At 50.9% G+C, this 139262-nt stretch overlaps 5 protein-coding genes across 15 annotated transcripts in view; 3 read left to right on the plus strand and 2 right to left on the minus strand.

The window, feature by feature from the left end:
• Positions 1–2870: 2870 nt before the first annotated feature.
• Positions 2871–56712, plus strand: FMNL3 (formin like 3). 5 transcript variants are annotated; one of them, XM_045829507.1, is made up of 27 exons: positions 2871–3261; positions 33320–33403; positions 35380–35460; positions 35724–35800; positions 38943–39026; positions 41601–41753; positions 42955–43063; positions 43240–43316; positions 43641–43734; positions 44827–44901; positions 47719–47829; positions 48143–48292; positions 48749–48850; positions 49809–50088; positions 50549–50617; positions 50707–50831; positions 51033–51235; positions 51965–52199; positions 52348–52416; positions 52544–52624; positions 52738–52867; positions 53524–53684; positions 53989–54090; positions 54431–54523; positions 54804–54927; positions 55053–55169; positions 55802–56712. In XM_045829507.1, exons 1-26 carry the CDS (start codon positions 3136–3138, stop codon positions 55142–55144), a joined length of 3087 nt encoding a protein of 1028 aa, XP_045685463.1. In that variant the 5' UTR covers positions 2871–3135; the 3' UTR covers positions 55145–55169; positions 55802–56712. The 5 variants fall into 5 exon arrangements, with proteins under 5 accessions (XP_045685463.1, XP_045685465.1, XP_045685464.1 ...); XM_045829509.1 differs by having other exon boundaries at positions 48146–48292; XM_045829508.1 differs by lacking the exon at positions 55053–55169.
• Positions 56713–56956: 244 nt separating this feature from the next.
• Positions 56957–77325, minus strand: PRPF40B (pre-mRNA processing factor 40 homolog B). 5 transcript variants are annotated; one of them, XM_045829857.1, is made up of 26 exons: positions 77180–77325; positions 70714–70794; positions 69805–69948; positions 69432–69497; positions 68732–68759; positions 68483–68508; positions 68238–68348; positions 67875–67947; positions 67722–67746; positions 67283–67489; positions 66958–67087; positions 66811–66875; positions 66180–66344; positions 65972–66080; positions 65468–65618; positions 64681–64814; positions 63917–64031; positions 63678–63769; positions 59561–59677; positions 59204–59341; positions 58903–58998; positions 58589–58675; positions 58195–58372; positions 57870–57931; positions 57613–57756; positions 56957–57512 (listed from the first exon to the last, which is right to left on the minus strand). In XM_045829857.1, the coding sequence occupies exons 1-26, from the start codon at positions 77180–77182 to the stop codon at positions 57420–57422; spliced, it is 2640 nt and encodes an 879-aa protein (XP_045685813.1). In that variant the 5' UTR covers positions 77183–77325; the 3' UTR covers positions 56957–57419. The 5 variants fall into 5 exon arrangements, with proteins under 5 accessions (XP_045685813.1, XP_045685811.1, XP_045685814.1 ...); XM_045829855.1 differs by having other exon boundaries at positions 67827–67947; XM_045829858.1 differs by lacking the exon at positions 59561–59677 and having other exon boundaries at positions 67827–67947.
• A 10390-nt stretch (positions 77326–87715) lies between these two features.
• On the plus strand, positions 87716–107220 carry FAM186B (family with sequence similarity 186 member B). The gene is made up of 8 exons (XM_045829393.1): positions 87716–87811; positions 91008–91233; positions 96930–97112; positions 99156–100830; positions 101316–101508; positions 103039–103217; positions 104104–104294; positions 107063–107220. The coding sequence occupies exons 1-8, from the start codon at positions 87716–87718 to the stop codon at positions 107218–107220; spliced, it is 2901 nt and encodes a 966-aa protein (XP_045685349.1).
• A 12406-nt stretch (positions 107221–119626) lies between these two features.
• MCRS1 (microspherule protein 1) lies at positions 119627–128764 on the plus strand. Its single transcript, XM_045829417.1, has 15 exons — positions 119627–119651; positions 120903–121022; positions 121542–121680; positions 122047–122185; positions 122783–122941; positions 123089–123198; positions 124109–124217; positions 124511–124649; positions 126644–126719; positions 127093–127121; positions 127240–127332; positions 127511–127593; positions 127770–127857; positions 128082–128209; positions 128329–128764. Exons 2-15 carry the CDS (start codon positions 121013–121015, stop codon positions 128413–128415), a joined length of 1389 nt encoding a protein of 462 aa, XP_045685373.1. The 5' UTR covers positions 119627–119651; positions 120903–121012; the 3' UTR covers positions 128416–128764.
• Positions 128765–128811: 47 nt separating this feature from the next.
• KCNH3 (potassium voltage-gated channel subfamily H member 3) overlaps positions 128812–139262 on the minus strand; it is a 16486-nt gene continuing 6035 nt past the window's right edge. For all 3 annotated transcript variants that reach the window (XM_045829512.1, XM_045829513.1, XM_045829514.1), the window contains exons 8-15: positions 136551–136823; positions 136062–136261; positions 135469–135718; positions 131980–132197; positions 131075–131406; positions 130566–130672; positions 129829–129905; positions 128812–129732 (exon numbers count right to left, since the gene is read on the minus strand). In XM_045829512.1, the coding sequence (XP_045685468.1) occupies positions 129139–129732; positions 129829–129905; positions 130566–130672; positions 131075–131406; positions 131980–132197; positions 135469–135718; positions 136062–136261; positions 136551–136823 (2051 nt within the window). In that variant the 3' untranslated portion in view covers positions 128812–129138. The remainder of the gene's footprint in view (positions 129733–129828; positions 129906–130565; positions 130673–131074; positions 131407–131979; positions 132198–135468; positions 135719–136061; positions 136262–136550; positions 136824–139262) is intronic.

Below are 139262 nucleotides of genomic sequence, written 5' to 3' on the forward strand. Positions count from 1 at the left end.
GTAAAATGTTAATAAATGAAGAAGGAATGATAGAGTTTTAAAACCACTATTTGACAATCATACTAATTTGATTCTGGCAAAAGTCATCAATGTACTATAAGGAATAGGATATTCACATAGCTTCAGATAATTTCCCCAAAGGTTAGTTATTAATTACAAAGGGGAAAATAGTAACTAAGCAGGGAAATTTGGAGGACTTGTCCAGGACTTGGTGATCAAAGTTAACATCATCAACATGGGAACAAATCACAATCACCTGCCACCTGATAGGATCAGTGAGAAGAGTTATCATATCACTTCTGGGGGATTCCTGTCACCGATGTATATAACCTGAGTCTAATTTGTCTGAAACTATCAGACAAATCCAAACTGAGGGACATTCTACAAAATAATTGGTTCTATCTCTTCAAAATGTCAAAGTTGAGAAGAACAGAGAAAGAAGGGTTAAGACTGATCCAGACGCAGGAAGGCTGATCAGACATGACCAATGAAATGAAACAGGTGACCCTGGATTGGACCCTGGATTGGATCCTAGGGCAATAGGTGAAATCTGAATAAAACCTGTAGGTTGAAAAACAGCATTTTATCAATGTTAATTTCCTGATTCTTGACTCATTTGTATTGCGGTTATATAAGAGAATGTTCTTGATTTTTAAGAAATACACAAGAAAGTATTTAGAGGTTAAAAAAATCTGAGCATTTCTCTCTGCCTGTACAGCTACTATCCTGCTCCAAATCATCATCATCTTACACCTGTATTGTTTTAATTTTTAAATATTTTATTTATTTATTTTTAGAGAGAGGGGAAAGGAGGGAGAAAGAGGGAGAGAAACATCAAGGTGTGGTTACCTCTTGCACACCCCCTACTGGGAACCCTGGCTTGCAACCCAGGCTTATGCCCTGACTGGGAGTCTAACTGGTGAGGCTGGCATTCAATCCACTGAGCCACATCAGCCAGGGCTTCACCTGTATTATTTTAATAGCCTCCTAATGGGTCTCCCTGCCCATGTGTATTTTCAATGCAAGAGCCAGAATGATTGTTTAAAACATAAATTAGATCATGTCACTTCTCTGCTCAAAATCCTCCAATAGCTACCTAACCAACTTAGAGAAAAGCCAAAGTCCTTACAATATCCTACAATGCCCTGCATAATACGGATTCTGGTCTCAACTGTTACTACTAATCTCAACTGTTACTTTCTGATCTCAACTGTTACTACTCTTTCCCTTGTTCATTACATCCCTGCCACAGTGGCCTCCTTGCTGTTTCTCTTAACACATCAGGCATAATATACACTTGCCATTCCCTCTGTCTGGATCTTTATTCCCCAGATTTCTACATGGCTTACTCCTTCACTTTCAGTTTTGTTTTTATTCAAATGGTATCTATAGTGAGACCTTCTTTGATTGTTCTATTCAAAATTTCAACCCTCTACCACCTCCATCCCCTTTCAATTTTATTTTTACTAACACCAATCACTAACGTTTGTACATTTTACTTATTCATTGTCCACCTCTTCTCCTATCCAGTATGTAAATTCCAAGAGGCAAGGTATGCACCTTTTTTGTTCACAGATGTATCTTCAGTGCCTAAAACAGTATTTGACATATAATTAGCTTTTCAGTAAATGTTTGTTGAGTAAATGAATGAAAAGATATGGTGAAAGTTTTCATGCTGGAAAACCTCAGGTACGATAGGATTGAGATTCTCAGCATATTACTAGAACTCTGTCTTTATCTCTTAGCTGCTTTGCTTTGTCCTGTATTGGCTTCATTCTTTGGTTCACAGGCCCGTGCTCAATCCACTGAGCTACACCAGCCAGGGCTGGCTTCATTCTTAAGCAGCTTGAGGTGTGATGGGTGATGGCATGATGGCCACCAGCAGCTCTAGATTTACATTCTAACAGTTCAGCAGCCTTAATGGAAAGAGAGCACCCCTTTCCTGATTGCTCTAGTGAAAGCCTTAGAAATGAGTCATATGCTGGGCTTGGGTCAAGTGTTGATCCCTAAAACAACCTCTGAAGGCAGAGGATGAAAATCCTCTGTGATTGGCCAGGCCTGGGTAAAGTTCAGCTCTACCTGGACTGAGAATATGAGAGAGATGGTCCCCTAAAAGGAAATGGAGCGCTATCACTTAAGGAAAAGGGATGGCCGCTAGGCTAGCAGGAAAAACAGGTGTCCATCACATCATCAATGATGACCCACCAGCAGATCTATCCCAGAAGAGCATTTTTCTCTTGCCCCTCCATTTTCACATCTAGCCAGATCAACCTCTGAACTTTGGTAAGTTCTCTCCTAAATGCTTTTTCACCTGTTTCTGTCAGTTAAAGTCTTCCTCATCCTGCAATGCCAGCTTCAAACATGATCTCCCAATGCCGCTGTTATTGGCGCGGGTGTGATCTGTATGATTCCATACAGATGTAGTCTCTTTCCCTCTTCTGAGCATCCTAGTTGTTTCTACTTCTTTTGTAGTTATCTTTTCACAATTTGCCCTATATTTTACTTACTTCCATACATTGTGAGCCCCTCGTGGAAATGGGCCAAGTCCTCTTCCTCACTGTTCAAACACGCACTTCACACCCTCTGCAACCGCATTGATTAGATGCGCAGCAGGGCCGCCAGGGCGCGCCAGGCGCCAGGCGCGAGGCTGCGGGGGCGGGAGGCACTGAGATTGGCAGGTGCGACCGTCAACCGCGTTCTGGCGGGAGTAAGATGGGAGGAGGGGCCTGCATGAATGAGGCGCGCTGCGAGCAGGCTGCAGTCGGCGCTCGCGGGGGGGAAGCCGGAGTACTGGCCGAGAGTGGGTGGGAGGAAGCGAAGTGGGGGGGTGGGGGCGGGGGAGGAAGGGAAAGAGCGCGGGGGGCGGGGAGGGGCAGCGCCGGGGTGGTGCGCGGAGAGGCGAGGCGCGGGTGTGAGCGAGAGCCTTCGCGGCTGTGCCGGTCGTTTCTGTGCCGCTGTCTGCTGCGCTGCCTCCGTCCTCCTCGTCGCCTGCGGAACCCCGAGGAGCCCCCGACCGGGCCGAGGAATCAGGACTGGGGAATCGGCGCTGAGAGAGGAACCGAGTCCAAGCGGCCGTGCCCAAGGCCCCCGGGAGTGGAGGTGGGGGGCTGAGGCCCCCAAGGGGGCCCCGCCGCGATGGGCAACCTGGAGAGCGCCGAGGGGGGTCCGGGCGAACCGCCCTCTGTCTCGCTGCTGCCGCCGCCCGGCAAGATGCCGATGCCTGAGCCCTGTGAGCTGGAAGAGAGATTCGCCCTGGTGCTGGTGAGAGTCGAGCCCAGTCCCTTCCCCCTTCTACCGCCTCCCACCCAGTCCCAGAGCCCGGGGTGGGATTTGGCCGCCGTTCCCCCTCCAGCCCACACCTTCAATCAGGGCTTCCGACAGACCCCGACCTCCAGCGCCTTTCCGGCAATCTCTGAGGAGCCTCTGGCCGGCCCCGACAGGCCCGTCGGGGACCTCCCGACTGACGCTTCAACCGCTGGACACTTAGGAGGAGGGATCCCCAGCTTGGGACCGTCCTAGGATCCAGCCTTCTTTATTACCCGCACCCTTCTGCTTCCCTTCTCACTTCTCCCCACTTTCCAGACAGTTTCCCCAGGTCCCTAGAATTCTCATTCTTAAGCCTCTGGCTGGTGCGGGGGAATTCAGAAGCTTGGGGCCGGCCCACTCTTCAGCCTAAGTCAGGGCTCTCTGACTGGGGAGACCGCCTCTCGTGTTAACATGGACATTTTCCAGGGAATGGGTCCCGCTCCCAGCCCGGACCAGATGTTTGGGGGAGGTTAGGGAGAATGGGGAGGGGGCTGGCAGCTCTTGAAGGAGGTGGAATAAAGAGTGATGCCATTCTACTTATTTTCAGAATGGCCTGCAGGCATCCTGCAAAGTTGTACTGGATTTGCCTAAAAGGGCTGAACATGTGGATAAGCCATTTCACTAGTGTACTTTTCCAATTGAAACAATGCACAAACCATCCCGCTCCACCTTTTTATGTTAAGCCCTAGTGTGGCTGACTGTGTTCTTTGCCTATGTTTCTTTTTAGTCTTTCTGTAGGTTTCCAAATGATCGATATAGATGAGTTTTTAGAGTTTAGGAGAATACCATAGGATTCTTCTATGGTATGGGAATTGGATATTGATGCTGGTGGTTCTGTGGATTGAGAGGATTTGAGCTGGTATCACTGGGATGGAGCCAGAAATATGTTGGAGCTAAAAACGAAGTTTTGGAGAGAGAAAGTGAACTAGGTGATGGAGTATCTGCTAACGGAGGTATAAGACTTTGGAAAACAGTTCCCAGTTCCTCAAAGAACTAAGAGGCAGTGTTAATGCCGCTGTTATTGGTATGGCCCGAAGCGCTGACTTTGCCTTTGCCCATGAGGAGAGGGATAAGTTGTGGACTTAGCAGCCTTATTGGGTTTCATCTGCCTTGGAATAGGGAGATTAGATCTGTTGGCATCAGTGGAGCTGTCTGAAGATCCTGGTCTCTCTGATGGTAGAGAGCCTGACATCGGCCTGCTGGCACCACAGCCAGATCAGAGAGCGTCCACGGGGAAGCAGTATTACTGGCACCTCTCTGAACCTATCTGCCCACCAGCTTTGCACAGGGCCAAAGGGATCTGGATCACACATCCTGTGGCTCTCTGCATTTCCCCTAGCCTCCTCGGGGATGGGTGAGTCAGTGATTACTAATGTTCTGTGGCCATCTCAGAGGCTAAGGAGAGGAGCCTGCGACTTGGTGCCCAAGAGAACAAGAGCTCAACTGTTGGGAAAAAGAGTGGGAGGAAATCTGCAGTCTAGTGGGGGTGTGAAAACCCCCAGTGAGCTGGCATGAGGTAGCCTCAGGAATTGGAGAGAAAGAAGGAGAAAGAGGTGGACTGGGTGGAGGGCTGCCTTAGGTAGGGGCTGCCAGGCCATTTGTTGTGAGAGTCAGAACCAGAGTCAATCATGTCCTCATTGGAGCATGGTTGATAAATTTATTTATTTAATGGCTTAATATCTACAAAATGCACGTGATGTCCTGGTTACTAGCCAGAGCACTCAGAGAGCCCAGGTTAAGCAGAGGACTGGACCAACCACCCACTCACAAGCCTTTCTGTATAAAGTTCAGATGCGTTTCCTTGTGGCTTTTGTTTTGGTCATGTTTCTGTGTGCCTGAGCTGCTGCTGATGGGGGGTTGAAACAGGGCAGGCCAGGGCTAGTTAGCTGCCTTAAGAGAGAAACGGATTTTACCTCACTTTTTCAACACAGGGAAATCATGCTCTCTTGCAGGCTTGAGTTCTGCGGGGCCTCTTCAACATCTCTTTTCCTCTGCCGCTGAAACGTGCCCTATACAATGTCCTTCAGGAACAATACTGGCTGTTGGAGGTTTGACCCTGAAATAGGTTCGGGTGTGTTTCTTGAATAGTCAGGAGAAACAAAGTGTAGTAGAACACGCCAGGGTTCTGTCTTAGCAGTTGTCTTAACCAGTCTGAGCCTTATCTATAATTTTACAGTTTATTTATTTGTAAATTGGAGCTAATAACGCCCATCCTGATGGGACTGTGAGAAACAGGTGAGCTGTGTAGGTACCCAGGGGGTACTAGATACAGCTTAGCTATTTTTCTTGATTGTGTGAAAGTGTCAGACAGGCTGCTCCTTTTTCACCCTTTCCTTTCTCAGGTTGTCAGTTTCACTGTGATTGATTTTCTTTCAGGAAAAGCCAAGTATTTGGGGGGTTATTGAGTGGCCTATTGGTGTCCTGGTGGGGCATCTGGACTTTCAGGTCAAAGTGGGCCCAAGTGCTGGTCTCCAGTCTTCAGTTAAAAAGTGTTTGACCTTGAGCAAGGGACTTAATCGCTTTGAGTCCCAGCTTCCCCTTATAAATATAGTATTTGCCACATGAGACTGTGGATTTAAGAAACTGAAAGTCAAGTACTTAGCAGAGTTTGCATCTACTATATGCTCAATAAATAGTAGCTTTTAAATATGTAGCTCTTAGCAGTGACTTAGATCTGAGACCACTTGTATTTCCCAAAATGGGATTTAAGTTTGGAAATCTGTTGAAGCCAGTCTCACAGGATAAGTCTGCTGGTATCAGAAGGAGGGCTGCCCCAGTCCCAGTATATCTATGGGAACCCTCCCCCGAAAAGCACCCTGGTTGGGGAAGTTGTATCATTGCTGAGTCAAGACCACAGGCGTGTTCCCATCTTCCTGATGCAGACACATGATCTGACCCACAGCCTGCCTGCCGGCTGAGGTTGGAGAGCTCGAGGTCTGGGGCCCTGAGGTGATTTGTTCGGGACATTGATCCCAAGAGCCCTGACCGAGCCCGGTGCCCTAATCCAGGGCTTCCCTGCTGAGATGCTAAGATACTGATCCCCTCATCCCTAGGGATAGCCGAGGTCCCTGATTGGTCCCCTCTGGCTGCCATCATATCCCATATACTGTACAAATAGTATTTTCTAGGTGTGCTCTGGTATGAAAATGAAGTTTGGGAGAGAGAAGGTGAGCTAGGTGATGAAATATCTGCTAACAGAGGTTCAACACTTGGGGAAATAGTTCCCAGTTCCTCAAAGAACTAAGAGGCAGTGTTGATGCTGCTGTTGCTGTTGGCAGAGCTGCTGTGGCAATGTTTCCTTGGGATTCTTCCTCACCCACTCTTTCTGAGCCGCAGCTCCCATTCTGTTGAGTGTTGAGAAGTTTAGGGATGGGCAGTTTTGGTAGCTCCCCTTTATTGATACTAGGATTTGAGCTGATCTCTGGTCTGATAAAGCCCCAGTCTGCATTGCGGTCCCCGCTAGATTGCAGTTACTCAGTACCGGCCTTTCCTTTGATAGGGCAGGCAGAGGGCTTGAGGGCGCTGAAAGGATAACTGTCTGCCTTTGCTGTGTTGCACCCCGCTTTTTCTCTTTGCTGACCTATTATAGGCTTGAAACGGAGTCTAAAGGTACTGACGCCAGAAAAAGCCCTGAATGTCCCCCAGAAGGAGGCTCTCGGTGCATGAGGGTGCGGTGGTATGACAGGTTGCCCCTGCGGTGGCTCCTTTTCTCCCATTTCCCTGGTGATGACTGATGACCTCGGGTTTTGCTCTGAGTGTGGCGTTGATGTGGGAGCTGAACTGGCCTGGGTGCTAGTTGTCTAAGAGGCTTTGACGGGTCTCTCCTGACACAGAAAGGGGCTGGGAAAAAGCTGGACTAGATATCAAGTTCCACACTGCTGTGGTGGAAACTTTTCTCCCAGCCCTGGGGATTTTGATGAATTAGTTTAGGCTGGAATAGGACTTGTGAGAAGGAAAGGGCCCTGGGCAGCAGCTGGTCAGAGACCCCTCTTGTGCAGAGGCCTCAGTGAGAAGACCCCAGGCCACAGGGAGGAGCTTTACTCCCTTGCCATTCCCATGTAACCCTGCCTTAGGCCTGGGGGCGGGGTTACTTCCGTGTGTGTGTGTGGGGGGGGATGGTCTGGAGGGATGGACTCTGTGTCATTTGGGAATGCTCAGAAGGAGATTCAGGTGTTTTTGTTCTTGTTTTGTTTTTGTTTATTTCCCTTTTTCTTTTAAGGTAATACTCATTCTCTAAAAAAAGTATGGGTGATTAGAAGATTGAAGAAAAACAAAACATCCATTATTTTTTTTAGTTCCTTTACCAGTATGTTTAAAAACCTTTAATGTTTTTTTTTCTGCATAGGTGATATATATGTATATACTCCCTTTGGGATGTTTTTGTTGTTATTTTATAAGTTTTCCCAGGCTATTATTCATTGTAAACATTTTTAAAATGTGGGTACAACGGGTCCAGCACATGAATGGACTGTTGTTTACTTTACTATCCCCCTATTGTTGGATGTTTAGGTGCTTCTGTTTGCTATCCTACACAATGCTGTAATGAACATCTTGGTGTACAAAGCCTTTTCAGTATTTAGAGTTTTCCTTAGGATAGAAACCCAAAATTGAACATGCCAGGTTGTGGGATATGTCTTTAAGTTTCTAAATACACATTTCCAAATGGTTTTCTAAAAAGGGAGTGATGCATGTGTGTCCTCAAAGAGAGACTGGAGGGTTGAGAATAGCTTCTTTTCTCCTAATTATGAAAATAACACATGTTTATTAAGCAAATTTGGAAGTTAAAAATAGAAAAAAGTACAAAGTATATAGAAGAGTATAATGGAGAGAATTAAAATCACCTGTGATCTTACTATCTACTATTAGCATTTAGGATCATACTGTGCATATTGTTTCATACACTGATTTTTTATTTTACTATTTTAAGCATTTTCTCATTTTAAAAATATCCTTCAGTATCATAATTTCATGATACTATTCTATGCATGCATGATACTGTTCTCATCTCATGCATAATATTCTATGATATTGTATTTTATTATTGCCTTATATTTCTTCCTCTTTTTTGTTACTATTAACACTGACAAATATCCTGCACATAAATATTTGTGTGTCTCTCTGATTATTTCCTTAGGATAAATACTAGAAGTCAAGTTATTGGGTCAAAGAGTATATGCTTTTTAATTTTTTTAAATTGATTTTAGAGAGAGAAAGAGAGAAGAAGGAAGAGAGAGAGAAATATCAATTTGTTGTCACTCATTTATGCATTCATTGGTTGATTATTTTATGTGCTCTGACCGGGGATCAAACCCACAACCTTGGAATATCAGGAAGATACTCTAACCAACTGAGCTAGCTGGCCAGGGCAAGGGTATATGCTTTTTAAAGGCTTTTGAGAAGTATGCCTTCTAAAAAAGTTGTACCAGTTGGTTTTTCCACTCATAGTGTCAGTATCTTCCTTTCTGTAGAAGATGACAATTACTGGATGAGTTAACTTTTTAAAAACCTTTTCCAGTTTCATCAATTAGAAATGGTATCTTATTTTACTTTGCATTTCTATCGACATTTCATCGTAGGTGTTTTGGCCTTCTTTTGTTTGTGTCCTTTGCTCTTTGTTGGAAATTTATTATATATACATATTTCTATGTAATAAATGTATGCATTTCCTACACTTTTTCATTATAAACTATTTCTCACATACAACTATTATGTAAGATCAAAAAGAAAATGTCCACCACTGTGTGTTCTTGGAATGCTTTCTGTCCCTTAACATTTCTTCTTCCTGCTGTCTTATCTGGGATGAAAAAGCCCATTTCACTCGGGACTTGTTGGGTCCGTTCCTGCAGCTGGGACGGTCCAGGGGGCAGCCACACCAGTGCTGCACAGCTCTGCCTGCAGGGAAAAACTGCTGCAGCTGGCGAGGACAGGAACTGGCTGTGGTGGAAATAGCTGATCTTCACTGCAGTGAGAAAAAGAAGCCAAGGTGGAGAGGAAATGAGACCACAGATCCTCCTCTGCCCCTGAGGTTGCCTGGGAAGGCTAGCTGGAGCCAGGGCCCTGTTCTGTGGTCAGGACTGAAGTATCCGCCCCAGAGATGACTGCAGTGGCCCAGGGGACAGCAGGGCTGCTGCCTGGAGTTCGTTCTTCGTGTGTTATCTGGTCAGCCAGGCTGGTCACCTCCATTCTAGGGAAACGTTTCTCCCAAGTTCGAGTTGAACTGAAGCAGTGCCAAGGACAGGCCAGGGGTTTGTTCCAGTTCGGAAGTGCACTTTAGAGAGGAGGAAGAACCTTTTTCTTTTAAGATAAGAGAGGGCGCTGCCTCTGCACAGCCCCCCTCGCGCGCTTGCTTTTCTACAGGTACTTCAGGGCCCGCTCTTGGAATAGCACCAGATGGGAGTTTAAGGGTTTTTAAGTCATCATCTGTGAAGAAGAAAAGTGGATTCCAGAAAAGAGGCAAACGGGTGGCTAGAATTCCTGAGTTCCCATTTCCAGTCTCTCTTTTGCCTCCCTCAGCAGAGCCACGTCTGTGTATCTTGTTTTCCCTCCACGCGGGCAGCGAGCCCCCAAGGAAGATGCGGCGGTATTGGGCTGCCTCTCACTCCCGGAGATACTCTGGCTGTCTTTGTCTCCCACCCTCCTTTCTTCTTCTCTTTTCATCTTTCAGAATCCTCTTTCCAGATTTTCTTACCCTTTCTGTCTTCCTTCACCTCACAACAAAATCGTGAGTTGGGAATTTCTATGTTGGGTTAGGGGAGGACCCGGGTAGGGTTTTTTTGGGAGCAGTTTCCCCCAACCCCCAGCTTTACCAATATGTATACTCTTTTCAGTTTATAAAAAGTACTTTGAGTTCCTTGTAAGGTGTTCTAAATAATGTTTAAACCTCAAGGGACTAACAGAATGATTTACATGGCAAATTTTGCCTGTAGAGGAACAGTTTGGGTCATCGTAAACCCATGATGGTTCAGTGCCTGCCCTCATCTCTTCCCCTGTCCCCTCCCCATCTCTCACCACTTCCCCACCTTCATTCATGACTGTCACCAGGACATTAACTCCGGCTGGGCTGGCGGTCTTGCCTCTGGGTCCCTGAAAATATTCACAGGGAAGATATGTGGCCTCCTCTTCCCTGCTGGCTCACTTCTACTCAGATCTAGACTAGAGAATGTCATACATAGCCCCACTCCAGTTGCTCAGCCCCCCTCTAAGTAACCCAGGGGTGAGCCTGGTGTTTGGGTACTTTAGGGGTGGTTACCTTGTTTTAAGAACTACCTGTAGCTTAGAGCAGTGAGTTTCTGCTCGGTTTTTATCCGCTTCCATGCAGGGAGAGGTGGGGCAATCCTTAGATCTTCCCAGTGTTTCCGTGAAACCTGAAGCAAAAAAAAAAATCTGGATGGAGGTAGTTGGTTTGAGCCTCTTGCTGGTTCAGGATGGATTGAAAGAAAGAGTGTAAGTTTGGGGTCAGAAGACTTGGGTTCTGATCCAGCTTCCTAGCAGCCCACCCCTGCCCCCCGGCCCAGCTGAATTACCTTGGGCAAAACCTAGAACTTTTCTGGGCCAATTTCATCCTTTAAGAAATGGGTGATAATACCTACCTTACAGAGTATGGAGGATGCTTAAAGTAGAAAACGTAGTGAAAATACTTTGTAATCTAATAAAGATTGTACAAATAAGTGTGTGTGGCATACGCAATACCCATGATACCACCTCTGTTCCCTTAAGTGATTTTCAACTGGGGGAGGTGTTGTCCCAGCAGGGAGTTTTGGGAAACAAGTGAGGATATTTTGTTTATCATCTGGACTGTGGGGGCGGTGCTTCTGGCTCCTACTGTCTGAACACTGGGGGTATTAACTACCCCAAGGTGTTTGGGTCATCCTCCCACAATGAAGAATGATCTTGTCCACCGTGCTGACAGCACTCCTGCTGAGAATTCTCTTCTAATCTCTATGTCCGTTGTCCTGGGTCCCAGTTGAGGATGAAGCTTCAAGAGCAGTGAAAGTGAAGGCAGAGTCACAGTGTTTGGTGCTTTCTTGGTTTTCCCATTCCTACTACTAGAAGCAGACCTCTTTGCATTACCTCTGTCTGTGGGTTTAGTGGGTTCTACTCTAAAACTTACCAAGAAGCAGCTTGGGGTATGCATACTTCACTGCTGACTTTTGCCCATCCCCTCGTAGTTCATCAAAGCCTGGGTAAAGGTTCTTTTAGTTTGGGAGTATACAGGGTACGGCAGAAGTCAGGCTGGCCTGAGTGTGGTTGGTAGGGTAATAATATGGGTGTAATAATTTATAGTTTTAATCTGAACATTCCACCTAAAATGTCATATAGTGTGCTTGAGTGTGATATTATTATGTTACAGAATTACATGCTTTGATTTTGTAATAAAAAGGGGGCATTATTTGTGCTGGACTCTGTACTTGAGAGATCTTTCAACAGTGCTTCTGAATCTTTTGGGTAACAGATCCTTTTTACAATCTGATTAAATCTTTGACCCCTAATTCTCCCTCCTTGCATTTGTGTACACACACACACACACACACACACAGAGTATTGGGGCAGGGGGAGGGGTTAAAGCCCATTCTTGGATCTGCTAGGAAATCCCCGGCCTCAAGCCTAGAGGAGCGGAACATGGTGCTGGGTGAGGAGAAGCCACTGCAGGAGCTCCTGCTGTTTTGTAAGGAGAAGGAACCCTGGTTATCAGTTCAGATTAAATGATGCCTCTGTTTGTCATTCCAAAAAAGAGCTTGTTGATACACGGCTGACTCCCCTTCAGGGAGAGAGAGTCTGGCCCCAGGACATTTCGATTTAAACTTTGATTAAGGACACCTTGTGGAGGGGTGTGCCCCTTTGACCCGCGCCCTCAACATCCAGGAACATCCAGGTAGGGGTGACAGGATGTGCTGTGACAAGCCAGGGAAACCAGGGGCATTCTCATGTGGCCCGAAGTTGAGCTCATATCCTGTGTGTGGAGGCGCTGCTGGCCTACGCTGCAGTTCCCTCCTGCGGGCGGGCCAGTCTCCGGGATGCCCAGACCCTCTGCTCCCGCTCCTGCTCCCACTCTCAGGGCACGCCTGAGCGATTTCACACGTCCGGGCTCTAGATGTCACTTCTGTGCTCAATCCTCTTGCTTTTGACCTTACATGAGCAAGACAAACAACAAAAGCCTACACTTTTTTTTTTGACTGCTCAGAATATTTCATACTAAAATTTTGAAGAAAAATTCAGATCTTTTGGGGGCTTTATTTATTATGAATAAAAGGTTTTTTTCAGGCCAACATTAGGAGCGTTTTTTTCCTGGGTGAATGCTCCTGTCTCATTCCTTTGGGAATGGCTTCGTTTCTTGTCTCCACCAAGTGCTGGGATTTAACTTATGTACATTAAGGAAAGAGAATGAACATTTGTTGGGTACTGCTGCATGCTTTTACATTCGACTCGGCAGGAACTCTGTGAAGTAGTTATTTCACTTCTGTATTATAGGTGATGAAACCAGGGCTCCAAGGGGTTAACCAACTTGGAAAAGGTCTCACCTTAGATGTCACTTAGGCTGTAAGCAAAAATTTTTGGTTAGGTATTTTGTTCATGCTAAAAGGACTGCTAGAAACACAACTTCTAAAACATGCTTTGTCTTTGATTATATATAGAATTAAAAATGCACAGAAAAGTTTCTGGAAGGATGCAAATAAAAATGGTAACAATAGTTACCCCTGGGATGCACAGAGGGAACTATAATGGGAAGAACAAGAGAGTCAAAAGGAATTTAGCTTTATACTGTTTACATTTTTTACAAGGAGAATATACTTATGTGTTAGTTATATAATTAGGAGTTAAAGAAAAGAAAACTTCTTTATCTCAGAAGAAGTCACGGAAATGAACATTTAAATGATATGCTTTTTACAACCTGACTGGTTGTTTAGAACATCATCCCGATACACTGAGGTTGAGGGATTCGATTCCCTGTCAGGGTACCGAATGAATGAATAGATGGTACACTTTAACACTAATTATCTGGGTGAAATTTTAAAGATTGACAGTGTCCATGGTTGTCATTAATGGTACATGAATACACTATTAATGGTAGGGTAATTTGAACCAGATATTTTAGAAGGCGTTTTCTAGGGTCTATCAGTGTCAAGTGTGCATTCCCTTAACAGCCACCTTGCCTCCAGGAAACTGCCCTATAGAACTGTTTGCACATGTGCACGAAGGCACGTGGAAAGGACCCTCAGAGCTGCATTGTTTAACAGTAAAAAACTGGAAACAACTCGATTATACATTTCCCAAATCTATTTCTCTTCCATTCATCTAGTTACTCAAGGCAAATACTGGGAGTGATCCTTAATATTTCCCTGTCCCTTTCCCCCGCCCAATCTGCAGCAGGCCCTGCCAATTCAGTCTCCTAAAATATGTCTCAGATTTACCCAATCTCTGTCTCTGCTGCCACTGCCTCAGTCAGAGCCAACACTGGCTCTTGCTGGTATTACATCCAACTGTCTGGGCTCCAGTTTTCTCTGCTGCCCCTTTTCCATCCTTCCATCCATTCTCCACAAAGCAGCCACATTTAAAATATAAATCAACTAGCATCATTCTTCTGCTTTGTATTTAAAAAAAAAAAAAGCAAAACCCTGGCCTTGGTCCTTAGGGACTGCATTATTTGGCTCCTGCTGACCTCTTTAACCTTACTTGCCTTCCTGTTTACCGAGCTCCACCTCAGCCGCCTTTCAGTTCAGGACAAGCTCCTTTCTGTCTCAGGGCCTTTGCACAAGCTGTTTCCTCTCCTGGAACGCCCTTTCCCTGGATCTTCAAATGGCTCAAGCCAGCTTATACGTCAGGTCTCAGTTTTAAAAATGCCATCTCTCAGGCCTCTCTTCCTTATTATCCTTTGTTTCAGTGTCCTATTCATTTGTTCTTTTGTATTGGTTTTCATTTTGAAATTATTTGATTACTTGTTCATTATCTGTCCCTCCAGACTGTTGGCTACATGAGGGTGGAGACTGTGTGTGTGCTTATCACTGTATCACCAAATGCCTGGCACTGGGTACACGGCTGTGTCTTATGGACTCTCTAAGATAGGTGTGTATAAATATAACCATCTAAAAAGGCAATTGAAAGAAGACTATATATATAATCCTTTATAAAACCACATGTGCTTGTCTGTTAACGTATAGGACAGGCCGGAGGAATCAACACCAAGCTGCTGACTGTGACGACCTAAGGCGGGGGGGTTGTGTAGGGCTGGGGGCTGAACAGCGACTCGTTTTATTTTACAAGACTTTGAGGTGATTGATTAAAAAATAATATGTATTCATGTTTTTATTCCTCCTTTAAGGGAAAAGGAAGGAATAAATATAGGGGAGGGAGACTCAACTTTTTTTATTACAAAAAAAAAAAAAAGGCAGCTCCTTTCTCTCATTCTCTGCACTGAGCCAGAAGAAGAGGAGATAAGGGAGGCAGGCCACTGGGGGGTCAGCAATGGGCCACAGCCCTTTCCCTCTCCTGTGCTGAGCTTGGAACAAGTCCTCAGAGTAGCAAGAACCCTACGAGATGCTCCTCTGCCCTGAGACTGTATTTTAAGTTCATAAATGTAGGCATGATCTTGGTCCCAGACACAGCTAGCCTGTGTATTTTTAGCCTCTTTCATTTCCAGGCCAGTGAGAGCTGCAGCTTCAGCCTTAGCAGAGCTGTAACAGGGAAGTCAGCGAAGACTTCATGAGCTCTGGGCTTCACCGCAGCTAAAAGTGTCTCCAAGTCAGGTCAGTTCAGCAGCCCTGACCCCCATGGAAGCCACATTCTCTAGATTCTTGTCTCCCAGGAACATAGCCAGCTAATCATTCTAACAGCTCACACTTATTGAGTGCTAATCTCATGCCAGGCACTGTGGAAAGCTCTCTACGTACATTATCTCATTAAATATCACAACTCTACGAAGTAGTTATAATTATCTCCATTTAATAGGTGAGGACACTGAGGTCCAGGGGGCTTAAATAGCTCATTTCATATCACACAGTTAGGTATTGAAGTTTGGACTTGAATTTAAGCAATCTGACTCCAAAGCCCATGTTCTTCATTACAGCCTCCTCCTCTTTCCAGGGTCAGCCCCCTTTGCCCTCAGTGCTGCTTTGGAGGGGATTGTCCAGATTCTGGCAGGCGTAGGGGAAGTTCCAGAACACGTCTTCCTTTGCTGAGACGTGTGGTGGAAGGATTTGGGCTGAGATTCATACTTGGGTTTGACTCTCAGCTCTCTCACTAGGACATCCATTATTCGACAAGTTGTTGTTTTTTTTTGTTTTTGTTTTTTTTGGTTTTTGTTTTTTTTTTTACTTTGTGCCAGCGATGCCATTGGGCACACAGTGGTGAAAAAACAAATAGCACTTCTGCCTTCATGGGGAAAGATATTCAACAAATAAATGTTTAATGATCAATTAAGATACTTCCTTGGGAGGCAAAAAACAGATAGTTAGGAGAGCGTGTAACCAAGGTTCCCCGCTAAATGAAGGCTGGAGACAGGGAGCCTTGGGAGCCCATGAGAAACTTTCTGCTTTCATTTCGTTTTCCTCCTCTCCTTGATTTATAAAGGAAGTATGTCTTAGGTGCCTGCTCTATACACAGCACTTTGCTGAGTGCTTTGGAGAATACCAAAGAAACAGAAGACAATGCTCATGAAGCCGAACAGACAGAATATTTATTTTGAACTGTACTTTGAATCACCAGGGAATTAAAACAAGTGCGTGTCTATGAGGCTCTCTGTGTACCTCCGTTATTTTATCCACAAAAGGGGTTACTGTTTGTTTTGCCCAGTCGCATGTATTTTGAAGACCAAATGAGATCGGAAGGGGATGGGTGTCACACAGCTACAGGCACAGAAGGATTGGAGAGTTAGAGAAGGGTCGGCATGGATTCGACCTCTAATCAGGCAGTGCTCTAAGGAGGGCGTGATGCTTAAATCAGGTGTGGATCAGGAGAGAGGAGGCTGTCTCGGCCGGAGCACAGGAGGGGATTAAAGAGGGAGAAGGAGCCAGCTGCCTGAAGGGCGGCCAAGGGCGGCCGGAGCCCTGCCTGCTGGGATGGAGAAGCCCCGTTACAGACCGAGGTGAGTGGGACAGAACAGACGGCCAGTTCTCTCAGAGCTTCTGTCTGAAGAGTATGATAGTGCGAAAGGCCGTGGAGGCCCTCCTGCCCAGCTTCCAGTGAGGAGTAGAGATCAGGTGGTAAGTAGCTTCTGGCCATTCGTGGGCCTTTCGTTATGTCGAGTCATTGCAGCATATGAGACATGCTTAGTCCTTATAGATTAGAGAGTCAGAATCATCTGCTGTAAGTAAAACTGGTTAGAAGATAATCCCATAGGTTACCTCTGAACTGCAGAAGTCCAGAAAAAGAGAAGCTTCCGTTTCTAATGACCAAGTTTTGGGCTAATTTCTTTCCTTTGCCGAATCTATCTTGCTTTCCTTTTTAGAGTGAAATGTCATCTTGTACTAAATAACTCATATGATTAATAATGCCTTGTTCATGGCGCCTGCCCAGTACATCCCATTGCACAGTAGCAGTGTCCAGTGTTTTAGCCACTTTGTGCTTGCTAGTGTTTCCTCAAATACCGTGTTGGGGCAGGACATGGGACAATGGCACCCTCTCTCAGCTCGTCATCCAGGCCGGGCACCGGGCAGTTACTCTAGGCCACTCCTCCTCTCGCCGCCTCCATGTGCCACCGCTTCAGTTTCCCCTCATCCCTTGCCTCGTCTGTTGTAATAGACACTTTAGTGGTCTCTCTACTCCAGTCTTGTAGACCCAGCTGCCCCGCATCCATGTCACAGCCGTGAGTGAAGGTCTGGGGAAGGGTTTCTAGGAAGAGAACCACCTGTGCAAGCCTTGAGGTGGAAAAGAACTTGGCACATTGGAGGAACTGAAGGAACGGCAGACTGGTTGACAAGGATGCCAGAGAGATGTTCGGGAGGACAGGTCCTAGGGACCTTCTTGGCCTTGGTGAGCAGTTTGGATGTTAGTTGTAGGGGGAGTGACCTAATCTGCTTTGTGGATTTAAGAGTCCACTGTGGCTGCTGTGTGGAAAGCCCTGGAATCTGGCTCCCCTCTGGGCAGCATGTTGGCCTGAGTGAGCCTGGGCTCCTCACTCACCTCTGCCCTTTCAGGTCTGATGGGTGCTCAGCCCTCAGCGCTATACCCCCCCTCGGGCCAGAAAGGGCAGTGCCTCTGCTGGGCTGGCCCCAGTGTTTGGCGTGCCTCCCGGTGGCCTGAGCCTATAATTTGGTGGATTGGCTGGTTACAAAAATAAAAAGTGTGACCTATAACTAAAGCTGAGTGGATTCAGTAAAGAGGGAGCTTTTAATTTGCCGAGGTCCTGGGCTGTATTTAACTGGAGGAGAAATGTGTCTCCTCCCTAGGCTCTGCTCCATTTTCTCCCTTTAGTGCCTGCTCTGGGGTGGGTTAAGGTTTGTGGGCCTGGGGGTGAGCTGCGGGGGACTGGAAGGGGATATTTGGAAGGGATGCTGGGGTCCAATGACAGGTTTGCTGGGACTTCCTGGGAAGTCGGCATTATACAGTCTTGCTTCTTATGTATCCCACTGGGATGGAAGTAGAGTTTTTAAATGTTTGATTGTATGATCACTCATTTATTCATTCAACAAAAATTTACTGAGTGTTTACTTTGTGTATTAGACGTTAGGGCTACCGTCGGGGACGGAAGAGACGAAGAGACCTGCCCAGAGAGCTCAGGCCGCTGCTGGTGAGAACAGCAAACGCTTATACAGAGATGTGATGTGATGTTAGGGCCAAGGGAGTGCCACGAGGAGGAGGGAGGTGGGAGGATAGAGAGTAAGGGGGGTGGTATTTTAGAGAAGGTGACAAAGTGAGTCTTGGGTCGGACGTATAAGAGAAAAGCGAAATAGCGAAGGGCAAACACTGTGGACTCTGGATCCCGGCTCCTGAGTGTTACTCCGAGGACAGGGTTCCCGGTGGCGGCACAGCCAGTCTGGGCAGGGCTCGGGGTCGTCCTCCTGCGGGGGTGGGGGGCGGGGTCCTGGCCCCAGGTGGCCCGTGGAAGCCTGTGGTTGCCTCTTCCCTGCCCCACTTGTCAGAACTGTCTGCAAGGCTGGACAGGGTGCTGATTAACTGTAAATGGATACTTATCTTTCCAGGGCTCCTCAAGTCTGACTCTCGGGGCAAGACTTCCTGAAGTCACTCTGTGTGCTCTTGGCTAGAGGAGGAGGAAGGAGTCTGGCCTGGGAAACTGCAAGGAGCATGGGGCTTCCTCCTGCAGGCTGGTGCTCAGCCAGGCTTTTGGCAAGAGCTTTAGGGCTCAACGGATTTGGGTTTGAATCCTGCTTCTGCCAGTTATCAGCGCCGTGACCTTAGGCCAGTGCCTTAACTTCCTTGGGCCTCAGTTTCTTTATCTGTATAATCAGGGTTATACTACTTAGCTTCCAGGGATTTTGTAAGGATTAAATAACAGATGCAAAGGATCCAGGGCAGTGTCTGGCAGAGAGGGTGCTCAATAAATTTTAAGTAGAAATCTTCTAGGACCCCTAACCTCTTGGAGCCAGGGATCTTGTGTTAAGGGGTCCAATGAGAATATTCAAGAAGTAGGAGTTACTGTTGGATGGGGACTGGTTCTGTGTACCTTAGAGCTGTAAAAGCACTCAACGGCACACCACACGTCAGCCACCTTGTCATCCTACTCAGCGAGGTCGTCTTTGTAAGGACCTCTCCACAGGCCTTCGCGCGTCCAGGCACCGGTGGAGCCCTTGGCTGGCCCTTGAGCACACTTCACTCCCTGGTACAGCCACGGAAGGATCTGCTTTAAGAGCCTTCGGGGCGGGGCTGTTGACCACGGCCAGCACAGCCCCCACAGGCCTGCCAGGTCGATCCTGCGCCCTGGGACTGTGTGGAGCTCATGGTGGGCGCCTCTGATACGTGGGCCCGTTTGCAGATTACAGGTCACTTGCTCCCTCAGTGCCAGCCTTCACGTGAGGCCCAGACAGTGTCCTCAGATGGAGGGAGGAGAGATGGCTGACCAGGAAAGAGCCTCTTCGTGTGAACCCTTTGTGTCCAGAGTAAACTTGGGCCCCTAACTTTGGACAGACTTCTTGCTTGTGGTTGTGGTATTTTGTTTTTACTTGTCGCTCAGCAGAATCAGCATCACACAAGCACTCATTATCCTCAGGCCCTGGCAGTCAGGGCACTTGGTGAATCCCTTGTAAAGTGCTCACGTCTGCACATTATTTTCTGATGCATCTGGCACGCGTTCCAGATGGACGGCCCAATAGCAGCTATTAGTTGCTGCTTTTGGGCTTGGCTAATTACTGCCAGCATCACGAGTGACTAAGGAACTAAGAATCTTGTGCATGTATGGGGCAACAGGTCCTGGTGAGATGTCAACGCATTTATCTGTCATTTCCCCAGAATGTCCTGTAAAAGTTATGAGCGTAAACTCAGGAACTGAGGGGTCGCCAGTTAGAGAGTGTCTGGTAGCATCTGGCTTCTCAGCGGATTGCCTCCAAAAACTAAAATATCACTTAGTACTTGTCCCCTCAAATGCCCAGGGAAAACCTCAGGATGGAGACATAGCATTGTAAAAGCAGTGCCAGCTGCCTCTGTTGTCTTTGAGGCAGGAGAGCAGATAGCTCACCCCAGGCTCACTCCACAGCAGGGCAGGTGGAGATTCACATCAGTGCCTTGGCAGCCCGGAGGGCTCTGGGGCAGCGAACTGAGAATGGCTAAGGTCTTCCCTGCCTGAGATGGAGAGGGACACGATACCAGCCCTCAGAGACTCACTGAGTGCAGCCTGGTGTTCATTCGCACAACGAGCCTTTATTGACTGCTTCGGAAATTGTGTTGCGTGCCAGAGAAGTAAAGACGACTGGGACCATCTCTGCCCCAGGAGTTAACAGTCCAGAGGCAGAGACAAACACACTAAACGTGTAGCTGCAATACACGGCTTGGGAAGCTCAGTGGCACGGATATGCAGGAGTGTCCCGAGAACACGGCGCAGGGGTGGGGCCATGGGAACCCTGCCTGTGAGGGAGAAATCTCTCCTGGCCACAGGGACAATTAGGGTTAAAGTGTGGGAGAGGAAGCGTTCTGGGGAGAGGGGCCAGCCTGGGCAGAGGAGACTGCAGGGGGTTTTCAGAGACTCCCCAGGCAGCTGCCCGGGGCTGTGGGAGTGAGGAGTGAGGTGTAAGGCAGAGTGGTGGGGCGGAGGCTAAGGTGATAAGCAGGGCTCTGAATGCCGCGTGGAAGGGACTGTACTTCATGCTTTCTCTAAGGAGAAGGGCGTGGTCAGATTTTGAGCCGTTGGGCAGATGGGCTTGGCAGCCGTGGGAGAACCAGAATTGGAGGTGGCAGCTGACTGGGAGGTCTGGCAGTGTGGCAGCGACGATGGGCGCCTCAACCCCGGGCTGGGGATGGGCGCCTCATCCCCAGTCGTGCATGGTGGGGATGGTGGGCCAGAGTCAACAAGGACTCTCAAAGATTAAAAGTTTGAGGGCTTGATGACTGATTACCTTTGACATTTAGAAGGCAGAGATGAGGAAAAAGGGAGGCATTCTGGAGGACATCCAGATTCCTAGCTTGGTAGATCAGTTAGGTAGACGTGCCACTAGTAAAGAGGATACGGGAGAAAAAATAACGTAGAAGGGAGAGGGATGAGGCCAGCTGGAGATTCACGAGGCTGTAGAAGCTGGCGAAAGGTCTCATGGGTGGTTAGATATTTCAAGCTAAAGCTCAAAGGAGAAGTCTGAGGTGGAAACACGTCTGAGAGTCATCAATGTCGATTAAAATTTGGGGCTGAAACATTCTCATAACCTTTCTCTGTGTTTCCACAGATAGCACAGCCCTTCAGTGACTGGGAGGGACAGCTGCCGGGACTCACGCAGTGTCGGAAGGAGAGGAGCGGAGCTGTTGAAAAGAGGAGTTAGTTGAGGGGCTGGGAACAGATTTGTGGCAGGATTGGACCGCAGGTTTGCAGGCCATGGGCAGTCAGTGGGGAGGTGAGGGATTTGAGAGAAGGTGGAACATGAATGACAGCTTAGCAAAAATCGCCTCCAAAAGGTCAGGGGAGTTATCCCGGACCACTCAATTCTGTCTCCCCGAATTCTGGTCCCAGCGTTTTTGTAAGTCCCCTGGACGACTGTTGGCGTCTCAGTCTTATTTTTCAAAGGGGTGTGTGTGCAGTTGCTGTACCTAGAGAAGAAATAAGCATATAAATATTTAACCTGTACTGTTCAGCTATATCTACTGCTTTCTCTTTTTGTATTTTAAAGCACTGTGGAATTGTACTTTTCGTATGTGCTTAGAAGCTCTAACTGGAGTCAGCCGCAACTTCTGGAGCAGCCCTTCCAGTCACCCTCCACAGAGCCCTTCTCCCGTGCCAGGCGCCTTGCACAGTCCTTGCCGTTCATTCGTCCCTTCCCTTAACTCTTCTAAGAGGTAGATACTATAGTCCATACTCTATAGACGAAACCGGCTCAGAGAAGTTCAGTGACTTTCCCACTGTCTCATGGAAAGTACCAGGACTCGAATCTGGGTCACCCCTGATTCCAAAGCCCATGCTTTATCTATGGCACTCAGAATGTTTGAAATGCCACTCAGCCATGAGGGCGTAGTCATCTCGTGGTGTCTAAGAGGGCTGTTCCCTGGACCCTGTGCCCTGCGTGATCACCCTCTTGCTCTGTGACAGAACTTAAACTTCAGGTGTCTGGCCCACATCCTTGGTCGAGCCAGCTCCACCCCAGTTGGGCTGGAGAGGAAAGTGCTGTTTAATGATCAACCAAAGCCACTCAGACAGATCCAGGCGGCCCCGCCCAAGTTAGACATGGAGACTTGTGGGCTTTGTGAGAAGATGCCAGGACATGGCCTGGGAAAAGTTATTCTGGAGGCCACACATTTGAGTTTGAATCTGGGTCCTGCCACTTTCTGTGCAGCCTTGAGCCAGCTGGTCCAAGATTCTTAATTCTCTCCCCAGCTAAATAGGCGTAATATATATTTTAAAGATTTCATTGATTTATTTTTAGAGATCAGGGAAGAGAGGGAGAGAAACATCGATGTGCATGAGATACACCGATTGGTTACCTCTTGCACACACCTCCACTGGGGACCTGGCCTGCAACCCAGGCATGTGCCCTGACTGGGAATCAAACCTGCGACCTTTTGGTTTGCAGGCTGGCACTCAATCCACTGAGCCACACTAGCCAGGGCTAAGTAGGTATAATGTCGACCTCCACAGGTTATTAAGAACAGTAAGTGAGATCATGGGAGAAAACTGCCACTAGTGTTTTTCTCCCCCTCAATGGCCCTGACTGAATACCGCACTTAAGGACCGCAGACGTGGGAAGCAGAGAAGATTCATGAGGTGGAATTCTCAGAAGGCTAACTCCAAATAGGTGTGTTTTGCTAGCTGGACAACCAGATGAGATGTAAAAAACTAGGACACTCAGACAGAGTCAGGGTGTGAGCAGCTGTGACCTGTCAAGCTCCGCCCTTAAGGACAGGATGGGGGGACAGGGTTGGGAGGATGGCTCATGGATTAAGAGCAGACGGGGGTCATTGTGACTCCTCCCCAAAGTGGACAGGAGCTCCGAGGCTGAGGATGGACCCCCATTTGAGAGCAATTGAAAAGACAAATAGAGACAGGACTTGTAGTGCCTGTCCCCCGATCTGAACTGTGACAGATGCTTGCCCATGCTGGGCCTCAGTTTACCCTTCCATAAAGCAGGAGTCATGCCCCTCCCACATGTACTCTGGAAGTAGGAAAGGAGTCATTAAGTTTTATGGTTTGATCATAAGCTCCTGGACTTGGAATGAGGTCCCTGGAAAGCCAGAGCGGGGTGTCCAGTGGCGTACTGGGTGCGATGCAGTGCTGCCCCAGCTGGCCTCTGCTGCCTCCGTGAACAGCCACAGCGTCTGTGAGCTTCTGCCCTGCGCCAGACACCCTTGTCCAGGAACACGTGTGCTCAAGGCAAGGTCCGCACCCTCATGGGGTTTACAGTCTAGTTCAGGCAATAACACAGAGTGTGAACGGTGAATGACAACATGAGGGAGGAGTGAGTCCTTCATGCAGTCTTGTAATGAAAGGATCCGGCACAGTGCCTGACCCGGAGCAGGTGTGTGAGAGCTGCAGTTTCCCTTTCCTTTGTAAATACACAAGTCACACAAGGCAAAACAGGTCTCCCTGGTGGCACAGTGGGTGGTGCATTGAAGGCACCAGTGCTGGAGGAATGATGGAATAGGACGGTCAACAGGAGGTAAGGGCAGGACGCCTCACCAAAGTTCGGAGGAAGGAGTGTGCGGTATCTGGGTCATTTAAGGGGCATTTCACAAGGAAGGTTGATTGCTTTGGTTCTGAAGGATGTGTGCAATTTGGAAAGGTGCAGTGGGGGGCTAATATAATTCTTTGTCTCAGAGGAGGCATTGTCCAGGGATCCAACTTCAGGCTTTGGGGTCAGGCCTGGGTTCAAAGCCCAGCTCCATCGCATACTGGCTCTGTGACCCTGGGCAAATTCCGTGGCCTTGCCAAGCCTTTGTTTTCTCACCTGTAAAATGGGAATAAACATAGTCCCACCTTCACAGAGTTGCTGTGAAAATTAGATGATATAATAATTCACGTAGAGCTCTTTTCCCAGTTCTGTCAATAAACATAGCTTTGGTCAGTGTTACTATTTTCTTCCTACCCTCGCCCACCTACGTACCTTAGCTCCTAAGATCCTGTGCCCTCTGACCATCCCCTGCCCGCTCTAATTTCCCCACGTGCACCTTCATTCTATTATGGTAGATCGCTCAGAGGGTCCTGGACTTTCTGTGGTGTTTTGTGCTTTCACGTTTGCCAGTGCTGTCTCCTCACCTTGAATATTGCCTTATTGCCCTCCTTCATTGCCTTTGCCTGCCTCCCTCCTGCTTGGTGTTTAGGATTAAGTCCTGTAGCGTTTCTTCCAAGAAGCTGTACTCGACTCCTCTGTCCAGTTAGATGTTGCCTCCCCGGGGCCCCACGGTGTCCTGGGCACCTGCTCTCAACAGCACTGTCTGCAGCTACTCTTGGTTTGCTTGTCTGCTTGCCCTCCGGATATGAACTTCCTGATGCAGGGACCCCGACCCACTTACTTTCATGTCCTCAGCTTCTAGCTCAGTGATTGGCATATAGTTGTTTTCCAGCTAAATGTTGAATTAAAAAAAATAGCTAGCATTATGTGTAACATTTACTACCTAGGTTCTGATTGAAATGCTTTACATATGTTAAGTTATTTAATCATCAGTAATCCTATGAAGTAGGTACTGTTTCTGCCTCCATTTTATAGATGAGGAAACTGAGGCTCCTAGCGATTAAATACTTGCTGAAGGCCACACAACTAGTAAGTGGTTCCACACCAGGACAGTGTGGCTCCTCATTCTGTGCTTTCCCTACACTGTGAGATTTGTGGTAGGGTATCTGTGGAGAGTCTAAGAAAAGGTGAAGAGGCATTAGCCGTAACTCACAACTCCGGGAGCACATTTTAAAGGCATTAGTCAATGTGTGGAAACACGGTTTGGGGAGAGGCAGGGAGGTAGATGTGACCACTCTAACTTAAAGATTTGCTAGAGGTGGGATTTCACTTGTTTCGAATTGAAGGAGGAGCATGTCTGGCAATTGGGGAGGAGATCATTTCTCTGGGGTGCAATGGAGTAGAAAACTTAGGGTCGGGAGGAAGAGGAGTTCATTATGGGAAAACTCAACTTGCTTGTTTTTTATTGAGCACCTGCTGCAGTGGTGAACAAGCGGGGGTGACCTCCGTGCCCGGGGCCTGCAGTCTAGCAGGCTGTAAGATGAGTTTGGCTGAAAAATAGGGCAGGTTGGGTGGCTGAGATTTATAGCATGGACTGAAGTATGGAGTCGAAACTCAGAATGAGAAGTCTGGGAATTTGTTGAGGAAGGAGCAGCATATAGAGGAAGTGGTGTGGGCCATAGAACATGGGGTAGGTTAAATCAGAGTCCAGAGATAGCAGGACAATGATGACAAGTTGGATAATCCCCTCTAAAAATAACCAGGGGCTGAACAGAGGACTTGGCGAGAGAGGCTGTAGCAGGATCAATCAGTCACTTAGTACTTGCACATGATTTAAAGAAGGATAACACATGACCCCTTATTCTCAAGGAGTTCATGTTCTAGTTGTGCATAGAGGAAACACACACACGAAAAGATGCTATGTGGAACACATTCAGTTTGTGCGAAGGTCCATGGTATTGGTGACCAGGTAGTTTCTTTCCTGTTGCTTCACCCATCTGGAATTCTATTTTCAGGGTTACCTCATGGTCCAGAATAGCTGCTGAAGTTCCAGCCATTATCTCTGCATTCCAACAGCTGGAAGCAGAAATGAGAAAAGAAGGGTATACTCCCCACCTTTTGTGACACTTCTGAGAAGTACACACTCCTGCTCACATCCTACATGATCACGTAGCCATACTTGAATGTCAGGGAAGATGAGAACTATTCTCAGCTGCCAAGTGACCAACTGAATATTGCAGGTTCATTGCTAAGAAAAATGAGGAGAAGATGTTGGGGGATAACAAGCAGGTCTCTGCCATATTTTCCACATGTGATTATGCTTTGAAGCTCAGAAGAGGGGCTGATTATATAGGCTGGGTAGTCACAGAACTGTTGGGTTTTGAGTCAGGTGGTAATAGGTAGAGATTCAGAAGACTGGCAAAACATCAGTTACAAGCAAGTAAGAGTGACTGTTTCAGAAGAGAGAGTCCAGGAGAGGTAAGGCAGATCAGAGATACTGGGGCCAGTGCGGGGAGAATCTTACCTTGGAAGCTCTTTCTTACTCTAAGATGCTAAGCAGAACAGGCCAAACCATTCAGGTTGTCTCGTGTAAATGATAACGAGCCAGAGAAAATTCCTGAACCGAGAAGAAACAATTTATTTACGACCTGGGAAGTTTAGAAATTTTATCCACGTGCAGGTGAGGGGGTGGAGGTGCTGGAAGGCAGAACAGCACCAGCTAGAAGGTTATCCCAGGGGTCAGGAGTGAATAGCACGGGCCCAGCCAGTGGTGACAGTGGGAATGGAGGGCAAGGTATGGATGAGAGACCCTAGGAAGGAGATGTACTGGGTCCCAGCGAGTAAGGGGGAGAGAGGAAAACGCCCTTTGCAGGGTGTAAGCCCAGAAGTGTGTCCTCTGAGTGCTGGGTTGCCTGTTAGGGCTCCCGAGGCAGGAAGGCAGAGTGTCACGAAGGGAAGGGAGGACCTTGGTTGGCTGCAGGAAGAATGTGAGGCTCTGCCCCAAGACTCCGTGGCTTTGCAAAGCCGGCTGCCCCCAGCAGAATAGTTTCCATTCTGCGTAACTGGGGAGCGTGTGGGTCTGGCTAACCGCGAGGAGGGGCTGGGGAGCCAGCAGACAGATCGAGTTGCTGTGGCAGTGGCTTTTTAGCTAGGCCCTGGGGTCTTCGGTTGGGAAGAGCTAACAAGAGTCCTCGAGATGGTGTGCTTCTTGACTGAGTAGGCCAGAGGGGGATGTCCTCGGCCAGGGGTTGGGGGCCAGGTTACCTGAACAGGTTACCTGATGTTAGGGGGGGCTTTGCTGGCATTGGGGCGTGGCCAACTTCCTTTGCCCCCTGAGAATCCAATGGAGGAGTCCTCTAAGGTGGAGAAGGGGCCTCAGGGGCACAGTTGTATTTGGGAAAAGGCACCTTTGTGTTTGCTTGACGGCCTTCTAGGACCTCTCCTTCGCCTGACGTTATACTGGTGTGAGCCGCAGGGCTTAGCCTGAGACATCTGGTGAATCCATCTCTTTTTCCTCTGGCTGCTCAGGGACTCGGCCCATAACTGCCCAGCAAGTCATTTCTGGTTTGGAGTTCATCAGCGACCACAGGACCCTCTCTGATAGGGCCCTGAGCCTGTGAAAGCTGGCTCTTCCCTGGCAGATTGTCCCCAGAGTGACAGCTTCAATTAAACAGAAGCAGAAAGCTGGACCCAAGCCACTACAGACACCTAAGTCATGGAGCACCCACTTTTCTGATATCCTTTGTCATGGGGTACCCAGCAGCTTCCCCATAAGTCTAATAGGGCAGCTCAGGCCTGGAGCAAAGTGTGTGTGGCTGGGCAGAGTTGTGTTGCCGGGGAGCTCCTGCAGGTAGGCTGGTGGATGGAGAGGGGAGGAGCAGCGTGCGGGGGAGCTCGAGGCCGCGCGTCCAGGGAGGTGGCAGCTGCCCACAACCCCTTCCTGTTCTTGAACTCTCCGACGTGCGAGGGCTGGCCGAAGTGTTCAGTCCACTCCATCCTGGGGCGTGTACCTCTCCCTCCAGCCGAGTGTCACGAACTGTTCCTGTGATTTCCTTTCTGCTGCAGGATGCAGTTCTTCTCCCAGAATCTCCCACTGTTGTCTCAGGCTCATTCCAACATGTCTGTCTCACGTTATCTTCTCCAAACCTGAGCTCTGAAACGGGCCGGGGAGAGGAGGGCCAGGAGCGCAGTCTTGAGCTCCGTTCTCCAGTTTGGCAGCAAAGCCAGTTCGGCCTTGGTCCTTGGGGGCTGCAGTGAGATCCGGCCACCGGCCCATTCCGCTTCCTCCCTGGCGCTCCGCCCGCTGTCCTGGGCTGGGGACGAGTGGGGGTGTTTGGGGGCTGCTGCGCCTCCCACGCCTGACCTTTTAACTTTAGCTTTTGGACCTTTGATCAAACTCTTTGCTTTTTGGTTTCCTTTGGGAAGAATTGTAGTTTTGGGGGGAGTTGTAGGGAGTTGTGCTGAAACGACGAGATAAACAATCAGTGACGCAGCGTAGGCGAGGGGCTGGGCCTGCCTGCCATCTGGGCGGGCTGGGTGGAGGAGGACTCCCGCCCTGCACACTGGCCAGCTGGCTTGTGTTAAAGCACTGGCTGAAAATAACTCTCATTGTCTGGGAGCTGCTACTGCGAGGGCTGGCTGTGGCCACCGAGGGGGCCAAGGCAGCAGGAGCTGGTACCTCCCACCTCCTTGGGCTCTTGCCCTCTGGGAGTAGTGCCCAGCTGGCCACGGCTGTGCCTGCTGCCCACTGGTAGAGACATGTGGAGAGCAGGCTGGGCGGCTCCTAACGCTCTGTCCTTTTGGCAGGCGGGGATGGGCCTTCGTGCCTGGTGTTGCCCTGGGCTCCCGAATTTGGTGCCTCCTCACCACATGCACCTCTGCCCGTCTGCATGACCGCCGGTCCGTGGATGCACGAGACTTGGTGGCAGCTGTGGCCCAGGGCTCAGCAGCGTGTGGTGTGGAGGACAGTGTCTCATATCATCTCTAAAGAAGTTGTAGATTCAGCTCCCTAAGGGCTCCCTGCCCCTGTGGGCTGAGCCTGAGGGCTGGGGCTACCACACTTGGGAGGAGTGTCCAGCATGGTTCTGAAAGGGAAAATACTAAGAAACCACCAACTCACATTCCGTATTTGCTCAAAATAAACATCCCCTGCCTGCCTTCCCTAAAGCCTCCAGAATCCCCTTTGCGGGAAAGTTTCAGCCCCCTTGCCCCTGCCTCTCGGAGGGGCCGTGCCGTTTTTGTCTCTGTTCCTAAGATTCATGATTGACTGGGACCAACAGCAACAGCTGGAAATTTTTGGTGGTTCCTATTTCTGTGCTGGGTTTTCCCCAGGCCCGGCCCAAGGAGACTGACAAGTCAGGGGTGAGTCCTGAAGAGCCCACAGCTGAAGGAAACCCCAGCCCCACCGGTATTTCCCTCCCCACAGTGGGAAGGAAACAAGGAGGGGCTAACTGGCTGCGGGGGGCGGGGGGGGGGCTGGGGGAGGAGCAGGAAGGGGAAGGGAACCTCTATCACCAGCGCTGCCACCCTCCTGGCTGACGGGCTCAGGTGCAGAGTGAAGAAACCTGGGTCCCACAGAACCCGAGGTGGGGGGTGGGGTTGGCTGCAGAGTGGGGCGCTCTGCCTGGTCTCACACTGGCAGGCCACCAAAGCAGCCTTGCTGGAGAAGCATCAGAACCACCCCTTGCTGCGTCTTTCCATTCTAGGTTTTTATTATCAGACTTCTTCCTGGTTCCCTCTGCTGTAGCACTCAGTCCCAGAATTGCTTTCAGCTTGAGCTCCTCTTCCCCTTTTCCCAGCTCCCTGGAGTCTCCCCATCCCTCCCCAAGCATGGTGGTATTCCATTGCCTCCAGTCCTAGAGGAAACCAGAGAGGGATCAGAGGGGGGTAAAGGATTGCTCCGTCCTCAGAGTGCTGAGAAGCAGGTGCTGAAGCGGGGACAGAGGCAGAGAGAGAGAGACACACACACACACACACACACACACACAATCCAGAAGCAGGAGGGTGGGTGCCACCATGTTACACAGGCTTTTCACGAGGAAGGGAAGGGAAATGTGTTGAATACCCTCAGTGTTCCAGGCAAATACAGACATCAGATGTTTATCATTCAATCCTCATAAACCCCTGGGAAGGAGCGAGATTATCTCCTTTACACATGAGTTCCCTGGGGCTCAGCACCCGAAGGTCCCCAGGTCGCCCGGCACTGACTCCACGTTCCGCTCCGTGTCCCCTGCTCCAAGACGGCTGCGCCTCCTTCCCACTCGGCAAGGGTCTCAGTGAGGAGGTGGCAAGCACTTAGCCTGCCTTCTGCCTTCCGAGAGCCCGCAGTCCCTGTGGAGCTGCTGAGTGTCCAGGAAACAAACCTTCGACTGAGACTGGAACCTTGTCAGGTTTGCTCCTTGGCTGTCCCCGGAACTCAGGAAGTTGTCCTTCCTCAGGACGCGGGAGCCCTGCTGGGCTCGCGCACGGTATCAGGTGGGGGCAGAAGCCCCGACACCCTTGTCTGGCAGGGAGAGGATTCCCTGGCCAGGCCCCAGTCCTGCCCCCATGGTGGGTGGCTCCCACCCCCAGCCAGTGACCAGTTTCTTGTGAGGGTGCTGGAGGCTGGGGGAGTACTCATTACCTACTTCATCCCCATCACGCTTTAGTCCCAAACAAGCAGAGAAGGCTTGTTCTGGGAAGGGCCACACAGAGCTGGAGCCTGGAGCACATGGGCCTGCGGTCGGGCTGACGCCTGCTCCTGCTGCCTGTTTCCATACTTTGGGGGTTCATCTCAAACTTCCGAGCATCTGAACTTTCAGCCAGGTCCCTGACATGCCTCTTCCGTGCTCTCAGGCTAGCGGTCCCAAAGAGGGTGGTGACTTTGTTCCTTATTTGAAGTCCCAGGGGCACGAAGCGTTTCCTCGCCAGCTCACCTGGCGGGGAAGTGCAAGCCCGTAGCAGCTGGCAGTGGGTGGCTGAGGGAGGAAGTTGGCGTAGACAGGATATGACGTCTGCCACAGCAGTGCACGCTCCCCCGCTCCCTCCCCAGTGGCTTTCTTCTAGGGGTGACAGTAGAAAACTGTATTCATGACACAAACTGGGATAGATGGGCAGGTGACAATGATGTGCTTAGGATGCGCACGGAGGACAGTTTCTGCTGCGATCTCCCTTGGGTTCAGCTGGCAGTGGCCTGGCCCTGGGTAGGCAGCAGACCTCACTCTGGGCCCACCTGTGGCCTTTGGGTCCCTGTTGTGGCCTTCTGCCCTTGTTCTGCTATCCACATAGACACGCCAAGGTTGGCCCTTAGCAAAGCGGATACAGAGAGAACCTTCGGGGTTGTGTTTGTTCTGTCCTGCCCCAGCCGTCCCTGTCACGTCAGCAGTGGGGGGTTCTGCTGGCCCCTCTCTCCAGGGCAAGTTCAGGCAGATTCCTACGGTAGCGGAGGCCACGGCAGAGAGGTGTGACGTGGCGGTGTCTTCCCCTTCCTTCCTTCTCTGTCCTGCCCGGCATCTATATTTCTAAATTCCACCATTCCTAAATGCTGACCAGAGATCCCAACCCTACTTTTTTTAATGAGCCATAGCGACCCCATTTCCAACCAGGATCTGGGCCCACAGCTCAGACTGGGACGTCTTCACCAGAGGTTTACCGCCCATTTACTCTCCACTGGGGGCTGATCACAGTGTTCCACGGTATTGGGGTTTGGAGGCCATGCAAATAGACAGCCCTTTAGAGGCTAGAGGAGCGTTCAGCTGCCTCAGTAGGGTGTGTGTAGATAAATGCATCATAGATACGTGTGGCAGAAATAAATGTTTCAGGATTCCCTTTCAGCTCCTGCTTCTGCAGTCATGCAGGCCCTGAGTGACTCCTCGGTGCACACAATTCATGTCCCCAGGGATGAGGATGTCAAGGAGTGGGCAGAGATAAACCAAGTGGTCACGCTTGGGTTACCAGGGAGTCAGAGCTGGGCTCGGAGCAGTCGGTAAAGGAGAGAAAGATGAGAGGAAGGCCCTCCAGGTGGCCAGCAGCGTGCTGGGGATGAGGCGGGATTTGTGGGGAGTCATGTGGTTATCAGACAGCTGTGATACTCAGACGGGATCGTGTTTGACTCAAGAGTATGGGGGCAGGGGCAGGTCCAGGGATCTGCCTTCAGAGGCAGGGGCTCTGACCTAAGGCGAGGCAGCCCGACCGGGTAGCAGGGAGGCCTGGGTGGGTAGCGATAAAGGCCGCTGCCCTGGGTGTGTCCAGGTCACGCACGGATGCCTTGGGCTTCACCTGCTCACTCACCTGCACTTTTGTTCGTTTATTCATTCGGCAAACAGTAGTGGACAAGATACAAGGATGGTCTTTCCTTGTATATTCTAGATCAGGGTGTCTCAACAAGGGGTCAGGACACTTGACTGTGTCTTAATTAATTGGGAGGTGTGTGTGTCATAAGTAATTTGCTACTAATAATTAAAGTACTGAAGTTTGTAATTTATTTCTTAAAAATATTCTGAGCAGTTACCTTTATGCTAATGTCCTTCTCATTCACGTGTGTCCTGACCTGGGGTGTCCTGACCTGGGGCACAGGGGTAGAGTTGCAGTGCCTGCACAGGCGGCAGGTGGCTCAGGATTGGCCCCTGGGTGTGTGTGGTGCGGGGCGGCCGCCCGTCTCTCAAGCCACAGGGGAAAAGCAGATTGAAAGCTTCTGTTTCAAACTGGTGGCTTTCCAACTTTCTTGACCTGTCTCACATGAAGAAACACATTTTGCAGCATGATGTGTGTGTGTGTGTGTGTGTGTGTGTGTGTGGTCTGCCGGAAAAAGTCCAGCCATTGCTACTATAATGGGAATGGTTTGTGTGATATCAATGTAACCTGGCAGCCAAAGAGAGTGGGCTAGAATGTGCATGGGTGAACAATGACGACTTCACTGTACTAGTCAGTGGGGGCAGTAGATGCTGTTGAGTGAGCATGTGTACTGTGTGGCTGTCTCATTCAAAATGACTGAGTAAAGCAATGAATCTGCATCAAATTTTGGGTTAAGCTTGAACATTCCTCCTTGGAAACTATTTGGATGATTCAGAAGGCTGAAGCTATGGGTAACTCGTGAATGACAACTTCATCGTGACAACATACCCACTCGTGCATCATGTCTTGTACAGAGTTTTTTGGTGAAACATCAAATCACCCAGGTGACTCACTCACCCTACAGCCCAGATTTGGTGCCCTGTGACTTCTTTCTGGCTTTTCCCAAAATGAAAATCACCTTTGAAAGAGAAGAGATTTCAGACCATCAGTGAGATTCAGGAAAATACAACAGGGTAGTTGGTGGCGATTGGGAGAATCGTGTGAGGTCCTGAGGTGCCTACTTTGAAGAGGACTGAGGAGTCATTGTCCTGTGTACGATGTTCCTTGTATCTTGTATCTTCTTCCATAGATGTCTCTCTTTTTCTTACTATGTAGTTGGATGATTTCTGGACAGATCTTCATATGTATATAAACTATAAAAGAAACAAAAGCTTTATGAAAACTTTATTATTCATATCTCCTACTTGCAGTGAATTCTGGTGTCTCCTATCCTATTCTATTTTTATTTTATTTTTATTTTTTAAAGATTTTTTTTAGAGGGGAAGGGAAGGGAGAAAGAAAGGGAGAGAAACATCAGTGTGTGGTTGCCTCTCTAGTGGCCCCCACTGGAGACCTGGCCCGCAACCTAGGCATGTGCCCTGACTGGGAATCGAACCTGCGACCCTTGAGTTCGCAGCCCGAGCTCAATCCATTGACTTGGGTTCTCTCCTCAGAGCTCCATGAACCTTCCCCCGGACAAGGCCCGGCTCCTGCGGCAGTACGACAATGAGAAGAAGTGGGATCTGATCTGTGACCAGGTATGGGGCTCGGGGCAGGGGGGTGGGGGTTGTGTCTGGGGCTAAACCAGGTAGCTTGGCCGCAGGCACGGACCACGGCCTCGGCGTCCCTTGAGGAAGACTGGCCCGGACTTGGCCCCAGTCTGCGCCTACACTCTGTTCCAAGAGGACAGCCCCAGCAGACGCAGGGCTTGTAGGCTGAGTACCCTCTAGCTCCTGCAAAGTGCTGTCTTGATGTCGCCCCAAGGGCAGTGGGCAGCAGCAGGTTTGTGTAGGCCTGGGGCGGGGGCTGTGGAGGCATGTCGCCGCTTCCCCGCAGAACCTGCTCTGCCTTTCCTCAGGGCCGGGGGCTGTGCCTGGCAGGGCAGTAATCCAGGGACCACCTCTGCCTTGCTCTGCCCCACGCCTGACGAATAGCAGGGTTTTCCTTATTATTTATAGGCCTGTCTGCATGAGAAGCCCCAATCCCAGAGTCTCCTGCTCTCAAACCTCAGAACGGGAGGCTTGGAAACTCTCTCTGTACGAACACTGTTTAGAGCTGGAAGAGGATATAAAGATTATCACTTAGCTCGGAACCAAGAACTATCATCTAGGGCCTGGCTCTTGACCCCCCAGACATCTGAAGATCAAGGTCATGAGTCTGTGAACTCGGACAGGCCTGTTGGCAGGGCTGAGAGTGCTGGCTTCTGCCGCCTCCCCTCCTGGGAGGTGTGGAAGCCCTGGCACCACGTAGGCAGTGCGTTTGCCCAACGCCTTGCCTGGAGCCTCGCACGAGCGAATGCGTTATTTCTTCTCAAGCACTGAACAATATCATAATAGCTGCCATTTGTTGAGTGCTCGTATGGACCAAGCACTTTATGTACACTGAAATATCTCATTTAATCATCACAACAGCCCTGTGAGGAAGGCACTGTTACATTTCATAGATGAAGAACCCTGGTCGGCTCAGGCAGCCGACCCCATGCTAACCATTAGGCTCCCCTGCTGCCTGAGTCACGCTGCTTGCCGGGAGGTAGGATAGCCTCAGCCAGCCCAGGCCCATTCCCTTGTGTTCTGTATCGTGCGGAGTTGGCGAGCACAGTGAGCGCTTGCTTGAGGTTTGGAGAACAGTGGCCCTCGGTACTGAGTTTCTTTAATTGATAATCTTTCAGTTCTTCCTTTCTTTTCTTTCTTTCTTTCTTCCTTCCTCCTTTCCTTTCCTTTCCTTTCCTTTCCTTTCCTTTCCTTTCCTCTCCTCCCCTCCTCCCCTCCCCTCCCTCCCCCTCCCTCCCCTCCCCTCCCCTCCCCTCCCTCCCCTCCCCTCCCCTCCCCTCCCCTCCCCCCTCCCCCTCCCCTCCCCTTCCCTCCCCTCCCTTCCTTTTTATGGGACCAGAACACCTAAGAGTTTTCCCTGAGATTTCCCTCAGGCCAGATGAGGGGGTCAGGCCAAAATGAGAAGGGCTTGACCATGCCCTGTGTGGAAGGAGGCCGGGGGTGACTTTGCTGAAAGCGGGCTTCAGCATTGAGGTCGCTTTGCATTTTGGGGACCCAGGGCCTGGCAAGGAGTAGGGAGTGTGTTTGAGCCCTTAACTTCGTTAATGCACAAAACCAGGCCGATCCCAACTTCTGGGTTCAGAGCTGAGAAAGTCGGACTCTGTAAGGCCAGCTCTCCTCCCTTTGGCCTCCCCTCCCCCATCCCTTGGTTGGCCAGGCAGCAAACAACGTTTGCCAGTCGTGTCTACATTCTGGGTGCTGCACAGAGCTCCGAGATTTTAACGGAATTTGGACATAGAAATATCTAGGCTCAGGGAGCACTGACTGGAGTTGGGAAAGATGGCAACACAGGGCCAGCGCCCGAGGATAAGTCAAGAAAGGGAACTCGGGGTGTGGGGCGCGGGTGATGTTAGGAGCCAGGTGACACCCGTAGGAGGCGGCCCTCGCAGTCGTGAGGGTGAGCTGCGTCCCCAGCACCCTCCTCGGGGCTCGGGCCTCTGTGCGCACACACGTCTCCCTTGCAGGAACGGTTCCAGGTGAAAAACCCTCCCCACACTTACATCCAGAAACTCCAGAGCTTCTTGGACCCCAGCGTAACTCGGAAGGTGAAGTATAAGGCGGGGAGGCCCCATCTTGCCGCCGTCCCAGTCCCGTGGGGTGGGGGGCAAACCGCTGGACTCGCGGTGGGTCACGGGCTTCTGAGCAGTGGGAGTCGGTTCTGGGTTCAGAGGCCATGGGCCCGGAGCGCTGGCTGATGGCAGAGGGAAGGCCTGTAACTGCCCTCTTGTGTCCCTTCCCTTCGCTCTTGTGCCCCTTTGCTTTGTCCTGTGAAGTTGGATTGATGAGTGACAGAAACCCATGTTTACAGAAGTTCAGGAGGAGAGTGCAGGAGTCGACCAAAGTGCTGAGGGAGCTGGAGATCTCGCTGCGCACCAACCACATCGGGTGAGTCGGCCTGGCCCTCAGCGCCTCTTTGCCCAGTCACTTGGGGTCTGGCGTCCTCTGAGGATGGTCTGTCTGCCTGCTTATCCCCCTGTGGCGGGGGGTGGCAGAGTCGCCCCTTGAATGGCTTTAGTTCCCCCGATCTTCAGACTGTTCCTTTATGGCTTTCCTCCCCTCAGCCCTGACAGCTGCTGGCTGGATGCTGCTGGCAAGCTTGGGGCCTCTCCTGGGGTCCTCAGCCTGTGGCTTTGAGTGGAAGATATTCCCACAGCAGCTGAGACTGGAGTCTGCCTGTGGCCTGGGGCTGGGCCAAGGACAGCCCAGAGAAGGCTGGGGATGGGGAAGCATGTCGCATTGGGTAGCGAGACCTGGTTCCCCGGACTGTTTTGTGCCCAGAAGATAGTTTGCTTGATGTTAGGACAATCTTAAAAAGAGCAGAAGTTTCCTGAGGTACCAGGAGAGACGATCTGAGGCGGTGGGGCCAGGGATCGATTGGCTCCTGTGTGAACGGGCCCTGGCACTGCCGACCCATTGATGGGGCCCCTGGGTCTCTGGTGCGGAACCGGCACTTGCTGAACGGGCAGAGGGCTGCTGCGTGAGGCACCATGGGAGATGGCAGTGGTCTCAGTTTTAGGAAACCGAAACTAGCCAGAGCATATACTGTGAAAGCGAGCTCGAGCAAGGGGTGGCGGGGGGGGGGGGGGAGCGAGCGAGCAAGCACACAAAGGACAATGGGGGACACCTGACAGACAGCAGCAGGCAGGGCTGCAGTTCCAACCAGGGGCCCTGGCACAAGTGCCGAGAACTTACGAGAGTGACCAATCTAGCTGGGGTGGGGGTGGGGGTCCTGGGCTCCCTGAGAGAAGAGCCCAATGATATCACCTGCTCCTGCCCAAGGCAGCTGCCTCCTGGTCCATGCCCGGGCCAAGCAGGCCCAAGGCCCTCTTAGAGGCTACCTGTGCTTAGCCGGCTGCTGCGGCCGCAGCCCCAGAGGAAATGGCACGGGGGAGAACAGGAAAGGGACAGTTCTGACCTCGGTAGCTGTGCTCGGTGGCCAGATTTGGCTTCCGTACCTCATATGTGAACCAGATATTGAAAGCTGACCCACTAGGAAACATGTAACAAAGCCTCCACCTTTATTCGGTGACTCTCAGGAAGGAAGACAGGCGGAGCCTCCTGGGCCGCCCTGCCTGTGAGGCCACGGGTGGAAGAGACGGCAGCTCAGGGGGCCGGCACCACCCCAAATTCCTCCACGGGGCCTTGCCCTCCCCCGCTTCCCCGCTGTCCCTCCTCCTCAGGCCCTCCTGTCTCCCTCATTCAGTCTCGCCCTGTGATGATGGGGGTCTGCCTTTCTCCAGAGGGCCACGGAGCAGTGTGTGCGACAGCCCTTCCCCCTCCCCTTCTACCTGGCGCCTGCCCCTCTGGCCCCTGGCCAGGAAGTGGGGCCGGAGCAGCAGGGCTCCCAGGCCTGGGGCCTCCTGGCGGTTGGCACCCAAGTAAGAGGTCTGGACCTGGGTTTGGTCCCCAGGGAACAGCGTAGTGTCTGGCACTTGAGGGGCTCCGATCATCTGGACTAGGGCCTCTCCTGGTAGAGTCGTGCAGGGGTGCCAGAATCCTTCCAAGATTCCTGGGGAGACTTTGTCAGGCTGTCTGGCTTCGGGGTGGTGCCCCTGGGCAGTGCCAGCCCGGGGAAAGGAAGGGAGAGAAGGATCCTGCGTTGGCCACAGCCTGATGGGCCAGGGCCCGTGGGAGCGGGTGGGCAGCGGCAGCGCAGTGGGAACTCAGATCCTGGCGCGGGGTGAGCTGGGAAGTGGGATTCCAGCGCCTCCTCCACAGCTCCTCCTCTCCCTGCTTTGTATTGGTTTCTCGGCTGTGCCTAAGTGCCCTTTAACCTCTCCTCAAAGTGTCAAGATCCCGAAAATAGCAGTGTAGACTCAGACAGGAAATGAGAAGGGGGTGGGGAGCTGGAGAGCAGACAGACAGGAAACGGGAGGCCCGTCGGCCCCCAGAGAGGAAGCTAACTTCAGGCAGCTCCGGTGTCAGTCAGCGTCAGCCAGAGCCCGTGCCAGATCTCTGCCGGGCCGGTGCTCCGCCGGCCTCTCTCTGGAGCTTCGGGTGTGGCTGGCAAACATGGCGCTGGTTTCCAGCTGTGGGGGAGAAGCATCCCTGCAGGACTGTTGGGCACAGCTGACCGTTAAAGACCTCGAGACATTCCGAGGGAACAGCGCCTGCAGGACACCCAGGGCTCCATCTTGACAGTGTCATGTCCCTCTACCCTGGACGGAACCTGTCCTATAACAGTCTCCCTGGGGCATGCTCTCCACTGCCCCTTCAGGGACGCCCGAGCCCCAGGGGCCCGAAGACAGAGTGCTGGCTGGGGCCGCCCCGGTCTGCTGCTGTCTCCCTTCTTGCCCCCCCACTCGGGCCACAGGGGCCCAGCTGCTCAGTCTGGCTGAGTGGCCAGAGCCATTCTGGAGTTACTCGAGTTTCTGACTATTCCCCCTTCCTTTTCCTGTTCTGCCAAACACAGAATTCCCACAGATCCGTCTTTGCTCACTACATCCCAAAATACCTTTCCTTGAACTTGGTGCACAACAAGGTGCACAACCTTGAACTTGGTGCACTTGGTGCACAACCCCTAGGCTCATTGGTATGCCTCTGTTCCAGTCTCTCTCTGACCCTTCCTGCCCGTCTTTTGACTGAGACTTGGGTCCAGTTGGGGACCCGCTGGTCTCTATCAGCCCTGCCCAGGGGCCGCAGCAAACGCTCTTGGTCATCCCCCAGTGCTTCTAAGAAACATCACGCAAAGACAGTGCGCCCAGCCCCATGCTAGACAGACTAGGGGCAGAGAAAGTGGCTGGGCTGGGGCCCTGGCTTTGAAGGGGCCTCCTGAAAGCTCGTCTGGCTGGTGTGGTATCGGGAAGCCTGGGCCTTGCCCCCTGCCTGGCTTCCCGGCCCAGGGGAGGCCCAGGCTGGTGACATGGCCAAGGGTGGGTCTGCCGTGGGTTTTGATCTTCAGAATATTCCCAGCCTGGTGCTAAGTTTTGGGGATTCCCGGAGGGTGTTGTTGGATCAGAGTTCCCTCTCCCTCCTCCCCCTCAACCCACTGCAGCAGAGCCCTCCACTATGTTTTCTCTGTTTGCAGGTGGGTGCGGGAGTTTCTGAACGATGAGAACAAAGGCCTGGATGTGCTGGTGGATTACCTGTCCTTTGCCCAGTGTTCCGTCATGTGAGTGCCACTCTGGGGGGGGGCGGGCAGGGGACCAGTGAGGGCGGACAGAGGACACAGTCCCATTCTGGTGTAAGGGGGAAGGTGGGACTGCAGTAGGGAGGGAGGGAACAGGTAACCCCAGCCAGAAGGGAGTTGCTGAGAGGCAGCCTAGTGGAGAATGCGAGGCGGCTAGAGCAGAAGGTGCATTCGGGGGGCGGGAGGAGAGAGACGCTGGAAGGGAGCTCGGAATCGGAACCCAGAGGGTCCAAACCCCAGGCTGGGGGCAGTCCAGGGGGCGTCCTGGCCTCTGGGAGAGACGCCCCTGTGAGGTGGGAAGCAGGCATCTTCAAGAAGCTCCTTTGGGTCTCCAGTTGTGTGAGGGTCACTCCAGGTCACTCCAGGAGCAGTGAGCATGACCTTCGGCCCAGACTGAACATAAAGCACCAGGAGCCTTTTGCAAGCAGGCTGGGTGGGAGCTTGGAGGCAGCCAGAAGCAAACTGACTCAGATGAGACCGTGGTGCTGGGCAGAGCTGGGTGTGGGTCTCTGTCGTTTACCGTCTGTCTGACCTCAGGCAATTGTCTGTCTGTCTTCTTATATCAGAGGGGACCCATAGTCCAGGCTTCGAAGGACTAGGGGATAATGTGTATAAGGCACTTTGCAGTATTTGGAACATAAGTCCTCTGGCAGCCACTTTATTGTTCATTGTTAATATTCAAGGTGGTGTTCTCTACCGTAATTACCTGAATATATGGGGGGAGGGCTTACAGTAATGGGCCACCAGAGGTCCAACACATTCAGACTCACACTCAAGCCTTAGGTCAGCCCCAGGGTGCCCAGCTGGCCCACGCTGCCTGTGACTTTCCCTAGTTTTAGCCCTGAAGGTCCCACATCCTGGGGAATTCCTCATCCCGGGACTGAGCCCCAACCTCCACTTTCCCTTTTCTTGCCACTGCCCTTGCCCCCTGGCTGCTCTTCTTTGTCCAGCAGGCCTTCGGTCTCCTGTCCGTAGGTTTTGCACTAACACCCGTCCTAGGTTTGGCCTCGGTCACGGTCACCGTGTCCAGGTCGTTCCACGTGAAGACCAAGGGCGGCCCGCACCGCGTTCCCACCCCTGCAGCAGTCCTGCCTCACGGGCCTCCTGCCCCTTTAAAAACCGCCCTTTTTATAGAAAGAAATGAAGAACCTTTGCTGAAGTGACTTTTTAAAAAATATTCAGAACTTCTGAAGTAAAAAGATGTAGATCACTTTTCCCAATAAGCCTATCTTGTTTGAAAAGCAAGCAAATTCCAGCTGCTCTAAACCAAAATGCACCAGGACTTCAGGACTGTCGTGTCTGCGGCAGCGCCTCTGACTCTGTTTTTAAAAGACAGGTTTTGGGCAGGCGTGGGGGCGGGGTGGAGGAGAGCGTGCGTGTGTCTGAGGAGGGGGAGAGGACCAGGGTAGAGCCAGACAGCGTGTGTGTGAGGGCGCTTTCTGTAAACTGCGGGTGTTGGGGTGGGGGGAGAGCAGCTGTGAGCGAGGCCCCCACACGTGAGCCCCACTAAAATGTCCACTGGCCCGAGGGACTGAGCCTGCTCCTGCCTCCTTCGGAAAGTCCACGCATCTTCAGGCGTCACTCCCGACTTCGGAAAGCCTCAGCCTCCGGGTCTTTGCCCCCCGGGGCTGCGCGTGTCCAAGCAGAAGGCTCTCTGGGCAAAGAGCCCGTGGGAGGTGCTTGCTCAGCCCTTAGCCACCAGCAGGGGGAAAGGACAGGAAGGAGGAGCTGGCTGGCTTCTCAGAGGGCACATACCCCATTGCGAGGACAGGTAGGGGAGAAGGCTCTGCGGCTTTGTGATCTGGAATTGTCCTCCTTGCCCTGGCCGCATTCCCCAGCTGCTGAAACATCTGGTCCCAGGAGCAGGAAGTGACAAACAGAACCCATCCCAGCTCCTGTAGGGACAGACTAAGGACACCCAACCTGTGTGGTTCCTTCCCCCGGGGAAGCTCAGGCCCAGGGAACCTCTGTACCAGAGAACCCGGTCATTCAAAGCAGTGACAGGATAGGACCGTGATCTCCTCCTGACCGTAGCAGGCTGTTCCTCTCTGGGCCTGCTGGGACCCCTACATCTTTGCATTCTCACCTGCCCTCGTGACTCCAGCCCAGAGCCAGCCGGGTCCCCTCGGGGCACTCACAGGCTCCTTTGGCTGCCGCCATTTGCTGGCCAGCAAGACCTGCAGGTGGCGTGCTCTCCAGGGGCCAGACTCTCCGAGCGGAGCCACCGCTTCGGTGAGATGTCTCTTCCGGGCCTGAGAGTGCGGACGGATTCCAGTTCCTCACGTCCTTTGGGCCCAGGGGCTGTCACTCCTTGAGGCGCCTGGCCTGCGGGCAGCGACTGGCCGCCTCAGCACTCCTGAGCCTACGCTGCTCTGCCCTTCGCCCCCGAGGTCGGCTCTCCCGGCCGGGGCTGCGCCTCTATTGTCCAGTCCCGCTTTCTCCTCTGACTGCCCTCGCTTGTCGTTGCCCTAGAAGTCTACCGAGCGGGGGTGGGCCTGCTGGGGGTCTTGGCACTGAACTTCTGTGTGTGCGCATGTGTGTCCTTCCCCGCTCCAGGTTTGACTTTGAGGGTCTGGAGAGTGGTGACGACGGTGCATTTGACAAGCTCCGGTCCTGGAGCAGGTCCATCGAGGACCTGCAGCCACCCAGCGCCCTGTCAGCCCCCTTCACCAACAGCCTCGCTCGCTCTGCGCGCCAGTCTGTGCTCCGGTATGTGTGCTCTCGCGCTGCCCGCCTGCCCCGCCCCCGTCCAGGTCCTGGGTGACGGCGGTGAGTGCTCACGCTCCTCCCTCCACTCTCGCTTCCAGGCTCAGCTCTCTTGCCTTCTGCCTGCCAGTCTGTCTCTGGTCTGTCCTCTCTGTCTCCTTGACTCTGCCCAGCGATCTGTCCTGGGTAAGTACATGGCCCTCAGCTGTGCCCACCCCACCTGGGGTTCCAGCTCTCCCCCTCCGCGCCCCCTCTCTGGGGGCCCCTCCACTCCTCATTCTCGCTCTGCCATTCCTCCCAGGCTCTCAGGCAGGGCTCGTGCTCACCCAGCTCCCGCGGCCTCGCCGGGCAATCCAGCCCTGCCCTCCTGTTTGCTTCCCTCTGGCTCTGCGCTCTGCCCGTCAGGTGCTCGGAGAGCAGCTCCCGCCGACCTGCCCACCGCTCGCCTTCCCCTCACTGCTGCCTTTAGGCCTTTTCTCTCCAAGGCTGCAAGGTGTTCATTTGACTGCAGTATCTTAGGAGCCGTCCTGCCCGGGGGCAGGCGGATGGACTTCCGAGCCCCTCCCACCTGGGGCGGCTTTCCTTTGGGCCCTGTGGCCCTCTCCGTGGTCTCTCTTCTGTGGTCATACTTTTCTCCTGGTCGCCTTTGGGTTTCGCCCTCTGACACTGCTCATCATTCTAGTCCTGCATAAACAGATACCATCTGTGCTTCCTCTTTCTTCCATCAAACATCACGTGGCAGGGGGTGCAGTCAGATGCAGCCCCCGGCGCTCCTGAAGCCTTTAGGGTCTGTGCCGCCTTTTCTGGGACACAAGTGGGCCGGGAGCCAAGTGCTCCCACCCCGGGGAGTGTGTGTAAGATGCAGCCACCGGAAGGAGGAAGAGGAGGAGAGGCTCAAATGGATGTCTCCCTGGACCCATCTTGAGGACTAGGAAGGCCTACACACCTGTTGTTGTGTTTGGGAGGATCTCTGGGCTTAGGATGGTTTGGGCACTGGTTCTAAAGCCGGGACCCTGGGTAGTGACTGACAAAGGCCTGCTCCAGGGGGTGAAACAGCTGAGTGCCCTGCCCCCACCCCCTCTTTCTCTGGGCTGGTGGCGCAAGGTCCTCTTTCCCCCTTTTCTGCTGCTGCCGAGGGGCAGCCTACTGTCAGGATGATGGTGAGCACTCCTAGACCCTTCACCAGCAGCCCCCTCTCCCCCAGGTATAGCACTCTGCCTGGGCGCAGGGCCCTGAAGAACTCCCGCCTGGTGAGCCAGAAGGATGACGTGCATGTCTGCATCCTTTGTCTCAGAGCCATCATGAACTATCAGGTAAGGGGCACACGGGCCCTGGTCCTCGGCCTCGCTGCCTCCTCCACCCAGCTGGGAGCCCTAGGAGGACACCAGCTTTAGAAGAGGGTTGCTGGTGGGCCTACCGTCAAGGAGTCAAGGATGTGCCTCCTCCCCCATCAAGGTCTCCCTCCTTCTGTCTTTTCCCCTCCCTACAGTATGGATTCAACCTGGTCATGTCCCACCCCCATGCCGTCAATGAGATTGCGCTCAGTCTCAACAACAAGAACCCAAGGTGAGCTGCTTCCTCCCCTTTCCTCCCCGCTCGGCCCAGGGCTCAGGAGATCTGAGCTCCCCAGCCCCTGGCCGTGGGGTCCCTTGGCTGGGGCAGTGCCCTGGTTCTGCTGGAGCAGAAGCAGTGTTCCTGGCTTCCCTCTGGTCTGTACAGCTTAGTGAGGGAGCAAGCCTGCCTTCTCCGCCCTTCTTCCCCAAATGCAGCCTCGCCCCTCCTCACGGAGGCATCTCGGGGCTCTGAAAGGACTCACCCCTCTGTGCACACAAATGGTGTGGTGGCCGTGGTGGGGGGCCAAGGCGTTAATCTTTCTTCTTTGCCCTTTAGGACCAAAGCCCTTGTCTTGGAGCTCCTAGCAGCTGTGTGTTTGGTGCGGGGAGGTCATGAAATCATTCTGGCTGCCTTTGACAATTTCAAAGAGGTCAGGCTCCTGCATTTGTGTGTGTGTGTTTGGCAGGGAGGAGGTGGGAGCAAGGTAGGGAGGCGCCCTTTCCTACAATCTCACACACCCCAGTGATTTTCACATCCCGGTGCTAACCTTAGGGGCCTGCCACTGCCCGCCCCCACTTCCAGCAAAATCCAGAACTTCAGTCTTACCAGATTATGTGCCAGGAACATTCTTGATTGGCCAGCTAAGGATTTCCTCAGAAAGCTAAGGTCTCTAGTCCAGTGGCCCTAGTCCGGCCGTGCATCAGAATGCCTGAAGAGCTTGTTAAGCGAACAGACTCCTGGGAGGCCTGGGTATCTGTGTTTTAACAGGCTCCCCAGGTGGTTCTGAGGCAAACTCACTGGTAGAGCCCAAGCAGATGCCTTTGCAGTGGGAGGAGAAGGCAAACCAGGATCCTCCTGGGCTGGTGGCTGTTATTAGTGAGGGGAAAGGGAGCTTGTACTTGGAATTCTCCCAGTTCTGGGCCTGGCTATGAAACCCCCATCTGCCTGAACATAGGATTCCTCGACATCCAGCTGCAGCTGCCGGGCCCGCCCCTTCCTTCTCCTCTGTAGACAGCTTCCCTAGCATCCATTGTTCAAGCCAGGAAATGGCTCTTCCTCCTCGAAGCCAGAGCTCAGAGGAGTCTTGGGACCCCTGTCAGCACAGGGGCTTTCCTGCGCCCTGGCCTCAGTCCTGCACCCATACTGGGACTGTGGCCCCTGCTTCAGCCAGCACCTCCAGCCTCCCTCCTCACCCCCTCCTTCCTTGAGTAACTGGGCCACAGCGAACCCCTCCCCTGTGTTTCTTCTTGGCCCACCTGCCAGAGGCACCTAAAGCTCAAACTAAGGAAGGCACAGGCTTTATCAAACTCCCTCAGCAACCTGGTGGGGGACAGGGGACCAGGGCAGGTGCTAGGTCCCAGGCTGTCTTCTGTCGGGTCCCGAATGGTCCGCTGCCTAGAGGGAGCTGTGGTTAAACTTGGTCTGAACCTGCCCCTGGGCCATGGTGTGCCTGGGAGCCAGGGTTTGGGGGCTTGGGCTCTGCCTGGGACAGGTGCTTCCACTGAGAGGTCTGATCGTTCAGGTGTGCAAGGAGATGCACCGCTTTGAGAAGCTGATGGAGTACTTCCGGAATGAGGACAGCAACATCGACTTCATGGTGAGGAGCCCATTGGGCCCGGCGGGCGGCGTGCTCCCTGAGTGTGGGGGCCAGGCTGGCGGTGGGTTTTGATATTCTGTGTGGAGCGCAGAACGGTTCTCCTCTCAGAGAGAATGGTCCTTGTCCATTTGTCCACTCCAGCGAGCATTTAGAATCTGCAAGACAATGTCTGTCATTTGGGTGTCCCGAGTCTGCCTTTTTCCCCTTTTTGGTGGCCTTTCCGACCTTGGTTTGGGTCATGTCTGAGCTGCTTTCCCTTTTCCAGACTCTTCCTCCAGCGTCTCTACCCTTCAGTCTCAGGTCTTCAGCTAAGCAGGGGTGTCTGAAGAAGTACCTGCTGCCCCGGCTGGTGTGGCTCAGTGGATTGAGTGCTGACCTGCGAACCAAAAGGTTGCTGGGTCGATTCCCAGTCAGGGTATATGCTTGAGTTGTGGGCTAGGTCCCCAGTAGGGGGCACTCAAGAAGCAACTACACATTGTTGTTTCTCTCCCACTCTTTCTCTCTCTAAAAATAAATAAATAAAATCTTTTAAAAAAATATTTTATTGATTATGCTATTACAGTTGTCCCATTTCCCCCTTGACTTCCCTCCACCCTGCACACACTCTCCCACCCACTTCCCCCCCTTTAGTTCATGTCCATGTGTCATAATTATAAGTTCTTTAGCTTCTACATTTCCCATACTATTCTTACCCTCCCCTGTCTATTTTCAACCTACAATCTATGCTGCTTATTCTCTGTACCTTTTCCCCACCTCTCCTCCCACTCCCCTGTTGCTAACCCTCCATGTGATCTCCATTTCTGTGGTTCTGTTCCTATTCTAGTTGTTTGCTTAGTTTCTTTTGGTTTTGCTTTAGGTGTGGTTGTTAATAATTGTGAGTTTGCTGTCCTTTTACTATACATTTTTTTAATCTTCTTTTCTTAGAGAGGTCCCTTTAACATTTCATAAAATAAGGGCTTGGTGATGATGAACTCCTTTAACTTGACCTTATCTGAGAAGCACTTTATCTGCCCTTCCATTCTAAATGAAAGCTTTGCTGGATAGAGCAATCTGGGATATAGGTCTTTGTCTTTCATGACTTGGAATACTTCTTTCCAGCCCCTTCTTGCCTGTAAGGTCTCTTTTGAGAAATCAGCTGACAGTCTGATGGGAACTCCTTTGTAAGTTACTGTCCCCTTATCTCTTGCTGCTTCTAGGATTCTCTCCTTCATTTTTACCTTGGCTAATGTAATTATGATGTGCCTTGGTGTGTTTCTTCTTGGGTCCAACTTCTTTGGGACTCTCTGAGCTTCCCGGACTTCCTGGAAGTCTATTTCCTTTGCCAGAATGGGGAAGTTTTCCTTTATTATTTGTTCAAATATGTTTTCAATCTGTTGCTTTACCTCTTCCCCTTCTGGTACCCCTATAATTCAGATGTTGGAACGTTTAACGATGTCCTGGAGGTTCCTAAGCTTCTCGTTTTTTTGAATTCTTATTTCTCCATTCTTTCCTGTTTGGTTGTTTCTTTCTTCCATCTGGTCCACTCTATTGTTTTTGAGTCCCAGTTTCCTTCCCATCACTATTGGTTCCCTGTGTATTTTCCTTCATTTCTTTTATGGTAACCTGCATTTTTTCATGTAATTTGCGCCCAAAATCAACCAATTCTGTGAGCTTCCTGATCACCAGTGTTTTGAACTTTGCATCTGATAGGTTAGCTATTTCTTGGTTGCTCAAAAGGATGAGTTCTGGGGCACCAATTTGTTCTATTTGAGCCATCTCTCTCTCTCTCTCTCTCTGTTTTTTTTTGTTTTTTGTTTGTTTGTTTGTTTGTTTTCCGGGGTCTGGTTGCTCCTGTTATGGTGAGGGGCGGAGCCTTAGGTGTTCACCAGGGCTGGGCACCCCAGTCGCTAGATTGTGACATTGTATGTGAGGGCAGGGGCGGGGGCGGGAGGGAACAATGGCAGTAGCTCCATTCTCCTGGGATCTCAGTCCCTTCCCTGGGATCCTGGGTTGCGCGCTCTGCCCTGGTTCACAATCGCAGCCTCACTGGGTCCGCCAGCTGCCACTTGCGTACTTAGGGTCCACCCGCTGCGTTCTTGCGCGCCCCAGATGCCTTATGCACTCCCGGTTGCTTTATGCGCCCTGTTCTCCGCCAAGAGCCGCGACCCGTGCCCGGCTGCTCCTCTCCGCCCTGCCTACCGGTCTGGATGACTGGATCTACTTCAACTTCTTGGCTGTCCGACTTCCATTCAGATAAATTTTCTGTCAGTTCTGGGTGTTATTCTACCTCTAAATTGTTGTTCCAGTCTTGGTTGTGCGTGGAGGTACAGTGTGTCCACCTATGCCTCCATCTTGGCCGGAAGTCCAAATAAATAAAATCTTTAAAAAAAAAAAGTACCTGTTGGTATGTGGAGGAAATCAGAGCAGTAGCTTCATTTACATCTATTTCCCATGTAATTTACCTATCTTAATACACCGAGTATTAAGTTTGATATATTTTTAAAGATTTTATTTATTTAATTTTAGAGAGAGGAGAAAGAGAGAAAGGGAGAGAAACATCAGTGTGTGGTGACCTCTCTCGTGCCCCCTACTGGGGACCTGGCCAGGAACCCTTTGGTTCACAGCCTGCACTCAATCCACTGAGCTACACCAGCCAGGGCTTAAGTTTGATTTTCTTTAAAGTTAAAATTCTCTTTTGCTCCCAGAAAGAGGTAACTTTTTATTCACTGCTTTTGATTATGCCCCTGAGGATGCCGGTTCTAACAGCCCCCCACCCTCCCTGTCTCTTGGTCTCTCCTGCCCTTCCTGTCTCTGTCGGCCGGGGCGCCTCTGCCGCAGGTGGCCTGCATGCAGTTCATCAACATAGTGGTGCACTCGGTGGAGGACATGAACTTCCGGGTCCACCTGCAGTACGAGTTCACTAAGCTGGGGCTGGAGGAGTTCCTGCAGGTGAGCTGGGCTCGAGTCCTCACGGGACGAGGAGCTTTGGAGCAAAGGACCAGCTTAGCCATATCGCAAAGGGTTTATCTTTTATGAGAGCCTAGTCGGGGCTGCCCCTGGAACCCTGCCTGTCTTCTCTGGCACGGGACTCAGACCCTCCCGCAGAGGGCGCCCCAGGCAGGCCGCTCCACAGGGTGAGACTCCGGCGTGGTCGCAGCAGGGACTCCCTGGGTCCGAGGCTCTAGGAGGTGGCCGTGGAGGGTGACGAGGACCAAGTCTTTTTCTGGAGGTACCCCGGCTACCATCCCTCTGCTCCCCCCAGAAGTCGAGGCACACGGAGAGCGAGAAGCTGCAGGTGCAGATCCAGGCGTACCTGGAGAACGTGTTCGATGTGGGGGGCTTGTTGGAAGACGCCGAGACCAAGAACGTGGCCCTGGAGAAGGTGGAGGAGCTGGAGGAGCACGTGTCCCATGTAGGTGGTCCTCCTCTGCTGCCAGAGCCACTGTTGTGGGGGGACGAGAGGGGGGACATCTGAGTTCCAGGATCCCTGAGCCGACCCACTTGCCTGCAGATTGAGCCCAGGGAAGCCTCAGGCACCCCCAGGGCTCTAAAGCACACTCGGGCTGAGGCACTGGATCATCCAGAGATCGGAACACACACTGACCTCCGAGGCCAGGTGTGAGGTGGTCTCCGGCTTGAGAGAGTCAGATACAGCCATTTGTCTTGTCCTGTCTCACATGGTCTCAGACCCTGAGCCCAGGGAAGCGATATAGGGAGACTACAGAGATGGCTGGGCTGAGGGAGGATCTTGTCTGTAGGGGGCGCCCAACTGAGCCTGCCTGTGGGCCCGGGTCCTGACTGGGGTTCAGGCTGTGCCGAGTGCCAAGGCTTTAGGGTCAGCCCTGGATCTGCCCTTTTCATCCTGCAGCTCACAGAGAAGCTTCTGGACCTAGAGAACGAGAATATGATGCGGGTGGCAGAGCTGGAGAAGCAGCTGCTGCAGCGGGATAAGGAACTAGAGAGCATCAAGGTACCAAGTAGTCAGGGGAGGCAGGCCCTGACCCCTGGCTGCTGCTGGCGCCAGGGCCTAGGGATCATTGTTTTTCTTTCCTGAGTCACGTCAAGTCCTTGAAAATCCAGATCTTGATTCATGACCTTGAGGCACTCAGATGAGGGTGGGCTGATGATTTCACCCCATTTTTTTGGTTGGAGAGGGAAGCTGAAGCCAGAGTGGGCCGGACATGCACAGAAGAGACGGGAGCGTACATGGCACCCGCGGGCACCTGCGGGGTCCAGGGCTGCTTCTGCCAGCCCGTCCTGCCACTTCCCCCCCCACCCCGCACCCCCAGCGTTGCCCCCACCCTTGTGTCATGAGCAGGTGCAGAGAAGGCGGCTGATATTAGGATACCCACCAAGTCTCCTGAACCGGGAGAGTAGAGGCTCCTCAGCTTTCAGTGTCTCTTCTGTCTCCTCAGCTAACTTTTTGTTCATTATCAAATGAATCATGCCCCAGAGTATGCTCCTGCCAGAGGAATACAGTTGTGCGGGCTCTGTGGAGCTTGGTATGCACCTGCCAAGCCCCTGCTGGGGGTCTGCAGGGCTGCGTTGCGGGTACGGAGACTACAGAGATGGCTGAGGCAGGATCTTGTCTGTAGGGGGCGCCCAACTGAGTGAGTACACAGGCCAAAAGAAATGAGAGCAGTGCCCAGCACAGAGGGCTGACAGCTGTGCAGCAGGCTGGCTTACACAGGGGCAGCTGCTGGGCCTTGAGGGACCAGCGAGACTGAGGCTGGAGTGGAGAGGAAGGACATGGCAGGACTCTTCGCTCCCCACCAGCTTCCCCTGGTCCCCACCCGGTGTTCCTGGGCTGCTGCTGGGCGCCCTCCCAGAGACCCTAACTGGGAGACCCCTGGATAGGAAGTCACCCTTGGGGGCAGTGACTGCTGTGCCTTCAGCCCTCTCTTCTGAACTGTGCACCTGCCCACCAGGAGACTTATGAGAACACGAGCCACCAGGTGCACACCCTGCGGCGGCTCATCAAGGAGAAGGAGGAGGCGTTCCAGCGCCGATGCCACTTGGAGCCCAGTGCCCGGGACTTGGAGTCGGTGGGCAGTGAGGCCCTGGCCCGGGTGGGCCCTGTGGAGCTGAGCGCTGGCCTGCCAGCCTCCGACCTGGACCTCCTGGCTCCAGCCCCGCCCTCCGAGGAGGCCATCCCTGTACCCCCTCCGCCTGCTCCTCCCCTGCCCCCTCCACCTCCCCCTTTACCAGGTAAGCAGGACCCTGGGAGCTGGGAGGGGCAGTCTCATTGTGGGGCGGGACCAGAACCCCAGTCAGCAGTGCCTGCCTCAGGGGGAAGCCGGGGACAGGGCTGGAAGGATGTACAGGCAGCAGGAGAGGCCTGAGGGGGTGTCTGGAATCTGAGGGAAGCTCAAGCTACTGGGGAGGGATGTCTAAGGGTGGACGCGGACCTGTTTTAAGGGTCAGAAACCTGCTGCTCCTGGTTCCTCTGAAGACAGCCAAGGGGAGGGCTTAGATCAAAGCCAGAGACAGGGTCAGAGACCACCAAGGCCTGCCCCGTCGGAGTTAGGACCCCCGGGAGCCGCTGGGGCCAGGAGTGCAGGCAGCTTCCTTCCCCGAGAGACCTGAAGGCCGGCTGGAGGGGCGGGCAGAAGGGAGGGGCTTCTGCAGAGCCTCTGGCCCCTGAGCCACTGCGCATTCTTCCCCCCAGACAAGTGTCCCCCAGCCCCGCCTCTCCCCGGTGCCGCTCCCTCTGTGGTGCTGACAGTAGGCCTGTCAGGTGAGTGTCCCCAGGGATCTGGGCAGAGCTGGCGGGACCAAGGGAGTGTGTCCTCGGCCCCTGCCTCGCTGACCCTCCTTCCAAATCAGCCATTCGCATCAAGAAACCTATCAAGACCAAGTTCCGGCTGCCGGTCTTCAACTGGACAGCACTGAAACCCAACCAGATCAGCGGCACTGTCTTCAGCGAACTTGATGATGAGAAGATCTTGGAGGTAGCGGGGCCAGGGGCCCTGAGGGGGAAGGTGGAGGCTGGGGACCAGGTTTCCCCCCCCGGCCAGGCCTCCTGGCCTCGGAGAAGCCCTCCGACTCAGCCGCCCGTGACCCGGAGCTGAGCTGATGCTGCTGGGACTGTGGCCGCGGCCGCTCTGGTCCTGAGAGGCCACAGCACTTTTCTTCTCGTCAACTCCTGCCAGGACCTGGACCTGGACAAGTTCGAAGAACTGTTTAAGACGAAAGCCCAGGGCCCTGCCCTTGACCTCATCTGCTCTAAGAACAAGACGGCACAGAAAGCCGCCAGCAAGGTGACCCTGTTGGAAGCCAACCGTGCCAAGAACCTGGCCATCACGCTGCGCAAGGCCGGCCGTTCGGCCGAGGAGATCTGCAGAGCCGTCCACACGTGAGGCTCCCACTGACCGGGCCCTGGTCACCAGCCAGTTGGAAACCCGCTCTCCACCTCGGACGCTGGCCTTCCCTGGGTTCCCAGGCAATGGCAGAACTGCCTCACGCCCCTTAATCGTCCACTGGGTTGGCCAGAACTTACTGCATCTGTGCTGGGTGCCAGGCACCGCGTGAGGTGCTGGGGATTCGTCCCAGACCTGCGCTCAAGGGACTTCCAGTCTAGTGGAAATAGTCCAGTAACACTGGGTGACAACCACCAAGGCAATGGAGATACAGGCAGCTTCGGGAGAACAGGGAGGGCCAGGTAGCTAAGTGGGTCATCAGAGAAGACTTCCCAGAGGTGGTGATGTCTTACCTGCGACCTGAAGGAAGTATATAAAATCCAGCTCACGTCCTGGAGGGAGAAGCATGGTGCCTCGGGTACTGAAAAAGGCTATGGCCTTCATGTAGGAGGGAAGTAGGAGAGACAAGGAGGGAAGGTGGGCAGAAGTCTTGCAGGCTGGGCCTCCTAAGCCACGCTCAGTGTTAAGACTTCTCCCTGAGAGAGAGGGAGGCATTGAAGAGCTTTCAAGCAGGGCGTGGAACGTTCTCCTAGGGTGGTCCTCTGCCTCTAGCTCTGTCCTGCTCATAGACCTCACCCTCAGCCCTCCAAGGAGCTGGAGGGTAAAGGAATGATGGATAATGTGGGCAAATGCCAGACCTGAAGGGCTTCCTCCCCCCTGCACAGGTACGACCTGCAGACACTACCTGTGGACTTCGTGGAGTGCCTGATGCGCTTCCTGCCCACGGAGGCCGAAGTGAAGCTGCTGCGGCAGTACGAGCGGGAGCGGCAGCCCTTGGAGGAGCTGGCGGCCGAGGACCGCTTCATGCTGCTCTTCAGCAAGGTGGAGCGGCTGACCCAGCGGATGGCTGGCATGGCCTTCCTGGGCAACTTCCAGGACAACCTGCAGATGCTCACGCCGGTAGGCCCCTCTCGGTCACAGTCGCCCGCCGCCCCCTCTCCACCGTCCACTTGCTGGTCACCTCCCTGGCCCGGCCAGTCCTCCCGGCCCCTCTCTGACTCTGCCCTTCCTCGCCTGGGGTTGCTCAGCTCTTCATCTTGCCTTCCAGCAACTCAATGCCATCATCGCAGCCTCCGCCTCTGTCAAGTCCTCGCAGAAGCTGAAGCAGATGCTGGAGGTGGGGAGACGTTGTGGGTGGGGGTGCTCACGGCCCCTGGGTCCTGGGTGGGACCTGGGCCCATACAGCGAAGAGGAAGGAGCCCTTGGGGCTCAGCCTGACCCCCTCCCACTCATCTTTTGGACAGATCATACTTGCACTGGGGAACTACATGAACAGCAGCAAGCGGGGGGCTGTGTACGGCTTCAAGCTCCAGAGCCTGGATCTGGTAAGATGGGGGGCACCACCAGGCACCAGGAACCCTGAGGGACGGTGGCTGTGGAGCTGCGTGTTCAGTGCTCTCCCATTGCTCCCTGTCCCCCCTCCCTGCACCCCCTTTAGCTGCTGGACACCAAGTCCACGGACAGGAAAATGACACTGCTGCATTTTATCGCCTTGACGGTGAAGGAGAAATACCCAGACCTGGCCAACTTCTGGCACGAGCTGCACTTCGTGGAGAAGGCTGCAGCAGGTGAGGGGGGCCTGCCCCCTTGTTCGGCTCAGGACAATCCCAGGAAGCTCTGAGGAGGTGGAACACTTGGGTCTCTTTGTTTCTGGATTTTGTTGTCTGTTTTCTGACCACTTCAAAGCTTTCCGCTGGGGCCATGGGAGGGGCCACCCAGAGGGGACATTCCTGCAAGCACCAGACCCAGCAGAGCCCCTCTCACCTGGGTGGGTGGGAGCAGGCAGAGGGGGACCACAGTGGCTCTCCACCCCTGACTCCTGCAGGCTGGGCCTGGACTGCGTTTCTCTGTGATGTGTGGGAAGTGCTTAGAGGACCATAAAGCCCCTCAGGTGTTAGGAAGCTGCTCTTTCCGCCCCGCTCACGAACACTGGGCAGGCCAGAGGCAGCTCTGTGTTGGAGACTAGCTGTCTCTCTGGCTAGCCTTCCTCTGCTACTTCGCCCTTTGGGATCGTGAATTCCCAGCCTACATTCGTTCTTCTCACCCCCGTGAGAGCCTGGCTAGCCTGGTGTGTCCCTCAGTGTCCACCTGGGTGGCTCAGGAAGCCAGGGAGCCTGAATGAGCCCATGCTGAGTGGGAGGGCCAGAGTTCGCTGAGGCCCTGGGCTGGGAGGTGGGCACGTTGGGCCCTGGGCAGGCCTCAGCCAGGGCTCTGGCAACCGCAGTGTCCCTGGAGAACGTGCTGCTGGATGTGAAGGAGCTGGGCCGGGGCATGGAGCTGATTCGGAGGGAGTGCAGTATCCATGACAACAGCGTCCTTCGGAACTTCCTCACCACCAATGAGGGCAAACTGGACAAGCTCCAGCGCGATGCCAAGACGGCCGAGGTGAGCACAGGGTGGAGGCTGGCGGGAGTGACCGGGATTAAGGCACCGCATCCCTCTAGGTGGGTGTACTTTGGGTTCTTGGATCAAAGAACTTCTGTCCAGCGCTGGCTGGCTGGCTTGATGTGGGGGAAAGTGGGTATTGGGGGTGCAGGCAGCTGCCTCTGGGATCCTACCCTAGGGAGCTTGGGAGCCTGGCTCTCTTCCAGCGTGTAGGGGCTGGGTGCCACTGTGGGCTCCTGTCCCTGGTGGGGAGCCCGGCTTCCCCTTCTCCGCCAGGCTGACCCCTGCTGCCCTCGCTCCCCAGGAGGCCTACAATGCAGTGGTGCGCTACTTCGGTGAGAGCCCCAAGACCACACCTCCTTCTGTATTCTTCCCAGTGTTTGTCCGATTCATTCGTTCTTACAAGGTAAGCAGGAGAGAAGCTTTTAAAGAAAAAAGGCTGAGAGAAAACTAATTGATGGCGAGAGGGCTGGGCTTCACGTCTGGGCTTTTCCCTTCTCCTCTGAGTCCTGGGAGGGAGCGATGGAAGCTGGCCACAGGCCTAGGCCTTAGCTGTGAACTGGTGGGCAGGGTGGGGGCCCAGGCCCTTCCTGTCATTGTTTGGGGCAGGAAGTGCCCCTCCAGAGGGTGGCCACCTGGGGTTGCTGGTCCCACTGCCACCCACTCTCCACCCTCAGCCTCTCCCCGCACAGCTCCTGTGAGCCTCACAACACCCCCCCCCCCCACCCCACACACACGGTTCTTAGGAAGCAGAACAAGAGAATGAAGCCCGTAAGAAGCAGGAGGAGGTAATGCGGGAGAAACAGCTGGCTCAGGAAGCCAAGAAACTGGATGCCAAGGTGGGTGGGACCAGAGCAGGGGCCTGGAGGAAACCGGGAAGGATTAGGAGGGGGCGGAGCAAACGGAGAGGAGGTGGAAAACTGGAGCTCGCAGACCACCCAGAGGGCCTGAGGCTGGCGTCCAGAGGGATGGAGACGGGGCCTTTGGGGGAGTTCCCAGGCAGCATGGGGGCGGGCTGCGGTGCACAGTCAAGGGCAGTCTCGGACTGCATCCTGGGGCGGGAACCGTCCCCATGGCAGGTTAGTGATGAGTCCCTTCCCTTCAAACTCTGGGCCCTAGACCCCATCCCAGCGGAACAAGTGGCAACAGCAGGAGCTAATCGCAGAATTGAGGCGGCGCCAGGCCAAGGAGCACCGGCCTGTGTACGAGGGGAAAGATGGTACCATTGAGGACATCATCACAGGTGGGGCTCCCTTCCTCCCTCGGCGCCGGTGTTCGGCCCCGCCCCCAGAACCTAGTCACACCCTTTGTGTTCTCCGCCCACCCCACCCCTGTGGAGCCTGACCAGTGTCTCTCTCCGGGCCACAGTGCTGAAGAGTGTCCCTTTCACGGCCCGTACTGCCAAGAGGGGCTCACGCTTCTTCTGCGATGCAGCCCACCATGATGAGTCAAACTGTTAACCCCCAAGACTGGGGCCCTTGCCAGGTACCGGGCGCCACAGCTGCCCTCTGCATGACTTGGCACCGTCCTCTGGCTGCTATGGTGATGGGGACACACATTTCCCTCCCTGCATGCCCCATGCTCTGAGAAGCATGGCTTATGCCCTGCATGTGCCCTCAGGGAAGTGGTCTCTCTCCCACTAATGCTGTCCTAGCTTCTACTAAGACCAGGGGTAGGGACTAGGCCACTGCCTCCAATGGCTGAGCCTGAGGCTGTTACTGGGTTTGGGTGTCTTTTGTGCTTGTTCCCCTCTTGGGACCCTTCCTCATAAGAGCACTGGCAGCAGCTCTGCCCGGGGGCTTCAGATGTCCCTTGACCTGTTTCCCCACATCCAATCTGCTGGGGGTCTCTTCCCAGCTTCTGGCTCTTGCTGAGCCTTCCCTGTTTCTGCCACTGCCCCGTGGCCTCCAGTCGCCCCCAGCTGGCCTCCGAAAAAGAAGAGCCCCAGCCATCTCCCCGACCTTCCCCTCCAGCGTCTCTAAGCTCCTCCCTCATCCCACTTGTGGCTGGCTCTTCTCTGGCCCTGTCTGCGAGCTACTCCTGAAGGGGCTACTCCTACACAGAGTGGGCCTGGCCTGGCCTCTTGGCATGTTCACGGATCTCTGTCTCTCCCACAGGCCTCCAGCACCAGCCCATTGTCGTTTGCCACCAAGCCAGGAGTGTGGCCCCACCCAGCGCCCCCCCTCGGGCTCCAGGCCCCCACTGAGACCCTGTAGGAGGCAGAAGCACTTCAACTGCGAGTCCTGCAAGTCTAACCAGTGGACCCAGAGCCCTGGAATTGGCCAAGAGCCCCATGGCGGGCCTCGCTGCTCCCGACCCAGCTCCCACCCCAGCTCTCAAAGCTGCATCTTGCCTGCGGGCACTAGGTCTCCTGGGGCCTTGGTTGGCCCAGGTGCCTCCAGAACTGCACTTTGCCCCCAAGGTCTTCAATGTCATTTCCTGAAGGGTCACCAAGGGTCAGCTCTAGGGCTGGAAAAAACTATTTCCAGCTTTAGCCTCCATAGGCACCTAGGCCTCCGTTGTTAAAGCTGGAGGGAGGAAGAAGCAGCCATCCCTTTTCTCTCACTGCCCCGAGGTCAGCTGTGGCCTGCACATGTCCTGGTTTGGGGAGCCCTGGGACCCTGCTAATCTCGAGATCATCTTTCCCCAGGAGCAAGGCCCTCCTGAGCCTGGGGCCCACAGAGTTGTGCCTGTGGTAAGAGTGGAGAGAGATGCCAGGCTTGCTACCCTGGGCCCTTGCCATTGCAGGCTGTACTTGCTGAGGGGGGCAGAGGGGCTGGTTCTGCCGCAGCCCGAAGACGGCTGGAGAGAGGGTGTGCCAACAACTTCACCCCCTTTCTTCAGCCAGGTTTTGTGAGGGGGCAGGAGGCATGGCAGTCTTAACTGGCTATATTCTCAGTCCCCTGCCCGTTTATTAGCCCCTGAAGGGAATACAGGGACCCACTCCTTTTTGTACATGGACCACCTCCCTTCTCTCTTGTACATAAACCCTAGCTCTTCTTTCTCTCAACAAAGGCTTGAAGCACCAGGCCAGACTCTGTCTCCTCTTTCTGAGTGTGGTGGGCCAGGGTGGCCATTTAGCTTGACCTGAGCCATGCAGATAGGGAGGAGATGGCCAGAGGTGAGCACAGAAACCTGGGGAGGAGAACCAGGCTAGTTGGGCTCTGACCACACAAAGAGAACCAGGTCTCCCACGAGACACGAGCGCCCTCTGCTGGCCACAGGTGCACTCACCCAGCCCACTATTGAAGACAAAGAGCCACTGACCATGTTATAAATATTATTTATAAAACAAAACCAAACAAAAACACACATAAACTGGGTCCCAAGGCTGGAGGGAAGGCGTGGTGGAGCCCCAGGACCTGGGTAGGCAGGAGCAGGCACTGATGCTAGAGGGTAAGGATGCCGCCCTCTGCCACCCAGGCTGTGTCCACCAGCCTGTCACTCCCCTGGAGGCCCCTTCTCACATTCTATCTACTGGCACCACCCACCCCACGTGGCATACACCACCAATCTCACGTGGGGCCAAGGGCAAGGACTGCACTAGTTGTCCGGGAAATGGGGGCCCTTCATCACAACAAGCAACCTCAGAAGGTGCCGGCAATGGCGTGTTGGGGGTGGTTACTTGAGGAAAAATGGACACAGACCAGACTAAGGAAGGCGTCTGGGGCAGACAGTGAGGGTGACCCAGTAGCCACAGCCTCACACAGACCCAAGGCCGAGCAGCTTGTTGGGTCACTGGTGGTCATCCAGCTGCTGCAGGAGTGTCCGCCGCCGCCTTTCCAGCTCACCCTCACTCAGCTCACTTTCTGACGTGTCCCAGCCCGTCTGGGGGAGCAAAGGCACAGCTCACCCACAGCCTCCCCTGAGGGCCGTGGAGGCCTGGACAGAGCACTGCCTGGGCTGGGGCCAGGCACCTGCCTCTCACCTTCTCCTTCTTGATTCCAAAACCTGGGGAGCGATTAGGGAGCTCTGTCAGCCGGAGCTCCCTGTCCTTGTCCTGTTCTGGTTCTTTCTCATCACTCTCCTTGCCAGCTTTCTCCTCAGGGTCTGTCACACTCTCGGGACTGTTCTGTAAGAGCCCAGAGCCCGCCTCCTCAGTTCCTGTGAAGAACAGCCCGGAGGCGGGTGGAAGAGATCTCACAAAATAGCAGGGCCTTGGGCAGAAGTTCCTTCTCTACGCACCGACTTGTGTCTTCTCTTTTTAGTTTTCTTTTTTGGTTTCTTGGCTTTCCGAAGGCCATGATCTGCAGATAGAAACCCCCCTGCTAAGTTCCATGGGAGAAAGGAGGGGTCGTCCTTTCTGCTGCCACAGTCCACCTGTCTGCTCATTCTTCACAAACACCTGCCCGGGGATGTCCTGGTTATTCCGGCTTCCTGCCTGGGCAGGGACAGGAAGCTCCTCCTCCTCCCCAACGGGTGCCCTCCCAGCCCCTCTACCCTCGGGGGCTGGGGCTCCCCAGGGCCTCCTCTCAGTCTGGGCCAACTTCTCCAGCTCCCAGCCACTTACCTGATCCTAGGAGAAGGCGGGAGGATGGGGAGCCCCGTCCTCCAAGGACAGCACCCCCACTTTCAACTGAATCAAGTGAGGAAGAGGGCTCAGAGCCAGATTCGGAGGGGTTCTGCCGCCTCCGCTTGGGGGGCCGGAGAGATGGTGGGGGCAGCTCCTCCTCTTCCGACTCAGAGCCCTGGGTGAACCAGCAGGTACATGTCAGCGCAGACACTCCCTGGCTTCCCAAATCCCTCAAGTCTGGGGATTGGGAGGCAAAAAAAAAAAAAAGGATGCAAGGCAAAAGGAATCCTCAAATCTCCCTCCAAGGGAGATGACATGGGGAAAAATAAGAAAAGTTCTTATTTCCCCAAGACAGTCCAGCCTCACCCACATCCCTCTCCTGACAACTCACTGAGGGCGAGTGGGAACGCTTGCGATGGTGCTTCTTGCCCTTTCTGGTGTGCTTTCGGCCTTTGGTGTGGAGGTGCTGGCACTCAGTCTGGTAGAGGCAAAGGGAGTAAGGAAGGCACCTGGGTTAGCCTTGGGGCCCCTGTATCCTAAAATCTGATTTGGCCTCCTTTACTGAGGTTGGAACCTTAGGCCTAACCAGGGCACTAAGACCTCCCTCCCCCTTAGCTATCCAGGGAAGCGGGGGAATGTCTCTGTGGAGCTGGTCTCCAGTGTCAAGCAGCTGGGACATGTAGAGGACCAGAAGCTCTGCCTCACCTCTAGTACCTGCAGGAACTCCCGGAAGAGCCGGATCCGCTCCGACTCCAGGGTGATCTGCTCAAAGGCTGAGTCGCACACAAAGCGCTCACGGACCTTGAACGGGAGAGCACTGCTGATCAGACCAGCCCCGGCACGGCATGGGTGCCGCCGTGAGCACAGGGCAGGGCTGGGGCGGAGGAAGGAAGGGAGCCGGAGCTGGCCCCAGCTGTGTTATGACTGGGGTGGGCCCCCAGTGGTGGAGAAGCACCGCTGCCCTCAGGATTGAGGGGTGGCATGTGCGCCAGGCTGCAGTCCTGACCTCTTCCCAGGCAGTGCCCAGCTCCAGAGCAGGCACGGCCTGCCTCAGCATGCTTCGAAAGGCAGCTTCCCTGCGCCGCAGCCTTCGTGCTTCCTCCTTCTCTCGCTCTCTCTCCCGCGCTTCTGCCTTCTCCAGTAGCTGAGGGCAGAGCACACACGGTCACTCGGGAGGGCGGGGGCCCAGGCCCCACGCAGGCACACCTCAGGAAGCGGGAAGTTGGGGTCTGGGCTCCTGCCATCGTCCCCTGAACTGGGGTACAGTTACACTGGGGCAGTGAGCGAGAAGGAATGAAACAAGACACAGGGACGAATTGGAGCAGGAGCCCTGGCTACAGCCCCGCCCCGCCCAACCCCTCACACTATTGAAGGTCAGCTTGATGTTGCCTGCGTCCAGCGCAGCAGCCCTCTTGTCAAAGCTTATGACGTGGGCGAAGTCCTCAAAGGCTGTGTTCACCTCCACACAGAAGCCCCGGTCCTGTGGGCACAGCAGTGCATGAAGCAGGGGGCACTGCCAGGGTGGGCAGAGGGGTCCAGCTACAGGATGCTCAAGAAGCCTCCCACCCCAAGAGATCCACAGGACTAGGATGCATTCCGAAACCAGGCTGTCCAAGTCCTCATCACCTACTGGTTAAGCCCCCGTGCCTACCCTTGCTGAGATCGTCACAGGGAACTGGGGGCTGGATCACATGGGGGAAGGGGCGGGAGGCAGGGTGTGTGTGGATGTGTGTGTGCCATGGCTGCGGAATGATGCCTGAGTTTCTCACAATTACTTCCTGGTTCTTTAGCTTATAGCTGGGGCCCTTTCTGGGCCCTCCTGCCGCTCTGTAACTCCCCTGCATTCTAGTCATTCTCTGCGGGTCCCACTCTAGCTACATTTATTGAAGGCCTACTAAGTACCAGCTACCAAACTGGGTGCTTCATATACATTTAATCCTCGCCTCCCTAAATTTAAGCATAAATCCTAGTCTCCTAATTTTATGCAGAAGGGAAACCAAGGTTTAGAGAAACTACAGCCCTTGCCTCCCCTCACAGCTAACAAGCACATGGCTGAGCCAGAACTCCACCCCAGGTCTCCCTGACACCAAGCGCACACTTGCAGGCCCTGCACCCGCACAGGCCACTCAGTCCTCAGGAGAATCAGAGCCCCCAGGCGCGCAACTCCCAAACAAGAAAAACAACTCACATCCTCAAAGTGCCCCGGGGCCAGGCTCTGTGATTCTCATCTAAGTCTCACAACACCCCCAAAAAACTGAGGCTTAGGAAAGTTATCTCACGGGGTCCACAGCAGCATGGGGGAAAGTGGAGCCCCTGGAGTTCGAGGTCTGGCCCTCCAGTCAGCTGGGGTGCAGGCCCAACCTCCCTCCCTCGCCTTCCACACAGCTCCACCTTGCTCCTGCCTTCCCACCAACAAAGACATACTCCAGCTTCTCCCAAGAGAACTCCCCCAACCCACACACTCCAGCCCTTCTCAAACGTGTCCATCTCTCTCTCAGGGAACTGAAAGATTCATTCTCACCTCTTCACTGGCTCCTTCTATTCAAACACAGAATTCACTAACTGGGACTTCCTTCCTACTCTGCTCTCATCTTCCTCAGGCTTAACAACCTGCTTCTTTTCCTTCGTTTCAAAAATCTTTAAATGCAGCACAAAGGAAAATGAATAAGCATTTATCGAACCTCCATAAGACACTGCAAATGTTAAAATCTTGCAACCTTGCATATAAACTGTCCCCATTTTACAGATAAGGAAACTGAGGCGCAGAGCTGCTATATAACTTGCAGAAGCCTCAATCAGTAAACAGCCAGAGTCGTCTGACTCTAAACCCTGTGCCGTGCCTGCTCTAGCCTCTTCATGGACACTGCTCTCCCAGTGCTGGTTCATGCCCTCATAGCGCTTCTTCCCAGTCCTTGCTCATGTGGTCCTCAGACCTCTGCGGTTCACGTCCTCGATGCTCCCTCTCCAAGGTCCCCTCCTGTCTCTCTGATCTCTTCTACTGCCTCTCTGGCATGCACACACTCACCTGAGAATAGCACTGAGTCTTTGCAACCAATACTGTCCCTAGTAATCCAATTCTCTACCTCTCTCATTTTCAGACCCATACTGGGTTGGATATTTCACAGACATTTCAAATTCAGCAGATCCCAAGAAAATTCCTTTCTCGTGAACTCCTGCCCACCCCCTCCCACAAATCTCCCAGGCCTGGATCTTCTGTCTTCCAGCTGTTCCGAGCTCGGGGCTCTCAGCATCACCCTACGGGATGAGAGGCACCATCACAATCTGCCTGGCTGGCGGACAGCCACAGGGATTCCTGGCTTGGCAGCCTTCTGCAGGCAGGAGACCAACAGGGAGAACGGGAACAGGGACTGCTCACAGAAGCTTCTTTCTCCAGAGATGTGGAGAAGCAGGAGTCAGTGAGGACAGGCCCCCTAAAGGCCTGTCAGTAATACCAGCCACTCTGCGGCTACAAACTATAGGCATCCAATAAAATTTAGCTCTCCTGGGACTAGATATTTCTACTGCATATGACTATTCCATTTAATATATGGTACGTACTTCATTCCACCCTGCCCCAGGTTGTTTTTGAGAATAATTTCCCAAATGGAATTCCCATTTTCTCCAGCCCTCATCTTCCTACTTAATCCTTATCAATGGCACCACCATCCCCTTGCACCTCACGCCTTCCTTTCCCCCAATTCCACACACACACACACACACACCTTTATACAAAACTCTGATGTATAAAAGAGAAGCTGCTGTACGTGAAAATAGAGGAAGGAGCATAACACGCCCCCCACCCCCTTGTTGCTAGCAAGGCACCTGGGAGGAAACCCAGGGAGTGCTAGAGACAGCCGGACCACGCCAGCGCCATCCTCAGTGGCCAACCCTGGCACCCCACCGATCCCCCTGCCACCCCTGTATCACCCACTGTAGCAGCCTCCTAACTGGTCGCCCTGCTCACCCCTGACCCAGCCTTGGGAATCCAGAGCTGCTCACACTTTTTACCGCGTGGCCCCCACAGTGGGGCAGTGGTCTTGGGGGCAGTCAGGAGAGGATGACTCAAGTTCAGAATCTGAATTACTTGCCACTACACTTTTAGTATCCGTAGGCTTCGGGCACTACCCTGTCCCTAAGGAGACAGCACTCCGTCTGAGAGGCACCATCCCCACACACACCAGGGCCTCTCCAGGGCACACACATCTGACCAGATCATCCCCAGGTCCCCATTACTTACAAGGTAAAAACCCAAACTTATTTTAACATTCAAAGAATTCACACACAGCAATCTACTTCCAAAATTGGACACGTGCTTCCAGAGAAATAAAGGAAGCCACAGGACAATATGGTATGTCTTAAGGTCAGCAATTTTAAAATATTGTTTATATTAAACAATTAATATGGCATTAAAATGCAATACCTACAAGAATTTATACGGCAAAACACATGAAACGTGTGTGTGGTGGCGCATTTCTAGCTTTATTCTTAGATCCTCCTCACCTCTGGTGCCAAGTTACTCCCCCTTGCTATTTAGGTATACTTTGGTAGAAAACTCCCATTTTCCAGAGGAGGAAACTGAGGCTCAGAAAGGGTAAATAATCTGCCCACGGTCATACAACTAGTAAGTGGTTTAGCTGGACTTGAACCCCAGGCAGTCTGCCTCCACAGTCATGCTCCTAACAAGTATGCCAACTGCCCGCTCAAATGCATTAGGATGTCTTTCACTTGCACAAGAAATATGCTTTCTTCACCAGAAATGAACTCTCTTGGTCCATAGCTCCCTTTTCCACCTTTGGTAGACATGGGTACTCAGAATGCTCTCCCCGGTGTCAGAAAGGCAGTGTGTGTGTGCGACGGTGCGTGCCAGCTGAGTGCGCTGCCACGATAGGGAGGTGCAGGTAAGGCTGACGCGCCCCTTCTAAAGGGCAGTGGCATCTCGGCTGGAGCCCAATGAATGCTTTGCAAAACCAGCCCAGTGCCACTAGATTATCTAAATTTCCAAGAGAAGCTTAAGATGTACAATCTCTTGATCTTAAAATGTTAGCAAAAATTCCAAATTTTTCTCACTGTATAGACCAGAAGAAACACAGCTGTGTTCATTATTAACTAGGCTTCTTGCCCTTCAAACCCACCATGCCCTATCCCTCCCCACCCCTGCCTTCGCTCCTGTAGGTCCCTATGCCCAGGACTTCCACCTACTCTTCAAATGTCAATTCTTCTGACTCTCATCTCTGTAGTAACACTTGCCCCTCTGTGTAACAGCTGTATCGTCTATCTTCCTATTAGGCCATGAGCTCCTTATGGGCAGAAATGGTATCTCATTCATTTCTGTGTCCCCAGTGCACAGTAAAAGGGTCACAGCAGATACCTGCTGAGCTGAGCTGCAATGCTCCTGCAAAACGGCATATCAGGGAGTCCTGCCTGGGGAACGTGCCCCTGCACCCGGCCTGCATCCATCCACAACCCCAGGCCTCCCTCACCTTAAGGATGTCCTTAATGATCTTCTTCTCATCGTGGAATCGTGCCTTCAACTCCTCCACATAGAACTTGAACAGGTCCAGAGGGGTGGAGCCTGCAGGGGAGGGAGGGAGGGGGGCCTGGCAGGCGGCAGCTTCCCAAGGCCTAGGGGCAGGGTCAAGGACAGGACCCAAAAGTATGGGTGCAGAGAGGCCGGCAGGGCAGGAAGCCAGGCCAGAGAAGGGGAGCCTGGCTGCCTTACCCGGCTGGCCCAGCATGTTGGCAAAGCGGACATCAGTGCTGACCGCCGGGTACAGTTCCATCCAGGTGGACATGGAGTGCAGCTGCCCTGTCTCGTGCAGCTCGTCCAGGAAGGTCTGAGCAGGGAAAGGCCGGTTATACGGAGAGTGAGGCACTGAGGAAGAGGGAAACACGGAGGGAGACGGAGATACGGAAGGAGAGGGAGACGCGGAGGGAGGCAGAACCAAAGACTGGGCGGGGCCGGGAAGGCGATGGCAGGAGAGGTAGGGACAAGACAGACTGAGAAGATGCAGGCCAGGGAGGCAGAGAGCAATGCAAAAGGAGAGAATGTAAATACAGACAGGGACAGACTAAATCATGACAGTGAGCCAGGCCAGGAGGCAAAGAAACAAACTCGCCTGCAGCACAATCTTCCCATGACTTATTTCAACTCTCCTGTGCATTACGGCGAAGTAACCCCACTACTACCATCACCCTTGCCACCTCTGAACTGGGGGATAAACTGCCTGGCTGGCTCCCCACCAAAGGCAAACAAACAGCCTAACTGCCAAGCTGTGCCTTTAGGGGGCTCTCTGCAGACAGCCTCCAGGTGCTGCATACATCTCACCCCCCTGGAGGGGCAAGGCCAAGTTGAGGGGACACAGCAGGGAGACCTGCAGGCATAAAGAGGCCCTGTGGAGATGGCACAGGGCGGGCGCAGACAAAACCGTGGGCCTGACTGAGGAGGTTAAAGTTGAGTTCTGGTCTGGGGGGTGGCAAGGATACCTGGAAGGCCTCCCGGTTCTTGCGCTGCTGGCGCCGCTCCCGAAGCCGGGCCCGTTCCCGTTCCTCCTCCTCCTCCCTCTCCAAAGCTCGGATGTGCTCCTCAAAGCAGATCAGCGCATCTTCCTTGTCCATGTCTAACCACAGAGAGGAGGCTCAGCAGGCCCTGCACCAGCAGGACACCCTGTCAGTCCCCAGCAGCCCCACTGCTTCGAGGATGCTGTCCCTGCAGGTGCTGGGGACAGCCAGGATGGTGGAGCAAGGTGAACAGAGGCCTCTGTGAGAGAGGGTACTGGAATGGTTGTTCTTGAGGAGGAATCACTAATTGTGTGAGAAAAAAATCAGCAAGAGTTCAGCTCTTATAGCTTTAGGTACCAAAGTCATAGTGTTTATGAAATCATTTTTCTTGGGATCTAAGGTTTGTTTATGAAACTGGAAAACAGGTCTTGCTACAACTTCAGAGGGTGAATTTCTGGTATCGCCAGTGACTACAGGCCACCAGCAGCTTAGCGTAATGTGTGACCAGTGAACGTCCACAGTGCCATGGCCACTGAAGGCAGCTCACATCAGCTACAGAGGTCACCATCTCTAGGTCTTCTAATTCCTATCCCAAGCTCCTCCTCCAAGGACACACAATCTCCAGGTGAACAGTGAATCCTGGAGGGACAGGGTGCCCTGAGCATTTTGGGATCTCCAGAGGTGTGGAGGCAATGTGTGAATGACACAGGTGATGGGAGCCAGGTCAGTGAGGGCAGGGGAAGGGCAGGTGCGAGTGGAGACCGGGGCTTACTCTGAAGCTGATGGTCCTGAGCAAAGCTGGGGTTATCCATGAGGTACTGCTGGGCCTGGGACCATGTGGTTTGGAAGTTGACGCTACTCATCCCATCCAGGATGCTCTTCAGGGCCTGGATATTGCGGCGCCGGAGCTGCTTGGCCTGTTCCTGGGGAGCCACAGGACCAGTGTGAGGCAGGGTAGACCAGAGAAGAGGGGGATTTTGCGTAAAGGAATGCAGCTAGGGAACCCTGGAGGGCAGGACACAAGGCTTTCACATCCCCAGGAAGAGGGAGGGGCAGTTTACAGACCAGCCCCTCATAGTGCTTCCCGCCCTCCCTCGCCCGGGGCAGCAGCCCCAGAGCAGTAATGAAAGGACGTGTATGTGCCACAGCAGCTTCAGAGTAAGGAGCTAGGACTGTGAGGCATCAGAGAAATTAATGACCAGGATCCAAAAAGAGCACAGACACAAAGAATCTAAGATGACACCGGGGCTGACAAATCCAGCCCAGAGACTATTACCTTCTCCTTCTTGGCCAGGAAGAAGAGGACATCATCATAAATCTCCTTTCGATCCCTCTCGGGGACCACAGCCCAGACCTCCAGCTCCCCAAAGGTCTGTTCTGCCCTCCTGTGGAGCACACGGGCTGTGGGTAGGCAGGTGGAGAACAGACCCCTGGCAAAGGCATTCTCAGGGTGCCCCAGCCCTGTGCCAGCCCCAGCCCCTGACCGGTAGCGGGTGGTGGAGGTCATGTGCTCGTGCTGCTCCAAGAAGTGCTGCAAAGTCTGCTTAGCCTCCTTGGCCCTCAGCCGGGCCTCCTCTTTCTCTTCCTTCTCCCGCTGCGCCTTGTATGCATTGAATGCCTGCTTTTTCTCACTCAGTTTGGGCAAGGCACTGGGGCAGGAACAGAGGAGTTGGCCTGAACCCTGTGGTTCATGGCACACTGGGGACAGGTCACCACAGCACTGAGTGAGGGGCCCATGCACAGGTGCAGCAGGCTGCAGGGGCTCCAGGAGGCAAGAAAGGTCTCTGGACTCGGGGAGGGCTGAGAGGTGGTGAGGGAAGAGAAGAGTCCCAGGCCACCGACAGTACTCGGCCCTTATTTGGGGGACGCTCAAATGGCAGTCAGGGATCTGCCCTACCCTGCCCCCTTCCCCCAGTTAATTCAAATCAATTCAACTCAACAAGCACTTACTGCATGTCTCATGTCAGATACTTTTCCCTCCTCCTGGAGCCCCTCCATAGCTGCCCTTCCCCTCAAACCTGCACCATTCACTGCTCTCCTCCCTATGGCCCCTTGGGTCTCAGGATTGCGCTGGGGTTTCTCAGGGAGTCCCTGGCTCCCTCTGCCCAGGCCTACCTGTAACGGGGGTCAGTGACCACCATCTTCATGGCTTGTTCCCAAGAGGCATTGGAGGGGACAGCCTGGAATGAGGCGGGTGGGTGTCACAGGGCCTGGCCACCTCTATCCCCTCCAGACCTGTCCTGGGAACCCCGTCCTCCACACCTTGTCCCTCAGCAGCTCCTTAAAGGCCTGTTTTGCCTTCTCCCGGTTGCTCCAACTGAGACCAGACCTCTCCGGTTCTGGCTTTGATTCCTCTTCCTCCTGTTGTGGTGGCTGATGCAGTCCAGCAGAACTGGGGGCAAAGGAGACTTCAGCATAGCACCCCCAGTTCCTATAGGCTTCAATGCCCTAGCTGATTAACAGCAAACCACCCCCTTCTTGCTCCCCAGAGCAGCCCTTTTCTGCCTTCAGAGGTCATGAACAGATCTCCACACCCTTCCCAAGAGGCCGGCATCCAGAATGCTGTGGGGGCAGCCCTCTGCATCACCTGCTGGGGCCCTCCTCTGGCTGCTGCGAGAACCCCTGCTCCAAGGTCTGGGTGGCATCCGACACATCGCAATCTTCACTCCCACCTGGCTCAGGTTCTAGGAGGCCCACAGGCACTGGGGTGGGGCAAGGAGGCGCAGGTGGAGGGTCGGGCTGTGGCTGAGGGGGCTGCGGCTGTAGTGTCTGCTGTGTCTGTGGCTGTGGCTTCCTGCAGGTGGGCGAGAAGGGCAGTGTCCAGGAATGAAGCAGGGACAGAGGCGGTCAGGGGCTGGCTGGACCCTCTATCCTGAGAAGGACTGGGGCCAGAGTAGACCACTCCACAAGGAGATAGAGCTTGCTCTTCCTTCCACAGAGCAGGGATCACTCGAGGAGTCCACTCCCACCCCTTAGGTGGCCCCAAGTACAGATGGATAGGTGGGCAAAGGGGGCAAGGTACTCACCCTATGGCCTCTTGTTTGACTAGAGCTGCAATGGGAAAAGACAACATGTTCACAGGGTAGCGAAGGCCACCCCTCAGAGCCCCTGCCTGGCCCACCCATCCTCACCCTCCAGGTCATCCAGGTCCTTTGGCCGGGTCCAACGGGACTCCTTACTCTGGTTGTTATAGTAGTAGGGTTTGCCTGTGTCCGACTTGTACTCTTTCCAGGGACACTGGGACAGCAACAGCTGTAAGAAGATGGGTCAGAAGACATTAGTGGGCTAGGTGTGCCCTCCAGCCACAGCTGCAGGAGCTAAGGGGACCCAGTGAGTAGGGGACACAGGAGTTTTTAGCTTCCACCTGGTCTGACTCAACATGGGGGAAGGCGGACTTCCTGAGATCCTAGGGAGGTTGGGGGTGGTCAGGGGTGTTGGGATGAGAGGAACCATAATGTGTGTGGTTGCACACTCAGGGAAGACCAAGCACTTGGAAGGGTCAGGGTAGCTGAAAGGAAGGGCTAGAAAGCCCCACTCAGGACCTCTGCCTTGGACTTGAGCACGCTGGGCTTCTCCCACACGGACTGCTTGTCGTCAGCATTGTAGTAGTAGATGCGCCCGTCAGGGGCCACATGCTCACTCCATAGGGCCCTCTGGGGGAGGGGGTGCACAGAATGGTGGTCAAGGCCCCCTTCTCAAAGCTGCTTCTCCTAACCCCAAAGGTTGAACTGTTAGCCCCCCACATGCAGCCTTTCTACCCAGAGATCCCTGAGCTAGAAGAACTCACCGGAGGGACTGTCCCAGCCACAGCAGCTAGAAAAGAAGCCAAAGGAAAGACACTAAGTCTTCGCTCCAACTCCCCTCTTATCCCCACCTATGCCTCCCTTACTCCACCCCCCAAAATATCCCCTGGCCCCATCAATAGCCCAGGAACACTGGCATCCCAACAGGCATGATCCAGGGTGGACTCTAGTCCCCTCTCCCCTGTACCCCCCAACCTCCGAGCCTGGGGGGAGCAGGCCCCCAGAAGACTCACAGCTGGCGGTGTCCACACCTGGAGCCGTCTGCCGAAGAAAGAGGAGGGGGAAGGGTTGGGGCCAAGCCCAGTGGCCCCCAGGACCCAGGCCATGGGGGATGGAGAAGCAGGCCAGGCCAAGATCCATGTGTCCTGCTTTCAGGGGTCTCTGCTACCTAACGAGCTTCCCCCACCCGCAGGGGCTGTGGCTCTAGGATCCCTGGGGGAATCAAGCAGCAACTCCTTTCTTCATTTTCCTCAGGTGAGAGCATTTTGTTGAGGCCCATCCCTTCCACAGTGGATGCCAAATTCTACACGCGATCCAGACTCGACTACACTGAGCTACACCACAAGAAGGCACAGCAAGATCCCCAGGTGCTGTACTTTCCTCCAGAGACGAAAACAGTGTGAACAGGGGACTGTATTTAAGTGTCCACAGTGCTAGCTCTGTGCGGTCAAGCAGTGTCTGGCATGAGCGTGTTGCTTAAAAGAGAAGGGCACGGCAGAGAGAGACGAGAGAGAACGTGTATGCTCGGGGGATGAATGCGACACAAGGGCTCAGTGCATGGCTGGACAGGAGCACTCAGGTGTGGGGAGTGCTGGCAGGGACCCAGGTGGGTCCGATGAGAAGAGGGAAAGAATGGAAGTCATATCCCTGAACTCCAAATCAGACCCACAGTGCTGTGGTGCAGAGCTGCCTCCTGTCAGCCCCAGTGCTTACCGCTGCGGTGACGGGCACCGCTGGCATCAGCATTCCTGGCATCATGGGAGGCACCATTCCCGGTATCTATGGGTGCAAAGACAGAAACCACCTACTGAGGTAGGGCAGAAAGAGGCTGGGCAGGGTCCTCGAAGTTTCTGTTGGGGCCATGATCCTCCCGTGGGCACCTCCTCAGGAAATCCCTGAGGGACTCTGGGCTTCCAGCTTAGCCTGCGAGTTTTCCCCAGTCACACAGCAGGCAAATCCAAGTGGACCTGTCTCGAAGCTCCCTCCCTTCCCTTCCCAGTTTCTGAAGTCCAGATCTCCACTCTCATCTCCATCCCCAGATAAACTGACAGGTTTGGGGAGGCCCTGGAGCAGGGGAGAGGATTACCTGTGTGATTGGTGGTGGTGACCCCATTGGTGGTAGCATTGGGGGCATGATGCCTGGTGGCATGGGGGGGATGGCTGGTGGCCTCTGACTCATGGGGGGTAGCCCCATCGGAGGAAAGGGCGGGGGGATTCCCGGAGGGGGCATCTGGAAAGGAGGAAGAGAAGAGATAATGAGCAGAGGAGACACCACCTTGGACCGAGCAGGAAACACCCACCTGCCTCCCGCCCAAACGTTCCACTCTGGCTCTGAGGCAATTCCAAGGCTTTAGTGTGAGAAGCACGAAGTGTGAAACTGCCTCCCTCCTCACCACTGAGAAAGACTGATAACTGGGGGGGTCCTCTGGGTCTAACAGGCAAGCACACAGCTTCTTGAGAGACAGGGAAGGGAGAAGGAAAAGAAAAGTATAACCACCACCAGACCTCGTCTGGAAGGCTCCACCTCTTAGGCAACTCTCCCCAAAGAGGCCTCTCAGATGCAGGGCCAGAAGGCAGGTGTTCAGGTACCCAAACCCCTAGTCCCCTGCTTTCCAACCCTTTTCTCCAACTCAGTGACCACCACCTGCTAGTCCAGCCTGACTTCTGTGGCATATTTAAAGAATGCAGACAAGGAGCAGTGAAAGAGAAAGACAGCCCGCCCTGCCCTCACACTCCCGGGGTCATTTCCCTTCCACTTCTACCTCTATCCCAGCCCCAGTGTGTCCCAAGGACAAAAGACAAAGAGGAAACCATCAACTTTATGAATGGAGAACTGAACAGCAGCCTCTCCCACCCCAATACCCCAGCAAAACCATCCCTCTTCCAAGGGCAGCAGAAGGGGGTTTTCACACAAAAACCGTGCAGCAGTGCTAGGGACTGGGGAATCGGGGTACAGGCTGGAAAAGCCAAGCCCAGGGAAAGACATAAAACTTACGAAGGGTGGTGGCATCATGGGGGGCCCCGGTGGGAAGGGGGCAGGCGCTGCTGGGGGCCGGGGACCAGAATCGGGAACCGACTGTTGAGGGAGAGAAAAGTCATAGGACCCAGGATGGGCAAAGAGATGGGCTTTTGCAAAAGGGAGCAAAAGGGAAGCAGAGGGTAAGGATAAAAAAGGAGCACAAAGTTCAGAGGAAGGGTATCCAAGACCCATTCCCTGCCCAACTCTAGCCTTGAGCTCTGGGTAGGTCTGCTCTCTCTTCTACCAGCCCAGAGCTAGCTGGCTGAGCCCCACCAACATCATCTTTATTTTATCAGTAGAAGTTTCCATTTTGCCAAAGCCACAGAAAAGATGGAGGAGGCTATACTACAGGCAGACTGGCTCTGCCCAAGGTGTTCCACCCACTCTCCTGCCTGTGGGCAAGGCTGTGCCTCCCTCACACCCGTTAAACTGTGGCCTCATATTCACAAATAATCCAGGGAGGAAGTGGCCTTCTGTCCTGTCCCCCCACCTGAATTCACCCAGGTACAGAGGGAGATTCAATACCAAAGCCCTGTGAACACAAATAACTTAAGTACCAGTCTCCCTAACTCTCCTCTCGCCACCACCAGCCCCCTCCCCCATCTGGCCTCATCTTTGGTCACCTACTCTCTGAGGTCTTCCACTCCCCATCACCTCCCCTATCTCTTTAGCTCTACTCCTCCTCCCCTACAGATCCTGAACTCTGCTGCCCCGTGGGGAGGCTGTGAACAGCCTAGGTCTCCCCATCCTGCACCTAATGGCTGGCCACATCCCACCCTTTAGTTCTCAGATTAAGTATCATTTGCTCTAAGAAGCCTTCCTGACTCCATTTAAAGTAGAGCCTTCCAATTCATTCTCTCTGATCCCCTTTTGCATTTCCCCTTAGTGGAGGGTAATAACATTCCATGGGGGCAGGAACCGTATCTTACTTGTTGAAGCTGGATTCCTGGCACCTCCACAGGATCTGGCACATAATGGGCACTCAATAAATATTGTAAGGATGAATGACAAGTGAGAGAACAAAAACTCTATGTGGAACCTTCTAATTCTAAATATCCGTTCTATAAATAAAGCCCCATATGGCCAAAATGATGTCTCTGCAAAATTTCCATTTCAGCATTATTTGTAAAAATGGAAGATTGGAATCAGCCTAAACATCCACCAATACGAACTATGAAATCACACGCAAACATAAACGGGACACCACGTGGCCAGAAAGAAGACTGCAGACGCTCACCGTGCTCACTGTCGTGACACGGAACCACCGGGGAGGTGTATTAACAAATGGGGGAAGGCAGAGTGCTGCGAAGTGTTACCACTTGTGTAAAAAGTAGACACAAAAGACGACACACAAAACACTGCTGGAATGGGGACCAGGGCAGAGATTTGTCACTATATCCCCTTTTGTAACTTTTGAATACGCACCCATACAAATGATACCCATTCAAAAAAATGGTTTTAAGTAAACTGAGGTGTGGAGATGCAGCTCAAAGGCCCCACCTCCCCCGCCCCTTTGCTTGAAAGGAGGGGGATGGCAGGGAAGAGACCAGGGGAAGCTGAGCCAGGAGCTGCCTCACTGGGGCCCAATTTTCCTGCTTCCCCACTGACCCCTATGTTGAGAAGCCTCGGCTTTTAAAAAATACTTTCTAATCTCTACACTTAGCGACATCTGTGCTTCCTCTCTTGCCGCCCATATGGCCACCCTAAGGAGAGGAGGGGATAAGCCAAACTACCCCACCCTGAATCACCTTTCCCCAGTGTGCAGCTCCTCTAGCCCTGTATCAGCCCTGTCCTGTCCCCGAAGCATTCCTTAGCATGGGAAGGCAGAAACTGATCAAAATGAAAAGAAATCAAGTTCTCTGTGCCACTCTTTCCCAGCTCACGCTGCCCTCGGGTCCTCTCCACCTGCCCAGATGCCATATAACCATCTTTAGGTCCTCCCAGGCTCCAGCCATTGCCTGTGTCAGAGACTGCTGCCGCAGGCTGTCCATGACAGAAACGTGACAATCACTCTCTACACCTCCCTCCCCCCTCCTTCTCCACACATCTCCAAGTCCTGTTAACTTCACCTCCTAAAGACTTCTTGAACCCATCTACTCTTCTCCATTTCCTCCTCCACACCAACCACCCCTTTCATCTGGTCTCCCCATATCCACTCCACTCTGCAGCCCTAACAGGCTCACCAAAATGCACTTCAGACCATGCTACTTCCCTGCTTAAAACTCTTCAGTGCCTTCCCACTGTCCTCAGGGTAAAGACCAAAACCACTGCCCGGAGCCTGGGAGGCTGTGGGGGACCTGCTCCTCACCTGCCTTGGCAGCCCCATCCACACTGAGCTCCCAAGTCCGTGCTCCAGCCACATGCACCTTCGCTCAGCTCTCCGCCTCGGGCACCCACCTTTGTGTGGGGGGAGTCTTCCCACCAACCCCACACATCTCGTCTACATATCCTTCACCTCCATCAGCCACCATTTCTTCAGAAAAACCTTCCTGCCGACCCAGTGGACCAGTCAGCACCTCCTCTACATGCTCATATGCCACGGACCTGTCCTTTAAGCAATTATCCATTGGAATTTCACAGTTACTTGTACAATTCTGATTTACTATTATGTGACACCAAGGAAAACAAATGCTATCAATTAAATGTTATTCCATGGATTTTAAGATGCATATTGACTTCAGAAATATTAGATTGTGATCTTAGAATCAATGAAACATCTGCCGCCTCCAGTAGGCTGAAAACTCCAGGGGGTGAGACTTTGTCTTTGCTCAGCCTGATATCCAACCCCCATTGAGTTCTCCTCACTACCTGCTACTGACACACAGTAGGGGCTAACAAACACCTGCTGACTTAATGACTAAACGGTCTTGACAAGTGCCACAAATCAAAGCCACTGGTATGGCCTAGCAGTTACTCAGGATGTCAAAGATGGAGAGGGGACTCTGGCAGTCACCCAAGGTAGCCCACTTTTTTCAGATGAGAAAACTAAAGGGGAATGAGTCCAAGGTCGTACTGCTGCTTAGGGACACAGCCAGGCCTGGACCCAATCTGTCTTCCAGCCCTACTCCTTTAAAAGCACAGTCCTTCCTATAGGACCCTATTAACCAATGTCACCTCAACAACAACAACAACAACAACAAAAAAGGTGGGTTGGAATGTCATCCCAATGCACCAAGGTCGTGGGTCTGATCCCAGGTTGGGGCACATACAGGAATCAACCAGTGAATTGCATGACTAAGTGGAACAACAAATTGATGTCTGTCTGTTTCTCCTTTCTTCTCTCTCTAGAATCAGTAAATTAAAACAAAAAACAAAAAAGGCAGGAAAAAAGCACAGCCCTGACCAGTGTGGCTCAAGTTGGTAAGGTGTTGCCCTGCAAAGTAAAAGGTCACCTGTTGGATTCCCAGTGGGAGCACATGCCTGGGTTTTGGGAGTGTGTGCAAGAGGCAGCCCATCAGTGTTTTTCTCACATCAATGTACCTCGCCCTTTCTCTATGCCAGACCCTCTCAGTAAAAATACATAAGATCTTTAAAAATAAAATTAGTTTTTAAAAAAGCACAGTCCTCACCACAGGAAGCAGGTCAGTTTTCTTACTTCAGCATACATACCCCCTGCAATCCATGTACTGGTGAAATCAGTAAGGACTCAACATTTTCTTCTTGATAATCAGTGGTGGCTCCCTACTGCCCACCCTGCAGACGCTCTAACATTCAGTCTTTCAACAAGGCCCATGCCCTAACTCTTCCTGGCTTCTTCTGATTCAATGGCTTGTTTCTTCTAGTCCACTTCATTTCTCACTTTGTTCGAGATGACCCAATAGTCACCTTCTTCAGGGTGCCTTATGACTTTCACACACAGACACACCTACTTGTACTACTTTGCACTGAAGGACATGCTACTCTACGGACGTATCTCAGGTGTTTTATGCGGGACTGCCTGTCTCCCTACTTGGGTGGGGATTTCTCTACATTCAGAGAAAAGAGTTTTCTCTTTTTAAGCCTCTTCCGAGTGTCTAGTCAAGGCCTTGTACAAAAAGTGACGTGAGAAAACACAGACTTATCCTTAACCTTATAGAACATCCTAAAAAAGGGAAATGTGTGTGTGTGTGTACGTGTGCCCAGTACTTCTGCATAAATTCTCTGGGTAAAGGCTGTGATAAGACAGAGAGGCAGCTTGGCAGAGACCTGTGTGGCTGTGGAAAGGAAACTGGATCAAATACTGGCTTGGGAAAACCTCAATAATGAAAACTGATTATATATGACAATCTTTAATTTGGAATGGAGACCCCTGGCAAGGATCCAGACACTGGCCTGTTTCCTGACAGAGGACAGAGCAATGAAATGAACATAAGCTTCTATGGAACTTCCAAAGCCCTCCCTTTCCCAAGCCTCCCCTGTGTGATGTGTACATTTTCTTCCTTTCCTGAAACACCCCTTCCCCCATCTCATTTGCTGAAGTGCCTGTACAACTTTATATATCATTACACTTCCAGGTAAGAATCTGAAGAACTCACTCAAGCGGGAAAGGGATATAGGAATGGGACTGAAAGAGAAGCAGATCCTGTGTCTTTCTTGGAACAAAAACACATTTGTGGGCTGGGGAGAGATGAAAAGAGATGACTGATCGTCTGATTATCATGTGTTCACCTGGACCAGCAGAAAGACCCCCAAGATGCAATCAATTCTTCTCAGCCTCCACATCTAAGGGTCATCTCAGAACTGAAGACTCAAAAGAAAGAACAAAAGGAAAAAGTAACGAGAAAGGAAGAACAGAAAGGAGAATGGAAAGAGGGAATAACAACTAACAGGTAATATTTATTGAGTGCTTATTTTGAACCAGATACCATGACAACACTGAACCCTCCCAACCATCTTGGAGGTCATTATCCCCATTTATAGATAAAGAAACTGAGGCTCAAAGAGTTTAAATGGCAGAGGCATGTCTGGAATCTAAGCAGTTTGACCCCAAAGCCTGAGCTTTCAACTACTTCACAAAGCTTCCTCCCAGCAAGGACAATGGTGTCACAGGTATTTCTTACACTCAAATTCATTCTGTTTTCTTTCCCAATCCTCAAATCCTCAGACAGCTAGGTGATCCCAAGACTGATCTGGTCTGACTCACTCCCTGAGATCTGTGTTGGTAAATGAAGCCTGAAAGGCACCTCTCTCAGAAAGAGGTAGTCATCACTAAAAAGAAAAGTATCATGGAGGCTGGAAGCCACTGATTACCTTAGGTAGCATGTAGGTAGCATGCTCTACCTACCTGCTGCCCCTCTTCAGTCTTCCCACCCAGTTTTCAAGACCATCCTAGTCCCCCCTCTCCTGAACCAGCCTCATTACTCCTCCTGCTTGCAAAGATACTGTTTTACTGGAAAATATCTTCCACTGCTTCTCACCGATCCTGACAACTCAGCCATTCTTCCTCTGAAGAAAAGAATGCTACTTTTGGTCTTCATCTTTTTTGGGTTAGGTCTCAACCTCTTCCTCCTCCACTTGAGTTCTTCCATCCCTCCACCAGGATTCCAGAGGCCCTGACTAGCCTGTCCCAGCCTTGCAGGCTTTGTGCCTACCATCCCTACCCTTACATCCCTAGGGATTTTCTGCAGCCCCAGCTGAAGGCCTACCTCCATCTTCATCCTTTCTTTTGCTCCCCCACGTCCTAGAACCCATTATCCAGAAATCTCTTAAAAACCACTTCATTTTGGAGCTGGAAGAGATCTAGGCTACCGTTCTTATGCATTTCTCTCTCTTTTTTTTTTCATCGATAAGAAATCTGAGGCCCAAAGAAAGGTAATGACTTGCCCAAGGTCACACGGAGTTTTTATAGTTTGCTGATGGCAGAGCCACGGTTGGGATCAAGGGGCCTCTGCTCTCCTATTTCTTGGACTATCCAGCACTAGGTGGGGGCTGGAAGCCTTCTTTCCTCAGGAGATAGTGCCCCCTCCTCACCTCGGGAGACAAGATGAGGAAATGAAAGAGGAGGTTTCCAAGAGGTCTTAAGGGGCATACACGGCTTCCAAAGGGAACAAGCACCGAGTCTGGGGGAGGGGCATGGCGCAAGCCAAATATCCCAAGAGGAGAAACTGTGGCCCCCAGCTCTCCCCCTGTCTGGCGGTTTCCACATCTCCTGCCCTCTCTCTTCTTTCTCTACCGTTCTCCACAAGTCTATCCTTTACTTTTCCCCTTTCTCTTCCTCACACAGTCACGCAACTCATTCCCTTCAACAGCCCCCTCCCGCCATCCTCCATCATGGCCTCCCCCGCCCCTTCTTCCCAAATCCCCGACCCCATCCCCTTTCCCGGGCTCCTCGCCCTAGCCCCTCATGCCCCTCGCCCTCTCCTAGGGTCCTGTATACCCCGCCGGCCTCCCCGGCCCCTGCCCGGGCCGCGTGGGGCGCACTGGGACCGCCCCAGGCCCCTCCACCCCCGCGCGAGGACGTTACCATGCCAGAGCCTCGGAGCAGCTGAGCCGGCGGGGCCCACCCGCCAGTAAAAGCCTCTCTGATTGGCCAGACCACAGCCGGGAAGGCGGGGCCAGTGGGGGGTCGCACCCCTTGGTGGCCGGGGCTCCGGTCGCTCCCGTCGACTAGCCGGGCCCTGCACCGGCCCGGAGTGCCCAAGATCAGCCCCGCCCCCGGCGCGGAGAGCCAGGCCCCGCCCCCGCGCCGGGTCCAGGGTCCGCCTACCAGGGGCGGGGCGCACCTCCCCCAAGCAGGCTGGCTGCTAAGAGTTCGGACGCCCGGCTGCACCTAGCGGCTGGAGCTCTAGATCCCAAGCCGGCGCTGTGGTCGACGGCAGTTCTTCTGTCTTCCCGCCCTTCCCACCAGCCACCTCGAGACCTCGGCCAGCGCTCCGCTCCGCTCGGCGCTCTCTCGGAGCGACTGGATCCCGCGCGCTCGCTCCCAGGACCAGGGGCTGAGCCGAAGTATTTATTCCGAGTATAGGGTATCTTTGCACTTCTCAAAGCGTGTTTTTATTCGGTGCGAGATTATTTTTAGTACTTTTTAATTCATTAATTCACTTAACAACTATTTATTGAATACCTGTTATGTGCCAGGAACTGTTCCTGGCACCGGACATAAAGCAGTTGGGAAAAAAAGCAGATTTCCCCTGACCCTCCCTCCCACCCCCGAAATCCCTGCGGTCTTGGGGCATACACGTGCTTCTGACGTGATCCTCAAGTTCTTTTTTGAGATTTGGAGAAGGAACCCAATCTTTTATAGGAATTAAATATGTGAAATAAATACTATGTTGTGCTGATAAGGGAAATATAACCCAAAGCTATTTAATGAATATGATGAAGGTGTAAGGGCTAGTAACTGACAGGGCTTTAGGCATACCGGTGCAGAAAGGGCTCAAACACCTTCCCTCCAAAGCCTGGGTAAAGTGGCTTCCTTTTTCTTTTCTCCATCAGCACTTAGCTGAGCCTGCACTCCTTGCTTGGCACTGTGCTAGGTGCTGGAGGTACAAGGAACTCTGAGCTGGGTCTCTGCTTGGAAGGAATTCAGAGTCTAATGGGAGAGGGAGGAAAACAACCAATTCGAAGTAGGAGTCTTAACTTAAAGGCAACAGGTGGAAGGAAGGGAAGACGACTTCATTCTTGGGTGCCACTATAGAGACAAACTTCATTGTGGTTTTTCATGAGGATCTAGTCCTGTGCTTTTAACTTCATTATTGAGACCTCTAGGCATAGCAGAAGTAGTTCACAGGTTCCATAAACTTTTATCCATCAGATTTGATTTTTAAAGGCTTTCTTTTTCTATGAAGTATTTAATTTTTCTTTTCTTTTCTTTCTTTCTTTTTTTTTTTTAGATTTTACTTACTTACTTTTAGAGAGAAGGGAAGGGAGGGAGAAAAACATCAATGTGTGGTTGCCTCTCACATGCCCCCAACTGGGGACCTGGCCCCCAACCCAGGCATGTGCCCTGACTAGGAATCAAACCTGCAACTTTTCAGTTTGCAAGCCAGTGCTCAATCCACTGGGCCACACCAGCCAGTGTTCCATGAGGTATTTTCTTAGAATACATAGACACCTGTTTCAGAGAGTCAAGACAATTGCATTAGATTTGTTAATAGAAGAGCCCTCTCTCCATTTTCAACTATTTTAAGCTGTTTCTTTTTGGCAGTTACCTTCATACCTCTGACCCTCCTCTAGCTGCTTCCCTACAACAGAGTGAGGACTCCCAGGTGGTGTGCCCATCCAGAGACCACTTTCCCCCTTTTATGCCATATTCTGAATACCTAGGACCTTGGAATTCCCTGCTGAGTTTGCTTCATGGGCCTGTACCAGCTTCTTCCTTGGATCTCTCCTCCCTAGAGACACCTTGCTGATGACGTGGGCATCCCTAGGCCTGAAGAGTAGCTAAGGACAGCTCTTTACAGCAAGAGGTGTGAGCACAGCTGTGGTATCCACAGAACCCTGTCTAAGCTTCTCTCAACGTAGAACAGAGGGAAAAACAGAAGGGAAGGGGGTCAGGCAAGAGCCAGGGACTGGGGGATGCTATTTTCTAGTGTAGAACTCTGAGGATCCCATAAATTCTAATTTAGAACCTGGTCTTCCTGGTCCTTATGAAGGTATATTTGTAAATGAGTTTAAAAGGTATATTATTCAACAATTTGTTAGCTTAATTTATAGCATTAAAATATTTAGTATGTGAGTCTCCATTGTAGTATTGCCTTAGCCCCCACAAATAATAGGGGCAGATTTAAGGATTTTCCCCCCTTCCTCTCTCCCCACCACTTACACCTAATTCCCATCTCCCTGCTGCCAAGTTTGATCATTTTTGCTAGTTCAATTTCTTACAACATTGTGACTACACATGGCATTCAGAGTTGAGCCATGTAGAAAACTTACTCTTCCTTTCCTAGCACAATTTTTTATTTTTCCTAGAATGAATAATTATCTTGTTTTTTTTATTTGTTTAGTTGTCTATCTATTTATCACAAAATCTGCCTTAATATCTTCTCTCAGTTGTGTCTCTTCTCAGAATATTTAGATACAGCAGATAATTCTATTCACTTCACTTTCTTGAAGACATATCCCTGGAGCCTCTGACCCGCTCCAATCCGAGGGTTTACCCATTATCTTTGCTGCCCGTCTGGCAGCCTGGCATCTCCTCCCTCATCCTCTTGGGCATTTTCTTTCCCTCTCTCCTTTGTTGGGTCTTTTCTTTGCCATATTCCATGTCTTTCTTTTTCTTAATATATTCCCTCTTTTTGGAGGGGACCACCTTCCAGAAGCTTCCTGAGACAAGGGGTGGTATATTATTTGGAAACTTGGTGTATTTGACATTCCCATTATTCTACTCTGACACTGGATCGATCATTTAGCTGGGAATGGATGTTCTTGGGAATCATGAAGCAGTGTGACTTTCCCCTCTAGCTTTCATCATTGCTGCTGAGAAGTATGAAGCATTTTAACCCTTATCATTTGTGAGTGACTCCTCCCCAACCCCGAACCTCTTGTCTCCAGTGTTCTGAAATAGCAGTCTTGTTTTGGTGAGAGGCCATTAGTTATGCTGAACACTCAGTGCCCTCACTTCTGGGAAATGATCTTGAATCATCCCATTGGTGATGTCTTCTCTTCCATTTTCTCTGTTCTTTCTTTTTGGAACTCCTGTAATTCAATGATAGATCTGCTGGACTGGTCCTTCTAGTTTCTTACTTTTCTCTCCTCCTTTCCATCTTTTTATTTTGTTTTCTTGGATAGTTCCTCAATTTTATCTTCCACCATTCTTCTTCTGAGAAATCTTCTGAGTTTTTCAATATGTTAAAGATTTTTATTATTTTTACCTTATTTTATTCTCTGAATATTCATTTTTATGGCATCTCATTTGGTTTCAGAGTTGCAATAGCTTATGTTATCTCTGAAGCTATTACAGTTTTAAGTTTTCTTCTTTCTGCTTCTTTGTTTTCTCTAAAAATTTTTAAAATTTTTAAAATTTATTGATTTTAGAGAGAGAGAGATCGACTTGTTCCACTTGATTATGCATTCATTGGTTGATTTTTGTATGTGCCCTGACCAGGGATCAAACCTGCAACCTTGTCGTATTGGGTTGACACTTAACCAACTGAGCTACCCAGCCAGAGCATCTAAATTTCTTTTTCTGTTGTTTTGGTCTCTTTCATGTTAGATCCTTTTCTTGGAGGTCTTATAATGCTTGGTTGTCTGTTCACATTTTTTAAAAGAATTTATATATTTATTTTTAGAGGGAGGGCAAGGGAAGGAGAGAGGGAGAGAGACATCAATGTATGGTTGCCTCCCACAACCCCCAACTGGGACCTGGCCTGAAACCCAGCCATGTGCCCTAGACTGGGAATTGAACTGATGACCCTTTGGTTTGCAGGCCCACACTCAATCCACTGAGCTATACCAGCCAGGGCAGTTGTCTGTTCACTTTTAAGGATGAGTTACCTAAAAGCTGATTGAAGTGTTTGCGCTCTGTGGGTTCAGGTACACGATGGGACTTGTTGGTCACAGTTTCACTGCAGGGAACCTCTGTTGTCAGCATCTTTAGGACTTCCCTCTCAGGGTGGTAAGCCATGGGGCACAACAGAGTTCTGTTTTGCCATATGGTTGCGCCACTGCTGCCCTAAGATCCATCTTCTCTAGTCTAGTCTAAGTCAGAAGCCACTCACCCACATGCTTTCCAGCTTTTTAAACTATTTGGTTTTTGTCTCCTGTCCTATTTCCCTGTCCTTGTGAATCTATACCTTAAAAACTCCCTTTGCTCCTGGGTGGTGTAGCTCAGTGGATTGAGCATGGGCTACAAACCAAAGGGTCACCAGTTTGATTACTGTTTAAGGCACATACCTGGGTTTCGGGCCAGGTCCCCAGTAGGGGGTGCATGAGAGGCAACCACACATTGATGTTTCTCTCCCTCTCTTTCTCCCCCCTTTCCCCTCTCTAAATATAAATAAATAAAATTAAGAAATCCCTTTGCTGTAGTTTTAGTGTATTTTCAGTGGATCAAATTTAGATACATGTATTTAATCTACAATTTTTACCCAGAAACTTTAAACATATTTTAACTTCTGAAAACAACAGTTTAAAAATATATACACAAATGTCCTACATATCAAAGTTTTGGGTTTATCAAAAAAGGCTGTTGATCCCTGGCTGGTGTGGCTCAGTGGACTGAGTGCCGGCCTGTGAATTAAAAAGTCGTCAGTCTGATTACCAGTCAGGGCACACACCTGGGCCAGGTCCCTAGTTGGGAGTATGTGAGAGGCAGCCGATCGAAGAGTTATCTCATACATTGATGTTTCTCTTCCTGTCTTCTTCTCTTCCCCTCTCTCTAAAAATAAATATATAAAATTTTCTAAAAAATGTCTTGTTGACATTGAATGATTTTATAACAGATATATCATGAAGTTGATCTTATATAAATGCATTCTAATAAGACATTGCTTTTGTCACAGGTGGGTTCTTGGTGATTGTAGACAAGAAAGTGAACCAAACACATAGAGTTTATAGCAGAAAGAGAGCGAGCAGATTTATTAAGCGATAGTACACGCCACAGAACATGGGAGTAGGCCAACTCTGAGCAGAGACTGACCTCAGGGGCTGGAGGGATTCTTATAGGGCATATATTTTCTGGCTAGTTTTGGTGGGCTTTTATTGTGGATGTACAAGTAGTTATATTACTTTAAAGCTACTGTGCATGTGGTCTCCCATGATTCTCCTTGATGGTCCACCAGAGAAGGGGGTTGCAGGATGTTAATTTATTATAATGCTATTATAATGGATCAGGGGTCATGTAACATCTTCTGCACAGGTGCATTCATGATCCACCATGATTCAGTGCTTTTCCTGAAAGCTGGAATAACGGGTCTTAGAACAGGACCTCTGTCCTGTATCATTGTCTTTTATCTTAACTCTGGGGCTCCTCCGGAGTTTCCTCCTTTCTGACTCTCCTGGCTTTTACCTGTTTTAGATAGTAATGTTCTGCAAAAGGCTTTGCTTGAAAAAGGAGTTGGCTGCATTTAAAAAAAAATGTTTACGGTCCGGCTGGTGCGGCTCAGTGGACTGGGTGCTGGCCTGCAAACCAGAGGTTGCTGGTTTGATTCCAGGTCGGGGCACATGCCTGGGTTGCAGGCCAGGTCCCTGGGTTTCTCTCACATGTCAATACTTCTCTCCTAGTCTTTCTCTCTTCCTTCCACTCTCTCTGAAAGTAAGTAAAATCTTTTAAAAAATGTTTACAAATATCTCTCCTGGGCAAGTGACCTCTCCTGGCCCTTGAATTGTAGTGAAGGTGTTGCTATTGGCCACTGAACTGCATGGGGAAGGAGCTGGGAAGAGGGAGCATCCCAGCCCTAAGGGAAAGGGAATGGAAGTAAAGAAGACTTGCCGAGGAGACCAGAGGAAGGGTTGTTTCCCTATACCCTCCAGTACCCTCCCAACTAACTTCCAGCCCCTTGCACTACAATACTACCTGCCCACGATACTACCACAGTCTTAGACATTATAAAGTATCATTTTAAAAAATCAGCTTTACTGAGGTGTTATTTACATATAATAAAATTCACCAATTTTAAGTGTATAGTACAGTGAATTTTCACAAATGTATATAGTCATGTAACTGTAATGGGGTACAGGGCAAGGGGTGCCCCTGGGAGAATAGCAGAAAAACCAGCACAAACCTTGGTTGGGGGATAGGGGAGAGTGGATGACAGGATTAAGATACTTTACATTACAAAGACAACTTGGTAGCTAGTTTAATAGCTGTGCTGCTACCTAGGGGCAAGGTGGGTGTAACTTTGAGGGCTTATCTTGACTCGAGGTAGCCAGGGGAGGTGGTTCCCCTGGATCACTAAGTCACTCTTGCCCTGAATGGGGATGGCAGCTGAATGAATGCAAACTATACTGAAAACTGGAAAATGTAGCTCATTGTGGGAGGAGTTGGAGATGAGGTCATGTAGGGAGTTCCAGGTCAGGATTTAAATGAAAAGTGGCAGCCATGAGGGATTCGACCATGCCCCTTGGAAGGGAGTAGAAGAGCCACGAGGGAGGAATGACATGAGAGGGAGAAGCAAGCAAGCTCTGTGTGTTTGTAGTCAGGATCCGACCGTGAGGCCTGGTGTAGTAAGGAAGGAGACATGTTGCTGCTCTGATCATGCCTGCTCTAGCTGACTCTGAAGTCCTCCTTGCAAGCCATACCTACTGCCGTGCAAACCTAGACTTTATCGAGACTCTTGAGACTTACATCTTTCCTGAACTTGACCATGATCCAGTGCACCACGGCACATGTATTCCTGGACTGGTACATGGAGGCTGACGACAGTGTACCCAACATCCTGAAGGAGAGAGCTGCTGTGTGAGGATGGTAACTTTGGTACCTTCCAGAGAGACTGGAGACTATTTGTGCAGCTGGCTCACATGGGGAACTGTTGGGCTTGGTTTTGGCTTGTAGCCTTTTGGGGAACAAGGGAAGTGCTGGGTCTCGTGAGAAAGGAGGACTCTAAGCATAAGTTGTCCGAACCCCCCCAAAGTTGGAATATTGTAAATAAAGACCTGTTCCTTCCATTGCTGATGATTGTTGGGTCATGCACCAAGGCACCACGTGAACAGGCCCTCCACGCCCCATCTGCTCAGTTATACAACCACAGCCATAATCATGACATAAAACATTTCCTTCATTCAGAAACTTCCTTTGTGCTCTGTTGTGGTCGGTCTCTTCCTTCTTGTCTGGCTCCTGGCATTTACTGACCTTCTTTCTGTCATTATAGTTTTGCCTTTCCAGAATTTCAGATAAGTGGAATCATACAGTTTGTAGTAGTTTGTGTCTGGCTTCTTTCACTCAGCATAATGCTTTTGAGATAATCTACATTGTTGTGTGTATTAGTAGTTCACTCCTTTTTAGTGTGAAGTTGTATATTTCATTGCATGGACATACTACAATTTGTTTTATCCATTTGTCAGTTTATGGACATTTAAGTTGTCTGCAGTTTTGTGCTATAGGAAATAGAGCTGCTTATAAATGTTTGTGAATACATCTTCAGACATGTATTTTCATTACTTAGGAGTGGCATTGCTGGGTTGTAATCTATATTTAACTTTTTAAAAACCTGCCAAACTGTTTTCCAAAGTGGCTGTACCATTGTACATTCTCACCAGTAATATACAAGGGTTTCACTTTCCCAACATCCTCAACACTTGGTATTATTACACTTTTTATCATCTGCCTCATTCTTGTCAGACTTGGCGTCTCATGGTTTTAAGCTGCATTTCCCTAACCACTAATGATGTTGAGTATCTTTTCATGTGCTTATTTACCATTTGTATATCTCCTTCAGTGATGCATCTATTCAAAATTTCTACCCATTTTAAAAACCCAAAACCCGATTATTCTTTTTCTAGTTATTGAGTTGTAATGGTGCTATATATATTCCAGATACAAGTCCTTTATCAAACATATTTTGCAAATAATTTTTTTCAAGTCAGAGGCTTCCATTTCATTTCCTTTTACATCTATGTTTGTAAGGGATATTGGATTTTTTCCTTATAATATTTTTGTCTGGTCTGAGTAGCAAGGTAATGCTAACCTCATAAAATGATTTGAGAAGTGTTCACTACCATTCAGTTTTCCAGAAGAGATTACCAGTATATAAAACTATCTTTTTCCCTAAATGCTTGACAAAATTCACCAATTAAGCCATCTGTGGATGAAGTTTTCTTAGAGGGAATGGCTTTTAATTACAAATTCAATTTCTTTAGTAGATATAGGGCTTTTCTGGTTTTCTTTTCTTTAGTGAGTTTTGATAGGTGGTGTCTGTCAAGGAATGTGTTTATTTCATCCAGTTTACCAACTTTATTGACCAAGTTTTTCCATACTACTCCCTTAATTATTTCCATTGTAGGGTCTGTAGTTATGTCCCTTCTTTCCTCACTGATGTTGATAATTTGTGTCTTCTCTTTTCTTCCTGGTAAAATCTGGCTAGAATTTATCAATTCCATTCATTTTTTTCCAAAGGAACAGTTTTTTATTGCATTGATTTTTTTATTTTTCTCTATTTTTGTTTTTTGCTATTTTATTGATTCCTATCCTTAGCCTTATTATTTCCTTCTGCTTACTTTGAGTTTTCTGTTTTTCCTTTTCTAGTTTCTCTAAGCACTGCTTTAGCAGCATCTTACAAATTTTGTTTTCATTTTCACTCAGTTCAAATTATTTGGTAATCTTCCTTATTCTTTGACTTATGGATTATATAAACATATGTTTAATTTACAAATATTTTGGAATTTTCTAGCTATCTCTCAATTATTTATAGTTTAATTCCATTGTGGTCTGAGAACATATTTTGTATAATTCTAATCTTCTTAAGTATATTGTTACTTGTTTCATGGCCCAGATTACTGTTTTGTATGTGTTTGGAAATAACGTATGTCCTACTGTTGTTGGGTGAAGTGTTCCATAAATGTCGATTGAATTGTGTTGGTTGATAGTGTTTTTCAAAATCTCTATATCCTTACTCACTGTTTCTATTTCTACCCAATTCCTTTAAGAGAAGTATTAATATCTGTAATTACAACTGTAGTTTTATCCATTTCTCCTTTGACTTCTGTAAGTTTTTTTGCCTCATGTATTTTGAAGCGATGTTATTAGGTGCATACACATATAGGATTATGTCCTCTTTATTAATTGACACCTTTATTGATATGAAAGGTTCCTCCCTTTTGATCTTTGCTAATACTTCTTGTTCCAAAATTGATATTAATATAGCTACTCTAGTGTTCTTTTATTACAGTATTAGCATGGTTTATCTCTTTCCATTCTTTTACTTTTAACCTATATGTGCTTTTTTTATTTAATGTGTGTTTCTTATAGACAGCACATAGTTGAATCTTGGGTTTTAATTGAATTGGGCAATCTTTATCTTTTAATTGGATGTTTAGGTCATTTATATGTAATCTAATTATCAGCATGTTAGGTTTAGAAGAAAAAAGAAAGGAAGGAAGAAGGGAAGAGGAAAAAGGAAAGGACCTTAGGTTGGAAGTCAGGAAACCAGGCTGAAGTCCTGACTCTGAACCTCCCAGCTCTGTAACTTCAGGTAAATCTCTGAACTCCTCTGAGCTGAAGCTGCCTCACCCATTTGTAAGGATGAATAAATTATTTATGAACTACGACATGCTCTGAAATTGTAAGGGTTAAAGGACCATCTAGTGCCGGATACATAGACAGGTATCCATAAACCAGGGTTTGAACACCTCAGAGACAGATCGCACTGAGCAGGTGAAATGAATGATAGTATGTGAAAGACAGGTGGGTATCAGATGACAAATTATTAAGTGGCTATGGCACTTCGAAGAACTGAACCTACTTTAATTCCTTACCTGCTAAATGGGAATACTTTTCAGTAGCATAGAACAATTTGCATGTATATGTATTTATACATACATATTCATTCATTCAACAAATGTTTATTAAGTGCCTACTATGTGCCAGGCACAGTCCTGGGTCCTGGACATACACCATTGTCCATTTTAGCCATTTGTTTAAAATACGCCTCTTGTAGTGACGATCACCTTCAGGAGGTAAAAGTGCTGATTGAGCCTGGTCCCCGGTGCAAATGCAAACATGTTCCCATTAGTTATTGATTAGCTGTAATTTTTTAAAAGTTCTCTTTGGGAAAAAGAACTTTTTCTAATTGCTTTTTTCTATTTTTAGCCATTAACACTTATTTTGGGAGCAAAACATTTAATGATTTTAAAGCAACAGGTCATGGTAATAAATATTAGGTATCGGCTAGATAATCAAGCAGATAGATGACAGGGAGACATTCTTCTAATCAAACTGATGATGTCACTGGAGAAAAGAAGGTCAGTTGGAACCTTATGTCTGGCAGTTATTGGGTGCTCTGACTAGGCGTGGGGCACTCGGGAGCTGCGCCGGAGCCCTTAACTCCAAAGCAGCCAACATCACATGTCCAGGCTTGTATACTAGAGACACAGGACATCTTTGTGACTGACAAAGTGATCCAGAATGGAGGAGGACAAGCCCCCACAATTGGTGACTCCTGCATCGGTGAAAGCCATCATCTCAAGGATTGAGGCTGCCCAGCTAACTCGGGCTCAAGAGGTAACCCTGGAGATGAGGGAGTATTTTTTCTGTTGGGGTCTAATGTGGCAGTTGGGGACTGGTCCCATATTTGGGCAAGATTCAGGTCTGGGCCCTCAGGAGTCCTGGGATCCTTGGCAAGCTAGGTTTGCAGACAGATTAGTGCAAAATATATCGACCTCCTAGACTTGGCCTCTCCAGGGAGGGCTAGAGTCAAACCACCCTCCTGAGGTAGGGCTGGGCCCAGGAAGGGAACAGCCCCTGGAAACTCCAGGATGACCTTGAGACACAGAGGGGTGGGTCCTAGCAAGACAAGAGGAGGGGCCTAGAGTTTGTAACTGGAGTTGGTTCTTGGCGACCTCTCAGAATCCCCTAAGGTGAGCCCTAGAAGCTCACAGTGAAATGGCCAAAGGCTGGAATCATCCTGCTTGAGATCCTCTAGTAGTGCATTTTTTATGGAAGCCCCTGATCCTGAGAGTTTCTTGGAGACTAATTTTTTCAGTCTTTTGCCTCTGGATCCTTGTGAGGAGAGATGTCCAGACAGCCCCATCAAATTCTGAAATTCTGAAGAAATGTTTGCTGTGGATTTTTAGTATTCTCTCCCTAACTTGGTCTTTGGTCTCTCTCTCTCTCTCTCTCTCTCTCTCATTTTATTTTTTAAATATTTTATTTATTTTTTAAATATATTTTATTGCTTATGCTATCACAGTTGTCCCATTTTCCCCCTTTATTCCCCTCCGCCCTGCACACCTCCTCCCACCCACATCCCACCGCTTTAGTTCATGTCCATGGGTCATACATATAAGTTCTTTGGCTTCTCCATTTCCCATACTATTCTTAACCTCCCCCTATCTATTTTCTACCTACCATCTATGCTACTTATTCTCTGTACCTTTTCCCCATCTCTCCCCCTCCCACTCCCCTATTGATAACTCTCCATGTGATCTCCATGTCTGTGGTTCTGTTCCTGTTCTAGTTGTTTGCCTAGTTTGTTTTTGTTTTTGTTTTCGGTGTGGTTGTTAATAACTGTGAGTCTGCTGTCACTTTACTGTTCCTATTTTTTATCTTCTTTTTCTTAGATAAATTCCATTAACATTTTATATAATAAGGGCTTGGTGATGATGAACTCCTTTAACTTGACCTTATCTGAGAAGCACTTTATCTGTCCTTCCATTCTAAATGAAAGCTTTGCTGGATAGAGTAATCTTGGATGTAGGTCCTTGCCTTTCATGACTTGGAATACTTCTTTCCAGCCCCTTCTTGCCTGCAAGGTCTCTTTTGAGAAATCAGCTGACAGTTTGATGGGAACTCCTTTGCAGGTAAGTATCTCCTTTTCTCTTGTTGCTTCTAGGATTCCCTCCTTATCTTTAATCTTGGATAATATAATTATGATGTGCCTTGGTGTGTTCCTCCTTGGGTCCAACTTCTTTGAGACTCTCTGAGCTTCCTGGACTTCCTAGAAGTCTATTTCCTTTGCCAGATTGAGGAAGTTCTCCTTCATTATTTGTTCAAATAAATTTTCAATTTGTTGCTCTTCCTCTTCTCCATCTGGCACCCCTATGATTTGGATGTTGGAATGTTTAAAGATGTCCTGGAGGTTCCTAAGCCTCTTCTCAGTTTTTTGAATTCTTGTTTCTTCATTCTTTTCTGGTTGAATATTTTGTGCTTCCTTCTGGTCCACACCATTGATCTGAGTCCCAGTTTCCTTCCCGTCACTGTTGGTTCCCTGTACATTTTCCTTTAGTTCACTTAGCATAGCCTTCATTTTTTCATCTAATTTGCGACCATATTCAACCAATTCTGTGAGCATCCTGATTACCAGTGTTTTGAGCTGTGCATCTGATAGGTTGGCTATCTCTTTGTCACTTAATTGTGTTTTTTCTAGAGCTTTGGTCTGTTCTTTCATTTGGGCCATTTTTTTTTTTTTGTCTCGGTGCGCCTGTTAGTAGTGAGAGACAGAGCCTTAGGTGGTCACCAGGGCATGGCAACCCACATCACTGTGTTGTGATGCTGTATGTGGGGGAGGGGCCCGAGAGGGAACAATGGCGCTTGCTCCACTGACAGTTTTCAGTCACTTCCCCCGCTACCCACAAGCAAAGTGGGCCCTTCTGGTGCTGATTCCCAGGTGGGTAGGTTTGTGTACATTCTAGGACCCTGTGGGTCTCTCCATCTATCTCTTCTATGAGGCTGGGAGTTTCTCCCACCGCTGCCTCAACCCCCACAGGTGTTTTCAATCAGAAGTTGAGGCTTTATTCTCCCACACTGAGCCCTGGGTTGCAAGGTCTATCTCACTCCCCAGTTGTTCCTCCTGGTTTATCTGCATGCGAATGTGGGACCACCTGCTTCACCAGCTGCCACCTTGCTGTGAGTCCTTTCCACCCAGCTGCCCATCTCTGCCTTCCCTACCAATCTGAAAGGATGTTTCTTCTTTAACTTCTTGGTTGTCAGACTTCCATACAGTTCAATTTTCTGTCAGTCTGGTTGTTTTTTGTTTTTAAATTGTTGTCCTTCTTTTGGTTGCATGAGGAGACACAGTGTGTCTACCTATGCCTCCATCTTGGCCAAAAGTCCAGATTTTATTTATTTTTAGAGAGGGGAAGAGAGGGAGAAAGAGGTAGAAAAACATCAATGTGTGGTTGCCTCCTGTGCGCCCCCCTCACTAGGGACCTGGTCTGCAATCCAGGCATGTGCCCTGACCGGGAATCGAACTGGCGACCTTCCAGTTCATAGGCCAGGGCTCAATCCACTGGGCCACACCAGCCAGGGCTGTCTCTCTCTTTTTAGATATTTTTATTTTATTTTATTTATTGATTTGAGAGAGAGAGAGAGATTTGTTGTTGCACTTATTTAGGTATTCACTGGTTGATTCCTATATGTGCCCTGACTGAGGACTGAACCTGCAACCTTAAGTATTGGGACAACACTCTAACAAACTGAGCCACCTGGCCAGGGCCCTCACCTTAATAATCAAAATGACAGTAATAAAAGCTACTTATTTTATGTGCCAGACACTGTCCTAAGTGCTTTACAAATATTAATTCATTTAATATTTACAAAAACCCTGTGACATAGTTACTTTAATAATCCCTACTTTATAAAGAAGAAAACAGAGGCCCCAAGTACTTAAATGACTTGTCTAAGATCACACTACTAGAATGTGGCATCTGGTTCCACAGCTCAGACCTCTAAACACTACAGTCTTCTATCTTCCATACAGGACATTTCTTCCCAGCTCTCCGACATCTTGGACAATGTCAATTGTGTCATCACTCGCTTCCAGGAAGAATTAGGATATGATTTAAGAGAAAAGGCAAAATTTTACCAGATGGAGCAAAAGGGCAAGAACAGATTCATCTTGTTGGAGAAAATTGCCTCCTTCTCCAAAGATGCTAAGACTAAAGAGAAGCACTTGTACGATATCCTCCACTGGCTGGCTGACTGGGGTGAGTTTGCAGGCTGGTGCAGTGCATTCCAGCTTGTTCAGTCCCTTCCTTTCACCACCCTTGGTCAGCATTCTCTGGGAGCAGGGTGTGGGGTGGCGGCTGCGGAGAGAGCAAAGATGGATCATGGTGCCCCTCCAGTGAAACGTTCTCCCGCTCATGCCACAGCACATCACCTTCACTCACCAGAGCGGCAAACAGGTAGCTGTCAGATATTAGCTGCCATATGTGATAAAGCCTAATTCATGGGTCCATTATGATATCTCATTTTTTAACAAGATGGAAACAAAATTCAAACCCACCCTATTTTATTTATTTTTTTTACCCATGATGACATTAAAAAATATATATATATATATTTATTTTTAGAGAGGAGAGGGAGAGAAAGAGAGGGAGAGAAAGATCAGTGTGTGGTTGCCTCTCTCATGACCAAGGGGACCTGGCTGGCAACCCCGGCATGTGCCCTGACTGGGAATCAAACCAGCGACCCTTTGGTTCACAGGCCAGCACTCAGCCACACTAGTCCAGGTCTACCTATTTTGTTTTAAATTTTATACCTTTATTGAGATGCAGTTGACAAATAACATTGTGTAAATTTAAAGTGTACAATAATATACCTATGTTTTGAAATGATTACCACAATAAAGTTACTTAACACATCCATCATCTCACATAGTTACCCTTTTTTTTATGTGGTGAGAACAGTTAAGATCTACTCTATTAGCAAATTTTAAGTATACAATACAGTACTATTAATGATAATCATCATGTTGTACATTAGATCCCCAGAATTTATCTTATAATTGAAAGTTTGTACCCTTGGACCAAATTCTTCCCATTTACCCCCACTTCCCAGCCCCTGGTAACCACAGATCTACCCACTGTTTCTATGAGTTCAACTTGTTAGATTCTACACATAAATGAGATCATATAGTATTGTCTTTTGCTGTCTGACTTATTTTACTTAGCTTAATGTCCTCAAGGTCCATCCATGTTATGGTAAATGACAGGATTCCTTTCTCTTTATAACTGAATACCACATTTAAAATGTTTTTCTAATTTTTCAATTACAGCTGACATTCAATATATTAGTTTCAGGTCTACAGCATAGTGGTTAGAGTTAGACATTTGCATAGTTTACAAAATGATGCCCTCAATCAGTCTAGTACCTACCTGACGCCATACTTAGTTACTACAGTATTATTGACTATACTCCCCATGCTGTACTTTACATTGCCGTTACTGTTTTGTAACTTAAAATTGGCACTTCTCAATTCCTTCAACTTCTTCACTCAGCCCTCCAACCCTCCCTAACATCTGGCAGCCACGAGTTTATACTCTGTATCTATGAATTTGTTTCTGTTTTGTTTATTTACTTTCTTAGACTCCACATGTAAGTGAAATCATGTGGTATTTGTCTTTGTCTGACTTATTTCACTTAGTGTAACATCCTTTAGGTCCATCCATGTTGCTGCAAATGGTAAGATTTTGTTCTTTTTCTGGTTGAATAATATTCCATTATACCAATCTTATTCATTCATTCATTGACCAACACTTAGGTTATTTCCATCTTGGCTCTTATAAATTCAATGAACTTGGATACAGATATGTCTTGAAGATAGTGATTTTTTCTTTATATCCAGATATGGATCTGGATCTAAATCCCACATCTGGATATATATCCAGATGTGGGATTGCTGGATCATATGGTAATTCTACTTTTAATTTTTTGAGGAACCTCTATACTGTTTTCCAAAATGGTTGTGCCAATATACATTCTCACCAGTGCTCCATGCACAAGGGTTCCCTTTTCTTCACATCTCACTGATACTCCTTATTTTTTTCATAATAGCCATTCTAACAGGTAAGAGGTAATATTTCATTGTGGTTTTGATTTGCATTTCCCTGATGATTAGTGATGTTGAACATCTTTTCATGTACTTTTGGCCATTTGTATGTCTTCTTTAGAAAAATGTCTATTCTTTTTTAAACTGGATTTTTTTGTTATCAAGTTATTTGAGTTCCTTATATATTTTAGATATTAACCCCTTATCAGACATAGGGTTTGCAAACATTTTCCCCATTCTGTAGATTGCCTTTTCATTTTGTTGATCATTTCTTCTACTATAGAAACTTTTTAGTTTAATGTAATCCCACTTGTTTTTTTTCTTTGTTCCTTGCTTTTGATGTCATATCCAAAAAAATAAAAATCATTGTCAAGACCAATATCAAGAAGCTGTTCCCTTATGTTTTTCTCTAAGAATTTTATGGTTTCAGATCTTACAGTTAAACCTTTAATCCATTTGAAGTTAATTTTTGTGACTGGCATAAGATAGGGATCTAGGACTTCTGGTCAAGATGGAGGCATAGGTAGGCACGCTTCACCTCCTTGCACAGCCATAAGAAGGATTACAACTAACCAAAAAACAAACAAAAAAAAAAACACCCAGAAATGCCAGAAAATCAAACTGTATGGAAGTCTGACAACCAAGGATTTAAAGAAGACATGTTCATCCAGATAGGCAGGAGTGGCAGAGACCAGGAGCTGGAGCAGAGAAGATGTGGTATGTCTGCGGTGAAGTGGCGGTGGCCAGGCAGTGGTGGCAACAGCTGGCGGAATGGGTGGTCCCACATTAGGGATATTGGAGGAGCAAACCCCAGGCCAGACTGCAGAGCCCAGAGTTCCAGCGCCGGGAAAATAAAGTATCACAACCCTAATGGGGCTTGGGGCAGCAGAAGAAACTGCAGGTCTCTCAGGAGAGTCCATTGAAAGGACCCACAGGGTCCTAGAACGTAGTCAAACCCACCCACTCTGAGAATCACCACCGAGACAACTGATAGGGGGCACCAGTCACATAAGCAACCAGAAGTGGGGCAAGTGCCAAGCAAGCCCCCAGCAATCAGGCAGCAACATTGCTCCCTCTCTGACCCTTCCCCCACATACAAAGGCACAAAGCACTGAAGCAGGCTGCCCCACCCTGGCAATTACGTAAGGCTCCACCCCATACAATGGAACAGGTACCAGATACACTAAGATACCGAGTCGAAGCAGCTCTACCTAATACATAGAAACACAGGGAGGCTGCCAGAATCAGGAGACAGAAATATAGCTCAAATGAAAGAACAGAACAAAACCTGAGTAAAAGAACTAAGTGAAACAGACATAGCCAGCCTATCCAATGCAGAGTTTAAAACACTGGTGATAAGGATGCTTAGAGAGCTCACAGTGTGGCAAATGCATAAGGGAAGAAATGAAGGCTGCACTAAGTGAAATAAAGAAAAATCCACAGGGAAACAACAGTGAAGGGAAAGAAGCCAGGGTTCAACTCAATGAACTGGAACATAAGGAAAAAATAAATGGTCAACCAGAACAGAATGAAGAAACAAGAATTTAAAAAAACGAGGAGACAATAAGATGACTCTGGGACATCTCCAAATGTGCCAACATCCAAATCATAGGGGTACTAGAAGGAGAAGAGGAAGAGCAAGAAACTGAAAAGTTATTTGAAAAAATAATGAAAGAAAACTTCCCTAATTTGGCAAAGGAAATAGACATACAAGCCCAAGAAGCACAGAGAGTCCCAAACAAGTTGGACCCAAAGGGGACCACACCAAGAGACATCGTAATTAAAATGCCAAAGGTTAAAGATAAAGAGAGAATTTTAAAAGCAGCAAGAGAAAACTAGAGAGTAACCTACAGAGGGGTTCCCATAAGAGTATCATCTGATTTCTCAAAAGAAACTGTGCAGGCAAGAAGGGACTAGAAAGAAATATTCAAAGTCATGAAAAGCAAGGGCCTATAACCAAGATTACTCTATCCAACAAAGCTATCATTATTGAAGGACAGATAAAGTGCTTCCCAGACAGAGTAAAACTAAAGGAGTTCATCATCACCAAGCCCTTATTATATGAAACATTAAAGGGACTTACTCAAGAAAAAGAAGATCAAAACTATGAACATTAAGATGAAAATAAATTCACAACTATCAACAACTGAATCTAAAAAACAAAAACAAACTAATAAAACTAGAACAGGAACAGAATCATAGATATAGAGATCATACGGAGGGTTATCAGAGGGGAGGGGGAAGGAGAATGGGGGAAAGGTACAGGGATTAAGAAGCATAAATGGTAGGTAGAAAATAGACAGGTGGATGTTAAGACCAGTATAGGAAATGGAGAAGCCAAAGAACTTATATGCACAACCCATGGACATGAACTGTTAGGGGATTGCTGAGAGAAATGGGGGTACTGGGCAGAGGGGAGCAAAGGGAAAAACTGGGACAACTATTGCATAATCTATAAAATATACTTTTAAAAAAGACAGGGATCTAATTTCATTCTTTTGCATGTGAATGTCTAGGTTTACCAATACCACTTACTGAAGAGACTATGTGTATTCTTGGCTCCCTTGTCAAATATTAGTTAACTGTATACACATGAGACTATTTCTGGACTTTTGATTCTACTCCATTGCTCAATGTGTCTGTTTTTTGCCAGCATTGTGCTGTTTTGATTACTATAGCTTTGTAATATAGTTTGAAATCAGGTAGTGTGATGTTTTGTTTTTCTTTCTCAAGGTTGATTCAGCTTTGGGGCTTTTATAGTTCTACATAAATTTTAGAATTGCTTTTTCTATTTCTGCAGAAAGTGTATTCATATTGCATTGAATCCGTAGATGGGTTTGGGTAGTATGGACATTTTAATAATATTAATTTTTCTAATCTGTGAACATGGGGTATCTTTCCATTTACATGTATCTTCTTCAGTTTCCTTTCACTAATGTCTTATAGTTTTCAGTGTAGAGATCCTTCACCTCCCTGGTTAAATTTACTCCTAAGTACTTATTGTTTCTGATGCTATTGTAAATTGTAGTTTTTAAAATTTCTTTTTCGGGTAATTCATTGTTCGTGTATAGAAATACAACTGATCTTTGTATGTTGATTTTGTATTCTGCAACTTTACTGAATTTGTTTATTCTAACAGTTTTTTGGTGGCACAAACTAGTTATTTTATATAGGAACCCAAAGTTTATTCACAGTACTAAATGATTTTTACTGCATGGATGCTGGGTCAAACAGCATTGATGTCACAGTAAGAAACTAGTATAGCCATTTGGGTGTGGACCAGTTGCATGCAGCCCTGGAGCCAGATGCTACACCCCTTATCAGAGTTATCCCATCATGAGAGTCTGCGGTGAGGTGTGGTGGATGCTGCAGTACTGGAGGAAGGTGACACAGGGATGTGTCCCACCTGCCTCACACTGCCCTGACCCGGAGGAGCTCTTAGTTCAATGGTTCTTCAGCTGCCCCCAAGAACTAAGCAGGGCTGCTGAGTCCAGTTACTTCATTTAATTGTCCAGATATTGGACGAGGCAATATGGGGATAGAGCAATAACAAGGCAGACACCTCCTTGGCCTTGTAGTACAATATTGTTTAATGTCTACTACATATTTACTACATGGCAGGCCTCATGTTGATCATTTTACATGTATTATCTCATTTAATCCCCACCTAATCCTTTCATAGGCAAAGAAATTGAAGCTCAGAGGAATAAGGGATTTGCCCAACAACACACAACTAGTAAGAGGTGAAATCAATTTGACCTCAAAACCTGCTGTTGTCACCGCTGTGCAATAGGGCTGCTTGGGGCTCCCTAGAAGACAGAATTAGAGCTGTAACCTCCACTCCCTCTCTAGGTGACAGTCTGACCTATGAGATCAAGAACAGGAAGAGTGAGAAGGAAGAGGAAAGCCTGGATGAATGGATTGAGGTGATGGAGAAGGTGTTACCTCTCTCTCTGATCAGCACCAAAGGAGGCATCGAGTCTCTCATTTCCCTTTGCTCCACTCTCATTGAAGGACAAAAGAAAAGGGCACAAAGTAGGTTCCAGGAGTACCTGGGAGTGGTGCTGGGTGGAGCAGATGCCATCTCAGGGGAGAAGTCATGTACCAGGGTCTGTGGGGGTCTTTCTGACTCAGACAAAACAAAAGCTTTATCTGAGATGGATGGGCAGTGGTTGAGGCATTGAACCTGAGCTGAGCACTGAGAAGTTCTGAGCTGTCCCTCAGGGCTGGAGAAAGGAGTGGTATGGAGACAGGTTCCTATGGGTGCTCTCTGGAGCTGTGGCCTCATGTGACATCTGGGGAACAAAACTAGAAGGCCAGAAAGGGTGGAGTTTGTCACTAGAGTCTGAGGTACATCCTTTCCTTACTATGAACCCAGCCACAGAGCCAAAAGTCTGGTGAAACAAGGCCAAAGGTTCCCAAACCTTCTCAATTGTGGCTGCTCCAGAAGTGGTCAGTCAACAACAAGGTTCAACCTTAAAATTTCACTCCTGCCAGCAGTGGAAGGCACCTGAGATTATCTAACTCCTACATTTTGTAGATGAGAACACTGAAGCTCAAAGAGGAAAAAGGACCACAAAGAAAGCCTGTGGCAAAACCAGGCCCTATACTCAGGTTTTCTGGCTTCTTAATCTCACTCAAAAGCATGGGCTTCAGAGTCAGACAGAGCTGAGTGTGAATCCCATGTGCCAATTTTTGGATGTGTTACTTAATGAAGTAACTTAAGTTTCTGAACCTCATCTTCCTCATATACAAAATGAGGAGGACACTGCCCACTTGTGGGTTCCACTTGGTACAGACATCTGGCTCCGTACTTAAGACATGCTCAGGGCTTAATACATAATAGCTGACAGTAGCATTTTGCCATTGACTCTCATGGCCAGGGTCCTTCTCACCAGGCAAGGTTCATGGTTGGGGGAGGGAGGAAGCAGGGAAAAGTGGATGAGAAGGAGACCATCTCTTCTACAGTCCTCACCATATTATTTCTCTAAATATAGTTACTTATATTCTTCCTTGCTGGATTATAAACTCTTAGAGGGCAAAGGTTGTGTCTTATTCATTTCTTTTTAGCAATTAGTTCTTGAGTACTTACGAAGTACCTCGTTCTATGCTTGGCACTAAAGATGACAAGTTAAATACTATAAGTTAGATGTTAGGATCATCCCCATTTTTCAGAAACAGCGGCACTGAGAAGTTAGGAAACTTGCCCAAAGCAAGTGGTAAGGATGGGATTCAAGCTCAAGTTATCTGATTCCACAATCCAAACCCTGAACCACTAGGCCATTTGGCTCCTCGGACAACATTAGCTTGATGCTAACTTGACTTCAGTGTCATTTAATTTCCATATTTCCTTTAGCCCCCATCCAAAGTTTTCCAGTGATGTTCCCTGAATGAGCAAATGAATGGATGCTCCAAGATAATCACACATACGGCAGCCCTACGCATAGTAGATTCAAAGGGCTACAACTCTGACCATGCCCTAGCCCTGAGGAGCTGTGTCTATGAACAGGTTTAAACACAGAGTGCACAGCCTTTGCTTATATATATTTTGTAGGGAGAGAAGGTCCTCTGCTTTCATCAAAGTATCAAAGGAATTTGTAACCCTTCAAATGGAAAAAGACAGTCATTTAAAAAAAAAAAAACATGTGAATAGGCATAGGATCATATGATAAATTCTCTATAAACACAGTCCAGTGATAACAAGAAAGGGAGATAAAGTGTCCCAGGTGATCTGGCGTCTAAATGCCAGGTAGACTTCCAGAGTTTGGATAGTTGGGAAACACAGGTATTGAGGCTGGAAAGTAGCATGATTAGAAAATAACTTTACTCCAGGGAAATATGGAGGATCGGGAGTAGTCTGAATTGAGTTAACTGGACTGAATAGTTCCAGGCTCCTCTGGGCCCTGCAGGTAAGCCCTGGGCAAGCCTTCTCGCTTGGCCTCACATGTAGCCTCAGCTCCTTTCTTGCCAAGCTCCAGGGGGGTTGGATGGAAATTTGGCCAAGCAGCATCTGGAAAAGCAGTACAGTCCTTGGGACCCATGGGAGGTTGTTGCCTTTGCTCTCTCTACTTCTTCTAGTGTCCAAACACACCTTCTGGCAAGGCTGGCAGGAACAAAGTCTGCAAAAATTTACATCCTACCCTCAGCCACTGAGCCCAGAGCAGATGCTCCAGGATAAGAATACTGCCTGCACGAAGGTTTCTGAGGTGAGGTCCATGCTGCAGGAACTCCTGGACTCCACCATGTTCAACCAGGGGGAAGTCAAGGCCATCAGGTACATGTCAGCTGTGGTGGAGAACCTCAACAAGGCCTTGATCCTCCAGCACGATGAGAACAGGAGCCTGGAGACCAAATACAAGCAACTGAAAACAGAGATGACCAAGGAACTCAGTAGCCAGAGGCTATACTTTCAGCAGTCCCTCCAAGTCCTCAAGAGTAAGAGGGATGCCCTAATAAGGCAGTTAGAAGTTGTAGGGGGAAAGTACCATGACCTTCTCCTGATAAAGCATGCCCTAGAGTTCCAGCTGAAGAAGGCTCAGACTGCTAGAGGTCAAGCAGAAGACCCAGTCAAGATCTTCATTGACTCCCCAGGCCCCCCTGAGAAAGAGACCATTCCAAAGAAAGACTCAGTCACGGAGGAAACCCAAAAGGAACCCAGGAAGGAGGAGCAGTTGTTTTCACCATTTTCCCCAGGTCCCATGGCTGCAGCTGGGGACAGTGGTGCTAGGTCTTCAATATGTCAGCCACTTTCCACCATGACCACACATTTGAGGATCGCAGATGTATACAGCAGTCAGGACACTGAAAGTCTTCAGCTTGTGTTGCCGCCATCGGTGGATCACAGGTTTTCTCAGAAATGGGAAATACCAGTGGCAGAGAGCCCAGGCCACAAAGTCAAAGACCAGGAGGACTTCTTCCAGGAAGCAGCCCAAGAGAAAGAAGGACTCCACATCAAGTCTCATTGTGGGGAACAGCTGTCCCCAGACAGCTCCAGGACTGTGGCCTTGGAGAGCAAGGTGGAGCCCTGGGAAGAGGAACTCATTTGGGAGAGGAGGAGGCAGCAGTGGCTGGAGGAGGAGGAGATGTGGCTGCAGCGGCAGAAGGAGTGGGCCCTGCTGGAGCAGGAGCACCAGGAGAAGCTGCAGCAGTGGGAGATGAAGAAGGTGGCAAAGGAGGAGCAGCAGAGATTGGTCCAGCCAGAAAAGGAGGAGGGGGGCTCACAGAGGGAGCTGGAGCAGCCAAGGGAAGATGAGGAGAAGATGATTTTTGTGACCACCAATCGATGGAGGGACTTGGAAAAGGCATCACTGTCACCTCCCCTAAGCCGGGCCCAATCTGCTTGCCAAAGCAGAAGGCCACACTTGTCCAGGTCTCCTAATACCCAGAAGACCACCCCAGGAAGTCAGAGGGCGATGAGTTCAACTGAGTTTACCCAGAAACCACGGACCCACCAGGTTCCCACAAAGCCCAAGAAATCAGCTTCTGTTCCTATTACAGGGGCATTCATCCGAAAGGTGACCCAGCCCCCTTTGCATATAACCTCAATAACTCTGAAGGGGAAGGTATACCACATGGATGTGGAGGCCCAGAGGAAGAATCTGCAGCTCCTGAGCGAGGATGCTGAGCAGGGAATGCCCCACTACCTGCGCAGCAAAGCACAGGAGCTCACCACCAGCGCCATGGAGCTGACTGTGCTCAGGCTGCAAAGCCTGTGCCATAAGTATATCCTCTACAGGTGCTTCCAGAGCCTCCGGTAGGTCCTCCCTGGCACCCACCCACACCCACTGAGGTACGTGGGCACAGTCAAAACCCATGGGGAAATGAGGAGCATGGGGCAAAGGGGTTGGGGAGAATCACCCCAGGCCTGAAAAAAGTGCCCCTGAGGCCTTTGGCAACCCCAAAGGAGTGGGAGGTAGGGGACTTACACATTGTTCTCCCTATAGTGGTTTTTTCTCTAGGCTTGCTTCCTCATTTCTTCCTGTCTCCTATGCCCCCGTCCATAACCCACCTAATATGCTCCCTCACTTGCCTTACTTTCTTCCTATTTCCAGCACAGCCCCAAGGCTCCTCATCTGACACTACCTCCCACTTCTCTGCTCCCTGTCTTCCTTAGCTCTCACCAACCTCCGCTTCTCTTCTTGTTCCCAGCAATTACAAATGCAGAGTCATCTCTGGTTAACAGACTTAGAGGGAAAAGAAGGCCTATTCACTCACTAAATGACTTTCCTTTCTCTCCAGACAAGAAGTGATCAACCACATACAAGCCATTCGAAAAACTGGGGCTACCTACAAGGCCCAGAGTCTCTACACCTCCCTGAAGAACATCGACCACCTGCAGGACCTTCGCCTGCAGGCCTGGACAGACAAGCAGAAGGACCTGGAAGAGAAGCGCCAAGCGTGCCTGAGCAGTATGGTGACCATGTTCCCCAAGGTGGGCCTCCTGCCTGGTGACCTTCTCCAGGATCAGCACAGCCTGTAGGGAGGGGGCCAGGAAATGTGGGAGGGGGCCAAAATGTGGGGTGTGACTGGAGACAAGAGGGGCAGATGGTAAATAAGAGAATAGCTCAAGGCCTCTGACCAGGAAAAGGTGAAGGCAGGAGGTGCCTGAGTGCAAGGAAGGGCAGCTTTTCAATCTCCATATATGGAGAGAGCAATAGAGAGGGACTTTCAAAAGAGCTTCAGAAGAAAGACTCCTCAGGAGGGGGAGTTAGCTGGACCCTGCAGTCTCAGCTTTGCAGTGAGGTTCTCCCTCCCGGGTGGGTCTCTGCCCTGCTCCTGTAAGTTCTCCAGGCCTGGTCACAGCCGTCTTCTTCACCCTCATGCTAGGGACTTGCTTTGCTTCTCTCGGGGGACAGCTCCCCTGCTTTCTAATGCCAGATCTCCCTTGTTTTCATGGAGGATCTCCCCTAGTCACTTCCTGGCAAAGGGTGCAGGGCAGATAAAAGCACTGAAACCCTGGTTGTCTGAAAACATCTTTACTTAGTATCTACTCTCACTCTTAATTGACAGACAGTTTGCATGGAAATGTTAAGTGTAGGTTAGAATTCATTTTCCCTCACAATTTTGAAGACACTGCTCATCTAGGTTTTGGTGTTGCTACTGAGAGTCCAAAGTCATTTTGAATGCCAGTCCATTGGGTTTAACCTGTTTTTACTCTTTGAGGCTTGGCTTTGGTTTCTTCTCCACCCCCCACCCCCGCCCCGTTACTTGGGTAGAGAAGCAGCGAGTGACATGGTCCCCAGGGGGTTAGCCCACAGCTTGGAAGGACAGGAGAATCCCACAGCAGTGACTCAAAACATGCTGGGATCTCCCCAAGGGCTGGGCTGGAGCATAAGCCCCCTGAGTCCTGAGCAACAGTGGCCTAGGTCTGGGGGAAGCTGTGCTAAGTGACCCTGTGTCAGTGCCAGCAGGAGGCAGCTGGAAGAGCCTTGGCAATGGAGGTATCTCCCTACTCAATTGCCTAACACCTTATTCTAGTCCTAGTCATCTCCTGTAAGTGTCTTGCTATACTGGTTTTGAGGTTGAGATGGAAATAGACCATATGACTTCTTTTGGTGGCTGTGAGGGTTCCCCCAGGTCCTTGCCCAGTGCCTGGGTGGGGGCTGATGAAAAGATACCCAGAGTACTCCAGGCACAACCTGGCCCCAGGTCACAAACTCTGTGAATGCCTCAGGAGTTCCAGCTGCTCTGGCTTCCTTTGTTTTTTGGTTTTTTCCCCCTTGCTGTTTTACCCATTGTCCAGATTCTCCATAGCAAAGGAAATAACAGGAACTGATTTCACAAATAAGAATCCAAGGAATTTCTAGCTAATTTAATACCCTGGGGCCCCAGGAGCTTCTAACTAGAGGAATTCCCTGGGTCTCACCCTCTCTGCTCAACCCTGAGTTAGGCAATGCCTCCTCCTGTACTAGAGAGGGGATAACTTCCTGTCTCCCTGATGCCTCTCTGCTGGTTCCTCTAGCTCCAGCTGGAGTGGAACATTCACCTGCACACCCCTGTACTCACCTCCCCAAAGTCAAGGAAAAGCAAGCTGTCCCCATCCTTACTCCGGCGTGTCCACTCCAGCAGCCCCTTCAGGAAGCAGCCCCCAGAGCATCTTCCATCAAAGCACCAGGAATATGTGCCCCTGAGGATGGCCCGGTAAGTGCAGGGAAACCAAGGGTGCAGTCACACAGATGGATGGGGAGGCAGAGAGCAGGGGTGGCTACAGTTGGGAGGCTGGCAGCTCCTAAAGGGCACAGACAGGCAAGGCTCACCCCACGAGTAGCAAGGCACCTGTCTTCTCAGCTGCCCTGCTCTGCTCTGGCCATTGGCTCAGATGGGGGCTGGGGTGTGCAAGGGAGTGTGGGCTTCAGGGGCCAGACTAACCAAATGTGTTTCAAACTGTGCAATGGAAGGATGCTGAGGACCCACAGCCGAGAACTTACAACCATTTCTACCTTGAGCATTGGTCCAGCACCTGCCATTGGGTTGTCCACATAAATAAGCCTGATCCTTCCCACCATGTGGCCCTGGGCTCAAAAAGAGGCACTGTGGAGCCCTAGCTGGCATAGCTCAGTGGATTGGGCGCGGGCTGCGAACCAAAGTGTCGCAGGTTCGATTCCCAGCCAGGGTACATGCCTGGGTTGCAGGCCATGACCCCCAGCAACTGCACATTGATGTTTCTCCCTCTCTCTTCCCCTCCCTCCCCTCTCTAAAAATAAGTAAATAAAATCTATATATAAAAAAAAAGAGGCACTGTGAGCCCCTGGGGAGCCAAAAAGACCCACATCTACACCACCCTGGTATGGCGGGTTCAGGGCTTCAGCCCCAGGGCATGGGCCTGGGGGAGAGTCCTCAGCCAAAGGAGCCCCAGAGAAGTGAGTGAGACTTAGGGTTAATAGGAAGAGAGGTAACAAGGAGAGCAGTGACAAGTGTTTGAGAAGGAAAGAAAACCGAGTCTCTAACCTTGTGGTTCTGGAGAGTTTTGGCTGTCTAACTCTTTGTCTCCTTTTTACACTTTCCATCCCTACCTTGCCACCCCCAGCCAACAGGGGAACCTGATGGAGGCTGTTTGGAAGACTGACGTGGCCTCCTCCAGTCACCCAATAGAAAAGAAGACCCCTACCAGCCTGTCTTGGGACCAGCTAGGGGGGTACCCAGACATTCCCCGGCTGCTGGCATTGGACGTGCATTCCTCCTACCACAAAAGCTTGACGTCCCTCAAGGCCCGGAAAGGTGCACAGCTGGGCAGTTGATCTGGATTCAGGGAGACCTGCCCACCATGGGTGGGGGCCAGAGCACACACTGTCTCTGTCCAGCGACCCAAGAGGTCTCTTTCCAAACACTAATAATGACCTCATTTATTATGCCAATCAGACAGAGCAATGCTTGCCTGCCTCATCAGCCATCAGCTTGGGTCCCCACGCCAATTCCAGCCTAGTTTTCTCAAAGGACTTTCCATGGTATCTCAGAAGATCACTACAGAAGTCTTTCCTTCTCCTTGTTCCCTGGGCTGCCAGTGAATTGCTCAAGAGGTGTAATCCGCCCTAGGTCTGGGGGTTGTTTTCAAAGAGAGCCAGGTGCAGGGTAGGTAGATGAGGGAGACCAAGAATTGCATGATAAACCTGAGTCATGGGCTTGGGCCTGCCTTTGGCATTGTCATTTCCTGCAAGCCTTCAAGAACTGTCCCAGGGAAGAGCAGCTAAGGGGCAGGAGGGAGGTCTCTGTGGACCAGCAATCAGCTTTTCTGGTTAGGAAGGTTCAACTCTCCTCTGCCTCTCAGGGTTTGAAGCTGTTACTACTGAAAACTCAAGGCTCTTTCAAGCAGCCTTTCTAGATGACCAATCCCAGCCGCCTCCTGTGGCCCTGACCCCGGCCCTGCCCCAATTAAAGGTTTTTACAGCGAGAGGGTACTGATGCCTGCCAGTCTAGACCTAACCAGAACCAAGAGCTGTGAGATGCTGGTGCTGCCGCCACCCTTGAGACAGGGACTTAGGTAACACAGGGTAGCATGACAGCATCCGAGGGGGCTGGTCTCTGGCTAGGCTTCCACTCTGAAGTGGGCCTGAGAGTCCCAGCTGGACATTAGCATTATAGCCTACCTAGTACATGGATAGAGTTTCTGGAGAGTTTCCAAGGGGTGTGTGTATGTGTATTACTATTGTTGTGGATTGATTTGGATATAGCATATGCAATTAATTGAGAACAACCAAAAAACTACTGTAGCAGAATGAAGTGACCCAGGGGTCAAATGGGGCCCCGACCTGCTGAGATTTGGCTAAACTTGGCCAAAGCACCCCATGGTGGTGTCTCTCCTGAGTTCCTTCTCTTCTCCCTCTGGATCCCTGCCAGTGTGGGGGCTCTACTTGGCATCTGTTTGAACTGGAGGCCCCTAACTCCTTTGTTCTTCCCACGCGTGCAAATACATACACATAAATACCAAGGGTACATACTGCATTTGACCCGAACATTTTGTGATGTTGGTAACTTTTGGAACATGTAAGAGGGTGATGCAGAAAGGGATTCACAGTGAACAGCACCAAACAGCAGCCTCTTTTCTCCCCCTCTCTCTTTGGTATAACATGCAGAATTTAAAAACTCCTCCTGTCTCATGCAGAGCTGTTCCACCCACACCCAGGCCTCCCCTGGGATCTCAGCTTCAGGCTTAAGCACTTATCAAAATATTGTTCCCAGCAAAGACAGCTTCCCCTTTCCAGGGGAATTCAGGTGAATACAATTTTCTGCCCCCCTTTCCAACTCTGTATAAGTTTACTCACTTTATCTCACTGCCAGGTGTAGAGGCAAAGCCTTGCTTCTTCTGTCTTCTTTCTCCACATCCCAGGTTGGTGCCGCCTATCAGTGTGTCAAGCTGGTCCTTAACATTTCAGTGTGGGGTCCCCCTGGGTTGTCTTGGGATCCTGTTACTGTAGCATGAGGACCTGCTGCTCTTCAACAAAAGTTCTCCGCTGCCACCTAGGCTACTGCTGCCTCTGGTGGGTAGGGGTGGATGTGTTGCTTTCTTTGTGAGTACTCTGAAGACACACTCTGCTTCCACTCTGAAGACACACTCTGCTTCCACTCCCAAGAGTGCAGCTTCTCGCCCATCACCTACCCCTGGCCTACCATGAATCCTCAAGTCCACCTGCTGCGTGGTCCCAGGTCACTCACCTCTTTGTGATCCTGCTGACCTCACCAGCGCCCCTAGCCACACTGTCCCATTCACAACACCACCTGGTTTCATAATTAGGACCAGCGACCTTGCACTGATTGCCCCATTTTCCCGATCTCCCTGGTTCCGACAGCCCTTCTCATCTCAGGCTGGCTGAGGTGCTCTTTCAGCATGTGGGGAAGGGACAGTGTGGTTTCCCTCTGTGGTTTGGGACACTAGGAGGACCATGTCCCTCAAAAACTAGCAGACCTCCTCCTTCAAGGTCTTTTTCTGCTTTGTCTCACAAGTGTCCTCCCTGGGCTCTCCATCTGACAGGTGAGATAGCTATGTGTCTGCACACACCAAACTCTGTCTGCAGTGGGAGAAGGATCTTAACCTTCACTCTAACTGCCCTCCCTTGCTCAGGGCCTATTTCTGCACAGCCAAAGTTCACAGTGGTTCACGTGTGTGCTCCGAGCTGCAGCCAGTGCCAACTCACACAGATGTCCAACATGCTGCAGAGAGGGCTTATAACTTGGTTTCTGGGAAGGAGATTAGATGGCAATGGAGCTGGGTAGGAAGAAGCAGGGAACAGTGAGAGGAAGGAAGTGGGAAGTATTCTGTGATGTGAGACAAGAAGCAGATTCACAAGAACAGAAGCAGAGACCCCGGGACGTGGCAGAGATGTGTGCTAAGCAGTTCCATGTTCGGGCCAAGTCTGGGCCCAGCCCTGGACTGGTCTCCCAGGGAAGACCTGGGAAGCTCTTGGGTGGGGTGGGTGGGGGCACTCACATCTGAGGGCCTTGTCTCTGCTGCTCCCCCACCTGTAACTGCATTTACTCTTTCAGTGTCTCAGCAACCCAAAGAAAGGAATGCCAGAATCCCTCAAGTGAGTCAGCCGAACTCGTTTACAGAAAGTCAAGCAAGTTGCCCCCTGGAATCCTAAAAAGCCAGAAGGATCGAGACAACCACAGTTGCCACTCCATCCCTGAGCCAGTGATTTTCAAACTTTAAGGTGGCTAAAATTACATGAGAGCTTGTTCCAGATTCAGGTTTCCAGCTGGTGTTTTTCAACAAACACCAGGGGTGTTGCAAAGTAGTCCTACGACTTTGAGGAACTCTACTTTCCTGCACTCCCCAAACTGTATATTTTTAATTAAGTAGAGATATGTTTATTTTTAAATATTTTGTCTCATTGCTGAAACCCACACCTTCCCAGCTGAATTTTGGAACCAGGTCCATGACCACTTGACCAATAACCAGGACACCAATCAGAGAAGACGCCCCAAGTGCTGTCTGTCCTTCGAGAGCCAAGAAGCAAAGACAGCCATGCATGATGCCTGCCACACAGTAGGGTCAGGAACACCTGCATTATCAAAGGTACGGGCACATAAGTAACTGAAATACTGATCATTAGCATGAACACACAGAGGATAAAAACAAAAGGAAATACCACGTGTAAGTCAGAGCCAAGTGTCACTGTGTGGGAGGTAAAGGCAAATAAGTTCCCCAGGAGTGATAGCAAAAGTGGAAGAAATGCACACATGGAAGTTCCAAATCTAGATGGTGTGGGCTAAGGAGACCATCTCGGGCAACTGTCTGTTGGCTCAGTTAAGACACCACTTTCCTTAGATCATCCAACTGAAGTGCACTGCCCCACTCTCACTGTTCCTAGCACACAGCCATCTGTCTCACCCCTCCCTGAGCCTCCGCCCTCCCCTTCTTCACTCACCGGGCCAGACCCAGCAGGACCAGACATAATATGATTAACGGGGAAATGATCCCGTCCTTAGAGAACCTGCAATCCCTGGATTTGTTTCTTAGGGATGGTGCCAATCTTTCCCTCCAGCTTAAGGTTGAGAGTCTGGAAGGAAGAAAAGGATGTGGGATGTAAACAGCTGGCTCTTGGATGATGTCAGAGTAGGATTTGATTTCTGAGCCACAGCTTAACATATTGCAAGGAAAGCCTGGTGGGGGGAAGGGGAGAGGTACCCTGAGGCAGGTCACACAGGACAGCTGTGGCAGCAACGGGCCCTTTCTAGCTCTTCAGGTCTTAGACTTATTCTTTTTTGGAGGCTTCACACCAATTGCATTCAACATTAAAATATCTTCATACTCAATAATTTGAAAGTTTTTTTTAATTGCTTTGGGAATTAACCAGCTACGAGTCAGTATTTTTAATGTGTAGTTGACGGCGACTTTTCAGCAGTCGTCATGCAGAGAGATGAAATCCAACAAGCTTTGTAAATGTACTGAGGCTATTTTGAATATTAAATTTGACAGTGTAATGAAACTGGTAATACTATGTTTTACAAATATTTTATTTTCTATACATGTTTATATTTTTCTGTATTTTGAAACCAGTAACATTTTTTAAGTGTATCACACATTCTTGGAACTGTGCTTAAGGAGCCTAGTGGCTAAACTTGCTCTGGTGATGGAAAATTTTGACTTTCTGCATGTCCTCTAGCCAACTCTCTGTCAAGCAAGCACAGTATCTGATAGGTCCTTCTCCTGCTTTGCCCACAGTTAATCTCTTTAAAGGCAAAGAAGGCCTGGATGGCCCAAACTGTAAAGCCAAGAGGGTTGGAAACCGAGGAGATACATAGATACATATAGTGCTTTTCTAGCAATGAAGCTCTTTGATCCTGTACACATGCCTCAATTATTTTTTTCAGAGCAAGGTTGACATGTTTGGTAAAATAAGATATTACCTCCACCCTCAAAAAACAAATAAACAACAACAAAAAAAAAAACCTCAGAGAAGCCAAGGCATGGAAAGGAATATTTCTTGGCATATTTCTTCAAGCCAGATTTGGGGCTGGCCAAAGCTCTGCTTGTCTGAGAGCCTACAAGGTGAGGACCCGACACTGATGTGGAAGGGGACACAAGGGAAGGGTCTACTTTAGCTCTTCAAGGAGGCATTGGTGAAGGGGAAGGAACCAAAGCCTTTTGTAAGCCATCCTGCCAAAGAGCCCGGGGGAGGAAAGCCACGTGGAGTCTGGTGTGCCCCAGGTTCTGGGGAGGCCAACCTGGGCAAAATCAGAAAGGGGTGAGCATGACTCCATGGAAGGAAGTCACCTCATAAAGAGAATATGAGCATGACTAAGATGTAACTAGCAACTGGGGGCCTTGAGATGGCTATATTTAATACATTCAAGGATCTAGGCTAGTGGAAAAGGTGTACAATATATGTGAACTAATGGGGAATTTGAGCAGCAAGTAGGAAATTGTAAAAGCAAAAATGGAAATGCTGAAAGTGAAAACCTTAATATGAGAGATGAATTCCTTGAACAGTTTTATCAGCAAATTGGACAAAAGCAGAAGACAAAATCCATGAACTTTAAGCTAAGTCAACAGAAATCAAACTATAACATAAAGAGTAAAAACAAGCAAAGAATTGGGCAAACCCAAAACTAAGCAAGATGTCTGTGACCACGACAAATGGTCTAACATACCCGTAACTGAAGTCCCATGAGGGGAAGGGAGAGAGAATGGGGCAGAAGAAATATCTAGGGATAATCACTGAGAATTTCCCAAATTCATGAAAGAAAACAAACACAAATCCAAGAAACTCAGAGAATCCCAAATAGAATAAACACAAAGAAAAACACACCTAAGCGTATCATACTCAAAGTGCTAAAACTGAAGATAAGAGAATATCTTGAAAGCAGCCAGAACGGAAAAAATAATTACATAGAAATAAGTAACAAAGCAGTCTTTTCACTGGAAACTGCCAAGCAGATGGTTGCTGAGGCCCAGCTGTACCCCTGCCTTATAAGTCCACAAAGTAGCCCAGGAGCATTCCAGGACATCCCCCTGTTTGGGGCCCACATCAGCTTAGACCAGTTTCTCGTAACCTGCAAAGACAGTTAGCCGGAACTGAGCTGTGTCTTACAGGGCATGAGCTCTCTAGTTCTCCACAACACCCAGCGCTCCCTCTCGGGTCATACCCAGCACCTCTTCTGTCTACACATACCTAGCCCTGAGCTGGCTGGTGGCTACGTCACCCTCAAAGGCTATTAACTGGCTGTGAGTTGGGAGGAAACAGAGCAGGTGGAGGCTAGACACTCTAGTCAACTGGCCTAAATGCTCCTCAGTGTAGGCCCTGGGATATGACTGTTGCCTCAAATTCTCTCCCTGAAGGTGACCAGCCCAGAACAACCAAAGCCTGAGTCCAGCTGGCACACCTGTCAGTGTCCTGCTGAGAGATGGTAATTGCCATTGGTGACAATGTCTGTGAAGAGAGAGGCAGGTGTCAGTAACCCAGTTCCCATGGGGTTGAGAAGATTCAGATGTCCTCTCTCATAGTGCCTGTTCTAACAGTCCCTGTGTAAACAGTCTGAGATATCTTTAAAAGAGAGAGACAGAGAGAGTCCCTGTGTAGGTCTCTGTCACCTCACTGTCTGGGAGAGTTCCTTTACTGCAGGAGCCACATGGGGGCAGCAAAGTGCTTGCTTCAGAGACTGAGCTGGCCTGGAGAAGGACAGGGCCTGAATTACAAGTATGGGAATGACCAAAAGACAACACAAGTGAAGAAGTTGGGTGGTTTGTCTGACAAGGGGCTTGGCTGAGTGTGGAGAGCAAGTGTGACAACAGTAGGGGAAAGAGACAAGGGACTCCCTGCCTACCCTTTGGACATCTGGATCTTGCAGGCAATTCTTGGTGGCCAGAGTTTTCCCTCCTTCGGTTTAGGGCCATGTCCTCCTCACTTGACCGCCCACCCCCAGCAAGGTCCTTAGCTCTGCAGGTCACAGAGCTGTCCTTCCGAATGATTCTTCAAGCACCTATTTTTTTAGAAACTCCACCAAGAGACCCTTCCTGTAGACTTTCTCAAGCATGTATCATGTCCTCGTTCATTCATTCAACGATTATCTATTAGGTACCTAATACTAGGCACTGTTGTAGGTGTTAGGGATACAGTATTGATGAAAAACAGATTTTTTTTAAGTGCTTCCATGGAGTGTACATTCTATCGGGGAGAGACAATAAACAAAAAATCAGGAAAATATACAGTATGTCGGAAGGTAAAAGATGCCATGGAGGAACACAACTTCCAGAAGAAGGGTAAGATATCAAGATATAGGGGTCACAATTAAAACAGATCATGTCAGGTTTCAAAGAGGTGACATCTGAGTAAAGACTTAAACAAGGTGAGAACCAAGCAAACCACAGGGGAAGAACATTCCAGACAAAGGGAGTAGCCTGAGGTGGGAGCATATCTGGCACATTCAAGGAACAGCGACCTTTTTAGCGAGGCTGCCGTCATGGCAGTGACAGAAGAGAAGGAATGATGCAGAAGTGATGGCGGGGAGGGGGGGTTGCAGACTGTCCCCACACCCACACTCTGAGTGAATAGGAGCCATCTGTACTTTGAATGAAATGGGAACCACTGTGGAATTTTGAGCAGAGGACGTGACGTAACCTGACCTACACTTCAAGAGCATTGCTCTGGCCACAGTGATGAGAAGAGGCTGAAGGCTGGGAGTAGGACGCAGAGACCAGATGGAAGCTATTACAATCCCCATCCCATTCAGGGCAGCTTAGAAAATGGGCTCAAAGGCTACTTCCCCCTACCACAAAGCCTCTCCTAATCCTCCCTGAAACCCATATTCCCCTGGGGGCTCTCCATCCCTTGTTCATGCATCTCTTCCAGCACTGGTCAATCCTGCCTTTGTTCTGGGATTACTGATAGACCTATCCTCAACCCACCTGACTTCAAACTCTTTTTTTTTTCCTCTTTTTTTTTCTTTTTTTTTAATATATTTTATTGATTATGCTATTACAGTTGTCCCATTTCCCCCTTCACTCCCCTCCACCCTGTACCCCCCTCTCCCACCCACGTTCCCCCCTTTAGTTCATGTCCATGTGTCATACTTGTGAGTTCTTTAGCTTCTACATTTCCCGTACTATTCTTGCCCTCCCCCTATTTTCAACCTACATTCTATGCTACTTATTCTCTATACCTTTTCCCCCTCTCTCCTCCTCCCACCCTCCTGACTTCAAACTCTTGAAGAGCAGACACACAGTTATTTCCAGTTACTTGGCCAGCTGCAGCTGCCCCCAGCACAGAGGACTGTGCACACAGTAGAAACCAAGTCAGATTTTTTCCTAAAGAACAAGTCCCATCCCTCTTTAGTTAAGGTGCCTTGCTTTCTTGCCTCTGAGGCTTCTTACAAGCTGCATTTCTGCCCAGAGAGTCACATCTCTGAGTCACTTAGCCACCATGACAGCCCTAATTTGGTTTGTTCGTCGCACTTCACAGCCCCTTGGTAGATCTATCTTCACACAACACAGCTTGTCATTGGTCTGCAAAGGCCGTCTGTCAGAGCTGGCGAGCAGCACATACAAAACATTGTTTGCCAAAGCTACTGGCCTCTCTGGAGGCTCCTGAGAGCAAATTAAATGAGTAATTATTTATTAAGTCCTTAAACATTTATAAGCACCTACTGTATTGCTATGCTCTTTACTAGGCAGTGAGGGTATAAAACAGAATAAAACAAACTTCCAAGAGGCTTACTGCCAACATAGGATACACACCATATACAGAGCATTGGAGTGGTAACAAAATAATAGAACTAGGTCCTTGTATTCCCAGGACTTACCATCCACCTACCCACCCACCCACCCACCCACCACTCATTTAGTGGGTACTTACTGAGTGCCTTTTACCAAGTATTGGATGTATAAAGGCGACAATTGAGATACAGTCCCTTTTCCCTCTCCAGTGTGGAGATACATAGCAAATAGTGAGAAGCTGGCATTTGCAACAAACACAGTACAGGGCAAGTGACGTCATACAGGTGCAAAGTAAATTCGAGAGCAGGGGAAGGAGATGTCCATGGAAGTGAGGGTCTGGAAAAACCTTCAGGGCTAAGTGGGATTTCCACAGAATTTTGAAGAACAACTGCAGGTGGCAGGGAAGGGGCATTGGGGCAATGCAAGGGAACAGAGCACTATAAGCACAGACCATGTTTATGGACCAGAAAGTAGTCAGTGTGAATCAATGGGTGAGAGCCAGGCATTATGGGAGCTAAGCAGGACTTGGATTGGGTTTGGATGAGTTTGAAGGCCAAGTTGAGGGTTTTCCTCTATAGGCAGTGGAGGGCCAAGGACAATTTTCAAGGAAAGGAGTGGTAATACCAGATTTGTGCTTTAGAGGCAGCTTTAGCAATGTGGAAATGCTAGAGGGTGGGTGCAGGGAGACCAATTAGAGGAGCAATAATGAAGATGTGAACTAAAGTGGTATAAAGAGCCAGCTAGGACAGGATTCATGCCCTTGTTTGTTCACAGACACAAGAGTGCCTATTATGTGCAAACCTTGTGTTGACTGACGGTAGGGATGGCACGCACAACAAAGAAAAATGAAACCCAGCTTATGTCCTCAAGATTTTATAATCAAGTGCAAGACACAGACCACTGAAACACTCTTCCCACATTCTTCTTTTGACTTCTGTGATAATCAGCACGTTCAACATGTGCTGCTCTGGCTCCCGTAGGAGCCCATTACCTCCTGCCTGTGTCCTCTAGGGCCACTCCAGTGCCTGGATTCCCTCCTCTCCTCACGCCACAGAATATCCCAAATGACTTAATTCCCCCCTACTGCTTTGAACATCGGCTATATGAGGATTCCCTAATTCCAATCACTCCCTAGAGTCATAGAGTCATATAAAATACAACTGAACATTGCAACCCATGACCCACTGGCACCTCCAACTCAATTCATCCAAATAAAACTCATCTTTCCTTCTCACCCAAACCAGCTTCTCCACTTGTGCTTCCTATCTTAATGTATTAATCACCACTCTACATCTACAGCCACAGCTGGAAAACAGGGTGTCATCAGCGCCTCATGGCTTGCACCCCTACATCTAATCTGTCACCCAGCCCTACCTAGTTTACATCTTGTGTGTCTTCTTTTTGGTGACTACCCTAATTTAGGCTCCTGACTGATCACCCTGTCTCTAGTTTTACTCTTTCAGTCTATACTCCATACTAGGCCAAAAGGATCTTCCTAAAATCCTGACCTCGTAACACACCCTGCTTAAGAAGTCCGTAGTGGTCCTTCAAGAGTTTAATCATGGTCTATAAAGAATTTTGTGACAGCTCTTCAGCCTGGCTGTATGATATTCCATTGTCTGGAGGGGCTGTAATTTATTTAACTAGTCTTTTTTTTTCCTTAACCCTCCCCCTTAACTAGTCTTAATAATAGATGTTTGCGTTGTTTGTACATATTTGCTACTGTAAGCAATGCTACAGCTGACAACTTTGTGTACAGTTTATTATGCATGTGTACAAGTATATTGGACCAGAAATTATATGCATTTATAATTTTGAAGATTTACAGTTCTACCAGTAATACCTAAGAAAGCCTATGTCCCCACAACCGTGCCAGGAGCCTACTGTCAAATATTTGGAATTTTTGCCAATCTATAGGTGCAACATGATATCTAAATGTAGTTTCAATTTTTAACAGGCATGAACACATAGAACAGACTGACAGCTGTCAGGGGGAGGGAGGAGGGAGAGGACTGGATGAAAGGAGGTGAGGGGATTAGCCAAAGAACATATATGTGTAGCTCATTGATGCAGACAACAGTGTGGCCAGAGGGAAGGGGGAGTCAGGGGAAAGGTAGAAGCAGGCGAAAGGGAGTGGGATATGGGAACATCTGTGTTAGTATCAACAATAAAAATAAAGGGAAAAAATAAATGCAGTTTCAATTTTCTTATGAGTGAAGCTGAGTATTTTTTCATATATCTGAGAGCCATTTATCTTTCTTTTTATGTTAACCATCCCATTTTCTTATTGGACTTTTGTTTTTTCATATTGATTTGAAGGGATTTTGTATATATGAAGCAAATTAGTCCCTTTGTCTATGATATGAATTGCAAATATTTCCCCCAGTTTGCCATTTGTCTTTGTTTATGGTGTTTCTTGCTTGGCAGAAATTATGGATTTTTATGTTGACAGATGTCCTTTTTTATTCTTTGGGAAATTTTATGCTATTCTGAAAATACTGTTTCCACTATGACATTATAAATTTATGTTTTTAACTCTTTGAAATTTACTTAAACACAATTGATTCATATGGATTTATGTTAGTGTAAGGACTAAAGTAGATACCACATTATTTTTTTTTCAGGTGGCTACACAATTGTCTCAATACCACTTATTGTATAATTCATCTTTTCCCTACTGATAGACAATGCCATCTGTATCATATACCAACATTTTAAATGTCTTGGGTTTACTTCTGGACTCTCCTTTGTTCTCTTGATCACGTTGCCTATGCATACACCAGCATCCCCTGAATTTTCCTATTTTAATTAGTGTAGCTTTTAATGGTTTCATATCTGGTAAAGCTTTCCCCTCTCATTAACCTTTTTTTCAGAATTTTTGCATCTTAGCTATGCCTGATGCAAAAATTTCTATATGAACCCTACATTCAGGTTCTGTAGTTAGTATGTTTATTGGGTTATGTTAACTTTACAGACTAATTTATGGAGAGCTGATTTATTTATGATAACAAGTCTTTCTACCCCAAAATAGGGTTCCTTTCCATTTACTCAAGACTCCTTTTGTGTCCCATGATACAGCATTGTAGTTTTGGATGCTTAAATCTAGCATACTCATTGTTAAGATTATTCTTAGTTTACTGTTGTTGTTATTGTAAACGACACATTTTATTCCTCTTTATCTTCTAATTGGCTTTTGTTTTTGGCTTTTTGTATATAAATTTGTGCCCACTTTACTAAAATGCCTTGTTTGTATTATTTTTTTCAGTTGATGTTCTTGGATTTTTCAGGTAGGCTCTCATATAAATAATTTTACCTCTTCTTTTCCAGTTTTTATAGATCATTCCTTCCTCTTCTGTAATTAAGTAGGCTAGTACTTCCAAGGCAATGTGAAATAAAAGTAGTCACAGGAGCCATGTTTTTGGAATACCTAACTTTAATGAGAATAATTTAGGTTTCCACATTAAGTGTGATTCTGGCTTTTGGACTGAGATGTATAAATTTTATCATTAATAAAGTTGTACTTCATAAACTCTGTGATTCTCTAACCTGTGTATTGATATTTTCAGAGGGTTTCTGGCTGTGTATGCAACTCTCCCTTTGTGGATGATTTCTCCTCCCTTGGAGGAAAGAAAGATGTGTATAGGTATCAAGGTATTATGTTGACTTAAAATGCATTGTGAACCCAAAAATAACTTTGTACTGGTCAACAGCTTTATTAAAATTGACTTTCTATAGTTGAGTCAACAGCAGATAAATTCTGGGTCCTCCGACTGAATGCCCAGCAGATAACAGCCTTAGGTGAGAGGGACTCTGGTCCTGCTCTAGTGGACAGGAGTGGGTAAAGGCTGAGACTCAAAGTCTGGGTCCTTGACATTGACCACTTGGCAGGAGATATTGAGACCCAAGCCCTAAGAACAGTGCCAAGAGCTAATTTTTTTTTTTTTTGGAAAACTTGCTATATATACTACCCATTTGTGTATGTAGTGATTTACTCATTAGAACCATCCTATCAAGTAAATACTATTATTTCCCCACAGATGATGAAACTGAGGCAAAGAAAGGTTAACTTACTCAAAGTCACAAGCTAGTAGGTAACATTGCTGAGGTTTAAAGCCAAGCAGTTTGACTCCAGAGCCTGTCTTCTTAACCACCCTGCTCAAATGCTCCAGAAGGAGCCTGCAGCCCTGAGCAGAGGAGCAAAGATCCTGCAGAAACCGTGAGCGGGGCCTCTACTATAAGCCACATCTATCTCAGGCAGACTATGCCAGGCTATGAAAGACTACTCTGGAACTAGGAACTGTTAACTGGAGGCTGATGGCTGGTGCCATTGCTAGCTTTTCTTTTTATCCACAATCTTCCTTCTTCTTGTTCCTTTGCTGGTTCCTCCTCTTAGCGTGCCCCAGGCACTGGTCTATCCATACTATCTCCCTAGACATTGGCATCCAAATGTTCATGATAATGAGTCCTTCATTATCTCCAGTCCAGTCCTCTCCCCTGATAGGACTAGGGTGTCCACCCCTCTACTCAACACCTCCACCAAGATACCTCACAAGCATCTCAAACTTAACATGTTTAAACAAAACTCTGTTTCTGCCCTCATACAAACATGCTCCTCCCACAGACTTCTTCTCGTAAGTTTACTTAACACACTTACTCAGCAAATATTTATTAAGCACCTACTATAGCAGTGAGCAAAACAAACAAAACCTCTGCCCTCATACAGCTTACATTCTACTGCTGAGGGACATACAATAAACAGGAAAAAGTACAGTACATCATACATTAAAGGATAATAGGGGCTAAGGAGAAAAACAAAGCAGAGGAAGGATGAAGACTGCAGGGGATAGTGACTAAACTTTTGAAAAGGCAAATGAGAGGAGCAGGAGATGAGGCCCTGTGAAAGAAGTCACAGGGACTAGACCATGAGTTTTTATTCTGAGGAAGATGGAGATTTTGAAAAGAGGCTTGACATCAGTGGATTTCCATTTTGATAGGAATATCCTAACTGCTGTGAAGAAACTGGAAAGTGAAAGCTGGAAGACTAGTTAGGGAGCTCTTGCAATAGTCCAGGTGAGAGATGATGGATCTAGGAGACTTGGATCAGCAGACAAGAGGATCGTGAACATACTTTAAAGGTAGGGGGTGGGGGCGGAAGGGGGTAGCATCCACCCAGTTTCTCAGGCCAAAAAAAATCTAAGCCTCATCCTTGATTCTTCTTTCCCCTATATCCCACACCCAATACATCAGTTCTGCCTCCAAAATATGCACCAAAGTTACTGTTTCTGTGTCTATCTTAACTGCCACAACTCAGCTAAATCACCTGGATTTACCTCTCACCTGGATTGCTGCAATAGCTCTGTGCTTCCTTTTTTGACCCATACAATCCAATCTCCACAAGCAGCCATAGGGCTCATTTTAAAAATTAGATATCACAGGATGGATGCCTTTGCTCACAATCCTTTCAGAGCTTTCCAATGCATTAAGCATAAAGGCCAAAGTTCATTTTATGAACTACAAGAGCTAATGCGACCTTCCCCCTGATGACCTCTCTGTTCTCATCTCCTTACCCCTTCCTCTTCGTCATGTTGTTCCAGCCACACTGGGCTCATTCCTGCTCCTCACTCTTTTCTGCTTTGGAGCTATGCTTTCTTCTGACTAAATCATCTTATCCCAGCTCTTTGCACGACTGGTTCCTTCTCAACTGTAAAATCTCAGCTCAGTTGTCACCTTCTTAGAGACATCACTGATAACTCTCATATAATATAGATACTATATATAAGTATTCCACCAGAACTTGTATCTCCCCACAACCTTTCAAGGGAGATAAAAATAAGTTAATACTTATTAAAGCAAGATGACAGAACAGTAAATGAAGTGGGGAACTTTTGAAGCAGAGGGCTATCATACACTGTCAGAGCTAGAAGGGCCAGCCCTCCATCTGACACTTGAATCCCCTAACAATGTCCAGGTGACATGTACTTGACACCTCCATTGAAGGGACTGCCCTAGCTGGATAGCTTTGGAATTGGATCTTCCATTTTCTGAGCTGCAGCATGTTTCTCTGAAGCTACTGCACTTCTGTGCCCTCCAAGGAAACATAAAGCAGAATCCTCTTTTAGAAGGCAGTCTTTCTGGTTTTCCTGGGTAGCTCCAACATTTCCTGTAGGCTTGTTCTCCCACTCCAAGACTCCTACCAGGGCACTCCCTTCTGAAGGTGCTTCCACGGGTCTCTCTTACCCCCCAGGACCCACAATGTCTCCAGCAGTCAAGGTGGATTTGGGCTGACGGGACCAATGGAGCACCGCTCCTTCTCCCCAGGGCCTCTACCTTCTAGGAACGCGGCCCATCCGTTCCACAGACATCAACCTCTCCCTGCCCCTTTACGCCACATTTCTCTGGCCAGCTCCTCAACATCATCTCCCCGCCACGTGCCTAGAATAGGGCCTAACACTGAATGGTTTCTCTAAGACCTCTTGTCGAATCCGAGAAACCATCAAAGACTCCTACTCTTCGTGAGAATTTCGAGGCCGAAATCTATTCCGCGGCCCGGGACCACCCAACCATAGAGTCCACCCATCTAAGCAACGCCCCGCCTCCCCCCGATTGGCGTCGGCCCTCAGCCTATCCCGCACCCAGTCTCGCCTGTCCCTTTAATCGCATCCCTTAACCGAGTAACCTCTCTGGCGCCTATAATCCCTGAAGTTTCCCCATTGGGAAAGCCTTTGACTTCACCTGTTAGCAAAATAGTGGCACCTTCACAGCCATGCCACACCCCCTTCACGCCCGTACTCCGTGTGACCTGGAAGGGATTGCTCAGTCCCCAGTTCGGAGACCCGGAAGTAGACGTACCTCACGGAAGCTGGCTTTGGCCCTGCGGCTGCTGCCGTCGCCGCGGAGAAATTGTTGGAGCTGGCAGCCTAGGAATGGTAAGACCTTGCGGTTCGCCTATGAGGGTCCCAAGCGGAGCTGGGGGTCAAATGGAATTTCCCAGAATGCCTCCAGGGACGACCCCCTCCCCAGGTTTGGGACCCCGCCCCAGTAGCGCCCCGAAAATCTGCGCATGCGTACGCCCGACCGGGCCAAAATCGGGTCCGAGATGTTACGCATGCGCGCGCGGGCCGGACCGGGCCAGGATCAGGTCCGAGATGTTACGCATGCGCAAAGGTAGTTTGCCGAAGGTGGGGTGAGAATTGGGCCGCGAAATTGGTACCCACTTTCCCCGCCACCAGCCCATGGGGCTTAAGCCAAGGCTGCGAGACCATCGAGTCCTCGATGCTTTGCTTTTGAGTTTCATCACCATTCCTACCCCGACCTGCTAAAACAGACCTGGACTGACCTCCCACCTTGGTGTGCACTTCAGGGAGTTACCCGAGGGCCGGGGAAGGAAGGGGACGCACACCCTTCCTCAGTCTGCCCGTAGAATCAGGGCCCTTCCCCGCCTTCCCAGTTGTCAAGATTCCCGGCCGTATTTTATGGGGCGGTGCAACAAGCACACCTGGGGACAGGGCCGAAACGCTGCTGCGAGAAGAGCAAGCAGCCCTGGGCAGAAGGAGCAGGATCCGCAAGTTGGGCGCCCTGAGTCCCCAGCGCCTGAGTTCTTCTACGCAGTTTAGGAGCTCCTCACCCCAAGAAGCGGGGCGGTTGATATTCGGGCAGTTTCCAAACCGTGTTTTTTAGTTTTACCAAGTTACCATCCACTAAATCTTCCGCTAAACATGCAAATGGCGGGGGGGGGGGCGGGGGGGGGACGAGAGAAACTGGCTGGAATTCTATACTTTTCCCGTCTTTCGCCTGAGAGGGAAAGGGGTGCTGCTGCTGAGCTGAGTGACCAGCTGATGGAAAGAAAAAGTGAGCAAAGAATGCCTGGTTTCCTGCTAGTGTGTATCAAGGCTATTAACCTATGGGCTATGAGTAGAATTAGTGGGGTCCGTGAACCGCCTAAATGGTATGTGTTTGTACATTTTTCTGGAGTCCATAGGTTTTATCATATTCTCAAATATGTCAGTGGCCTTCAAAAGGCTGCTGATTTATCAGGGTCATATTGGCAAAATAGAGGCATGTGTCTTTCTTGTGTCTTCCCTAGTTTATGGGTCCTGGGAGGGACCTGTTGTAGTATAAGGAGGTGAGGCTGACCAATTGGAATCCTGAGCCTCAGGAAGCCTTATTTTCCTTTGCAGAATCTCTTCTCAGCCTCTAAGCTTACCTGGTCAGAACCCTTGGATGAGCCTGTGGGACCCTTCCTCCTAGCCCTGTGGTTTGGAACCAGTGGCTTTGGGACTGTAAGAGGATGGACAAAGGTACTATGAGGCTGGGCCAGCTCCCCAAATGATTGGGCACCAAGCATCTGCTGATTCCACCCTGTGCCCAGCACATGTGTGTTTCGGTCCTGACTGGGCATTGCCACCTCTCCCTGGGCCAGCACTACCCACGTACCTCTTGGCAGAGGCATCAGTTGACTGGTTTGCTGTTGAGCTGCCACTCTTTGGCATGGCTGCATTTTGATGCTAGAGGGAACGGTTATACCCAGAGCCCGTTGTGTCAGCATCAGCAGTCTTACCTGAGCACCATATGCTACGTGATATGACACATGGCACTGGGAGAACCACCCAGCATGGAAGGTCTGGGCTAGGTCTGAGCCCAGATAGGGACTGGATGGCCAAGGGATTTCCACCCTAAAACCTCAAGTGTCAAGGAAGCAGGGGAGGGGCTGAGAGGTTGTCACAGGAAAGGAAGGACTGAGAAGGAGACCTTTGAGCAGAGGCTCAAGGCTTTGCTAGGCACTTAGGAGGCCTGAGTTCACTACTTTTCTTTTCTAGATTCTCAGGGGCTGCTAGATTCATCCCTGATGGCATCAGGCACTGCCAGCCGCTCTGAGGATGAGGAGTCACTGGCAGGGCAGAAGCGGGCCTCCTCACAGGCCTTGGGCACCATCCCTAAACGGAGAAGCTCCTCCAGGTAGCAAGGGTTTGGAGGGCCAGGGACTGAGAAGGGCATTAAGTACTGCATGCCTTTGCCGTTGTTGGGAATGGCTTCCTGGGACCCTTAGGGGCCTAAGGGTTGGCAGAGCTGTGTGCTTTTCATCTCCCTCCTAAATCCCTGACTGAGGGCAAGGGAGGGAGATCTTACGCCTTTGACGTGGAGTCTTTGTGGTACTGGACCCTTTTGTCTTAGAGGGGCGGAGCATAGCAGCTCCGTGCCCCATCCACTGAGCTGGAGCTCTTAGCACCCTGCTGGTAACCTGCTCTGTTCTGGAGGCGTGGTGTATGTCAGTGGGTGCTGGGGAGGGGGCAAGGATTGCTCAATGGGTACGACTCTCCACAGGTTTATCAAGAGGAAGAAGTTTGATGATGAGCTGGTGGAGAGCAGCCTGGCTAAGTCCTCTACCCGGGCGAAGGGGGCCAGTGGGGTGGAACCAGGGCGCTGTTCTGGGAGCGAACCCTCCTCTAGTGAGAAGAAGAAGGTGAGGAATTGGGAGAAAGGATGGGGGAGGTGGGGAACAGGGCCACATTTTGTGTTTCCCTACAACTTGTCATCTGGCAAGAGTTCTTTGGAGGATGCTATGAGAGGACCAAACTGCCCCAGCCCCAGCCTCAGATGCCTCCCTCCTGGGAGCCCATCTCTCCCTACTCCCTCTTTCTTGCTCTACTCCCCACCCTTTGGTGCATCCTGTATCACATTCTGTGTGGGAGGCATGGAGCGTGTATCTATTCTGGGAGCAGACAGCCTGTTCCCAGCACTGCTGGGTGTAAAAATAACCCCCAGGTGGCATTGCTCTGGCCCAAGACACTGTACCAGTGAGAGTGTTTTCCTGGTATCCTCTCCACCCACCCTCTGCTCTGGGATTGGGGTGCCACCAGCAAAGAGAAGACCCCATATGGTCAAAGACTATGTAGAAGTGCTCTGGTGGGGGCAGGCATTAGAAAGCTGAGCTCCAAGCCTGTGCTCCTTATTGTTGAGTGGGGCCGGGGCTGTCCCACAGTATGTGAAGCTCTAGGCCTGAAGACCCAGCTGCCCTGATGCCAGCTTTGAGTTCACTGTATTCCTGTCCTCCGTCCAGGTGTCCAAGGCCCCCAGTACTCCTGTTCCACCCAGCCCAGCCCCTACCCCTGGACTCACCAAGCGTGTGAAGAAGAGCAAACAGCCACTTCAGGTGACAAAGGATCTGGGCCGCTGGAAGCCTGCAGATGACCTCCTGCTCATCAATGCTGTGTTGCAGGTAGTACTTTCCACTACAGTTTTCATGTCCCACTCTTCCCTCCAGCTTTCAGTTGTCCCTCACCTAGCCCAGCGGTGTCCTATGGGTGGCAAGGGTAGGGTCCTTTCCGGTGCAAAGGCTGAAGCAAACCCTTCTGGGCTCTTGCAGACCAATGACCTGACATCTGTCCACCTGGGTGTGAAGTTCAGCTGCCGTTTCACCCTTCGGGAGGTCCAGGAGCGCTGGTACGCCCTGCTCTACGATCCTGTCATCTCCAAGTGAGTGGGGCCGGCTCCAGCAGTGGAGAAGTATTAGAGATACCAGAATTTGAGCCCTGGAACAATGGGACTTGAATAAGGGCCCAAGGAGGTGGCCTGGGAGGCAGGGCTCTTGGGTCCTTGCATCATATGGTGTGATACCAAGACCTGCCAGGTTTCAGAGGGGAGCTTCTTCCTGCTGCCAACCCTGCTAGTTCTGGCTTCATACCAGAAGCAAGGGGATTTGGAAGCCAAGCAAGCAGCGTAGGAGAAAACACCCAGATGAGAGCCAGCAGCCATAGTTCCACCACTCTGCACATTGTGGTTTGGGGCAAGTCATTTCCCAACTTTTCCAGACAGACTTCCCACAGTTCCTTCCAGCACCAGCAGCCTGAGTTGGTGTAAACCCGTGCACACATGTCCCATACACTCTTCCTCCTCGGTCACTTCATTTAATGTCATCCAGATTTGGTTGGATGCTTAACACCTGTCTTCTGCTCCACAGCCCCTGGCACTGCTTCAGTTTTAGCCATGACCCTGATATACCAGGAAACAGGCAGGGCTCAGCATGGGAAAGAAGGGGGTGCTGGGAAGTGGCTGGTGGGCAGCTTTGGCCAAGAAGGACAAAGGTCTTGGGGAGAGAGCCTCAGCTGAACTCAGGATCTCCCTCAGGACTGGCCTCTAGGGGGCTGTGCCTTTAAATCTCTCCACAGGATTGAACACAGGGACTTGTTTCCTGAGTTGCCTGTTCGTGCTTTGGACAAATCCATGAGGCCGTATATGCCATGCTAAGCCTTGGGCTCTTCCTATTGAGGGCCTGGCCTCTCATTCTGCATCTCAAAGACCTGGAGGCTTTGAGGGAAATAGGAACCTCAGATTACTTGACATCCTCCCTTCAACCCTGCCCTGACCTTGTCTCCTCTCTGCCCAGGCTGGCCTGCCAGGCCATGAGGCAGCTGCACCCAGAGGCCATCGCTGCCATCCAGAGCAAGGCCCTGTTTAGCAAGGCTGAGGAGCAGCTGCTGAGCAAAGTTGGATCGGTAAGGATGAGGGCTGGTAAGGCTGGTGAAGGGGCTGGGCAGGGTGGGAGCTGGACCACCTGGAACATTGATGTGGGAGACCCCACTGCCTGGAAACATGCCTGTGCTGTCTGTGCAGATGCACACACCCTTGTGGACAGGTACTTGAGAAGAGCCAGCCTGGCTTCCTGGGCATCCATAACTGTCACTTCTCCCAGCTCCTGGTGGGAATGGACGAAGGTGAGGGTGGGGTTGGTAAGGCAGAGGCAGGAGTGAAACAGCACAGGTGCCTAGAGCGTCTCCTTGCCCTCCAGACCAGCCAGCCCACCTTGGAGACCTTCCAGGACCTGCTGCACAGACACCCCGATGCCTTCTACCTGGCCCGCACTGCCAAGGCTCTGCAGGCCCACTGGCAGCTCATGAAGCAGTACTACCTGCTGGAGGACCAGACAGGTAACTGGCCCCAGGGGCTGGCAGTGTGGGTGTGCGTGTGTGAGTGTGATGTGTTCGGGGCACAGCTGCCCTTAAGCGCCTTGTAGTAAATCCCTCGGTGGCCCCCAGTGTCTGGCTCATGTCTCTTTGCAGCAAAAACCACTTCCTCCTAGGCAGAGGGAAAGTAGCTGGAATGGCCTTCAGCTTCATGATAAGGGTAGCCAAAGTTGCCTGGAATCCTGGGCAAAATGTCTAAATGGCAGAATTATCTATCACTTCTGGGTTTGTTTGTTTTTTTTTTTGACATTTTATATTTATGTAAATAACATGTTAATATGCTTCATGAGCAAAATGTGGACATCTGCTCACCCTTCCCTGTTTCTCTCCCAAGAGATGAGGACTTTTCTAAGCCCTTCTACCCTTCCTCTCTTCATTCTCCTCTCACTGCCTGTCCTCCCGCTAGCAGCACTGTCAGGCTGCCGTTGGGCCATTGAGAACCCACTGGAACTTCACACCCAGTCCATTTGCCCTTCTCCTTCCCCAGGGGCCAGGTGCTCCCTGATTCATCTCTTCCCACAACGAGCCAAACTCGCACTGTCCTAGTGACGGGTCAGGAAAGCAGTCTGATCAAACTGCGGGAAACACCTAGTTAGATTTGGGGTTCAAGGTCAGACTTTCATGATGCAACACATGCCGCCCGTCCCAAACGTTGTTGCACGTTGCCTTCTACGTCATCGTTCCCGTTGCTGTGGAAAGGGAGCTTCGGCGAGGCCCTTCACTTTACTCTCTAGGTCCCGCAGCCCTGGCTGCTTTAAAGATACTCCTTCAGCAGGATTTTAGGAGATGCCTTTGCGGGCGAGGCTCTTTCCTAAGGCTTTCTGAATTCTGTACCCTGTGGGCAGCTCGCTGTATTCCTGCAGCTTTCAACTCTCTGCCGCTTCCTCAGGCTCAACTATCACTGAATCCCCATAGAATGGACACTGGGGAAAGTTTATTCTTGCTGCTATAGCTAACTCCATTGTCACAGTTTGAAAAGTTACTTTGTGTAAACTTACTTGTCAACTTAAAAGTTTAATTTTTTTCTCCAAGAGCCTTCTTATGTGGGTATTTGATTTCTCCTTGCTGTTTAGAGCTAGGAGTCCCTGGGAACAGGGGGTGTACGCTGCTTAGCAGTTAAGTCCATTGAAAATTAGTGTGGTGGAATTTCAGGCAGCTGTGGTGGGGAGCAGCTTAGTGGGGGTGACCACCCCAAACCTGTCTTCCCACACAGTTGGACCTAAGGAGGCGGGTGTGGTGGCAGAGGGAGCATTTGGCAGGCAGGGAGGACACCTCAGTGTTGTCCGTCAAACTGCTCAGCCGGTAGTTTCACAGCCACTGGCTGGTGGGAGCTGCTCCTGAGCAGACCCTTGCAGTCGTGGGAGCGGCCAGCCTGATGGCAGAAGTTCTCAGATTTTGGAGGTTGCAGTCCCTTTTCCATTTTGACCAGAGAAAAACTGAAAAACTTTCATGAAGCAATATTTATTCTGAACATATCTGTTGGACTCGAGATAGAAAGAGGAGTGCAGCAGAAAATACTCAGGAGCATGTGACGCTTTTGGGTTTTGCATTTGGGATCAGGAAAGCAGGGCTTAAATCTCGGCTTTGCCCTAAACTAGAGCCACACCGCTGGACCTTCCCTCCGGTGCCCATTTCCTCGTCTGTAGTAAAATAGAGCTAATAGCAGTGCCTTTGCTACTTCATTCAGGGCTGTGCAAGGGCCCTTTGCCCCCGAAAAGTGAACATGAAAGTTTGACCTTAATTCCCTTCCCTTTGTAGAACCACCTCTGCCCCGTTAACCCCAGGCATGCTTTGTGCCAAATCAGCGCACAGCCCAGTCTGGCATGCGCTCTGTTATTGGTACTGGGCTCACTGCTGTTCCCATCTTTATAGTGTGTCCCCTTAGTTCAGAGGTCTGCTCAGCAGCTTGAGGTTGAATAGGAGCATCAGCGCTGACCCTCCTTTCATCCTGTGTTCAGTGCAGCCACTGCCCAAGGGGGACCAAGTGCTGAACTTCTCCGATGCAGAGGACCTGATTGACGACAGTAAGCTCAAGTGAGTGGCTGGGGCCGCGGGTAGCGTGCAGAGAGCTGAATGTCTCTCTGGGGGCGGGGTGCCCAGGGTACTTGGCCCTACCTCTCTTGCTGCAGACAACAGAGCCCAACCCAGTTTCAGCCTTAAATTCCAATAGTAGCTATCACCCGGTCTTCCTGCTAAACCCCGCTCCCCCTACCCCACACCCCCTGAGTGTCTTACCCCATCCAACCCCAGAATGAGGCTAGGCGCAGGCCGAAGAAGCAGCCTTGTGCCACTTGGCTAGGGGGCTAAGGGCAGTGCTAATGGCCAAGGAGCACCTGAGGGTGAGGGCAGGTGAGGGCAGGTGAGCTGGAAGTGGAACCTCATTCATCCTTCTCTTCTCCTCTCCCAGGGACATGCGAGATGAGGTCCTGGAACATGGTGAGTGTGTCCTGGTGGGGACAGTGAGGGGGTGTAAGCACCTGCCAGCACAGAGAGGACCAGTACAAGAATCTGGTGACTTTGGAGTGTCCCTCCTTACCACCCCATCTCACCCCAGAGCTGACAGTGGCCGACCGGCGCCAGAAACGGGAGATTCGGCAGCTGGAACAGGAACTACATAAGTGGCAGGTGCTCGTAGACAGCATCACAGGTGAGGAGGCCAGCAGTCCAGGAGGGCACATTTCAACTCTCTGCCCCACCCTGGGCCCCCGGGGTTGCCTGGCTGGGTGCACCCTCCTTTCCCTTGGCAGACCTTGCCCTGGCTCCCTGCCTTCCACCGAGTAGCCCTGAAGGGTGGACTCCCTCCCACATGGGCTGCTCTCCCCCAGGCATGAGCTCTCCAGACTTTGACAACCAGACGCTGGCGGTGCTGCGGGGCCGCATGGTGCGGTACCTGATGCGCTCGAGAGAGGTGAGGCAGGGCCAGCCTCGTCCTGTTCCTGTTCCCCCTTCCTGAGTTTCCCTCCCCCATCAGTCTTCCCCTCACTGCCCTCTGTGTCCGGTCCCCAATTTCTTGTCTTTCCCTGGCCTGTGTGGACCCGTCCCCCGGTCCTCAGCTGCCAGCCCTCACCTGCCTTATCTCCTCAGATCACCCTGGGGAGGGCAACCAAGGATAACCAGATCGACGTGGACCTGTCTCTGGAGGGCCCAGCCTGGAAGATCTCCCGGAAGCAAGGTACCCGCAGGAAGCACGTCCCTCCTGGCTCCCCGCTGCCCTCTCCAGCCCTGGGGCTCGGTCTCTGGGAACTCTCACCGATGAGTTGGCATTTCAAGATTTCTAGCTGGGAGTCCTGGGTCTCTGGCCTGTCCCCAGGAGGCAGAGAGGGCACATGGGGGCTCTGGGCTCTTGTCTGGCCTCCCCCTACCCCGTCACCCTGTTTTTCATCTCTGTTCCCACAGGGGTCATCAAGCTGAAAAACAACGGTGATTTCTTCATTGCCAATGAGGGTCGGCGGCCCATCTATATTGACGGACGGCCCGTGCTGTGTGGCTCCAAGTGGCGCCTCAGCAACAACTCCGTGGTGGAGGTGAGCTGGGAGGGAGATGGGGAGATCACAGCAGGACCTGCCTGGGGTGTGGTGAGCCAGTACTCGGGCCTGGCTCCTAGTCCCACCTCTGTCCTCAGCTACCCTTCTCTCCTGCCCAGATTGCCAGCCTGCGATTTGTCTTCCTCATCAACCAGGACCTCATTGCCCTTATCCGGGCCGAGGCTGCCAAGATCACACCACAGTGAGAGTGGAGGCAGGAGCCATGGGCTCTTTCTGGCCTCGGTATCCCCTGCCATTCCAGCTCCCTGGAGCTGGGAAGTCGGGCTCCTGGAAAAATCAGAGTGGGCAGCAGGAGACCCAACTGACAGCCCATTGATCTGAGCCTCTGTGGGGGCAGGGCTGGCCCGCAGGGCCTCCCGGAGGCTGGGGTCCTGCACCTTCCTGACAGCCAGAGCCCCTCCCCTTCTCTCTGCAGACCACCATCCCCTTCTCCCCCAGATTCTCTCCTTCATCCCTGTGTCTCCAGCTGATTAGCTTCAGACTTTTCCTTTATTATTTTTCTTTTGTAAATAAAAGGCACTGAGTTCCAAAGTAGCTTCTTTTATTATTACTTTTTAATATAAAAAATGTGGGGACAGGTGAGGCAGGGGCACATGCAGGGGATGGCAGAGCCACTCCTTGGCCTCAGGCCTCTGTCCCCCACCCTGCAGAGAGACACAAGATCAGAGAAGCAGGTTGAGGAGAGGACCCACAAATAGGGACCACAGGATTACTAGCCCGGGGCCAGCCCCTGAGGCTCTAGCCCACCCTCCATGAGAGCCAGGGTGAGATCTTGGCTCTCAGGCTCCCTGCCCTGAGCCAGCAGGCAGCCCGGAGTCCCTGGGGGTGGCTACCACCCGTCCTTTGCCCCAAGGTTGGGCAGAGCAGCAGATGGCATGTCTGGCAACACTGAGTTCTGGTGCTGGCGGTCAGACTCCCGTGCCTTCTTCCTGGGTCCAATGGACCGTGCCAGAGCCATTGCAGCCAATAAGCACCATCTCCAGGCTATGGGGTTCCCAGGGCAAGGCCAGGCCCCCTGGCCCCGGTGGGGGCTCTCCAGTGCTGCCCGCCTCAGCCTGGTTCACAGGCTCCAGGGGCCCAGTTCTAGCCCCTTGCTCAGGAGATGGCGAGTCAGGGGTGCTGGGCTCAGGACAGAGTTCTGAGCCTGGTGGCTCTGAGTCGGAGGTGGAGGTCCAAAAAGCTGTTGCTCGAGGCCAAGGGGAGCTCTGAGATGCTGGGGGACCCCAGGGCCAGGGTGCCACACGGGGAGGGGGCCCTGGACGAGGGTGGGGCCAGGTCCCACTCAAGACAGAACCGGCTGGGGGCTGCAGACAGTAGGAAGATGCCCCAGTGTCCACACACAGAGGCTGCAGGAGTCCAGAGGTGCCGGCCGGGCATGGTCCCTCTCCTGATGCCTGGGGGCATGGGCCCTCCGCAGGGGGTGTCAGGATGAGCTGCACGGCCTGGCGCAGGGACTGAAGGCCCTCCCGCATCTGCAGCACCTGCTCAGACAGCTCCAACACCTTCGGGAGGGAGGAGGGTGAGGTCAGAGTGGAGTCAGGACCTCACACAACAGCAGGACCACCCTCCCCCCTGCCCCCACCATGCCCCTCACCCACCGCCTGCCGAAGTTTGTCCAGCACGTCTGTGTTACTCGCCTCACTGGGTCCGAGGGGCACAGTAAGCAGGCTGTTCTCTGTGGACCACAGCATGAGGTTACTGGGCAGGACTGGTGACAGGAGACAGCTTGGGGGCCAGGCCTCTGCCCCAGGTAGCACAGACTATATTGACCTGGCAGAAAGGGCCACTTCCAGTCTTGCCCAAGTTGCTGAAAATTCTGCCCAAATTGTCAGGGGGCCTCGGGCACACTGCCACATGCTTTTCCCCTCAGGAAGTTGCCGTCCATGCCTATCTCCTGTTCCATCCTCCAGGGATGTGGACACTCCTGGGAGCTTGTCACCTGGGCCATTCCCAGGGCTGCCTGGCCTGGCTGGGGGCCATTTTCAACTCAGCTTTCCCAGTCCTCCGTCCTCCCAGGGGGCTAAACAGTGTGCTGAGGGTCTCAGAGACATGATCTTATTTAACATGCACACCAGCCATTCTACAGACTGGAAGCTGGGGTGAGAACCCAGGTCGCACTGCTAGAGAGCTGACAGCAGAGATGCAAACCCTGTTCCCAGTGACCCTCCAACACCACGGTGCTGGTTTTAGCCACCAAACTCCCTGCCCACTCCGTGCAGGTAGAGGGTGAGGGCAAGAGGGCTTCCAGGCCATGTTTGTATCCTGACGGTTTCTCAGAGGTTCACGGGGCAAAGGGGCCCGACAGCCTCCCCCCGCAGGCACTGGGCCCCAGTACCTGGTCCAGGGGAGGGGCTGCTGCTACATTCCGGGACAGACTGCCCCGTGCGAAAAGAGAATTTGGGTTGGTCGGAGCCACAGCCATCCTCAATGCCATCTACTACCCTGTGGACACAGGCACCAGGACAGTAAATCGACAGGTAGCCACTGGGGTATTTCCCGGGATAAGATGCCCCAGTGTCACACAGAAGATGCAGGATCCTAGAGCTGAAAGAGGTGGCTTAGGACCCCAAGAGAAAGGTGACATGAGAGGCCCTTTCCCCTAGGAGATTGCAGTTTGCTGGGGATCCAAGCTTGAGAGACATGAAACAGAAAGAGTTCTGAACTCAGTTCTAAATGGTGGGGTGGGGACAGCAGGGAGGTAGAGAAGCCAAGGAATGCTTCCTGGAGGAGGCTGGGAGGGGGTAGGATGAAAGGGTGGGCATCCAGGACAGGGGTGTGACTGGCCGGGGCCCAGCCTTATCATCACTGTCTCTGCCAAAGTGTAGTGGCCCAGGGTCTGCTCACCTGGGGCTGAGATCTGGGGGTACATTCCATGGCACAGGGGGCAGCCGCAGCCCCTCTAAGCTCCGAGGGCGGGCAGAGGAGCCAGCCTCAGACTGCAAAGCCCCTGCCCTCCCTGGCCGCCCTTTGCCACCCAGGCGGGACCGGGGTGCGGCTCGACGCGGGGATAGCAGCTTGGCAGCTGAGGATGAGGAGGTGCAGCCTGGGGACAGCAGGGGGCTGGAGGGTTCGTCAGCGGGGGCTGGCGAGGTGGCCGGGCCCTGCTCTCCATCTGTCTCCTTCTCCTCCAGCGTGGACATGAGGGTGTTGTCACCACTCAGGGAGCTGGTGTCTGCCTGGGGACAGTGGAGGACAGAAAACTGGCATATTTGAGCCCTTACTGTGCTCCCTTCACCTCCCCTACCCTGGCCTCATCCCCCGAGCAGAGAGGAGCCGTTGTATTAAGCAGGATGCCCACTATACCCCACGCTACTGAAGAAGAGGCTCAGCTGTGGGGAGGGGAAGGTTGCTTTTCTGCTGCCACCACAAGGCCACCAAGCCCTGGAGGTATTTGGGGCCCCTCAAAATCCTAGTCAAGTGAACTAGCCAAGAGAACACAGTACTGAAAGCTGGTTTGGAATTGGTGACAAAAGCCAAGAATATCCAAAAGCCCCTCAGGGCCGTTCCTTTTCACTGCGAACAAGCAGGGCAGATACAGGACTTTCTTCAGAGGTGGCCTGGTGGGCTGGGCTCTAAGGACAGAGTGTGGGTGTGAGGGGCAGAGAGAGTGCAGACCCCCTACCATGTGGGGGGAGGGATGTTCATCCAGGACATGTGCTCACACAGCACCTCCACCGACCCAGCCTCTGCCCACCTCACCAGGCTCCTGGCACCCCAGCCTCCTCCACGCACATATCCAGCGCCCTCACCTCCGCAGGGCCTCCACCAGCACCCAGGTTGTAGCTGAGCTCCCCTCGGAGGCCCCGGCTAAAGCGCGGGGCAAACTCGGGGTACAGTGCCAGGCTTTCATGCAGCCCAACCAGCTGCAGACACTGCAGGACGCAGTATGTCAGCCCTTTCACGTCAGCATTGGCCTTGACCACCTGCTCACGCCGGGGCAGTTCACAGCCGATCAGGTCACCCTTCCCTGGGGAGAGAAAGCAGAGGTCAGTGAGCCTGCCACTCAGCCACCACGGAGGGGAGTCAAGCAGAGGCTGCTGAGCTTCCCCCTGGGCTGAAGGACTTTCTAGCTGGACCCCAACTGTGGGGCCTGAGGGCCAGGACAGAGGTGCAGAGGGGCCTGGGCCTGGGCCCTGGCAGAGCACTGTGGCCCAGGTGTTCCAGCATACTGGGGACCAAAGCCACAGAGCCAAAACACATCCAAACTGTACCTCTGAGACCACTGAGCAGGCACCAGTTCTAGTGACTCCCAGCCTGTCTGAGGATTAGCATCCTCTGGGAAAGTTAAGCCAATCAGACTCCCAGGCCCCATCCCTACCTACAGAATTGGAACATCTATGGGAGACCCATAAGCCAATGGTTCTCCAGCCTCACAGGTGATTCGGGTATAGCTTATACTGGAACAGCGTGCGGCACTGGCAGGTTAGTGCCCCCTGGCACAGTGAAAATGTCAGGCAGCCACACACTTGGAGCGCTGGTGCCCCATCTCTATAACAGACCCTGTACCAAACTTCGGCTGCGGTGCTTTCTTGATCTTACCAGCAGGTGTCAATGAAGGGTTTCCGCACCACCCAGCTGAGACTGCCACCCGCTGACAGTGACTGTAAATCTACAAACCAATCTCAGAAATGTCAAATGGAGAAGGGTGGGGTGTGTGTCTTAGAATCAATGATACACGGTGTCTCTGATCAGGGACATGGTCAGGATTAAGTGAGTTAGTGGAGATAGAGTGCCTGACACATAGGCCACCAATCGAAGTTCATTTCCTCCCTTTTCCTGCTGACAAGAGTCCCCTGTAGATCCTTCCAACAGGGATGGTGTGCCACCTGGGACTGGGCAGAGCACTCGCTGCCCTTGCAAGCCAGCTCAATCCACAAGATTTGAAAGCATTTCCCGTCCTTAAGGAAGAAGGTGGATCACCGCCACCCCCGCCGTGGGCTGTCTGCTTCGTACTGCCAGCAGAACTCTAAATGTTCATGGACTTTTGCTCAAACTTAAGAGTAGAATGCATCACTGTTACATCTCATTTTCTTGGTTTCAGGCCATCCTTCTGCTTCCTTCTGAGAGCTGTTTGGATCTCAGTGTGATCATCTGATGAATGAGCTCCCTTTCTGTGTGTGTGTCATCTGGAAACAGGATAAGTATGTGTTTCTTGTCTTCATGCAGGAGGCAAGATAAAAAATGAGAAACAGGGCAGGACCAAGGACAGAGTTCAGCGCCACTGGTCTCAGTGCCCATACACTGCCCTCCAGCCTGGCATCTCAGCCAGATCCTCCAGCCCAGCTCATCAAGCCCCATCAGATATGCTCCTGGCACCACAGCCCAGCCTACCTCTCTTCGCCTTGCCTTCTTCCTCCCCCACACTGAGTGTGCTTAGCTGTTAGTTCATACACAGAGGGAGGGGCCTGAATCGACACTGCTAGATGCACGGTGAGCCTTAGCTGCCAAGAGCAGGCAGGAGGCACTGGATGTTCAACTAAGGAAGCAGGTGGGAGGCAGAATGAAGGCAAAGCAGAAAACCAGGTCATGGGGAACCAGGCATTCTTGGGGCACCCAGAGCTGCCAAGTCAACAGAGGAGACAGTTCATTCAGAGCAAATGGACAGGGACAGGATGGATCAAAGGTGACATAAGTCCCAGTGACGTGGACATTCTGGAGGCAAAGGTGTGTAGGTGGTGGCCATTCTTGAGGTTCCGTCTCGATTCTGGACTTGGCTATTCTGGGACCCGGGCCCTGGCGTCAGGAAAGACACACTCTTACAGGACTCACGCCAGCTCCCAGCCACGCTGCTTCCTCGCTCCCAACTGGAGCCATCTGTTTAATAATCCACTCGATAATCTTGCTTTGAGGTGACCAGTCTACAGTTGTCAAAACCTGCCTTTTCACCCTTCTGAATCTCTCCAGTTCCCCGCAGGTTCTCAAGGGCCGACAGACACATGTGAGTGGCCATTAGCTCTGTCTGCTCAGAGTCCTGGCACAGACTGCATCCGGCCAGAGGTCAAACTCAGGAACGACACAGGGTGAAGGGTGTGGTAGCTCTCAGCTCCTCTCTCAGTTCCAAAACCCCCCGATGGTATTTCCTTCTCCTGTTTCCTGTCAGAACATGCTGCTCCTCAGGGGACAGAGGATGGACACACAGTAGCTGCTGGTCCTCCCGGTCCTCCAGATTGGGGTGCACCTCAGCGGCTCCAGGTGTCACCTGTCCTCACAGCGAGTCTACAAGTGCTTGACTGCCTAGGGATTCAGCTGTGGCTGGGGTGCCACCTCCTTTTCATCCCACCCTATCCCGTGGGCAAAGCCCTTGATTGCCCAAGCTGATCGCAGCACTCCTGCCCTCAGGGTCACTGCTGACAGCCTCCCACAGCCCAGGTGCCAAGCCTCCTTGTGTCCCCTCGATGCTCAAAGTGCTCATGTCTAGGCACCCTGAAACAAAGCCCTTCCTTTGGCGCAGAGTCTCCACGGAGCAGCACAGTGTAGGAAGCCCGAGGTTTAAAGTTGGGCAGAATGGCTCTAACCGCAGCCTGCCAATTCATTAACCTCCAGAAACCGCCATCTCCTCCTCTGTAAAACGGAAATGACAGTAGTTCCTCGCCACTGGGTTTGGAGGTTTGCTTCAGATGAAGGTGCAGGCTGCACAGGGCTGGCCCCGCTGTGAGCCCTGGAGCCAGAACTAGCACGATGCCAATTCCACACCCCCGTCTCTTCTTCCTTGTCTAGGGAATGGATTCTCCATCTTCACTCCTTTCTTTTGCCAAGAAAGGCATATATACACTGAGTCTAAGCTCTGCCGTCTCCCCTTCAAGGCCCTGGACTTGCTCTGTCATCTGCCTTGGGACAGTAGCATCTCCCCTCTCCATGCCCAGCGGTGGTGGGAGCCCCGTAAGACCAACTTCCACTCCTCCCTTTTCCAGCCCTGCCGGATCCCTCTCCAGCATGTAAATCCTTAGCATCTGAAGTTCCTCCTTGACAGGAGTGCTGCTCCCCGACCCTCATAGACTAAAGACTGGTCCTCCACTCACTCTGACCTCCGACATCCTCAAAATCATTTCCACCTCCATGTGTTGCCACCTCAAGGTCACCTGGTCCACTCAGCTTGGCCCAGGGCTCCATGGCTAATACTGGCACCATCGTGGCTGTCTCTTTCCAGGTGCTCTTGCCCGGGTCCCCTCTCTGGCTTTTCTGCAGATGGGGCCATCTGCCTCCCACAAGCCCATGCCTTCCCTCCCACCCTCACGAACCTAGGATGGCAAGCACGGTGCCACCCTTGAGCACCTCCATGGAGCCGGAGCAGACAAAGTAGAGGGCCTGGAGAGCGTCACCTTGGTGGATGAGGTACTCGCCCGGTGTGCAAAAGGCAGGTCGTAGGGCCAGGGACAGCGAACGCAGGCAGCCTCGGCTGGCTGCCTCGAACAGGGGCAGCTGCAGGACCTCCTTGTGCAGGTGCATGGCGATGTCTGCCCGGAGCTCATCAGGGAGGCTCTGCAGCAGCTGCAGGTGGGAAGCAGGGGTGGGGGTTGGGCGGCAGGAAGGGAGGCAGCCGATCCTGCAGGGCCTGACCAGCAGGGGAATCTCTGCCTCCCTCTTACCCACTTTAGCCCCTCCATGAGCAGCCGGGCTGTCCTCCTCCAAACCTAACAAGGGTGGAGAGGGGTCTACAAACCTTCCTGGCTGTCCTCTGTCTCAGGCTGCAGGCCCCCCAGGAGTGGGTGGAAGCAGGGAGGCCAGAATTTCGAGTTCCTTGCCTCCCCGCCCACTCCTGAGACTTCTAGGCCAAGCGCACACCCCTTGAGGGAGCAAAGGCTGGAAGGGCCAGCCCTGGAGGCCTGCGCACCTCTGTGGTGTCGATACCGTTGTTCACGGCCCAGGTCGCCTGGAAGTACTCGAGCATGCGCTGCTTGAGGGGCTTGGGGATGCGGTGAATGCGGATGTAGTCACGCAGGTCACGTGTGCGGCTGTGGTACAGAAAGCGGCGGGCGTACATGCGCTGGATGATGGCCGTCACGTTCCCAAAGACCACCGCGTGCATCAGGGCTGGGGAGGGTGGCGAGAGGGGGTCACCTCCAGGACTGACCTGGCCCAGCCTTACTGACACCATGCTGAACACATCTGTCTATCCCCCCAACCTCTCCAGCCCCCCCACACTCCTAGGCAAGGGGCAAGGGCTGCTGTGTGGCATGGAGTCCTGCAGCCAAGTGGGCTCTCCAGGCCCTGGCCTCGAGTTCCTTGGGCCCCTAAAGCAGAACCACCTCTGGGAAGAGCCTTGGGGCTGTGGGAGAGATGGAGAAGTCTGGGAGTGGTCCCAGACAGTGGCAGGCCTCACCACCGATGAGCATGGTGCAGATGGAGAAGATCTTCTCCGTGTCCGTGTTGGCAGACACGTTGCCGAAGCCCACGCTGGTGAGGCTGCTGAGTGCGAAGTAGAGGGAGGTGATATAGGCGCTGCGCAGTGATGGGCCACCCAGAAGCTCCAGACCCGTCCTGTTGGTCTCGCTGCTACAGTTGTCACTCTGGCCAGAGCTGTTCCCTGCAGCTGGGCTCCGGCCCACCAGGTAGTAGGGGGTCTCCAGCCGGCGGGCCAGCTCCTGCAGCCAGCCTGGGGAGGGGCAGGTGGGCCTGAGTCAGCAGGACAGCACTGCCAGGCTGGGGGTGCAGGTAAATGAGCTGGTACCCCTGGGGTGGGGACATTTGGATACAGATCTACCCCATGGCTTCCTGCCACCTTCCTCCTCGGCTGGCCCAGTACTCCCCCTCTATTTCCTCAGGCCTCAGCAAGACGAGCACATGAGAATGCGGCCAAGGCTGCCATCTCCCCAGGTGGTGTCCACTGGTGCTGAGGATGGAGCAGGGAGCACTGTGCCCTCTTCCCTGCAGCTGTCACTAATCCCAGACAATTGTCCCTAGGGCCAGATGAGTGAGGCCACCTACTCTGCCCTGTCCACTCAGCTCCTCTTGCCTTTTCTTTGAACATGCCTGCTGCAGAAAGCTGCCTCCCACGCAGCCTCATCCCTCCCCACAACTACACACACCGCTCAGCCGCACTCACACGTTCTCAAGTATGCACATACACACCGTCAGGGCTATACACATGCTCTGCACCGTCAGGAGGACAAGGACACACACGTGTGAGCATGTTCACAGATGCAGGCCACACCACTCACACAGAAAAGGCCCATGCACACTTGGAAGCCAGACAAGGCCACACAGGTGCCTGCACACTGGTGTCCAGGTTGGGGACACCCTTGTATGGACACAGACACCCAGGGCCACAAGACAGACAGGGACCTGTGCACACACAGAGGCCCCCAGCACACGTGCAGATACGGGCCAGCCTGGGCTTCCAGTGGAGGCCCCAAATCCCCCCATCCCCCCATCAACCCCACGTTCTCTGGGCTGGCCTTGGCAGGGGGCAGGCAGTGGGACCTGCCTCTTCACATGCACTCTGCCCCTCCCACCTCAGCACACCCTACCCGCTGCTCCACACTTTCCCAACACCTTATGCATGTTGGCCCCCCCATAATCCCGACTCCCCTCCTGTCACCACCTGCCCATTCATTCATTCAGCAGCCTAATGCACAGAGGCCAGGAGATGGGGGGTGGGGGGAGACCCACGGGAACTTACTTCAGGGTAGGAGCTATATCTCAGTTACACAAGGCCCAAATGCCACACGACGGAGCTCAAACCAATATGCCATGGGCTAGGGCTAGAAGTCTTCCTGGAAGAGGGGACATTTGTGCTTGGTCTTAGAGAATGGATAGAACTTTGATATACAGAAACTTGAGTGGGGGGCAGGGGGTCATTCCTGATCTAAGGAAAGGCATGAGCCAAACCTCAAGATGGAGACAAGTATAGACAAGCAGCTTGGCTTAGGTAGAATGAGGGTTCACACTAGGACATCAAATTCAAGGCCAAGGAATTTGGGGGGTTGTGATAAGGCTTGAGCCAAGGTGAGGATTCCCCCTCCTGGTACTGGAGGTGCTCTGTGAGAATGCAGGGGAGTATGCAAAACTTTTCAGTCATTAGATGGGCGCCTGAGGTGAAACAGGTTGTCAGGTGAGGAGGTGGGGTGCTGGAGGGGCAGGATAAGGGGAAGGGGGCAGGGGTGCCTCTCCTCTCTCTGTCTTGACCTGGGGCCTCCCTGTGGGGAGGGTCAGGCAGCAGAGACTGTTCTCCAGGCTGGTGTCTTTCATACTGTGAATTGCCCTGAGTGATTGATCTCCCTCAGTACTTAGAACGTTTTGAAAATCCAGCCCATCTCCGCTGGGCTCATGGGAACCTGGAGCAGGAACTCTGTGTTCACATGAGGGCAGTGGAACAGGGCAAGCAAGGCAATGGAGGCCACAGAACGTGTCTCCTACAGACAGAGCCAACAGGGGTGCCACTCTCCCCGATGGACAGCCTGCCAGGGCTGGGATCTGGGAGGTCTGGGTGTGACTCCAACCCAGGTTGGGGCTGGTGTCTTTGGATAAAGAAGGGGGATCTGCTGACCTGAAGGGCTTAGAAACTCCACAGATGTAAACTAGTACCAGCCCTAAGTAGAACAAAGCACTCTGGAACTTAGGGTTCAAGGGAACAGGACTCGCCGGGTGTATCTGCAAAATAATCAGCCGCCCGCCCACACACCCATGCTCTCTGTGTGGGGCCCAGAGCCCTCTGGGAACCAAAGGTGTTTCTAACGTCAGCTCCGCAGCCCCTGTGAGGTGGCCGGGACAAAGAAGCCACGTGGACTCAAGACCCAGGGTTTCTGGGTCCTATTTTGGGGTAGGGACTAACCCAGAAATTTGATGTCTCAGCCCCATTTGGGGTCAGAGGTTTGTGTCTGTTCACTGGGTGGCAGGCAGTCTGGGCCCAGGGCAGCCTCCACCGCAGCCTCCCTCTGGGAAGGGCAGGAGTCACGGTGCCGGCCCCACCCACAGCGTCTGTGTTCTCAGTAACTAGAGCGCCTGGGAAACATCCAGGTGAGTTGTCTTGACTGCACACCGGTCTCTGTGGGCTCGGTGAAGGGGAGAGAATTCTCAGGAGCCTCCTCATCCC

This window comes from Phyllostomus hastatus, unplaced genomic scaffold (genome assembly GCF_019186645.2).
Source record: "Phyllostomus hastatus isolate PE091 unplaced genomic scaffold, TTU_PhHast_1.1 phas_scaffold_93, whole genome shotgun sequence".
In the NCBI taxonomy this organism is placed as follows: domain Eukaryota; kingdom Metazoa; phylum Chordata; class Mammalia; order Chiroptera; family Phyllostomidae; genus Phyllostomus; species Phyllostomus hastatus.

Bases quoted from the DNA above. Each gene is read 5' to 3' on its own strand.
- FMNL3 (XM_045829507.1), top strand. From the start codon at position 3,136: ATGGGCAACCTGGAGAGCGCCGAGGGGGGTCCGGGCGAACCGCCCTCT. The intron at 43,064-43,239 runs GTAAGGGGCACA...CCCTCCCTACAG, and splicing joins GAGCCATCATGAACTATCAG to TATGGATTCAACCTGGTCAT. The intron at 52,868-53,523 runs GTGAGGGGGGCC...TGGCAACCGCAG, and splicing joins CGTGGAGAAGGCTGCAGCAG to TGTCCCTGGAGAACGTGCTG.
- PRPF40B (XM_045829853.1), bottom strand. The intron at 69,949-70,713 runs GTAAGTTTTATG...CCTCCTTTCCAG, and splicing joins CCATGATGCCACCACCCTTC to ATGCCCCCTCCGGGAATCCC. The intron at 67,490-67,721 runs GTGAGTACCTTG...GCCCACCTGCAG, and splicing joins GTCAAACAAGAGGCCATAGG to GAAGCCACAGCCACAGACAC.
- FAM186B (XM_045829393.1), top strand. From the start codon at position 87,716: ATGGAGGAGGACAAGCCCCCACAATTGGTGACTCCTGCATCGGTGAAA. The intron at 91,234-96,929 runs GTGAGTTTGCAG...CTCCCTCTCTAG, and splicing joins CCACTGGCTGGCTGACTGGG to GTGACAGTCTGACCTATGAG. The intron at 104,295-107,062 runs GTGCACAGCTGG...TCAGTGTCTCAG, and splicing joins GTCCCTCAAGGCCCGGAAAG to CAACCCAAAGAAAGGAATGC.
- MCRS1 (XM_045829417.1), top strand. The intron at 127,858-128,081 runs GTACCCGCAGGA...CTGTTCCCACAG, and splicing joins GAAGATCTCCCGGAAGCAAG to GGGTCATCAAGCTGAAAAAC. The intron at 128,210-128,328 runs GTGAGCTGGGAG...TCTCCTGCCCAG, and splicing joins GCAACAACTCCGTGGTGGAG to ATTGCCAGCCTGCGATTTGT.